The sequence below is a fragment of the Dasypus novemcinctus genome, chromosome 4 (assembly GCF_030445035.2).
Source record: "Dasypus novemcinctus isolate mDasNov1 chromosome 4, mDasNov1.1.hap2, whole genome shotgun sequence".
NCBI classification, from domain to species: domain Eukaryota; kingdom Metazoa; phylum Chordata; class Mammalia; order Cingulata; family Dasypodidae; genus Dasypus; species Dasypus novemcinctus.
This window is the reverse complement of record NC_080676.1, coordinates 133,509,544-133,653,722: the sequence shown is the minus strand read 5'-3', so window position 1 is coordinate 133,653,722 and position 144,179 is coordinate 133,509,544. Positions and strand designations below refer to the sequence as shown.

Sequence of the window (144,179 nt, the reverse complement as noted above, 5' to 3'; positions counted from 1 at the left end):
ACAATAAGATAAGGACCATGGTAGAGAAGGAATAGGACTTTATGTATTGAATGAGAATATTTGGGCATCTTGTCTTTGGGAATCATGTCTGGATAAAACCATTTTGATGACTGCACCAGTATTATATACCTCAGAAATCAGGATTATAAACACCTCCTTTACCAACTCACACTACTTCTTACTGCCTATAGGTTACAAATGGTAACTAAATCCCAGCATAGCATGAGAAGGCACCATGTCTGCTTCAGGCAGAGATAGTCTATACATTGAAAGCATTGTAAGATCTTGCCTGTTTAAGTTAGCAAGAATGTAGGAAACATGTAAAATTTGGAATGGGAATTCAAAGGAGATGCCTATTGTACATTTGCCCAAGATTCTGGATTTCATATTTTGGCTTAAGAGAGTGAGTGGCATTAACTAATTGTAACCTGGGATCAGTGATGACCTGTAATTTGTAAAACCAAATTCCAGAATGCCCTTGCCATAGTGCAAAGCTGTGGTTCTTATATTGTGGTCTTTGCAATCACCATCAGCATCACCTGGAAGCTCAGATCCTACTCTAGATGTTATTAATCAGAACGCCTGGGTTGGGGTCCAGAATTTTGTGTTTTAAAACCCTTCCAGATGATTCTGATGCATGCCAGAAAAGGAGCCCTTCTCAGGTATATGAGAAAGTTAGACTGGATTTATAACATGCAGTCTTTTCAGAAATTACATAATCATAATGCCTAGGAGGCCCTAGAGAACACTTCTTTCACTAAGGCATTAAGAAATACATTAGTGAGAAGAGCACCAATGTATTGTTGAAGATCACTGTGTTCATTATTCTCCCTGGTATGGACATAAAATAGACTTACATTTCTGATCTCAGTGGGAATAATGAAATTTCAGGACAGTAAGACCAACTCTTAAACATCAGAAACAAGGGGACACAATTGTCAGAAGACACAAATAATTAATGTCATTTACCTTGAAGCATTCTGTGGAATGGCTAATAGATCATGAGGTTTTTAACTATGGAATACTATTTCATTCCCAAAATATACTTTCTATACTAAATGTGGAAAATGGTAGTTCTGCTGGGCATAAAATAAAATTTGGTTTCCATTTTGGGGATCGTTAATCCTTTACATATTTACCAGACCTAAGTCAGTTTATAAATCCAGAAGCCTTGTTTGAAAGAGAGGCTATGAAGATGTTTCTTGTAATATAGTCATAGTTGTGTAGTGTGAATCGTCCTCCAAGTTTTTTCCCGTAGAAAGACTTGCGGTCTCTTACTAGAATGACTATGTAATGGGGAAAGGTAGAAGCCAAGAAATTGACTCTGAATGTGTGCTGAGCTCTAAAGAGTGATTCACTCATCAAAGTAAGAAGTTATGGCAGTCAAATGAGAGAATCTTGGCCTTGATCCATCCAAGGGGAAGTGCTATGGAACTACTGGCCTAGATTGTGATTATTTCTCTAGTCCCAGAACAAATATGCTTAGAAACTGGAAGTATCCTAACATTGGTGTCATCACCCACTAAAAAAGTGCTATTATATTAGAAAAGGCAAGAAGAAGCCTCTTGATCCCCATCTCCTAAGAAGATAGTAAACCAAATGCAATATAAAATTTATGAAGTAATGCCAGATTTTAGTGAAACCATCAAAATATTGAGAGATTTAAGATGATTATACATATTTCCACAATTAACTCACCAGTATGGCCAGTGCAAAAGCCAGAAGGGTCATGGAAAATGGTAGTAGATTATTGCAAATTTAATCAAGTATAATACCAATTAAAGATACAACTTGAGATCTAATGTTTTTACTGGGGCAAATTTACTGTTACTGAAATCTATTTGCTATTAATGACTTGGCAAATGCATTCTTTATCATGTCCATCAATAGGGAAAATATAAAACAATTTGCATTTATATAGTAGGGATTACAATGTACTTAGCCTGTTTTGCCACAAAGCTGTGTTAAATCTGCTCTCTTATATGAAATAGCCTTGCATACTGCTTCACAGATTTTGGTGCATATGAATCAACTGGGGATACTAATAAGTCTAGATTCTGGTTCATAAGTTGAGAAGTAGGCTGAGGGGTAGCCTCACTATTATCTTAATCCTTTACATTGAAGATATTATGCTAATTGAGCCTTGTGCTGGTGATCAGGAAGTAGCAAGAACCATACAGGCCTTAGTAAAATATATATGTACCAGAGAATGAGAGATAAATGTAGTAAAATTTTAGGTGTATGCCACAGCAGTGAAATTTTTGGGAGTTCACAGTAAAATAGTCTTGCAACAAATACAAGACAATTTATTTTCATCCAACATAATGAAAGCAATGCAAAGCTTGGTGGGTCTCTGGATTTTGGAGGCAATATATATTGCATATGATCATCCTTCTCCAACCTGGTTACTTTATCCAGACCAATAAAGCTGCTGGTATTGATTTGGGTCTAGAATAAGAGTTCTATAGCAAGGATGCTTTTTATTTGGTCCATCTTGTCATTTGGGCCTACTGACCTAGCAAAGCCAATATTTTATTAAGTATTTATGACCAACATGATAGTGTATAAAACTCTCCCAAACCCAAATTAGAGAAGTCACAACTTAGATATCTACAGTCAAGGAGAAATATAATCCCCTTCCTATTCTTCCAGAAGTTATTTCTATTTGAAATGCTTCTTCTAGATTGCTGTCAGAGTCAGTTTAAACGGTATATGCTTCATTGCTTTGTCACCATGGAGAATGAAAAAAAAATTAATCTGGTTTGCTGATGGTTCTTATTGTTACACCATCACCAACCAGATGTTGTGGTGCACAGTCTAGATCCTATCCTCTAGGAATAAACACTTAATTCCTCAGCCACTGTGAGTCTTGGCAACTAACATTTCTTAGCTGAGTTTCTGTCCAGAATGTGCTTTTAGCTGAAGAAGTCATGCTTCCTTCTCAGGGCCAACCCAAACTCAATCACTGTAGATCTACAAAAGCCTGCCTCCTTCATTACAATTCAAGACATCTCTGAAGAACCATGCCAGCTCCAAACTTGGCTACAGAATTAGCTAGGGTCTTTGTCATGATTGCATCTTTATTCAAATTCACTCTCCAATAGCTTTTGATCTTGAAAGCATGACCAAATAAACTCCCTACGCACAAATCACCATATCAGAGTCTGTTTCTGAGGGTACTCAATCGGTGACAGTAGGACCTAGGAGTGATCTGAACCGAGTTGCTGGCAGGCACAGTATAAGGGGATCATGGAATAGGTCACTGTATGGATTAAATTGCATACCCCCAACAGACATGTTTAAGCCACAAACCTTGGCCCTGTGAATGTGATCTCATTTGAAAATAAAATCTCTGAAGATCTTTTTAGTTAAAGTGAGGCCAAACTGGGTTAGGGTAGGTCCTAATACAATATGACTGTTGTTCATATAAGAGAGAAAATATAGTCAGTAGAATAGAGATACAGACAGAGAAAAGAGCCATGTGACAGAGGAAGGGATTGAGTTTTGCCACAAGCCAAACAATGCCATGTATTGCTGACAAGCCACCTCCAGAGCCCTACAGACTTAAGAGGAAGCATGGCTTGAATAACACCTTGATTTCAGACTTCTAGTTTATACAACAGTGAGAAAATAAATAAATGTTGCATGAGCAACACAGTTTGTGTTATTTATTATAGCACCCTGTTCTAGTGTGCTAGGCTGCTAAAAGAATATATCAGAAATGAGTTGGTTTTTATAATGGGGAATGATTACAGTTTTACAACCTTAGAATTTTGAGGCTGAGAAAAATGTCCAAAGCAAAACATCACCAGGCAATGCTTTCTTCCTGAAGACTGGCCCATGATCCTGGACTTCTCTTTCACATGGCAAGGCACATGGTGCTATCTGTTGGTCTCTTCCTTTTCTTCTGGGTTTCATTGCTTCAGCTTCTTACTTCCATGGCTTTCTCTCTGCTTCTCTGGCTTTCTCTGTTAGAATTTCATTCTCTTATAAAGGACTCCAGGAAGAGAATTAAGACCCACCCTGGGCCATGACTTACTGAAGTAACCTAATTACAATAGGTTTATGCCCACAGAAATGGATTAGTTTTAAGAACATGATTTTTCTGGAATTCATATAGCTTCAAACCAGCACAGTCCTCTAAGAATCTAAGACAACTATGAAATAAACAGCTATTTTAGTTTGTTAAATGCTATTTACAGCAATATACCAGGAATGGATTGGGTTTTATAATAGGAATTTATTAGGTTAAAAGGTTACAATTCTGAGGCTGTGAAAATGTCCAAATCAAGGCATCCTCAGAGATGCTGATTCACCAAAGAATGGCTACTGGTAATCTTGGACTCCTACCCTATGGCAAGGTACATGGAAGCATCTGTTTCTCTTCCGTGTCTTGATGCTTCAGTTTTTGCCTTCTCTTTTTATTCCTTTTTCTCATGCTCCCCTCTGAGGTTCTGGGTTCCTTCTCTCTATCTCTGTGTATTTTTTCTTGTGTCTCTGTTTTCAATCTTCTGTTTATAAAGGATTCCAGCAAGAAGACCAAGACCCACCTTAGGTCATGCCTCACTGAAGTAATCCTATCAAATGATTCCAACTGAATCTAATCCCATCAATGAGTCCCACACCCAAGGAATGGATTAACTTCAAGAACATCATCTTTTCTGAGACCACCAAAATCTTCAAATTGTCACAATAGCTATTACTGCAGTTTCAGTTTCTTATGTTACCTAATGCAAAACATAATGAAGTGGTTTGGTTTGAATAATAGAAATTTACTAGCTTAGATTTTTGAGGCTGAGAAAATGTCCAAATCAAGGTATGCTCAAGGCAATGCTTTCTTCCTGAAAACTGGTTGCTGGTGATCCTTGACTTTTCTGCCACATCTCTTCCTTACATTCCAAGTTTTGTTGATTGCAGCTTCTTGCTTCTGTGGCTTTCTCTCTCTCTCTCTCTGTATTCATTCCATTTATAAATGACTCCAGTAATAGGACTAAGACCCATCCTGAATAAAATGGATGCACTTTAACTGATGTAGTCTCATCAAAAGGTCCTACTTAAAATGAGTTTACACCCACAGTAAGAACATGTTTTTTTTCTGGGATACATTGTGACATTTGAAGTTGGGTAGATCCAAGAGGATCATATCCTTAGGGCTAATCCATTCCTGCACATGTAAAACTATTGTGGGTGACAACTTTTGATTTAATTATTTCAGTTTAGGGCCTTTGATTAGATTGTATGAGCCAGGATTGGTCTCTTAATAGAGTCCTTTATAAACTAGAATCAGAGGAGCCACACCAGAGAAAAACTCCTAGAAGGTGAGGGAGAAGTCTCTAGGCTCCAGACACTGAAGAAAAACAGGACATAGAAGCTGAAAGGAGCCCTCTGAATCCAGAAGCTGAAAGTAATGAGGCTTGGAGTAGAGAAAAGAGAAGAGCAGAGCCCACCATGTGCCTGATTGCCCACAGCTGGAGTCTGGGGAGAAAACAGCTCCTGATAATGCCTTGATATGCACACTTTATGGCCTCAGAACAGTAAGCTTATATGTTACTAAATTCCAATTTTAAAAACCAATCCATTTCAGATATATTGCCTTGGCAGCCTATAGCCAACTAAGACATACACACAGCTTCAAGCCACTACAACTACTAATTTGGGTCTTTTGATTATCTATGGAAGTGGACTGATGCAGCTATTTTAAGGTTAATTATATAGCTATATAATATTTAATTTTATCAGTGTAGATAATATTTCAGATTTCAGGTGGCCAAGTTAATATTACCACAAAGTTATATTTTTTATATACCATGTGACGGTATAAAACCTGTTATAATTTTCTAAGACTGCCAATGCAAAATACCAGAAATGGATTTGTTGGCTTTTCTAAAGGGAATTTATTTTGGGGTAAAAGTGTACAGTTCTGAGACTGAAAATGTCCAAAGCAAGACATTCTCAGAGTTGTTTCTCACCAAAGGTCAGCTGCTGGCAGATTCTGGAGTCCTCATGGTGAGGCAAGATGGTGGCATGGTGAGGCAAGATGATGGCCTTGCTGGTCTCTGTCTACTTTCTCCTGTGGGTAATCAGGCATCTCTCCTGCGCCTTGTCTCCTGGAGCCTCTCAGGGCTCCTTTGCCTTTCTCAATACTTTCTGAGATAGACAAAGCTGGAGTCCTATCTCTCACATGGCAGGGTCTCTCTGAGTTTCTCAATTTATATAAGACCCAGCAAGAGGGCAGAGAAACAACCTGTGTCATGTTTCACTGACTTTTTACAATCAAAAGCCTTAAAGCAATCTAATTGAAAGTGATCTAATAAAAGGTCCCTTGATTAAATCTAACCAAAAGATCTTATGTACACTATATTTACAGACACAGATTGGCAATATCTTAAGAACATAATTTTCTGGGGTTCACAAAAGACAAACCAGTACCAAACCTTTCCAAATAGATGAAGGGTTAGAGTGGGAGAAAGGATATATGTGTTAACTAACCTAACTAACTTCTATTTTCTCCACTAGATCTATTCTCTGTCCTCTCCATCCTAATCTATGTCTTGGGAGGTTGATATATCCATAGAGATTACATATCTTGCCTTTTAGTTTTTTTATTGATTTTCATACAGTGGGATCTCTATAGTAAATAGCAGGTAGGAAGGAGAGGAAGTTGGTTATTTATTCTGGTGGCCTCATTTCAATGGGGTGCCTTTGTGTTGACTGGTACTGTCTACAAAAAATACTGTTTCTCTCAGGGCAGCTCCTTTGAGCCTATGGGTGTTAAGAACTCTGCCATAAATAGAATTGACATACTTGTCATTTCCCTATACACACTTTTATAAAGAATTCTCTATTAAACCCTCCTTGTATTTTCCTAATTTGAATGTATTTTCATTGGGACCCTGTCTTAGTTTGCCAGGTTGCTATGTCAAATATCACACTCTGGTTGACTTCACAACAGATATTTATTATTTCATAGCTCTGATGTTAGAAGGCCAAATTCAAGGTGTTAATAGGGCTATGCTTTCTCCCCAAAGTCTGTAGCATTTTGGTGCTGACTTACCATAATACTAGGGGTTCCTTGGTTTGTAACTCGGCCTCCTATCAGGTGGAGTTCTCTCTTTCCTTGTATCTGCTATTCCAGTTTGCAGTGACTCCCCACCTCTTGTTCTTCTGACTGTGACTGGGGAGGAAAGTCCTCTCTTAATTAAGCCTCTGGTCATGGATTAAAGTTACCCTTTTTCAGTTCGACCACACCTAACCAGGATCTTAAAAGATTATGGTCATTAATGAGGCAACACCTTAATTTATGATATGTCTTCAAAGGGCTCTATTTACAAATGGGTTCACACCTGTAGGAACATGGATTAAGGTTAAGAGCATGTCTTTTTTGGAGGTACATAATTTAATCTACCACAGACCCACAGACCGTGACGTGACTGACATACTTGGATAACCAAAAAACATTCATTGTTTTTGTAATAGATTCAGTAGAAGAAGTCACCTGGTCTATTGTCTGTCATTACTCTAACTATAACACAATAGTCTCCTTAAATTTTGCAATTTCACTTTGTCCTCCACTCAGAACTAAAATAGATTTTTGAGTAATACCCATGATCAGACTTTTTCCTAACATTTTGAGAGACCAAAGGAATACTATAAATGGAGGCACAAATGTTATGTGACTATTTATTCAAAAGATATATATCAAGCCCACAAATTGTTAAATGAAATATACTTTATTCTCTTTACCTTGACAAATATACCTCCATAAAAAACTACAGATCTACAACATAGTCAATAAACATATGTACATCTGCAATTTTTTAATGATGGAAAATTGGCAAAATCACAAAAATGAGTGAATTTTATTATTGTGCATGACTAGTTGTTCTGTTGATGAGCAGTGCTTTTTGGATGAAAATGAATTAATATAGTCATAAATGATAAATTACATACTCACTGCATAAAATCTATATTCTCATGTTCTTTTCAGGAAAATCACAATTTTCATTATAAATATCTTAAGATTTTTTTGTATTCTATTAACAATAATGCTAAAATAATTTTTCTGAGTCATTATTAATTTTATTTACATGAATTTGGAGTAACTTTATTTTTCTAAGTTGGTATTTACTAGAATTGCCAACAAAATTACTAAAGGTGGTATTTTGAAATAAGGCATAAATTTTCCATTTCTTGATAAAACATTGTAATGAGTTTGCACATTATAGCCATATTATTTCATAAAATACTAAACATAGTTTAGTTTCATACTATACATCTCTGTGATTCTATGAATGATGCTTTTCACCATCCCTTAAAAGCAATATTTAGATTCATAGAGTAGTTATTAAATTTTTCTTCCTTCAAAAATTTCAGTGCTGGAATATAGACATTAGTCTTGGGATTTTCTATATGTATATTGTATTTTTTATAACTATCTTAGCTTGCCAGGCTGCTGGAACAGCTAACTACTACAAAATGGGTAGGTTGAAACAAAAAGCATTTATCATCTCATGGTTTCAGAAACTAGAACAAAATCAAGGCATCAGCCAAGTTGTGCTTTCTCCCCAAGATCTGTAGAATTCCGGTGCTAGCTTTCCACAATCCTTGGAGTTCCTTGGATTGCCTCTTTGCCACCTAAGTGGCAGCCTCTCTCCTCTTGTTTCTACTCTTTGAGTTTTCAGTAACTTCTTGATTCTTCCTATTTGGCCTTCTCTGACTGTGTCTTAATCTCTTCTGCTTATAAAGGACTCCATGGATAAGGATTAATTTCCACCCTGATCCAGTTGAGCCACATGCTCTAACTAAAATTACTTTTTAAAAAGATCCTATTTGCAAGTAAGTTCACAACCACAGGAGCATGGATGAAGATTAAAAACATGCCCTCGATCACCACAATAGCCATGCAAAAATTCTTATTTTCTTTTTCTAATTTCCTTGTATTGGATTACTACTTTCGTTACATATATCAAATGCAATTTACTTCAAAATGAAAGAATTTTGGCTTTATAAAACTTTACATTGTAAATCTTAATCCTTTTTAGAAGTGAAATATCCAAACATATACATATATTTTTGTTTAATATTAATAACATTTATCAATTTTTCAAATAATTTTGTTATGCAAATTCAAAGTTATTTGTATTTCCCACTGAATGTGACAGTTTGCTTTTTTTTGAGGCCATTCAATTATTTTGCTTATGTTTTCAAGTGTTTTTTTATTTTGGTTGCTTTAACAACATTAGCCAGAATTCTCATCATGTCTTCAAGAATGTTTTTTAAGGTCTAGATTGATATATTTCCTTAACATAGTCCACCATTGAGTAGATACAAAAAACATCAGATGTAATCTCTAGATTCTTTCAAACTATGCCGTCACTTCCTTTGTACCAATTGATGCTTTGTCTCCTGGTAATGAATCCAGATTATGTATTACACATAGCATGAAAAATCTGTCATGATTATTGGCCAAAATGCTTACTTGTAAACTTCCTTCTTGACCATCTAGTCTAAGGACATTATCATATGTTGCCCACCATAACCATTTATCCAAGGATGAAAAACTCTGGTCGTTTTTCAAGTTCATTTAAGTCAAAACATGTGTTTTTATAAAAGCTATAAAAAGAGTAAAATAATCATTAATTTCAACTACCTTATTCAGCAATATGCAGAATAAATATTATTTTCAGTTTGAATTTATTTGGACTAACTAATAGTATTTACTTTTGTGTTTTATGTAAACTTTCTTCTGTTATTTTATTATCCATTAAATTAATAATCTGATTTTATTTCTTCATTCTAAGTAGTGATCTATCCAATATTTCTTTATCCACTTTGAATGTTTGGTCCTTTCAGCATCAATTACAAAATTATCTCAATTTAACCGGAAATTTTCCATTATTTTCTTAAATTACCATGCTGTTCGTGCCTCCAAAAACATTATAATTGGCTAATTATTACATAAAATGATGCAGCCTCTATGGAAGATAGTTTGGCAGTTCCTCAGGAAGCAAAATATAGAACTGTAATATGATGCAGCAATTCCTCTACTAGGAATAATCCAGAAGAGCTAAAAACTGTGATGTGAACAGATGTCTGCACACTGATGTTCAAAGCAGTGTTATTCGCAATTGTCAAAAGATGGAAACAACCTAAAAGTCCATCAACAAATGAATGGATAAACAAAATGTGATATATACCTACAATCAAGTACTATGCTTCAGTAAGAAACAATGAAATTGGGGTACATATGTTAACATGGATGAATCTTGAAGATATTATGCTAAGTGAAGTAAGCAAGATGCAAAAGGACAAATATTGCATGGTCTCATTAATATGAGCTAAACAGGAAGAATAAACACATGGAGTTAAAACCTAGAGTGTAGGTTTTTTGGAGATAAGAGGAGAGTTGAGAACTACTGATGCTTAATGTATGTAGAAGTTTTAATTAACTTGACTGTAAAAGCGTGAAAATGGATAGAGTTGATGGTAACACATTATAGTGAGTAGCAGCTAGTTTATAAACGGGATTTGGCTGAAAAGGGTAGTCTAGGGATGTAAATATCAAATGAAAGGAAGTTAGAGAATAACCTAGGAACTGAATTACACAGTAAACCCAGAGTTGGGTGAGAATCGTGGTTGATGGTACATTTGCAAGAATATCTTTTTGTGAACTAGAAAAGATGTATGTCACTATTTCAGGGTGATGGGAACGTGGAGAAGCATAGGAAAAATACAATTGGTATGATCTATGGACTGTGGTTTACAGCAATACCGTAATATTCTTGCATCAAAGCCCAAAGATGTACTGTGCTGATAATGGAGGTTGTGGAAAAAGTGTTCTACATGTATGCTATGGACCATGGTTCTTGGTAATTGTCTGATGATATTTTCTCATAATCTGTAACAAATATTCCAAACCACGGTGTGGTGTGTTGGTGAAGAGGTGCTGTATGGGGATTCTAAACATGTGCATGATTATTCTGTAAGTTCACAACCTCTGTAATAAAAATATATTTAAAAAATAATAGGGTGGGTTGGGGAAAAAATACACCAAATGAAAATATGGACCACAGTAGTAGTAATATTTTGATGATGCTCTTGTATAGTTTGTAATAAATATTTCACAACAATGTAAGGTGTTGGTGGAGGCATGATATATGGGACCCCTGTATAATGTTTTGCATGTTTGTTTTGTAAGTTCACAGCTTTTACTATATACGTATAGTTTATGTATGTTCATGTATGAATGATATACATTAAAGATATATTAAAAAACATCTTCTCAGTTTTTATATTGGTATTTATTATATTTGCTTAATACTATCGATCATTTGCTATGTATTCAATCCCCCTTATTTCAGTTTCACTAATTAAGCATGGACTGGATTATTTTTTTCTGTAATTGATGTGCTTCATATTCTTTTCATTGAAAACCAAAGTGTATTCATTAACAACTCTGCCCAAAGGTGATCTTAAAGATTGATAGGGAAAGACGTAAGAACAATAACAAAACACTGAACTTTGAAACAGAAATATAAAACTCAACTTCTTTATTTCCTTTCTCTATTAGAATTATTTTAGGGTATAATGACATTTTTTACTGTGTCATCCAATGGAACATCTTAAATATTAATTTGAGTCAGATTGTATTTAGTTAGAACCATTCTCCAGTTGCTATTGCAATCTAATAAACATAGTAAAGCTAGAGGTTTTATTTTTTCTCAATTTCATGCTTCCATAAATGCAATTTCTTTATCTTTTAAATGATAGGCCAGAGTTGCATTTGAGCAAGAAAATTCCCTTTTTCATTGTTTTGATCAATAAATGAATATGTATTTATTAAAAGATCCAAAGTTATACAGATTTCACTTAAACTATTCTAGTTAAGGACCTGATGATAATAATTATATTCCTAATTCTTATTTTTTGATGAGTAATTACAACTTTTTAAAATAGAAACTTTGTAATGCTATATTTAAAATTTTACATGAATCATGCCCTAAAGAAATCTGCTTCTTTTCATCATTTCTTGTTTTTAAGAATTTAAGTAAACCACCTCTAAATATTTTCTATTTCTTTGGTCTTTTCAGATTATTTCCTTTTTTCTGAGCTCTGCTTTTGTTTTTTATATTTCTATCATGATATCAACTTTTACTTATTCTCAGTAACAAATAGATTAAAAATTAAATGCATTGAAATGTGAGAGGAGAACCAGTAAGATGGCGGCAGAGTAAGGAGCACCTAAAGTTAGCTCTTGCTACAGGGCAGTTAGTAAACACCCAGAGCTCTCTGCAGCTAGCTGAAACACCTGTTTGGGGGCTCCGGGAGACCAGAAGAGCATCCTGCAACATCCTTGAAGAAGTGGAAGGAGGGGACTGCCCATCTACAGAGAAGACTCATAAGTAGAGCTCTCCATGCCATGGAGACTGGTGCATACATAGCACAAGCTGCCTCAGGAGCTATTCTGCAGCTGGAATTAAAAGCTCCACTTCCCAAAAATGGGGAGGAAGAGATGGTTGGGCACCAATTTCAGATACTGATAAGTAAATTCAGTAGGTTAAAGTATAATCCTGAGAACAGTTAAAGATTTTTGAGACTGTCCAAACCAGAAAGAGGCTGGGAGCTGCCATCTTAGCTCCGCACCTGGCATGAGGGGAAGCAGGGCTGACTGACTATCACAGTGCTGGTGGGGACTGGCTTCTTTCCATCCAGATAAGATAGTAGCTTTAGCCTAGGCCCCATTGGTCCTCCAGCAGGGAGGAAGCTGTGGAGACCTGTGCCAGCACAAAATTACAGGACAAACAATGGAGGCAAGTGGTTATCCTACTCTGGCAACATGAGCCACCCTAGGAGCTATTCTGTGGCTAGAATTGGGAGCTCCATTTCCCAAAAACAGGGGAGGAGGAGAGAGTTGGCTGAAGATTTCGGCTACTGATTGGTAGACTCAACTGGCTAAGATATAACCTTGGGAATAGCTGGGGTGTGAATCAATCCAAGTTGGAAAGAGGCTGGTGGCTGCCATTTTGACTCCACCCCCAGACTGAGGGGAAGCCAGGACCAAAAATCACAATGACTGCAGGAACCAGTTTCTTTCACCCAGATTGGCCTACAGCCCTAGCCTAGGCTTCAGTCCTGCCTCTGGCAGGGAATAGGCTGGTGGGTCCTGAACCAGCTTATCCAGATAACTGCAGGTTACTTTGACTGTCGCAGATGAAAATTGGAAGTCTACTGGGGCAACTATGGTCATCTTGGACCTGCACTACAAAGACTGCTGCCCACACCTGCAGCTTCATCCCCATCCCAGGCAGGGGAGAAAAGGGTGTGAAGCTTCATTAGTCTCTTTGTGCAACTATAGTCTAGGCCTGCACGACTTGGATTATTCCACACAGCTGTGACTCTGCCCCTACCCCTGGCAAAGGAGAAAGTTGGAAGGAGCTTCACTGGTCCCTGGCACAATAAGGGCAGCTTGAGCCTCCAGAGCTTATAGCACCAATTTCATGCTTGGCTCCTACTGCACAACCAGCAAGGGAGAAAGGGCAGTAAACCCTTAACTAAAGAGAAAAACTGCACCCAGAATAAATACTCTAGTAAGCCAGATACCAAGACACCAACAAAAAATTACAATCCATAGCAAGAAACAGGAAGCTATGGCTCAAATAAGGGAATAAAATAAGCCTCCAGATGACATAAAGGAATTGAAACAACTAATCATAGATGTCCAAACCATTCTCCTTATAAATTTCAATGAGATGTCTAAAGAGATTAAGGATATTAAGAAGACACTGGATGAGCACAAAGAAGAATTTGAAAGCATACATAGAAAAATAAGAGATCTTATGGGAATGAAAGGTGCAATGAATGAAATTTTAAAATATTGGAATCATATAATAGCAGATTTGAAGAGGCAGAAGAAAGGATGGGTGAGTTTGAAGAAATGGCCTCTGAAAGTGAACATAAAAAAGAACAGATGAAGAAGAGAATGGAAAAAATTGAACAAGGTCTCAGGGAAATAAATGACAGCAAAAGGTGTGCAAACATACATGTAATGGGTGTCCCAGAAGGAGAAGAAAAGGAAAAAAGGGCAGAAGAAATATTTGGAGATATAATGGTAGAAAATTTCCCAACCCAATTGAAGGGCATAGATATCCCCGTCAAGAAGCACAACATATTCCCATTTGAAAAAATCCAAATAGACCAACTCCAAGATACATACTCATCAGAATATCAAAGGCCAAAGACAAAGAGAGAGTTCTGAGAACAGCAAGAGAAAAGCAATGCATAACATATAAGGAACATCCAATCAGATTAAGTGCTGATTTCTCACCAGAAACCATGGAGGCAAGAAGACAGTGGTATGATATATTTAAGATACTACAAAAGAAAAATTTCCAGGCAAGAATCTAATATCTAGCAAGACTGTCTTTGAAAAATGAAGGCGAGATTAGAATATTCACAGGTAAACAGAAACAGAGAGAATTTCTAACCAAGAGACAAGATTTTCAGGAAATACTAAAGGGTATGCAAGATCCTGAAAAGAAAAGACAGTAGAGAGAGGCCTGGAAGGAAGTCTAGAAATGAAGATTATATCAATAAAAGCAACTAAAAAGTGTCAAAAGACTGGTGAAACTGCAACTCAATGTTAAAATAAATTTTTAAAAGCCCCAAATAACTGGAAGAACATTCCATGCTCATGGATTGGAAGACTAAATATCATTAAGATATCAATTCTACTCAAATTGATATACAGATTCAATGCAATCTCAATAAAAATTCTACCAGCATTAAAAAAAAGATTGAAAACATGATCATGAAATTTATTTGGAAAAGTAAGGGGTCCTGAATAGCCAGAAATATAATAAAAAGGAAAAGTGAACCCTCATCTCCAGACTTTAAATCATCTTACCTAACTATAGTGGTAAAAACAGCATGGTTCTGGCCTAAAGACAGACACATAGACCAATGGAACCAAATTGATGGCTCAGAAACAGATCCTCACATTGTATGATCAGGTGATTTTTGACTAGCCTGTCAAACTTACACAGCTCGAGCAGAACAATCCATTCAACAAAAGGTGCTGAAAGAATTGGATATCCATAGCTGAAAGAAGGAAAGAGGACCCCTCTCTCACACCTTATCCAAAAATTAACTCAAAATGGATAAAAAATCTGAAAATAAAAGCAAGAAACATCACATTTCTAGAAGAAATTATAGAAAAATATCTTCAAGACCTGGTGATAGGTAGTGGATTCTTAAAGGAGATAAGAGGAGGACTGAGTGAACTACTGATGTTTAATGTATGTAGACGTTTTAATTAGCTTTGCTGTAAAAGTGTGGAAATATATAGAGTGGATGGTAACAGTAAGTAAAAGCTAGTTTATAAATGGGGATGTGACTAAAAATGGTAGTCTAGGGCTGTAGGTGTCAATTGACAGAATACTAGAGAATAATTTAGGAACTAAATAGCACAGTAAACCAAGAGGTGGATGAGAATTGTTGTTGATGGTACAGATGCAAGAGTGTCCTTTGTGAACTAGAGCAAATGTACATCATTATTGCAGTGTGGTGAGAATGTGGAGAAGTATGGGAAAAACAAAACAGGAGTGGCCTATGGACTGTTGTTAGTAGTAATAATATAATATTCTTGCATCTGTGCAAAAGATGTGCTGTGCAGATAATGAGGCAGTATGGAAAATGTGAGCCAAATGTACACTATGGACATGGTAACAATCAGATGATATCATCTTATCTGTAGCAAATATTCTACCACAGTGTAGCTTGTTGATGGAGAGGTGTTTCTGGGAATTCTGCACATGTGCATGACTATTTTATAAGTTTACAACTTCTGTCATAAAAAAATATTTTAAAAATAATAAAATGGTGGGTTGGGGGAAAAACACACCAAATATAAGATAAGGACTATGATTAGTAGTAAGATTTTGACAATGTTCTTTCATAATTTGTAACAAACGTCTCACAACAATGTAAGGTGTTGGTGGGTGGTTGATGTATGGGACCCCTGTATGATGTTTTGCATGTTTGCTTTGTAAGTTCACAACTTTTATTATACACTTAATTGTTTATGTATGTTCATATATAAATGATATAAAGATAATAATAATAAGGTTGGTTGGGGGAAAAATACTTTGGTTAGTAGTAGTATTTTGACCATGCTTTTAATCATTAGTTAAAAAGGCTTAACAACAAAGCAAGTTATTAGCGGTAGGGTGAGTTATGAGAGTACTGTATGATGTTATATATATACTTTTGTAAGTTCACAACTATTACTGTACATTTATTGTCTAGGTATATTTATGTATGAATGATATGCTTCAATAAATTAATAAAAAAAGAAAAAATTAAATGCACTTAGGTATATTAAAAATTTAAACATATTTTATTAAATGCATTAAGTACATGTCAAATAAAAAAATAAATAATTTCACATATATTCATTCTCAATAACCAAGAGATTAAAAAATAAATGCAATTATGCACATTAAAAATTTTAAACATATATTAATAATTGCATTAAGTACAAGTTAAAATAATAAAATCATGTTAAATGATTTCTTCTAAAATTATAACAAAATATCTTAAAATGTAAAGATGAAATTATAATTAATAAGTATTAATATTTTATGAACAAATGTTTAAAGTTTTTTTCATTTTTTGAATAATTAATTAAATCATATTAAACATTTCTATCAAAAGACTTATAAAATATCACTATTAGTTATTTGAGATTTCAGTATTCATTTGGCTGGAAATGTAACAACTTAGTATCATTCTTCAAGCATGTTGGTTCTATACACATTTACATAAAAGTTTAAGAGTAATATGCTCATATTTCATATAATATATTTGCCTTCACATAAACTATTTCAAAATAGGGCAATCACACAGTTTTTGTTCTTTTGTGTCTGGCTTCCTTTATTCAATATAATGTTCTCCAGGTTCATCCATGTTGTCATAAGCTTCATAACTTCATTTCTTCTTACCACTGCATAATATTCCATCTTGTGTATTCTCCATAATTTGCTTATCCTTTCATCAGTTGATGGACACCTGGGTTGTTTCCAACTTTTGGCTATCGTGAATAATGCTGCTATGAACATTGGTGTGCAGATAGATGTCTATTTGTGGTCTGTTCACCTGCCATTTGAGCCCTGAATCTCAGCAGTGTTGCAACACCTCTTCTCCAGTTCATCAGCCTAGCCCAGAACAATTAAAAGGATGATGATGGACAATGCCCATCCCAAAACACAGAACGTCTCTACATCTTCAAGCTAGACAGTTCCATCCTCCTCCTCTGTTAGTCCTCAGAAGTCCATATGTCCCTCCTCTCCAATGTGAAGTGGGACATGCAAAGCTATAGTTGGCCTCCCTAGAGGACCAGACATTATGGAACAACTTTCTCTGCTCCTTTGGACCCTTTGGATTGTGTAAGTAATAAAGCAGTCATTTGCTGAAAATCTTTGTTGTGCCAGAGCCTGTGTTCCCACAACAAACCTGTGTAGCAACTCAGTCCACAGATAGTACGGCATGTGGGAAGTGTTAGAATGACAGATGACCTTAGGGAAGGAAGAATCAGACAACTTAACTTTTCAGTTTCATTCTCTCAGCTTGAATGAAATGTATTCTTGGATTACAAAATGTGGTTTGCCAGTAACGTCAAATATCCATTTTCTTCTTTCTCATTGTGTAGCAACTGATGTTCAAGAGGTACTTACAAATTAATCTATTTTCAGCAGTTGTAATAGTAATTGAGGAACATTTTTCAGTGTTTTAAAAATTTATATTACTTTTTTAAACAAATCAATTTTATTGATACATATTAATAAAGAATACAATTTATCCAAAATGTATAATCAATGGTATTTGGTAGAATCACATAGTTGTGCATTCATCCTTCAATCATTGTTAAAGCATTTTTATTATTTCAATAATAATAATAAACACAAAGAAACAAGAAAATTCCTCACCTCTCAATCTCTTTGTTGCTATTTCTGGCTAGTCTTTCACAATTATTTAATTTTTTATTAAGCAGCTTTATTGAGATATATTCACATACCATATGATCTACCCAAAGTGTATAATCAATGACTTTTCGTATAATCACAATGTTGTACATTCATCATCTCAAAAATTTTAGAAAAATTTCATTACTCCAAAGAGAGAGACTCCACACCACACCTTCGTCAGCCTTACATAACCACAAATCTAATTTCCTCTTTATAAATGATTTATATTTACATTTTATATTAATTTAATCATTCAATATGTAATACTCTGTTTCATCTCCTTCACTTAGTATAATGTTTTTTGTCTGATATTAACATTTTGTAGCATTAACTTACACTTGTTCTGCTTCAAAGAAAAATAGTCTTATATAAACAATTTTACCCATATTCAAACTTCATCTTCAAGATCTTGTGGTAGGCAGTAGTTTCTTAAACCTTACACCCAAAGCACAAGCAACAAAAGAAAAAATAGACAAATGAGACCTCAAAATTAAACACTTTTGCACCTCAAAGGACTTTGTTAAAAGGGTGAAAGGGCAGTCGGCTCAATGGGAAAAATATTGGGAAATCACATATCTAATAAGGGCTTAATATCCATGATATATAAGGAGATCATAAAACAAAACAATAAAAAGACAAACCATCCAATTAAACAATGGGCCAAACTTGGAAAGACATCTGTCTAAAGAAGAAATACAAATGGCAAGGCAACACATAAAAAATGTTCAACATCACTAGTGATTAGGCAAATGCAAATCAAAACTACAATGGGATATCATTTCACACCTATTAGGCTGGCCGCTATTGAAAAATCAGAAAAGAGGGAAAAACAGGTGTAATACGGGGACATTCTTGGGACTTGGGTATTGTCCTGAATGACATTGCAATGACAGATACTGGCCATTATAAATCTTGGGGCGTATGGGAACCTCCTGTATTTTTTTATGTGACATTTGTACAATCTAAGTACCTTTAAAAAATAAAATAAAACAATAAATTTTTTTAAAAATCTACTGTAGGAAAAAAAGTTGAAAAATTGAAAATGTTGGAGAGGATGTGGAGACTTAGGATTCACTGTTGATAGGAATGTAGAATAGTACAACCACTGTGGAGGTACAACCACTGAGAATTTCTACCCTAATAAACTGCTGGAACTGCTTGTTCCCAATTTCGGGTTTCAGGGACTGTCCTGTCATTTCATTAGACATAATGTCCCCCCAGGTTGAGGAACAGAAACATATCAAACATCAGGACATAAAGAAAAAGAGGGGGGAATAGTAGAGGGCTGGGTGATGGCTGCTAGACAAGTCTGTGACTTCCCCAACACTAACAAACTACTTTCCTTGGAGCCTCTCTTTCTCTATATTCTCATGGACTTCACCTCTTATCTGTAAGGTGACAGCACTCAAAGATATATCCTGAGCTCAAGTATCATATTTCCAATTGTCTCTGTTATACATTACAGACTTACATGTTGTACTGTTTTAGTGTAGTTGTTTGACAAGGTCAATAAGAATAAATGGTAGTCTTTCATGATTTAAAAACATTCTTGTTTCACATTTAAAGTTTTATATGTGATTTTAAAATTCTACTGAATAAGAATTAAAACCAGAGCTTTAACATTTACTAGCTGCTTGTCTGTTAGATGTATTTTTGCAATTGTGCCCAAGGCGAGAGAATTAATGTAAACATTCTTCTCAGAAGTTCCTTGAGGAATATTATTAATATTCCTAAAAGCTAACAATGGATAAAGATAAGAAAAGAGTATTAATATTTATAGTTCATCCTTTTCATATTAATTCCAATAGCAGCATACATTTCATAATTCCAGCAATATTATGTGATATAATAGTGGTTCTTTGGCTACAAATAGGTTGTTTCTTCAAATTATCACCATTAGTTAACAAGAATCAATGCTTGTTGAAAAGAAGGAAAAGGTAAGAGAATTCGAGGTAGAAAAGGAAAGCTCTTTAAAAATGTAATATATGTTATTTTATTTAAAGTTTTTCTTACTGTTCATTTCATGCTCTGAAGAGTAAAGTATTACTCGAAAATATATTCTAACAATGGCTGGACACAGAATAGTTGTTTACAACATGACCCCAATCCTTCTGGAGCCCACAATTAGGAAAGTAGATACAAATTGTACATAAATAGCAACAGGACAAATCAGTCTCTGCAAATAACCATTTATTGATTATTTGATATTACCAAATAAAAGCCTATATTTAAGTTTTTGCCTCTTTTATTTACTTTCTTATTAAAGACCTGAGTAGATTGTGTAAATTACCTCCCTTTTTAGTTTCCTAAACCTGCCAATGCGAAAATGCCAGAAATGGTCTGGCTTTTATAAAGGGAATTTATTAAGGTAAAAGCTTACAATTCTGAGGCCGTGAAAATGTCCAAATCAAGGCATCATCAGAGATGCTTTGTCACTAAAGGTCAGCTGCTGCTCAGATCTTGGACTCCTGTAATGTGGCAAAGTAAAATGGCAACTTCTCCTCACTCCAGGCCAGCTCTGCTGAGTCCTCTCCCAGCCTCTCAGAGTTTCTCTGTCTTACTGCAGTCCTCTCTCTTACATGGAAGGATTAAAATGGCAGCTGTCTTCCTCTGTGTGTTTCTGCTTCCAGTACTCAGCTTATATAAGGCCCAGCACCCACTGTCAGCAAGAGGGTGGACACCCACCCTGGGTCATGCCTCACTGGCATAGTCCAATCAAAGGCCCCAAAGTGCGCTAATCAAGTGATCTAATAAAAATGCCCTTTAACAAAATCAAAGAGCCACCACACCACAGGAATGGGTTAGTTCAAGAGCATGGTCTTTTCTGAGATTCCAAAACTTTAACACCTCCTAACAAATAATCATAGCATTTCACACTGCTGCTCTTGGCACCAGACTTACATGATAAGTCAATAGTTTATAGTGATATCTTTATTGAAACATTCATAGTCTTACTTAGACAAAGGATGTAGCCATTCAATTACAGTTCTCAAGTCACCATTGTATTATTTATTGTTATTTTCAAAACTGAGTTCATTTTACACATTAAGAAATGTGTAGTAAAAAGAAATAAATAAAATGATGGGAAAGGGGGAATAGGAGATTACATTGAGGAGAATTCCCTCTGATATGTTATGAAAAAGTTTCTTAGTAAGGTATTTTAATATTCAGATTCAGTGGATTTTTTTTTTAAAGAAACAATCTCAACTTAAAGCACAAACCCACTCATTATTCCTGGATATTTCTAAGACCTTGCTTGCTATAACAGAGTTTATTACCATCAAATGTTCCTCTAAATCTAAGGTATTTGTTTTGATATTAGCTTACCTTTTATAATTTGTATATTTATCATATATGTCAAATTTATTATAAATTAGTGTTAGTTGTATAATTCTCTATATTTTTATAGTAATTCAGAGAGTATTCCAGAATCAACATAGATGGTGCATATTATGGGGCTTCAATCATAGTTTTAAAATGTTAAATGATTATAAAAGCTCTAGAGATTTAAACAATGTCTTTGTTTGCAGGATTGCTATGACAAGTATCACACAAGTGGTTGGTTTATCCACAGGTGTTTGGTGTCTTATGGTTTTGGAGGCTAGATATCAACAGGCCATGCTTTTCCCTGGAGTCAGTAGCATTCTGGCATTACCTTGAGGTTCCTTGGCTTGCAACTCTGCCTCCATTTCATGTGATCTCTGGCTCTGGCTCCTCCTATTTCTGGCTTCTATGCCATCTGCTCAGTCATCTGGGCCTCTGTCTACATTTCTTCTCTCTGTAAGGACTTCAGCCATGTGGATTAAGACTCATACTGATTCAATTTGGTTCCATCTAAAAAGGATCTTCAAAGATCCTATTCACAAATATGTCCGCGCTATAACTAATAATAACACATGTGAAGGTCCTTTTAACAAATGCACATGCATAGGGATGCAGATTAAGACTTCAACGTGGCTTTGTGGTAGTCCTGAGTCTATCCCCAGCACACATATGTTTTGCTTTATGAAATACTTTTGATTATTGATCAAGAATGCAACTTAGCCCTAAAAACCCTGATATTTAATTATAAAAGAAGGAAAATAGATCAAACATTCAACTCACAAATTTAGAAAATTAATTCTTTGGAGGAGGTGAGTAATAAAGATAACAGTAAAATTAGGAAACATCAAGGAATAGACTTTTACATCTAAGGAAATTGCTAATTGAATAAGTAAGTTCAGGAGTTGTTTTTTTTTTTTAAGTCAGATAAATGTACAGTTCTAATGAAGTAACTAAAAACAAAAGCAATTCACATGCCTTCCCACTACCCATTTTGGAAACTGAGAAGGCATATATGAAAACTGAGAGTCCAACGTATATACTTGACAATTTCTTTGAATTATGGGTAAATACACACTATTAAAATGAAGCAGAAAAACAGACCACAAAAACTAAATATAGAAATAACCATGAAAAAGTTTTTTAAAATTGCCAAATACATACTTCTATTAAAGGCTCTTGGCCCAGACAGTGTCAGAGAAAATCATATTTAAAATTTTAGATATTTAAAAAAGGTCCAATAATCTATAAATTTAGAACTGATAAAAATATAGAGGGCTCCAAGTTTCTTTTACAAAGCCAGCATAACCGTAATAACAAAATCTGACAAAAAAACTGTGATAAGCAAAAAAATTCCTCAACAGTCACAATTACAGAAAATAGAATAAACTTAAAGACTTTCTTAATAACCTGAATTAAATTTTTATTTTGCTGTGGTAAATTGTCATTTTAATACACAGGTTATCTTTTGGCCGTAACATAAATTTCTTTCCCTCTGACATAAGGCATTCCCTGAGGAAACTGGTTGTGTACATCTGTAAATGTTTAAAACAGCATTATCCCAAGTATGTAACAATATATACAGTAAATATATATATAATATACACATACACAAATATAAATTTATAATATACAATATTTACATGTAAATTCATATGATGTAAATATAATATATGTATATTACCCAATATGTACATACAAACTTTTAAAAGCACATTAGTTTTGCAAAATATGCCATACATCTATATATATATGTATAAAAGAACAAAATATTAACAATTGGTTTCTCTGTAAGGTGGGATTATAGTTGATTTCACTTATTCATACTTAAAATTCTTTGTGTGCTAGCTTATTTCAGTTATTATAAAATACATTATTGACAAAGAAATGATTTATATTCTAATGTATTTCTCATGGAAAATATAATCCAGAGTGTAACATGATGTCCAAGAATTTACAGCAATAAAAATTATTGCAACCAAGTTAGGTCTGGGTGTTTTGCTATTCCTGTAGTTGTTTGCTTCTTAGAAGGGACACCCCCTACTGTCTAGGCTTTCCAAATCTCTTTATGCTACTTATGTGTCTCAGGGTTCCTGCAAGGGAAAGGGAACATTTACCAGAGGGAAATGGATTTCCTGGTCACTTAAAGGCATGGATGCCAGCACAGTGTGGCATCACCCTCTGGCAGTTCATTGGCAGTTACAACTGTAGTTCTGTTTTCAGCCTCCACTAGCTGTTTGGAGATGATTCACTGACAGCTCTTTGATTTCACCCTCTTTTGCTCCTCACTATTTCCACTTAATATGTTATTTTATTTTTCAGTTTGCAGATATTATTTATTTATTTAAATTGGTAAACATACATGTATTAGTCAGGATTCTCTGGGGAAACAGAACCAACAGGAGATCTCTGTTAAGAGTATGAGATTTTATGAGTCTCACGTGACCATCGGGATGCACAAGTCCAGGTTCCACAGGGAGGCTGCAAACCAGAGGCTCTGATGAAAGTCCAACAAAGGTCCTTGATGATTTTCTGGGAAACGTTGGCTGTCCAAAGTTGAGCTGGGAAATTCTCTCTAATGCTGAAATCACTCCCCCAACCCCCCTTTTTAAATTTTTTTGTTATTGTTTTAAAGATACATAGATCACAAAAAATGTTACATTAAAAAATATGAGGTTTCCACATACCCCACACACCACCCCACCCCAATTCTGCCCACCCTTTTTAAGACATTCAACTGATTGGATAAATCGTCACTCATTTCCGACAGCAATCTCTCTGATTAATGTAGATGTAATCAGCTATCTACACAGTAAACTCGCTGGTGACTAAAGTCCATAAAATGTCCTTGTATTACATTTAGCCTAGTGCTTGCTTGACCAAACAACTGGGCACAATTACCTGGCTGAGTTGACACATTAACCTAACCATCACAACACGTATGGTAAAAATCAAAATAAATAAAAAGTTATCAAATGGGATATTGCAGAAAGAAAGTTTTCCTCCTACACCTACCTCAGTCTAGACTTTGTCTTCACAGAGTCAACCACAGTGTGTGTGTTGTTCCAGAGATATCTTTGCATACACAAGCAGTTGTGGATATACTTTTTGAGAATATTTATTTATTCATATTATGCAAGCTATTGGCATCTTTTTAAAAAATTATATTTTGGGTGATTTTCCGTATTAGACTTGAGTTTTAGTAATGGCTCTTATTATTTTATGGAATGGATCCCATTATTTTATGGAATGATTATGAAGTAATAAATTTAATCATGGGCATTTAGTAAAATGGGCGAAGGGTATGATAAAGAAACCAGCATGAGACATAGAAAAAGAGGAAAACTCACTCATGACAAGAGAAAATGAACTGCCTTAACAAGTGTATGTGAGAATGGAGTGGGTAACATACTTTCATGCATTGCTACAGAGAATATAAATAGGTGATATCTTTAGTCTTACCCATAATTAAAATTTAAAATGCTCTTAACTTTTGACCCAAAAATTCCATTTAAAAAATGTAGTTTAGAGATAAATTTATACCTATCCATTAAGAAGTTTGTAAAAAGATTGAAAATTATTTTCAATGATTTTTTAGACTAAATTTTTAGAACAAATGATAGAGCAAAGGAGACCTAAAGAAGACACCTTAACATTCTAGTTTGTCATTTTTCTCCTGTGAGAGCAGTTCTGATAAGAGCAAAGTAAAAAGCTGACATTGAGAAACAATTTGGATTAACTTCTGGTGGAATTTTTCTATGCTTTTCTACTTCATTAAACTGTATCAGCACCAAATGTACCTGGCTAGCTTGGGTATATACAATTGACTTTATTTCCAAACCAGAAATCTGAAAAGTACTCCTGTTGGATAACTTGTAGTCCTATTGATCACAATATTTAGTTAAAAAAAAAAGAACATCATTAAAATAAAATAAGAAAAACAAGCTACTCAGTTACTCTTGAAAGTAAACTTGTATTTTTCATTGGTCTGGCATTGGACAACTGTCCAAGAACTCACAATGAAATGATTACCACCTACAAGACCCATTTCAAAACTTTTGTCTTCTTATTCTAGGCACTTGAGACCCAGGACGATCACTTTCTAGTTGGGCTCTAGTTCTTCCTTGACCTCCTGTGATCTGTCTTAAATGGCACAACTATCTCAATTTCTTGGGGTCACAATGTGCTCATCTCTAAAATAAGGTCTATGCAGTCTCTAAATTTCTTTCACATCTGAGATTCCTTGATCCTGGTTTCTCAGGTGCTTTCAAAGGGATACAGATGCCAAGGATATGTTGGCAGTCGTCAGCAATGGAAGAAGATCTGATACTTATATCTACCGCATAAGCAGGGGTGTACTGTAATGCTATTTAAAGCGATTTGCTTCAATCAGCTTTTTTTTTCTGTTTTAGATTATGAGTTCTTCATGCCCGTGAAATATAGATAGCAAAGAAAACCTAAAGATCTATTATCCCACCCTACATTTTCACTTCAGTTTATAGGCATTAACTAAATGCTGTTGCCTATTTTCATTTGTAAATCAACCAACATCCAAAATAAATGACAAATCTGTCCATAATCAGAGTTTGATATCAAAAGCTGGGTTTGAGGGAGACCTGTAAAATTTTGGCAAGATTGCTCAGCAGATAGCCACCTACTTGAGGACACTGAACAAACTGAGGAGTTTTCTGACTCTGTTTTATGTACATCCCTCTATTTCATTGCCATGTTGGTTGTTTGCTAGCCGCACTTCAAATAGATAACTAGGTTCAAGCCAGCTCTTATTTAATTTTACCATGTTCTGAGGCAATCTAATTGCACTTTCACAGATTCAGTCTTTGTGTACTGAAATTTCAGGCAATTATTTATGTCATAATAGATCATTCTTATGAAACATTCTATGTTATAGGCAGGACACAGTGTACAGAACACTGTATTAGAAACAAGTTGTCCGTACTGCTTGTGATTATCACAAAAGAGTTCAAATGGGAATTAAATAGGCATACATATTAGAAAGAAGATATAAAGGATAGACATATTTTTTTTCTATTTTCTATTGTTTTATACTGAGTCCAACTTGAAGAATAAATGAAAAATAACAGATGCTATATAAGTTAAACAAAGATCTTAAAAATTTTGTAATAAACACATCTATTTTCCATCAACATTTTATGGATGAACAACACAACCTTCTATTTCAGTACCATCTTGAAAATTTACTTTTATTCTAAATGGCAGTCTTGTTGGATATTTTTGTATATTAGCTACAATCTGGAATCACTGCAAATTTGACTGTGAGACACAATATGCATCAACCCAACTTGTCCTGTATTTGGTCAACTTGAGAGCATATGACACTAGAATTCAGACATACAGCTGAGATGCAGCAGGCAGAACACACTGTGTGCAGCAGACAGGGCTGGAGTCACTTCTGCGTACCCCTCACTTACACAGCTGTGCACATTTTTTAATATGAAGGGATAAATCTAACCATGAATCATGATTCTTCTTCAGTGCAAAACCTGTTTCAACTAAGCCATTCTTCCAGAATTATAAAAATCCCCACTTATATTTATTTCATTCATATAATTATTTTTTCACCTCTTGGGACCTCTTCATCTCTTCTTCACCACAAACTCCTTTAAGCCCTGGTTCAAGTCATACCCTTTCTGAATCTTACTCTAAATTTTCAAACCTCAAGAATATCAGTCTCTGAATAGGATATTACATGCAAGTCATCTGAAATTTTGTTGTAAATGGTCAGGATGAAATTTTACATTGTAATTTTTTATCTATTATTATTCTTATATTATTATATAACTGCACATGTATGTTCCCTGTGCATTTATGTGCATGTATTTGTATGTGTAGATATGTGTCTAAAATGATTGCAAGCTAGCAAAAAATTAAAAAATTTTTCCTCTAAAATATTATTCTTTTCTCTATCTTTATTCCTTCTAATACTTCAAATATCACTGGCCAAGTGTATTGCATATAAACATTTAAAGATTAGTTAGCAATCACAGGATTCTGTGTGTGGTACTTGGCATATCACAAAAGTGTAATATACAGACTTTATAATCAAAAACTTCTAGTAAATCAAGAAATATGACAAATACAATACTTTTTATTACAAGAAAAGTGAAAAAAATACAATTTGAAAATAAATCTTGATGAAAATAATAAAATTTTGATTATGGCCATGATGTTAATAGTGGCAGTTTGCTTTTATTGTGTATTGCTAAATGCTAGACACATTCTAAATTATTTATATGCACACGATCATTGAATACATACAATTATGCTATGACTTTAAGTACTGTCTTTATTCTCATTTTTTTTTTCAAATTTAGAAACATAGGTAAAAATAAGGAAAAATAAGTTACCAAATAACCCTGGGAGTAATGAAGCCAAGGTGTTCATAAATTATACCAAAATAATTTTCCATTAGAATGAAAGATAATTATCTTCAGATTGAGGAACCAGGAAACTGAAGAGTCAAGAATTGAGATGAGATTAAGTGAATTACTCTTAAAATAGCACCCAAAATATACAATACTTAGGAATAAATAGAAAAGAAACCATAGGACATGTATGAGAAGGAGTATATCTTATTAAAGATACAAAACACACTTTGAACAAATAGAAAGGCATACCATGTTCTTGAATAGAGCAGCTATCATAAAATTTACATAGCCACTAAATAAGGATATAAATTAATACAATTCCCATTAGAATTTCCATAGGTTTATTTTAATAAAGTTAAACTTATTTTAAAGTTTATATGAAAGATAAACTCTTGAAATTAGTCAAGAAAAGTATCAAAAGGAAGATCAGCAAAGAGAAAGTTTGCCTTTCTATATATGAAATCATACACTTGAGTCACTGTAGTCAAATAATAGTTATTGGTGTGGGAATATATAAACAGAACATGGAAACATGAAATTGGCTCCTATATAAACAAAAAACTAATACAGTATTCTTAATTAATTATAGTAGTAATTCAATTTAGTATAAAAATGATAGTTTATTTAATAAATAATTCTGTCATATGGAACATTTGGAAGGCTATATAAAAATGGACCCATTTATTACACCATATATATATAGATAGATAGATAGATAGATTTATATGTAATAGTTCTAGATTGCTTAAAAAACCTTAAATTGAAATAAAATTAAACAGATACAATATTTCAAAAGGATATAGGATCTTATATGTACAGTCTCAAGGCAGAGTAATTCTTAACTGGAAAACCAGAAGCACTACAATAAAAAGTAGACAAATTTGTTTCCATTAAAATGCAAAATTTTGGTAAAAATTTCTTAGAAAAAATTAATTGGATAAAACATAAGGTGAGAACAAAATATATTTGTAAACATATGGCAAAGCATTACTATCTGTAATATCCAGAGTATTTAAAAATTGACCAGAAAAAAGGCATATTATCAATAAAATACTTGGCAAAGCCTTATCTATGAGTAGATATTCACAGAAAGCAAATTCAAGCAGACAGTAAATACATGAAATTTATGATGCTTAAACTAACCAGATTCAAAAAAATATAGTTAAATTACCTCAAACTGACAAAAATTGCTGGAATGGATGTAGGAGAAATGGTACTCATTTACAATTTGATAGGAATGTGAAATGTTATAGCTATTTTGGAATTTTGGCAATAAGTATTAAAACTTAAAGTAGTACATTAACATTATTTTACCCCAAAATTTCTCTCTTTAATATCTATCTTCTGGAAATAAAAATATCTTTTTTTTTTTTTGACAAATGTTCAAGGATATTTATCTGAGCAGTGCATATAGAGAAAAACAGAATATAAAATGAATAGCCATCAATACGGAAATGACTGAATAAGGTATGAATTACCCATAACATAAAATATAATATATCATTTATAAATAATAAACTGGAGCTATGTGAAGACATTAAGGGATTTCCACAAGATATATTGAGTGAAAAAAGCATTTTGCCTGGAGGTACAATTAAATTGCCAAGAGCAGTGGTGCATATTTCTCCTTTCTCTCATTCTATATCCATGGACAAATGGGGATTTCTCTATGATTACAAGACTGAGGAAGAAAAATTTCAGGTCTTGCTTTAGCCCCACTGTGGGGTGACCTTGAGGAACAGTGACAAAGAGAAACTTCTTAGAGACAGAACATCAAGTAGTACAACTGTTGCTCATTTTTTTCCTAGAAGGAGAGATGGTCAGAAACGTCAATGGATCATGATGGGAAAATTGGTGACAAGAATGTCTGAGCAAAAGGTCCACTAAGGAGACTCAGTGGATAAGCTGACTCATTCTGTGAATGTCTGTCAATCTCTTTCCCTTGTTATCCATATGTTTTCTCAATCAGTATGCATTTTGCTGTGATGGCAATGATGGAGTTTATGTGTGGGCTCATTGACATGAACTTTGACTTACCAAGGTCAATTTGATTACAGCTGTTCTGAGTACCTAATCGTCTAGCAGCAGGTATCAAAACAGCCCTGATTATGACACTGATCCTGCAGGATTAGCAGCATTCTGGTGTTAAGTTGATTATATGGGCTTTGTCCCATCAAAGAAGGGATAATGTTGTGTTCAGGCTGTAACATACATTCATTTTACAGTGTATAAAATGTGACAATGGGCTCATGCTCATAAAATTAACTGTCTTACAATGTTGCCCATTAATAAAATGTTGGAATGAACTTTTGAAGATTCATTGTGACACTAGCTGAGTGGAAAAAAAAAACAAACAAACAGGAAAAACCTTGAGAAGTTGGGGTAATATTGTCCAGGATGTGGTAAATGCTTTTTCTATGGTGTTTTTTTCTTCTCAAGGCAGGATTCATGATTCAAGGAAACAAAGGTGTAAAAATTGGAATAAATAATCTCACCATTATTCCTGGTGATCTACTAGTAAAAATGTTTCTGTCTCCACAACTGTGGGTTCTGTTCCATTAAGGGACATAGAAATGGTTCCTATAAATTGAAAGTTGACACTGCTATAGTGGGCACTTTGACCTCCTCAAGCAAGTGAACCAACAGGTCAGGAAGGGCTTCCTCTATAGGCAGGGTGATTGATTCTGGCTATCAAGGGAAAATTGAGTTACTATTACAAATGGAGGTTAAGGAAGACTATGTTGCAATTCAGGACATCCCTGGAAATCCTCTTACTATTTCCATACCCATGATTAACGTCAAAAGAAAACTACAATAACCCAATACAGGCAAAGCTGCTAATGACCTAGTCCTTTAAGGAATGATGGTTTGGTTTATCTCAACAGACTCAGTATCACAAATGGCTGAAGGACTTTCTGAGAACAAATGGAATATGTAATAGACAATGGAAGAAGAGAATCCTACATACCAGCTACTACCTTGTGACCTGTTTCAGAAAAGAAGATTTTAATAGTTAAGAATAATATTTCTTTCTCTTCATATGGCTATATTCCTTTATAAATTAACCATTTTTTTCTTTCTTCTCCTCTTGTATTTCCATATTATATAACATAAGATGCCTTAATTGTAACTTGAAATCTCAGAGTTAGCAGAAACATTTCAGGGTCTGAGATTTTACCCTACTTGCAAGTTAATAGGGAGGTCAATTTCATAGATGTTGGCAGAAGAAAAAAAGACAGTTTATTAGTCACAGCAAAAGCAAGAGCCAGAGTAATAGGATTGTGCCAATCACTTCTTCAGGCCCCAATTCCAACAGGATGATGTAATGAGGAATATGTGTTGCCTGTCCCTTGAATTGCAGGCATTGAAGGAAGGAAGCTCTGTTATTAGGAATCCCAGCTCTCATAAAAGGTACTGCTGGCAAATCTGACCATCCTCCCCTCTAGAGAGAAACATTGTCCTTTTTACTTTGGAATGGAAATCATCTCTATGTTTATTATTCCCTATTTTTCTAAAACGTAGATTTCTCTAACTTTCAAACATAGAGTACATAGAAAATTAGCTAAGGCCTTTGAAGACAAGCAGAAACATTTGAGATCCATGGAGAATTGTCTCCCCAAACTTAGTATTTAAGTTATAGGATGCCACAAGGCAAGATGGATTAACTAGAAGGATGAGCATCACTAAAGACGGATGAAAGGACTTTGTGTCTTCTTATGGAGAGGGGTTCAGCATGAAATTAGTTTCACAAGTAGGTTGTATCATATTAGCCAGGAGCATGATTTAAGTAGTGTCTTAGTTTGGATGTTGGGTATGGTTCAAAGGGGTTCATAGGTATGACGCATGGACAAGAGGTTGATTATAGTGTCTTTGTTGTATGTCAGTTTAAGTCAAGCTGGTACTATATTTCTCTGGATGTCCTAGATTACAGTAGACCAAAAGAGAAATCTGTGTGAGGTTTGAAAGGTGGAAGTAGAGCAACAAGCACTATGCTCTGAAAGTCAGTAAGGCATTGGGTACTGTTGCAGCTGTCCCATGTTGTTGCTGACCTGCTAACTTATCTTGTGGGTATGTGGCAAAAGTTGGGCCTACAATTCCTCCAGATCCTGTGGGAACTTCTACTTCAGCCTTTTTTAAGTCTTGGAACAAGTGCATTAGCAGCTTTGTGTCTAAAGTGACCAGGTTCTCCCTCAGTCACTTATGCCGGGTTAGAGGCATGACAACTAGACATGACTACCAGTTTATTCTCAGGGGTTCCAGTTCATCCTAAGGGCCTCCAGATTGTCCCGACTCTATCTCAAGTTTTTCTTCTCAATAGCTGGCCCAATAACCTACAGGGGCTTCAGACCAATACCTGATAGAAAGGCATTGGGCTTTCCATGGAATTTCTCACCACTCCCACAAATATGTAAGGCCTAACCCTTATAATAAATGCCTTAATCTGTATCTCTTTGTGTGGTTCTGTTTCTCTGAACCTTAATCATATTCTGAAATAATTTTATAAGGTTTCTATTCCCTCCAAACAGGCTTTTCATACATAAATTAGATCCTAATGGTTATAACTAATACAAGCATATATTTGCTTGTAGAAGAAATGGCTGCACTAAAACACTGGATAGGAGTTCAATATATTAGAGAGTAGATAAATGATATAAAGATAATAACAATCGGATTGGTTGAGGAAAACTACTTTGTTTAGCAGTAGTATTTTGACAATGCTTCTTAATCATTAGTTTAAAGTTTTAAAAACAATGCAAGTTATTGGTGGTAGGGTGAGATATTATATATGTTTGTTTGATGTTATATATGCTTGTTTTGTAAGTTCACAACTACTATACACTTATGTTTATGTATGTTTATGTATGAGTGATATCTTTCAATAAATTTTAAAAACTCAAAACTAAAACAAAACAAAACAAAAACAAAAAAAAAGAGTAGAAGAATCAAATGAGGGAGAAAAGAATAGGCAAAGTGAGGAAAGAAAAAAATGAAGGAACAAGGTAAGGAAGAAAAAAAAATTCCTCATATCTAGAGTTGGTTGCATTTTACTCTTTGGCCAAAATATGTGACTGAAAGTACATAGAGAGATTATTTTCTTAGTAATTACCTGAATTAAGTGGATCTGGATTTTTAGTAAAGTTTAGAGAACAACGTGGTTGATTTTTAAACCATTCATTACCACTTCATCAACTCCCTTGCTCTCTAGAATTCTCTATGATTCTATTACAAGCCATGTTCTTCCTCCTCATTTTTTTCTGACAGCAGTCCCCTTATGCCATTACAGCATTCCTTATCCTGAAAAACAAATGACTCTATTGTCCTCCACCAATTTCATCCTGTTTAAGTCAAATACACATGCACACACACACACATACATTCACAAAGACACAAAAACACAATCATATTTGAGGGCATTTTAAGTTTAGGGAAAATAAAAAGTTATTAATAATGAAATAGTAATATCCTTTAACTCTACTTTTAAATCATTTGTTCCTAGTTATATTTAAGTTTATGGATTATGTTAGATATAAGCTTTTCAAAATAAAATTACACACCTTATCAGGCTTTATATACTCCAATGACAACTCAAAAACGATACCAATTGATGCCACTTAAGATAAAGTACTTTACAAAAATCACTAAGTCACAATGACTTTGGTTACAGTTAGATTTAGGTAAAATGGATCAAGAAAGCAAAAATGCAGGGCAATTTTCTTTCTATCACATATATAGAAACAATATCTTACAGAAAGAAAAGCAATACCCACCATAGATTTCAAGAGAGCATTCCTTGCTCGAAGGGATTGGATGAAGAGAATTAGAGAAATAGGGATGACATACCCATGAGCATCAAGACTGCTAATTGTCTTCATTTATTCATATATGTAAAATGCTTCATTCATCCTAAGTACCATCATGGGTTGAGGCTACTAATCAAAATAAAATTCATGCAAATATATGTACATGATTTGCAGATGAGCCATGGCCTCCAGGTTTCTGGAAAGTTGCCAGTATTGTCCTTGATAACGCCAAGTTTAGGCTCTTCCAAAGCTTAGAGACAGTCTTTTCTTTGTTAGCTATACAGAGCTCATATACTGTGATGAGAGCTGAGAGTAAGGTGGGGTTGAGGCATGTTAACCCAGTCACAATCTAAAAGGTATGCACCCAAAGTTGCATTTTTTTACAACATGCAAGTTTTGAGTTTTGAAATATTTAATATATTCAGATATAAAAAGAGTCATATTCAGCATAGAAAGTAGTATTCTTTTATAAACAGCTTTTAAAATTAGATATGTTTAAATAATGTGATTTATAGAATTTCTAAGTTCAACAACAATTTTATAATTTAAAATTTATTTCACAAGCGTTCTGTGGGGATACTATTAGCTAAAAACGACTTATATTCCCTTGCTCAAATTAAGAACAGATACTACCCATTAATAAGCATATCATTGATTCCATATTTCATTTAATCATTTGGATATCTTTGAAGTTGGGCTAGAGAAATGGTGCAGTATATATGTCAGGGTGTTGCAGTGTGGGCTCGCCCGGAGGGCCGCTGCAGGGGTGGTATGGGCTCGGGTGGAGGGCTGCAACACACGGAGGGGCCTTCCGAGAAGGCGCTCCGGGGCTGGCAAGGTGCGGAGGACGCGCGGTAGGAAGAAGACTACCGAGGAGACCAGGATCTGTGCGCAAGTCTGATTTATTCAGGAAGTACAGCGGTTAATATAGGGCGAAGACGGGGGAGGGGCAGGGGGCGTGGCCGGGGGGCGGCAGACGGCTGATAGGTTCGTGCAGGGGTGCATCACTGGTTGCGGGCAGAAGACGGGGTAGCCAGGGTTCTCGGCGGCAGCGAGGCGGGGCTGTCATGGCGCGGCGGTGGCCCTCGGGGGAGAGGCGGGGTTAGGCCACCGAGGGGGAAGTGGGTGCAGCTGGGCAGAGGGGCGGGCAGTACGCCCGAACCCCAAGCGGAGGGCCTTAACGCCCGTTCCCGCCACCCAGGTCCGACTCGCACCGGCGCCTGGAGACAAGCCGACCCTTGCTGTCGCCGCGCTCCCACACGGTGCCACCCTACATTTCCCCCTTTTCTTTTATTAAGTGCCGAAGAAGGTGGAAGAGGAAGGGCCAGCGCTCATTTTGTTGGGGGGGGCCTCGCCAGGCAGCGCGTGCGAGAAGCCTGTCTTGGGGGGGGTGAAGGTGGGTGGCGGCGGCCGCCGGGCCCTTTCAGCTTGGGCTAGGTGGAGTAGCCGCAGAACTTGTTGGCGGAGAGGGTCGGATTCGGCATTCAGGGTCATCATGGTCATCCGAGGGGCGAGGTGTCGCTGGCGACGTTTCTCTCTCCGGGTCAGACAGTTCGGCGGTGGCGGGCCGGATGAGGAGTCCTGGGATCCAGATGGGCTGGGCGGCGTCATCTGGAAAGACACAAGCAAAACCCCTTCCCTGGGCAAGGAGGGGGGCAGGCCCTGACCAGATGTTAGTCTTGGGGTCTTTCCACTGAACAAGGGGGGCCTGTGTGGGCCGGTAGGACGGGCCCCAATGAGCATGTACTGGGGAAAGGCCATCCTCATCAAAGCAGAGGAGGTTGTGGTGGATTAAGGCAGAGGTGACAATTTCTCCAGGTGTGTGGCGGGGATGGTTGCTCCTTTCCTTTTGAATAAGATGCTTGAGGAAGAGATGAGTGCGTTCAACCATGCCTTGACCTTGGGGGTTGAACAGAATTCCAAAGTGATGAGTGATGTTGTATAGCCACAGGAACACGGCGAAGGAAGCGCTGCGATATGCTGGTCCATTGTCGGTTTTCAGGTCCCATGGGACTCCCATGAAGAGGATGGCTTGTCTGAGGGCCTGAATGCAGTGCTTGGCTGTTTCTCCTGGGAGGGGAACGGCATAGCACAGGTGGGAGAAGGTGTTGATGGCCACATGGAGATACTTGAGCCTGCCGAACTGGGGCACGTGGGTGACGTCCATTTGCCATCGGGCATTGGGGCGTAGCCCGCGCGGATTAACTCCTTGCGGTTGTAGTGGCCCAAGGGGCAGAAGGGGTGCACAAGTTTGGCAGCATCTGACCATGTGCTTGCAGGCCTGGATGGAAAGTTCCAGGAACAACTTGTGAAGGCTCCTGGCAGAGAAGTGAAATCGAGAGTGGAGTAGCTTGGCTTGATTGAGGAGGTCGCCAGGTGGAGGGGCAGGCGGTCGGCCTCCCGAGCGCTCTACTGAGGCTGGGAGGGCTTGGACGGCTTGATCGGCGAGGTTATTGCCGGCGGCGATAGGTCCAGGAAGGCCAGAATGGCTCCTCACATGGGCGATGTACCAGGGCACCGTGCAGTATTCCAAGAGACTCTGGAGAGTTAGGAGTGCTTGGTCGATAGGCCTTTTGGCAGGAAAAAACGTGGCAAAAGCCAAGACTTGGCAGACTTGCAAGGTGTACAGGCTGTCGGTGAAGATGTTGAGGGGTCTGTCGGGACAGGCGCGGAGAGCTAGGACGACGGCTTGGAGCTCTCCTACCTGGACAGAGTTCACGTTGATGTGGATGAGTATTTGAGGCTCTGACGTACCAGGCGAGTAGATGACAGCTGAGAACTTGTGCTTGGAGGCGTCAGTGAAGGCGGTGGTGGCACGTGGGTAGGGGCGGCGAGACGGGAAGGGGTGGTGTGGCGGAGGGATGAAAGATAACTGGGAGATGCCCTGAAGCAGCCGATGGCTGGGATAGTGGTTGTCAAATTCGCCATGGAAGAGTTCCGCAAGGACTTGCATGTCTGGACTGGACAGAAGCAGCGCGGTGGTTTTCTTGGCATCAAGCGGCCACACAATGGTGTCAGGGGGAGTACCATATGTGTGGGTGCATTGCCAGACGAGGTCAATGGCCAAGGAGATCCAGAGGGTGACTTGCGGGCCGATTTTTCTGAGCTTGCTTTTGACGGTATGGAGCCAGAGAAGGGGCCCCTTCTGCCAGAGGAGCCCGGTGGGCGTACCCATGGTAGGCAGGATCAGCGCCAAGATGGCTCGGTTGGGGTCGTGACGCTGCAGTTGGCATTCTCGCAGGGCATCATTGACAGCTCGGATGGCCTCCTGCGCAGCCGAGGTAATAGCAATTTTCTTTGTTACGGCCTGCGGAGGGTCTTGGTCGGTTTGCAGGAGGGTGAAGAGGGGTTGTAGTTGAGTGGTGGTGATCGGGAGAGCCGAACGGAGCCAATTGATGTGCCCACAGATTTGCTGTAGCTCTGTCAGAGATAGCTTCTGCGGAATGGCCAGTTGGGGGGCCGCAGGCATGATGGTGTTGTGGATGTTGAAGCCTAGAAAGGTGAAGGGGAGCTCCATGCGTACCTTATCTTGTTGGGCTTGTAGGCCAAGGTCGTTGAGGTGGCGCAGTAATGCCGTGACGATGGCTTGGAGGCCTCCGAGGGTTTCATGCGCCACGAGAAGGTCGTCCATGTAATGAACAATGTATGCAAAGTTCTTTAATGGCTGAATTGCCTTATTGACATAAAGCTGGCAGATGGCCGGGCTGTTTCGCATTCCTTGCGGGAGGACTCGCCATTGGTAACGCTCAGCTACTTCTTGGTGATTGGTGCACGGGAGCGTGAAGGCGAATTTTGGACAGTCTTTTGGGTGCAGTGGAATGGAGAAGAAACAGTCCTTGATGTCGATGGTGGCGGCGCACCAGTGTCTAGGTATAGCCGTGGGGTGGGGGCACCCCGTTTGGGGGGAGCCCATTGGGCGGATGTGCTTGTTGATTTCACGCAGGTTGTGGAGGAGCCGGTACTTGCCTGACTTCTTCTGAATGACGAAGACAGGTGAGTTGTACGGACTGGTGGATGGCTCAATGTGTCCTGCGTCGAGCTGGTCATAGACAAGAGCTCAGAGAACTAACAGTTTCTGGGATGAGATGGGCCACTGCTCCACCCAAATGGGCTCCTCGGTATCCCATTCAAGAGGAGTGGGTGCTGGAGGTGTAATGCGAGCAGTGGCGTATATCATTGGGGGGGAGCCGTGGATAGAATGACTCCGCAGTTTGAGAGGACATCCCGGCCCCAGAGGATATTGTCGATGCCGGGCAGGACAAGGGGGCGGAAGGTGCCTTGGCGGCCTTCCTTGTCCTTCCAAATAAGATCTCGGCTGGTTTGGAATGAGGGAGCTGTTCCGGTGGCTCCAATGATGCAGGGGCTGGGGAGCACACCCCAGTTGTGTGCGGCTGTTTCTGGGAAGCAGGATATTTCTGCCCCGGTGTCAAGGATTCCCTCGAACCATTGGCCTTCAACCTCTAACTCCATTATTGGTTTCTTGGGTCCCAGTGGAACGGTCCACATTACGGCAGGGGGTGGTGGCGTGGATGAGCGGCCTCTTGCTGGCGGGGCTGAAGCCTGCCCCCTCTCGCGTTTAAAGGCTTCTGTTGGCTGTTGGCGGTGCGGCAGTCACGGGCCCAATGGTATCTTTTGCCGCAGCGGGGACATGGGGTGGGAGGCGCGCGTGGTCTGGCTCCTCCGGTGTCTCGAGGCGTGTTCGTGGATGGTCGTGGTCGGGCGGCATGAGGGCATTCGTGGGCAAAATGTCCGGTTTCTCCACATTTGAAGCAGTCAGAGGAGAGGGACATGGCCGTGGCTATGGCCTGAGCCAGCGCGGTGGCCTGCGGGTTATGTGGGAGCAGGCCAGGATCCAGTCGTGTACTCCCCTTTCCTTCATTGGTAGGATGGCTTGTTGGCAGGCATTGGTGGCCCCTTCCAGAATGAGTTCCCGGGCAAGGGCTTGTTGCGCACGCTCGCCAGGGACCTTGTGCTTGCAGGCCTCCTGAACCCGGGATACGAAGTCGGTGAAGTCTTCGTCTTTTCGTTGGACTAGCTTGGCAAGTGGCTCAGGTCTGGTGGCGGAGCAGCTGCGGAAAGCACGTAAAGCCAGCTCGCGAAGTTGGAGCCAGAACTCTGGGGGGGCGTTGTGATATTGGGCTGGATTGGCGAATTGGCCCGTGCCTGTGTAAGCGTCCGGGGGATGGCGAGCCCCGACACGGGCGTTGTGTGCCACTTGCTTTTCTACCTCTGATGTAAAGTGAGCACACCAGTCGATGAATTGGCTGGGGGTTAGAATGGCCTGAGTGAGGGAAACCCAGTCATACGGAACCGCGAGCTGAGTGCTAAGCTCCTCAAGCAAATGTTGGGCGTACGGGCTACTGAGGCCGTCCTCTTTAACAGCCTTGCGGAGGTTTTTTATTTCGTTGGCTGTAAAGGGGTACCAATCCTGCAGACGGTGCCGCGAGGGGGCGGCATTCAGCGGGTATAAGAGCAGCGTCTGATGTGCGGGGGCCTCTGCCCGCGGGGGCCAAGTACCCATGGACCCTCTGGCGGATGAGGGATCCGTGGCGGGGGGTGCCCAGGGGGTGGGGCGAGAACGTGGCTCGTCCCAAGATGGTGGCGCCTCACAAGATGGCAGACTGCCCCAGGGGGTAGGCGGCTTGTAAGATGGCGGCCGCTCCTCTTCCGGCGGGGGCCAAGATGGCGCCGTGGCCGGAGTGGGCGGGTATAGGGGGAGGGACTTCCCTTTATCCTCCCAAGAAGAAGGCGGAAGTTCGCCATCTTGGGGCGAGGTAGGCGCGTCCGGTTTGGGCGGGCAAGAATCCAGGGCGTTGTTGAGGTGGCTGGACAAGGACTCAGTATCAGAATCACTGTCTGACTGAGACCCCTCTCCCTTGCTCTTACCGCAGGTGCAGTGGAAAGCGTCCCGATTGACGGGGGTGCCCTGGAGGCACGAACGAATGGTGATGAGCGTGGGGAGAAGGCTGGGGGGAAAACACTTGTTCTCATACTCCATAGCCGCCGTGACGCGGTCAATGAGGTTAGTGTACGTGTCCGGGTCCCACAGCTGGCAAGTGGAGAGCCAGGGGTTGAAAGGCAGCAAAAGGTCCCAGTACGTTTGGAGCTGCTTTACTGAGACATTCATATGATTGGTGTCTAAAAGGCCGGCAAGGGCCCTAACCTGAGGCGCCTGGCGGGAGGAAAGATGGCCGCCCATGGCGCCGACGGCGGGGCCTAACGAAGACGGGGGTCCTTACCTTGCGGGCGAGGCGGGTGGGGGTCCGGCCGGGAAGTTGTTGCCCCCACGTTGGGCACCAAATGTCGCAGTGTGGGCTCACCCGGAGGGCCGCTGCAGGGGCGGTGTGGGCTCGGGTGGAGGGCTGCAACACATGGAGGGGCCTTCTGAGAAGGCGCTCCGGAGCCGGCAAGGTGCGGAGGACGCATGGTAGGAAGAAGACTACCGAGGAGACTAGGATCTGTGCGCAAGTCTGATTTATTCAGGAAGTACAGCGGTTAATATAGGGCTAAGACGGGGGAGGGGCAGGGGGCGTGGCCGGGGGTGGCAGACAGCTGATAGGTTCGTGCAGGGGTGCATCACTGGTTGCGGGCAGAAGACGGGGTAGCCAGGGTTCTCGGCGGCAGCGAGGCGGGGCTGTCATGGCGCGGCGGTGGCCCTCGGGGGAGAGGCGGGGTTAGGCCACCGAGGGGGAAGCGGGTGCAGCTGGGCAGAGGGGCGGGCAGTACGCCCGAACCCCAAGCGGAGGGCCTTAACGCCCGTTCCCGCCACCCAGGTCCGACTCACACCGGCGCCTGGAGACGAGCCGACCCTTGCTGTCGCTGCGCTCCCACACGGTGCCACCCTACATCAGGGAGAGTACAAGGTAAATGAATAGTATTTAAAAGTGAATTATAAAATACACAAAAACTCAAAATTAAAAATTTATGACTAAAACATTTTTCATTCACTCATCCATTAAATATTATTAAATATTATATTGGAGTAAGGTCCTCGGCACAGAGTGATAAATAAGACACAATTCATATTCTTAAAAATACTAAAAGTTGAGTGGAAAATATAGAGAAAGAATCAAATTTCAGGGGCATATAATGTATGGCTTAACAGAGATGACACTTCAAAGAAAAGTGTAAACCATTCTATAAAGATGGGGTTTATTTTAGTTAATTGCCAAATACAGTTGATTTTGTTGGTGCCCCATCCTTTAAGACGTGGAGTGTGTTTCCCTCCCTTTGAATTTAGGCGATTTTGTTCCTTGTTCTGACCATTACAATGTGGCAGCAGCATTACTGTGCCAGTTCCATTCTGGGACTAGATTTTTAAGAGACTAGTATCTTTCACCTTCTGCTTTCAACCAGCTGCCTTATAAAAAGTGTACTGGACTGAAACTGCAATGCTGTGATGAAACCTAAGCTAGCCACACTGAATGGCCACATGAAAGAAAACCGAACCATGTCACCAGATATTTGCGTAAATACTTTGACCTTCTAGCCCTAGCCCAGCCCACCCCAACACAGCAGGCAGCTGGATGGCCCTGAGTAAATGACCACATATGGTGCAAAAGAACCACCCATATCAACCAAATGAAGCCAAGAAACTTGGGAAATAATAAACCACAGTTGTTTTTAGTCACTAAGTTTTGGGACTGTTTTTTACCCATAATATATATCTTTAACTGGATAGAAGTGAGCAAAAGCTTCACAGAAAAAATCATATTTAAATTAAGGGTAAAAGAACAAATTTGAATTGCCTAGACAAGAAAGAAGAACAGAGTGAACAGCATGTTCACAAAGCACAGAGGCAAGAACAAGCACACAATATTTTGAGAACTGCAAGACATTTGGTATCGTCGATCACTTTGTTTATTGCCTTCAATTATTACAGAGCTTTTCACATATTCAAGACCTCCGTTTAGGGTGATGGGCATTTAACAGAGAACAAGTTGGTTTTTCATTTTGTGGAACTAGCATTCAAGTGGGTATGAGAAATAAAGGTGAACTAACAAGATGACATCAAATAATAATGAATGTAATCAAGGGATAGTGAGGATACGAGGAGAGAACAATGGGTATGTGTGAGTAATATTTACTTTAATAGGATGGTCACAGAAGGTCTTATTGTGAGAGTGACATTTAACCCATGACTCAAAGAATGAGGAAGAGCTCGTCTGGCAGAGTAAGGGAAAAGAGAACTCAGGCAAAGCTGTAGCAAGTGAAAGGCTCTCAGGTAGAAGAACTGGACATGTTCAAATAAATAAGAGAAAGTCAGTGTGGCACAAGCCAAGAAGATAAAAGAAGAGTGGCAAAGTGAGGTGAGAGAGGGAAGAGAGGTTGTTCATGTAATGTTATTAGGACATGGTAAGGAGTTTGGTTTTTATTCTAATGGCTATTAGAAATATGGAGGTGTGTATGTTTTCTATTGCTGCTGTAACAAATTACCATAAACTTAGTGACTTAAAACAAATGTATTACCTTATAGTTCTGGAGCTCCAAAGTCCAATATAGGTCTGAGCAGGCTAAAATCAAGATAGAGGTAGAGCTGTGTTCAGTCTGAAGTCTCTTGGGTTGAATCCATTGCCTTGCCTTTTCCAGTATCCAGAAGTTACAATTCCTTGGTTTATGCCCACTTCCTCCATCTTTAAAGCCATGAGAGCAGCATCTTCTACTATCTCTTTGACTCTGACATTTCTGTCTTTCTCTTCCTTTTTTAAGAACACTTGTGAATTTATTGGGCTCACCCAGATAAAACAGTGAAATCTCTCTATATCAAGGTCAGCTGATTAGCAAACTCAATTTCATTGGTGATCTTAATTCCCCTTTGCCATGCAACCTAATATAATCATAGGTTCCAGGGATTAGAATATGAATATCCTATATGTGTGTGTGTGTGGGGGCAGTCTGTCTTTGACAGAGTAACAAACTAGTCTTCTCATGGAAGACATATAAGGCTGTTGGATGATATTGATTTTCATCTAGCCAGAAATCGTATTCAAAAAAACAAGCACATTTTAATAAACCAAATCATTTACACATATTTTAAAAAAGAAACCTTATAGATAACATTGCTGAGTGAAGATTTTTGTTATAAAATTATTCAAGGGAATCTAGCTCTCAACTGGGCTCATAGAATAATTAGAGAAGCTATATTTATGGTTCAAATTATTATTTGAACAATAAAAGTTCTGACTAGATAACTTTTGGGCCAATTTTATTACAAATAAAACTAGACCCTTCTAGTTTTTATAATAATAAAACACCATCTCTCTGTGTTTTTTGGAGCTTGTTTTAGGAAACAGGGATTTCAGAACATGCTGCCATTTATGGTGGCTGCTGCTTTTAGTTGTCTTCGAAATCTAGATTGATATTAAAAAGCTCCTGCTTTTCTGGGCCTATCTCTAAACCATAGACTGTGCTTTAGAGAGAATTAACATTTTTAAAAGATTTGAATTTAAAATAGATCATGAAAAGCAGGTAGGAAGGGAGACCAGGCTCTCCTTGTGATCAGATTCTATCCCCAAGGCACAAATTTGATCAAATAAGTTTGCTTTCCAATTTTATATTTTTGATTCAATAACATCAATTGTATGTACTTTTCTATTAGGACTGCTTTCTTTTCATAAGTGTGTTAAGATTTGAGGATTGATTATTATTTAAAGACATCCTTCTTATAATGTTCAGCACAGCTAGCGTCATACAATATTAAGGCTAGGAAAATTACGCCCATCTGTTGGCTGTGTAGAATAGAGGGTGGAACACTTTTTATTACTTTTATTGCACCAGAAATAGTTTTATTGCTCCCATCAAGTCCTCTATTCCAAGGAGTGAAAACCGAGAACCACAACTTACCTCAACAGGTTTCACCCAGAGTAACTTTAACTTCAATGATACTCTCTTTTGCCAACATACCCCAAAAGTCCCTGATTTGTCAGGAAGTGGTATTCCTTACTACCTGTAAAACAGGACTATGTAAGCCACAGAGTAGGTACAAACCAATTTATTAAAAGGATTATGTGGGCGTTATTTCCACACTGTCCACTTATTTAATGGTGGACTTGTTATAATTAAGATTTACTTTTAAATTTTATATTTCTTACATATTTGCTCAGCCAATTTAGGAATTAAGTTACATAATTATGCAAATAACAACATTGAACCTTGAAAAGTAAAGAATACTGAAAGTATTTTGAATAACTTTTGACTATTTTTCTGAACTGTTTTCTAGGTGAAATCAATTAGTATACATTATTATTGTAAACAATTACATTGTATTCTCTAAAGACTCATTGTATTATAATCTATATTAAAATTTCTCATAGAATATCTTTCTGGAACTCTGAGGGGTTAGGAAATTTACATTTGGAGTGTTTCCTTCCAGTCTGTACAAATTTATTTCACTAAACAAGAGCTAGATATAAATGAAGAAGAAAGAAAAGGGTTTCTTCCACATAACTATCAAAATTTGGAACACTGAAAACAATACCATTAATAATTCAATTTAAAAACATCAATTGAACTCCCCTCATCTGTTTCATTTAGGTTTGCATGATTAATTCTTGTTCCACCAGAACTTGAGTAAGCAGTCTGCTTGCAGGAAGTCATCAGCTCTTGAACCAAAGGTGTCCCAAAAATCCTGACTCAGTTCTCTGGTGATGTCTTGAAGATATCTGCTTAGGGGGCAATGTTAACTTATATGAGGAAACCTGTAACCATAAGTCTTTTCCTTTCAGTACCAAGGACCAATAGTAGCTGATGTGGTTCTTTACTGAGAATATTACCCATTTGATGCTCCTTCTAAAACATTTCTTTCCTATAGTTTATACCATGGGCCTTTAGCCCAACTTGTATGCATGTGTTTGGGGGTGGGAGTGCAGAGAATATCCTTATTGTTGATAAAACTGAATGTTTAATGTAACATTGTATGAGACCTATGTATCTTTCAAAAAAAAGACAATAACAATAAAAAAGAACCAAAAAATTGAATGAGCATGGCTAATTTTATAACAGCAACCAAAAGTATCAGAATGCAGGGGCCTGGAATTGGGGCTTAATTTAAAAAAATATTGAGAAATGATTTAGTTAATGATTAACCTGACTGTGAGAACATATCATGACAACTAAGGGCATTGAAAACCCCTTAGATCTTTTGAGCCATTCAGTGAAATATGTAAGTGGGTCACAAGTGGAGAAGGTAATTATCAAACTACAGACAAAATATTTTAAAGAATCAATTTGTTTTAAGGACACTGTGGCAGGCTTTGAATATGAACATGAGACTGTTTCAATAGATCCTAAAGGCATATGACTGTGGAAACATATGTTCATAATTATAGCATCTTACTTGTACACAACCGACCTAGAGAATATTGAGCTTCTCTTTTTAGTTTGACACTCTTCTTTTACTAGTGGCTTGAAAGAGTGACTCTCACAAGAGGTTGATATAACCAAAATAAGGAAAATACCAAACCTGATTTCTAGCCACTCCCCTGTTAGAGGGAAAGTAAGCAAATATCATTCCACAATAGAATGCTGATCAAAGATATTTAAATGGTTTTATAATTGTTAATTTGGCACAAGAATTTGGGAAAAGCATGTTGAAGACTGACAAGAAGACATTGGTCATTGGATCATGATATGAGAATAAGTCTTAGGTTACCTCAGACAAGAAATGATTACAATTTTGGTTACCTATTATATTAGTCCACCGATGCAAAGTACTAGAAATCTGTTGCTTTTATAAAGAGTATTTATGGAGTAAAAGCTTACAGTCTCAAGGCCATGGAAAGCCTCACTTAAAGTACCATAAGAGGTACTTTCTCACCAGAGTCATTGCCATATGTTGCAACAAGGTGGTGAGAGATCTCTGTCAGATTTCAGCCTTCGCCTCTGAGGTTCCTCTTCCTCTTGAAAGCTCCATGGGCCCAGTTCTTCCCAATCTCAGCTGCAGGCTGGCATAGGGCTGTCTCTCAGGACTTCCTGTATCAATCTTGGCTGTCTTTCCAAGGTCAGCTATAACCTCTCAGGCAAATGGTCCATCTCTCCCCAGGGCTTTAAGTGTTTGAGACTTCTCCTTTCTGTCACATGGCAGGATCAAAAATGACAAAGTTCTCTTCTCTGGGTGTCTTTTTCAATATTTATATCAGCCCTAGCAAAGGGGCAGGGATTCCACCTGAGTCACACCCTCTGATGTTGTCAAATAAAAAAAGCCCCAACTCAATCTTAATGGGTAATCCAATCACAGAAACCTCAGCTGAATTTAACACAATCAGGGGGTATCATACCCAGACAAATAGTTTACGGACATAGTTTTCTCTTTTTGAAATTCATAAATAATCTCAAACTGCTACACCTTTTAATCAGAGTGACAATATTTTAAAATACAACAGAATAAAGTTACTTTAGTATTTTCAAAAATGAGAAACTTTCATTGTTTAACATCAAATAATTCATAAGTATGATTAAAAGTTAGCAGTGTTTCAGGTGAGAGAATTCTGGTGGACTACAGAAACTACTCCCTGAGCAGATTACAGAGAAAAATTTATTACCGCTTTCTAAGAAAAATCGAATACTACAAGACCAGTTTTGAATAACTAGTCCTCTCTTTTTCATCATACCAAATTTTAGTTTATCTAATGAACTTGAGATAAGTTTACATACCTGTATTTACATATGGTTAGATGACAAAGTCTTCAAGTTTGGCTTTAAAATATTAACCTTAGCATATAAGATGGTGCATATAACTCATTGCATTTCCACTTTAATTAGAAGGCTTACTCTTTCATTAACTGAATTTAATATTAGCCCAAGGTCTTAAAGTCAATTAAGGATCTTGGAAATTACATTTAAATTGGCCTTCCAGAGCAACACAATAAAAATTAATATCATTTTTTTTGTCAGAGAGATAACCTTTTACAATTTATCAAGATTGAGTAGGTGGAGTAACTAAATTTACATGATTTAAAAAACACATCAGTAATTATAGTTCATTTAGTTAAATACATGTATTTATAGTCTCATAGCCTTAAATAATTTATGGAAATAATAAACTATCTTTTCCATAAATATAGCATAGGAAATTTAAGAACTTTTCAATGATATCTTTCCATTAAAAAAAAAATATCCAAGTCTTAAATAAACCATACTTGCTATATTAGATTGCAAAAATGGTCAGAAATTCTTCCATCCATGTATGCGCCTCCCTCCCCCTCTGCATGTGACATTGTGGCTCCATCCATCAAGAGGCAGAATCTCTTTCTTCACTCTTTGAATCTGGCCTTGGTCATGTGATTTGCTTTGGTCAAAGAAATATTATCAAAGATAATATAAGCAGAGACTTGACAAACTTTGCATATTGAAGCTCTTGGAAACCCTGCCCCCACTGAATATGTGTGAATGCTGAATGCTGCGAGACACCTGGCAAAATCATTCCCATCACTCCAAGTCTACTGCCAGATAGCTGGATGAGATTATCTGAAAACATTTATCACAGGTCAAGCTCGTGCAGAAAAAAACCAGCCAGAAAAATTACAGATGTAAGTAAAATAATAAATATTTACTCTATTTATTGTTTGAAACATGTTTTATTTTGTTTTGGTTTTGATACAGTAAAAGTTAATATACAAAAGCCAGTACCTGAAAATAGGATGTTGCCATTATAAAAGCTAAAATATGTGTTATTGACTTTGGCCTCAGGCAGTGGATGGCAACTGAAAATGGAGCAAGTATCAGGCACTGCTGGAAAAATGGTGAGCAAACTGGAGTGGAAGCTGAAAATGGTGAGGAGTCTACTATAGCAGGTGGGAAAAATGGCAAACGATGTTATGACCTAAAGGAACAGTTGACAAAACTTCCACTTGCAGGAACATGGAATATAGAAAATGTACCTAATGAACTTGTGGATATCGCTAATTAGATTTCTAAGAAGAATGCCGAAAGTGTCAGTTAGTGTTATTTAGCCACATATGATGAGGTATAGAAAGAAAGGGATGACTAAAGTATGAAGTGTTTGTTTGCGAGTAGCGTTTAGGAGAGATAAAGAGAAGCCAGAACTTGCTGGGTTGAAAAATGAAACTGTTTTTTAAGTTCACTCTCCCTAACTGTTAAAATTTCATAGCATAGGAAATAGCCTTAGTGTAAAACCAAGTGTGTGACTACAAGACTCTTTGTAAAAACTTGTGAAAGTTCTAAGTTAGACCTTAGAGCTCTCAGGAAGACAAAAAGTCCATAATTATCTTAAGGGAATTTTTTCTCCACACAGTAGCTAGCTGTGTAGTAAGTGGAAAGAGGTTTGTCATGAAAAGAATTGCTGTGAATTTGGGGCATGTAGTAGACGTGAGTCAGATTTATAGGTAACCCCTATAAAGAAAAAAAAAGTGGTGCCAGCTTTGACAGTAAGAGTTTGAGATAATCCTCAGCAGTCAGAACAGCAAGCAGAGACAAGTATGGCTCCTCCCTAAGGGATACCTCAGCAGCTGTAGCAGGTAGAGATTAGCCATTTGTTTTCAGTAATAGAACAAACTACCTACAATGGAGTCCAATATCCAACCATACAAAAACTATTACTATTATTTAACAGATCATATCTAATGTAACTTCTTTTTGTACTTTAAGCATAATAATACCTATATGCAAACATACATTTGTGGGTATGATTAGTACAATGAAAACGGTTTTTAAGGACAATGAGAACATGGAAAGGATCTCAAAGATAATCTGATCTAATGCCTTCACTTTTTCAAATAAGAAGGTTCAGCCCCAAATTAAAATTTTTTAATATTCTTTGCAGCTCCACTCATCAAGAGGTGGAATCTATTTCTTCATCCCTTGACTTTAGACCCAGAGCATCCCAATTAGGTTCTTTTCTTCAACTGTTCTCAAAGGGCAATCTTGATGTTTATAAGGTCAAAACACATGTCATAGTAAAACTAACATACTATTAGCCATTTTCTCTCTCATTCTCTCACGAGTGTACAATAGAGTTTTCCAGGGACTCCAAAATAGATAGAAGGAAAATGTATACATGAGAATACAGCTGTCTTCTATGAAGCCAGATGATAAAAAAAGATTTACAAAATTATAAAACAATACTGCTTTTCTCACTAATATTTTTTGTTTTAGAAAATATCACACTTTTTCCATAAAAAATATATTATTTATGTTAACATGTGATAAGTTTATTTTTTAGTACATTAGTAAACATTTCAAAATTTTCTGTTTTAATTTCTAATATGATACATATCAATAAATAAATCCACATGAATAAATGTACTTTGGGGTCCACAAAAATTTTTAAGAGTGTGAAAGTTTCATAAGGTTGAAAAGTTTGACAACTGCTATATTAAAGTACATTTACTTAAAATAGTTTAAAGCTGTGTGCCTATTAAGAAATTAAAATGGGAAGCGGAAGTGGCTTAAGCAATTGGGCTCCTGTGTACCATATAAGAGGTCCAGGGTTCGATACCCAGGGCCTCCTGGTGAAGGCAAGCTGGCCTGTGTGGTGAGCTGGCCCACACAGAGTGCTGGTCCACATGGAGTGCTGCCCTGTGCAGGAGTGCTGCCCCATTCAGGAATGCTGTTCCACGCAGAGAGCTCATGCAACAACATGACACAACAAAAAGAGATGAAGAGGAGAGACAGTAAGAGATGCAACAGACCAAGGGGCTGAGTGTCCAAAGAGAATGATTACTTCTCTCCCACTCCAGAAGGTCCCAGGATTGGTTCCCAGAGGGGCCCAATGAGAATACAAGAAGCACAGAAGAATACATAGCTAATGGATAGAGAGAGTAGACAATGGAGGGAGGGGGGAGAAATAAATAAATAAATCTTAAAAAAAAACAAAACAGAAAATAATATAATATATATTACATTTCAGTATTTAAAATCATTGCATATATTAAGATTTTTTTCCTTAAAATTTTTTATATCTGTGAACAAGAAAATACTCCCCTATTGTGCTGAAATCTCTTATCGTAGCTACAAATACCATATTTGAATGTTTAATTGTGTTTTCAACTGATTAAATCTTACATGTGTTTTCACTTTGCTACAGAATATTTCAGCATAGAAGACAATTTTATAATCTAAGCTCGATTACTTCTCATCTTTATTACTAAAGTAAATCATGCTTCTCAAAGTTAAAGAAGCATATTGTTTCACGAAAATTAGATGCTTTCCCCTGGTATTGTGACATGCTTAAAATATCTGCTAATATTGCTGTAAGAATCATTATTAGGTTTCTCTATGCAGCACTGAAAGGAAAAACAATTAAAACTGTTTTAGAGTATCAATTATTCATGAGGGAAAAGTCTATCCCTACTAGACTACATCTTAAAAAATTCTAGTGAGACAAGAGGGAGCCTACAGAATCCTTCCTAGGAGACTATACCATCCCTCCTCTTTATGAGAGGGTTCATTTCAAGCTACCCTTGGGCTTCTAAAATAGCTATGTATATATCTTCCTATTCTTAATCTGCCTTCTCCAGGAACTTAAAAGTAGAAATGAGGCTCTCATAAAAAGCCACTTATAAAAGAAAATAAACTCCTAGGGAATGCCTTCTGCATCTTTCTCATTAACCAGCATTGTACCTAACATTATGCTCTCTACACTGAAATCCAGTAGACAAAAGTTTAGACATTCCATCCTCACCTACATTTTAGATGTTCCATACTTTCAGGTCTCCTTCTTAAATCTTCCTCCCCCATGAAACCTGAGGTTTCCTAAATGATTTCCAGGCCTGCTGCCATATCCAATTTTTAATAGGAATCTTTAAAGTTAACTTTAATTTGAAAATACGTAATCAAGGACACTGTTGGATTCTCAGCTTTGGGCAATATGTTCTATTGGGTAGAAGAAAGCTCTGGCAAACAGCAGACCCAAACCCTTCCACCAGCTGTGCCTCTGACTTGCTCTATTATTTCAATCAAGTCACTCTAGCAGCATTGTCTGTTGGTTTCACTGGTGGAATCTATAGAAGTCCTAGCCTGCCTGACTGCCTAACATTAATCATGTGAGAATTAATGAGATAAAGACTGTAGAGATATTTTGTCCCCTTGGGGAAAGACACTCTGAAAATAAAGGTTTTTAAAGAAAATCTCTGGCTATGGTGCTCAAGAACTCAAACTCTCTAGTCTCAAGTTGGTTGTATATTTTCTGGCAATTAGCTCATTATTACTTTTTCCCCAGTAAGTAATGAAAACAGTACAAAAAAAAATTCTTCTTGAAATAGAACGAAGGAGCAAACTTTTCTTTTTTAGCATATGATTTCCTAAGTATATGCATATTTTGTTATAGCAGGAGCTGGCAGTTTTCCTCGGAAATACACTTACATATGCTGACTGGACGTTCGTTTTATATGCCCAGTTGCACATTGTTTAATTGCCTGTCTCTGCAAGTCACACAGATATATTATATATTTTTATTAGTAAGTTCTGGTAAATGTTCTTACACACATTTGCCATGTACCCACTCTAGCTTTATTGAGTTCTAGTGCTGAGAATTTTTAAAAATCAAGGTCTTATGTATGCCTTTTAACAGAAATAAGCTCCCTTAAGTCTTCTGTTTAAAATCATGCCCACAGGCATAGACTGAGGGTCGTGCCTACGATGATTTCACCTTCACACATCAAAAGAATGTGTGCATGTTTGTATTTGGGGAATGGACAATGTAGGGAAAGGGGGGTTAGCAAGAAAATCCTTTGTGAATGTTAAATACTCCTTGTGTGTGTTTCAGCATATAAATATCTGAATTCAGCGTTTTTATATGGTTGTTCAATTTAAAATTCTAGGCTTTATCTTTATTTTTTTATAGTCTACTATGATATCTGATCATCAAAAACCTTAGAAACACTTTCTCTCAGGCATTAATCTCTCAAAAAAAGGATAAATTACTCTTCACTTCACATTATGGCTAAAGAAAGCTTTTCAAGAAGTCACAGAGTCTTGAAAAGTGGGATTTATCATGAAAATGCCTTCCAAATAAGCTACAAAAAATGCCTTCTGTGATGGCTTGTGATGAGGGAACCTGCTGTCTGTGGAGTACAGACGTGAGAGATTTCCAGCAGCTCCTTCTGAGTTGGGGAGATAATTGCTTCAATATAGTTCATAAATTCGCAAGATCAATCCATCCAGTAAAAAAATCTTAAATAAACTTCCCTGGAAAATAAACTCTTTACACATGATGTCTGCTGCTTTGCAAAACGGAGAACTAGTGGTTAGAAGACTGTCAGTTTTGAAGCCTAAAGTAACATATTACCCTGTAGGGGCTCGTTTATGCCAGCTTAAACAGATGTAGCATATTTGTTTCTGGAGTTTGCTCTGCTGGGAGAAAAATACTTATTTTTTTCCCCTTTTTCATTTAAAGATTGAAGGTTAAGCAAAATAAAACCTGTTTTTGGATGGAAGTTTATTGTACATTTCAATATCAAATAAAAGTGAATATGACTGACTGCTTATAAGGTCTTAATACAACAACATTGCTATAGTCCATACTGCAATATTTCAGCTTTTATAAAGTGGACTTATTTTAATATGAGTGTTATAATGAAAATACGTAGTAGTTAGGAAATAATTGACTATATATGGCAGGCATTCCACTTACCACAAATGTCCTAGCCAGAAAGTAAACCCAAAACTTCAAAGAAACTAAAATTCACATTTGTTTATAGTCTATGAGACCAAAGAGAAATGAAACCATTGCTTAATATTCCAAAGCTTTTAAAGCTTTTAATACACTTCAAAATTGAATGAATTGTGACATCCTTTATATAAATTTATGTTTCTTTGAAAAATATGCAAGACAAGGAACACATAAATTGTCAAGTCCATCCTTCAAACCTGATCTGGATCAATTAATTATATATCATTTATGCAGAACTAAAATCTTCAAAAATTTGTTATAATTCCATTCATCTAAAAGATTACATACCTCTGAACCTAATTTCTCCTTTAGGAATTCATTTTACATGTGAAAGCTCTTTAACTTTCGGGATACACGCCTTAATTCTTGCCACGATGATGGAAATAAATCTGTGTTGGGAAGGAGGCATTCTGGTGGAAACAATGCAAGAGTGTCAAAAAATAATGTGATTTATCTCAAAGGAAATGAAAACCAGGAAAATTTTATTCTAGTTGCCTTAAAGGAAAATGAGCCAGACTCTTTTAGTGTTTACACTGGACTATGGCGGTTGGACAGGCAACCTTGAAAGTTATGGGCCACCAAAACGCCATTTAATCTCTTATTAGATAATGCATTCCAATAAAATGATTGGTAATCTTAGACACAAAGGTGCTTTTTTGGTTTGCTTGCTTTAAGAGTTAAAGATGGGTAACATGAACAGATATATACACATCAATGTTCATAGCAGCATTAATTACTATTGCCAAAAGTTGCAAACAACCCAAATTTCCATCAACAGAGGAATAGATGAGCAAACTCGGGCATATAAATACAATGGGATATTACTCAGCTATAAGAGGGAATGCAGTATTAACACACGGGATAGAATAGATGAACCTTGAAGGCTGTATTTAAGTGAAGCAAGCCGGGCACCGAAGGTAAAATACTGCATTACCTCACTGATACGAATTAAGCAAAGTGAGCAGACTCACAGAGCTAGAGTCTCAAAGCGAGGTGTACAGGAGACAGAAAAGGAGTAGAGAGTTGTGATCCAATGCACATCTGGGCAAGGTCTATGATAAGGTAGAAGGGTGTAGCTGTGCAGTGGATGAACATGACTGGTTCAGTGATGTTATTGGGTTGAGCAGGGCTGGCCTGTGAAGGCAGGTAGGGTAGGGTGGGTTGCACTGTCCATGGAAGTGGCGGAGGGTCAGGGGTTGGAGCAGATGAACTCTGGGGATTTGCAGTTATGTGATTGAAACTACAACGTTGGGAATGTTTTTTGAACAAATACAGCAGGGAAGTGTTGCTGGTTTAGGGTGTTAGACGTGGGGACCATGTGGGACAGGGCACACCAGGGAGTATGTGAATGTTCATTCTGTCATAGGGCATTGTATCAGGGGGTGGAGACCCACACAATGAACAGGAAGGTGTTGGACTCCCATCCTGGGGAGTCTTGCTAAGTTCTCTAACAGAAGGGTGGAAGTGACTTGAGAGCATAATCAGTGCCTAACAGAGCACAGGCCAGTATGTCAAGCCCTCGATGTTGCTGCAAGTAACTATGAAGCTTGCTCTGCAGGGAGTGAAGCTTAGTGGTTGCTGTGAATACTGAGGGAGGGGGAAGGAGGAATCGAATAGATGGAACATGGAGCATTTTGGGGGCATCAGAATTGTTCTACATCATCTTGCAATGATAGATACAGACCATGTTAAATCTCATCAAAATTTATAAAAGTGTACGGTCCAAAATGTAATCCATAATGTAAATATTGACCATGGTTAGTAGCAATGCTTCAATAATTGTACATCAATTGTAACAAGGGACCACTCACAGGTAAAATGTTATTAATAGAGGAAATGGGAAAAGGGTGGTGATTTTGGGTATATGAGAATCCCCTATAATCTGTATATGACTTTTCTGTACCTTCTTTGAAAAAATAATTTTAAAAAAATAAGACACTGGGGGAACAAATGGAAGAAAATGTCACTGTACATACAAGACAACAGATCTTACAGTGATGAAAGACATACTGCCAAAATTTATTTTTTAATTTTTTATTGCTTTTTATTATTGCAAATTCTTTTACATTTTTGTATTTAAATGTTATTTTTAAAACTATCATTATTTCACTTTCTTATTAATTTTATTCAGTTATTTTACTGGATTGACTTTTTAAAAAATTTTGGAACATAGAAGGATTACAACTGGGGCAGGGGAAGACCATTGGTGTAGGGTGTCAGTGATGGGGGATGCAGGGGAGGAGGTTCACCTGGGACATACCTATAAGGCATATGAATGTATTCAAGTGTTCATGCGGCATTGTCACTATAGATGGAGGTCCATACAATAACCAAAAGAATATCCAATTCCCATCCTGGGGAGTTCAGACACATTCTCAAATGGGACAGAAGAATTCCCTGAGCACAGGGGCAGTGACTGGTGAAGGAGGATGGAGAAGTGATGGGCTGTTGATACCGATGACTGTAGTTATGAACCTTTTCTTTTGAAATTGAAACTTAGCCTACTATTATAGGTTGCCTAAGAGTTACCTCATGAGAGTTTCCTTGTTGCTCAAATGTGGCCTCTCTCTAAGTCGGCCCTGAGCCTCAACAGAGCTGCAACCTACTCTCCAGTTCATTGGACTCACCCAGGACAACTAACAAGGGAAAGATGATGGACAATGACTATCCCAAGGAACAGAGAGAGTCTACAACTGCAAGCAAGATAATCCCATCCATCCCCCCTGGGATCTAAGCCCCCTCTCAATTAGAGGTGGAGTGGGCATCACCATCCCAGAATCCTCAGAATAGGGGAATAAATGATCAACTAGAGTAGACTTACTGGTAGCCTAGCACTGGAATAACTTTTATCATTGAATGGAGGCAGTGTCCACCAGAGATTCTGAGGGAAGAGAGGGGGGAAAAATAGGTGTAATATGGTGGCATTTTTGGGACTTTGGAACTGTCCTGAATGATGTTGCAATGACAGATACAAGCCATCATACATCTTTTCATAACTTACAAAATAGTGCCAGAGAGAGTTTAAACGATAATGTAAGCTATAATCCACATTTAGTGGCAAGGCTCCAATATGTGTTCAGCAATTGTAATAAATGTAACATACTAATGATTCCTATATACCACCCACCACCAACACCTTGAAATCTGTTACAATTGGTGATACATAATTTTATATTTGAACTTTTAATTAAAGTCCATGGTTTAACTTAGTGTATACTATGCAGTGTAGTTCCATGTATTTTTAAAAATTTATTCTGCCACATATGTACAGTCTAACATGTCCTCCTTTTAATCATATTCATTTATATATCTCAGTGCTTCTAATTGCATTCATAATGTTGTACTACCATCACCAGCTACATTACCAAAACATGCTCATTCCACATAGGAACCCTCTATATTTTAAGCCTTAACTTCTTATTCCCTATTCCTACCCCTTTGCCCAGTAATCTATATTCTAGAATCTGACTCTACAAGTTTACTTAATCTAATTGTTTCAGATCAGTGAGATCATACAATATTTGTGCTTTTGTATCTGGTTTATTTCACACAATATTTTCAAGGTTCATCCTTGTCGCATGTATCAGGACTTCATTCCTTTCTACAACTACATAATATTCAATTGTATGTACATACCCATACCACATTTATTTATTCATTCATTATTTATCCATTCATTGGTTGAGAGACAGTTGGGTTGCTTCTATCTTTTGTAAATAATGCTGTTATGATCTTCGAAGTACAAATGTCTGTTTGAGCCCCTGTTTTTAATTCTTTTGGGTATATATCCAGCAGTGGAATTTTCCAGGTCATTATGATAGTTCTATTCTTAGGTTTCTGAGGAACCACCAAATTTTCTTCCACAGTGGCTGCACCATTTTACATTGCCACCAGCAATTAATGAGTGTTCCTTTTTCTCCACATCCTCTCCAACATATGTTATTTTCTTTTCTTTTTTTTTTAAATAACAGCCATTCTAATGGGTGTGAAATGGTATCTGATTATGGTTTTAGTTTGCATTTTCATGATAGCTAATGATGTTGAGCATCTTTTTATGTGCTTTCTGGCCATTTTTATATTTTCTTTGGAGAGATACCTGTTTAAGACTTTTGCCCTTTTTAAAATTGGATTGTTAGTCTTTTTATTAAGTTGAAGGATTTCTTTATATATACTGAATATTAATCCTTTATTGGATGCATGGTTTCCAGATATTTTCTCCCATTATGTAGATTACCATTTTATTTTCCTGATAAAGTTCTTTGAAGAATAAAACATTTTAATTTTGATGAGGTCCCATTTACCTATTTTGTTGTTGTTGCTGCTTATGTTTTGTGTGTAAAGTCTAAGCAACCAATGACTAATACAGGCCCTGAAAATACTTCCTACACTTTTTTCTAGGAATTTGATAGTACTAGCACTTATATTTAGGTCTTTGATCTATTTTGAGTTAGTGTTTTTGTATATGGTATGAGATAAGGCTGGTAATTTTTTTTTTCAAATGGATATCCGATTTTTCCAGCACTATCTGTTGAAGAGACTATTCTTTCCCAATTGAGGGGTCTTTACCCACTTGTCAAAAATCAGTTGGCCAAAAATGTGAAGTTTGATTCCTGAGTTCTCATTTCGATTTCATTGGTATATATGCCTGTCCTTAAGCCAATAGCGTTCTGTTTTGATTACTGTGGCTTCATAATAAATTTTAAAACCAGGAAGTATGAGTGCTCCAACTTCATTCTTTTCCAAGATGGCTGTAGCTATTTGGGCCCCTTATCCTTCCATATAAATTTGATGATTGGCTTTCTTTCCCATTTCTGCAAAGAAGGTTGGTGAGATTTATAATGGAATTGCATTGAGTCTATAAACTTCTTTGGGTAATACTGACATCTTAATGACATTTAGTCTTCCAATCCAGGAACCTGGAATATACTTCCATTTATTTAGGGCTTCTTTGATTTCCTTTAGCAATTTTTTTTTTTTTTTTGTGATTTTATGTGTACAAATCTGTGCCTTGGTTAGATTTTTTTTCTATATATTTGATATTTAGTTGCTAGAGTTAATGATTTTTTTTTCTGGATTTTATCTTCCATTTGTTCATTACTAGTGCATAAAAACTACTGATTTTTGGGTGCTGATCTTGTACCCTGAAATTTGCTCAATTCATTTATTTATTGACCTCTACAAGATTTCTTGTGGATTTTTTCAGGATTTTCTGTATATAAGATCATACCATTTGCAAATAGAGAAAGTTTTACTTCTTTCTTTCCTTGGTTGCCTTTTATTTCATTTTCTGACAAGAACGTCTAGTAAAATGTTGAAAAACATTGGTGATAGTGGGCATCCTTGTCTTTTTCCTATCTTAGAAGGAAAGTTTTTATACTTTCATCATTCAGTAGGATGTTAAAAGTGGGTTTTTCACATATGCCCTTTATAATGTTGAGAAAGTTTGTTTCTATTCATAGTTTGCTAATTTTTTAAATCAAGAAGGTATACTGCATTTTGTCAAATGCCTTTTCTGTGTCAATTGAGCTAATCATTATTTTTTTCCTTCCTTCTGTTAATGTGGATTAATTAATTTTCTTCCATTGAACCAACCTTGCATACTAGGGAGAAAATCCACTTGATTATGGTGTTTCATTCTTTTCATATGCTGTTAGGGTTGGCTTGCTAGTATTTTGTTGAGGATTTTTTCATCTATATTTACAGGAGATATTGGTGTAGTTTTCTTTGGTATCTTTGTCTGGCTTTGGTATGATAGAATGACCTTGACCTTATAGAATGAATTATGGAGTATTCCCTTTGCTTCAATTTTTTTGGAGGATATGTGCAGGACTGGAGATGAGGCTTCTTGGAATGTTTAATAGAATTCTCCTGTGAAGCCATCTGGTTCTGGGCCTTTCTTTTCTGGGAGGTTTTTTATTATGGATTCAATCTCTTTTCTAATGGTTTGTTAAAATCTTCTATAAGTCTATGTGGGTGGTTTGTGTGTTTCAAGAATTTGTCCATTTCAACTAGGGTATCTAATATTGGCATACAGTTGTTCATAGTTTCCTCTTGTAGTCTCTTTTTTTTTCAGCAGGGTTAGCATTAATGTCCTCTTTTCATTTGTGATTTTCATTATTTTTGTCCTTGCTCTTTTTTGTCAGTGTAGCTAAAATTTTGTCAATTTTATTGATCTTTTCAAAGAACCAACTTTTGGTTTTGTTGATTCTCTTTATTGCTGTTATTGTTTTTTTTTTTCCTATTTAATTTATCTCTGTTCTAATCTTTGTTATTTCTTTCCTTCTTCTTGCTTTGGTGTTAGTTTGCTCTTCTTTTTTTAGTTCTTCCAGTAAGCATTTAGAGCTAGAAATTTGCCTCTCAGCACTGCTTTTTTTGTATTCCATAAATTTTGGTATATTGTATTTTCATCTCCATTCTCCTCAAGTTATTTCAAAATTTCATTTCTCATTTCTTCTTTAACCCTTGGGTTGTTTAAGACTATGCTATTTAATTTCCACATATTTGTGAATTTTCCATTTCTCCCTCTATTAATGATTTTCAGCTTTATTCCATAATAGTTGGAGAATATACACTGTTATGATTTCATTATTTTTAATTTTTTGAAACTTTTTTTTGTGACCCATCATATGTTCTTTCCTGGAGAATGAGTCATGTGCACTCATGAAGAGTGTGTATTCTGTTTTCATTGGGTGCAGTGTCTACAGATGTCTGTTTGTTCTAATTGGTTTAGTGTATCTCTCAAGTACTGTATTTCCTTATTGCTCTTCTGACTAAATGTTCTATCCATCATTGAGAGGGGTGTGTTAAAGTCTCCTATTATTAATGCACAGCTGTCAACTTCTTTCAAATCTTTCAGTCTTTGCTTTATATATGTTGGGGCTAAGCTTTTAGGGCCATATATATTTATAATTGCTACATCTTCCTGTTGAAGTGTGTAATGACCATCTGGTCCCTTTAACTGTTTTTGACTTAGAGTCCATTTTATGCAATATTAGTATAATCACCTGTTTTAGTTTGCTAAAGCTGCTGTAAGCAAAATACCAGAAATGGACTGGTTTTTCAATAGAGATTACAGCAAAAGCTTACAATTCTGAGGCTGTGAAAATGTCCAGATCAAGACATCAGCAGAGATGATTTTTCATCAAAGTCAGCTGCTGGTAATCCTGAAGTACTGATACTTGGGGTATCACACCCCAAGGAATAGATCGGTTTACCAACATAATCTTTCTCTTTGTGGATTCATAACATAATTTCAAAATGCCACAGCAGGATAAAAAATGGCAGCTTTTTTCTCTGTGTTCTGTTTATATATTACTCCAATAAAAGAATTAGAACCCAACCTGGGTCTCATAAACCAAGCAAAGTCCCTTAACTGAAGTGATCTAATCAAAGATCTCTTAACTGAATCTAATCAAAAGGTCCCATATAAATAGATTTACATGCACAGGACTGGTTTAGCTTAAGAATATAATTTTCTGGGGCCATAAAAGATTCAACCCAGCTCTCTTTTGGTTACTACTTGCATGGCATATATTTTTTTTCCCATTCTTTCACCATCAACCTACTTGTATAGAGAATTGGCAATGATTTTTTATCCATTCTGTGAATTTGTCTTTTGACTGGAAAGCACAATTCATTTACATTTAAAGCCATTATTCATAATATAGGTCTTTCTTCTGCCATTTTGTTATGTAGCTTTTGTAAGTCTTACACCTTTTTTTTGTTCTTCACTTCCATTTATGCCTACTTTCATATTTATTTGCTTTATTGTGTCGTATCATATTGAATGACTTTTCATTTCTATCTGGATATATTTTTCATCTATTTTCCTTGTTGTTATAATAGGGTTAAAATTTAACACCCTAAATAAATAATGTTTGTATTTGGTTTGATACCAACTTAATTTCAATAGCATACACATATACTTTTCCTATACCCTTCTTTCTTGCCCCCAACATTTATTTGACTTATTTGTACTTGTTGCCACATATATCTTTGTACAATGTCTATCCAAAAACCTAGATTTATTATTACTTTTTATGCATTTGCTTCTTAGCACCTGTATGAAGAAAGAAGTAGACTTACATACCAAAAAGTACAATACAATAATAGTAGCATTTATAATTACCCAAACTACCTTACTGCCAATCTTTATTTTTTTATGAAGCTTTGAGCCACTGTCTACTTTCCTTTTCATTTAGTTTGAAGAACTCTCTTTATCTTTGCATGCAGGACAGTTCTAGTGGTGATGAACTCCTTAGCTGTTATTTATCTGAGAATGGCTTAATCTCTCCCTCATTTTGAAAGGATGTCTTGATGGATATCAATTTCTTTGCAGTTTTATTCTTTCAGTACTTTAAGTATTTCAACCCATTGCCTTCTTGCCTCCATGGTTTCAGATGAGAAATTGGCACTCAGTTGAATTGGGAATCCCTGGTACTTAACACATCACTTTCCTCTTACAGTTTTCAAAACTCTCTCCTTGTCCTTTGCATTCAATATTGATCAATATATAAAAGGGTGTATCAAGGTTTATGTTTTTCTTCATATTTATGCTGTTTGGGGTTCTATGGGCTTCTTGGATGGGGGTATTCATGTCTTTTGCTAAGTTTGGAAAGTTCTCTGACATTATTTCTTCATATATGTCTTCAATCCCTTTCTATATATCTTGTCCTTCTGGGACTCCCATAATGCATATATTAGAGCACTTAATGGTTTGCCAGAGGTGCCATAGGCTATTGTCACTTTGTGGGTGAATGTATATATGTATAACTTTCTGCTCTTCAGCCTGAGTCATTTGTGTCATGTCTTCAAGTTGACTGATTATTTGTTCTGTCAACTCTAATCTGCTCTTTTAACTTTCCTGGAATTGATCATTTCAGTTATTGTATTCTTCAGCTCCAGTAGTTCTGTTTGGTTTCTTTTAAAATTTTCTTTCTCTTTATGAGGGCTCTTATATTGTTCATTCAAAGTTTCCTGATATCCTTTAGTTTTTTTCTCTATATTTTCCTTCACATCTTTGAGCATTTTTAAGATCATTTTTAATGGTTTTGTTCAGTATGTCCACATTGTTGTCTTCTTTGTTGGTGTTTTCTGAATTTTTCCCTTCTTCATTTGGATGGCTATCATTTCCTGTTTCACTGTTTATCTTTCATTCCTTTGTTGCCCACATCTTTATTTTAATATTTTAAAATATTAACTCCTGGATTTACTCCTTGGAGATATCTTTTACTTGGCTTTGTAATGAGCTGGTGATAACTTCTTTAACTTCATCCTTCTATCAGGTTTTCCCTGTCTTATTGAGCCTCTGTCTTGCCCTGAGATTGTTAGATGTTTAAGAGTTACCCTGTTTCACGAGACTGGTTTCCTCTACTATTTCCCTGGGGACAAACCTTCCTCTTTTGGGTATCTGAAGCTAGCAGGCCCTTTTCCAAGACTATCTCTCTTGATAATTTTTAACAGTCCTTTTATTGTTTCATGATGCTTTTGCTTAGAGGGCAATTATGAGAGGAGGGCAACACAGAAAGGACTTTCCCAATTTGGTCTTTCCCAGGAAAACAGCACCAGGAACACACAAAGGTAGCATAGACCAGTTCCAAAGTGCCTGTGGATGGGATCAAGAATGGCCCCCAAAACTTCTCTGACAGGTCCCAAAAGCAGAGCTTTTCTTGCCTGCCCTTTCACTTTTTTTCTACAGCCCTGGGGAAGCCCTGAATTTTTAAATCTCCACCGGTTTTGTACCTGTAAGATGATGATGGAACAATGGCTGCCACTGCCTTTCTGTGGTGGGTTGAAACAATAACTGCCTTCAGAGCTGACACCCAGCAATCTGAATTCACTAATCAATGCTGTGATCATTGATCAGTGGTACACACCCCTGTTCTTGGGGAAGAGGATTTTTACATCATTTTCAAGCAGCAGTTACTATATAGATTAGACACCACAGCCTGCCGCAAAAGTGAGTGATGGGAACTGATACCATCATGCAGAGTACGTAATTTGCAGTCCTTTACCCTAATATATCAGCCTTTTTTTTCCTGCTCTTCCCTGGATGCTGTACAATATTCTTCTGGCCTCCAGAATTTCAAAATAGTTGTTTCACACAGTTCCTGCCTGCTTAATAGTTGTTTTGATGGAAGGACTGGGTCCTGGAACACCCTACTCCACCATCTTCCCCAGAAGTTTGGTTGGCTTTTAACAGCAGGAACTAATTAGCTTACAAGCTTACAGTTTTGAGGCTGAGAAAAATGTCCACATCAAGGCATCATCAAGGTGATGTTTTCTTTCCAAAAATTGGATGCCAGCAATCATTGACTTCTCTGCCACAGGCAAGGAACGTGGCACTGTATCCATCTACTGGTTTTTCCCTTCTCTTCTGAGTTTCCTTGTTTTTAGCTCCTTGCTTCCATGGATTTCTCTCTGTGTGTCTGAATTCCATTCTCTTATAAATGACATTCACTAAGATCTTGAAGGTCCACCTTGGACCATGCCTAATATAAGGTCCTACTTATATTAGGTTTATACTCACAGGAATAGATAAGCTTTAAGGATGATTTTCTGGAGTACATACTGTTTCAAACTACCACACTCCACCTTTTGGACACCAAAAAAGACATTTTCTTTTCATATTCATATCCATTCATTCCATCACAATATTCCAAAAAACCTTAAGTTATTTCAGTATATTAATAAGTAAAAAGTCTCATCAAAATCACTTATAGGTGTGGTCTGTCCTGGGCCAAAATTTCCCTCTAGCTGTAGACCTTAGAGAACAAATTATTTCCTTCCAATATACAAAGGATCATATGATAATCATTCCCATTCTCGAAGGGAGAAATTGGAAGGAAAGCAGGGGTCATGGTTCTGAAACAATTCTGAAAGTTTGCAGGGCATATGCAATTAGATTTCAAGATCTGAGAGTGATCCTTGGAATGAGAGTTTGTCCTTTGGGCCTGAAGGAGCAGCAGCCCCACCATTTACAAGTGCTTGTGCAGTGGCCATGTTCTCCCCAAATACTGGGGTGAAGACTTCCACATCTTCAAGCACTAGGGTGATGACCAGGCTCTTGGCTCCACCACTGTCAAGCATTAGCATGGTAGCCATGTTCTCTGCAGTCCTCCAAGCCTCTGAGAAAACTGATGTGTTAACACTCTGCAGTAGTTTGGAATTATTTTATGAATCCCAAGAAGGAACTAATCCATTCCTGTGGGTTTGTGACCCTTTTGAATGGATTACATCAGTGAGGCTTGACTCAGGTTGAGTTTCTTCCCTCTTGCTGGGTCTAATATAAATGGAGAATCACAGGGAAATAGAATGCCACCTTATTTTGTCTTGCCATGTGAGAAGAAAGAGAGGCTCAAAGAGCGGAGGCCCAGGGAGAGATGAGCCACATACCTGATAGCTTGCAACTGTACTCAGGTAGAAAGTAGAGCAGCCAAGCATGAGAAAGGAGGCCCAGTAAGAGAAAAACCATATACCCACAGCGAAGCTCTGGGAGACAGTACAGCTCAAAAGAGAAGGCAGAAACTTAGGCAGAATCACCTACCCTCTTGCTTCAACAAATGACAGTTGACTTTGATGAGAATGCCCTTTTTATGGTGTTTGAATTGGACTTTTCATGGCCTTGGAACTGTAAGCTTTTAACCCAAATAAATTCCCTTTATAAAAGCCAACTCATTTCCGGTACTTTGCATCAGCACCCCTTTGGCAAACTAAAATACACTCTTCCAGAACAACACAGCAGAAGGCCCACCCAGTCAAAGCATACTCAGCCTTTCCACACACATGGATGAGTCCACTCTCTTGGCCCAAGAAATATCTTTAGTTCAGGCCTCAAGTTTCCACAGTCCTGCTCACAAAGTGATTTTTTCTTCAATCAGTCCCTTTTCTGTTGCTTTTAGTCCAGACTGGCAGTGGTTTCTTTCATATGCTTCTCACAGAAAACTTGATGGTTTAGTATGTAACATACAGGGATCCAGACCATCTGACAAAACAACATTCCACAAATCCTTTCTGGATAACTGCATTTCCTATCTTGACTTACACTGAAATGGCTGACTGGCTCCATTTCAATTAAATACTTACATGGAACACTATTCTCTGGGTACTCACATTCTTGAAACTCAGAATTTTCAAAGCCATTAATTTCTGGTCTCTTTACCCAGAAGTTCAATTCTCAGTTATCCCTTCCCTTTTGTATTTTACTATAGGCTGCAAGGAGAAAACATGCAGCACATTCTACATTTAGTATGGAAATCTCAGCTAAATATCCAAGTTTGTCACTCTGTAGTTCTGTTTTCCATCCAGCATCAACTCAATTTTGCCAAATTCTTTTTCACTTTAAAACAATGGTCACCTTTCTTCCCGATTGCATTTCTTCATTTCTGTCTTATCAGAAAGGCATGGCCTTATTAGAAGTGCCATTAGTGACCATATTTTTAGCAACATTCTCTTCAAAGCTATCTGGGCCTTTTCTATCAAGCACCTCACAATTCTTCCAGGCTTTATCCATTACATATTTTATAGACTTTTTAAGAATTCTTAGTATTTGCAATAGCAGCACCCCACTTCTGGTACCAAAACAGTTTTTAGTTTGCTAAGCTGCTCAAAGCAGGTACCATAAAATGGGTTGGCTTTTAACATTGGGAATTTATTACCTTACAAACTTACAGCTTTGAGGCTGAGAAAAATCTACTCTGCTACCTGACAAGGCACATGGCACTGTTGTTCTTTCCCTTCTCTTCCAGGTCTCATTGCTTTTAGCTTCTTGCTTCCATGGCTTTCTCTCTGTGTGTCTTAATTTCATTATCTGATAAAGGCTCCAGTAAAAGGAATGACTCACCCTCATCACCTTAACTGATAGCCTAATCAGAAGGTCCTACTTACAGTAGGATTTCACCCCCAGAAATGGATTTGCTTTGAGAACATGATTTTCTGGGGTATATACAGTTTGAAACCCAAACTATGATTTCACCAAGAAGAAGTCTTCTCAGGGTGAACACCGCCCTCGACTAGGAGATATTTTGATCACTGGGCTGGATTTGTTCTTAATTTGAATATTAACTCATGCTTGTGATATTTTGGTAAAAGGAATTAATATCATGACCAAAATGGCAATTTGTAAATTATTCTTTTTGTTTTAACTTGATTTAAAAGTTATGAAATCAGCATTTATAAATTATATAAAAGTAATATAATCCATGGATTTGTTTACTCAGTCTGATAGAAAATTTAAGACTAAAGTTTTATATTCTAATGATCTGCTTTTTTTGGTTCCTGTATTGACTCAGCAGACTTTGATCAACTGCATTCTATTAATATTTGCTTTCTTTTTCCTCAAGTGAGTCTTAATATTTTATATCTTATAACTGATGAATGAGTCTCATGATTTTTTCACTTAGAGAAGAACAAAAGAGATTTTTACTATTTTTTTTAAAATTAGCAATAGAAACTCTCATCCTGTTATTAGTTATAACAATTGGCTGACATTTTGGCCTACTTTTATGGAGTGCCCTCCATGTAACCTCTGTCACTGGTCACCATGCCAATCCTGTTACCTCAATATAATTCCATTCACTTCCATATGGATACCTTGTACTGGGGAACAGGGAAGACACAGAAGTGCAATGGAGACTCTCTGGTATGACAGACTAACAGAAAAAAGAATATCAAATAGTTTTATTAGTCTCATAAGTATTAGAAAAATAGACAAGATAATTAAGTAATATTATCATTCTCAAATGTCACCAATCGTTAAACCTTGTCAAGTTGTGTATAAAGGGAAATTGAGAGAGTGAATTTTGATTTAATATAAATCCTACTCACATGACATCTGCAGTGACCACTGTTGGAGAATCATTTGGTTGTCTACAGAAAGACCGTTGCAAAATGCCTTAAAATCACTTTTATAGGAAGTGTATTCCACAATAAATTCACTTATTCTAAATGCTCAGTCAGCTATGCAGGATAAATATTTGATGTTAGAATATATACTTTCCCTATTCCTGCCAACCACCATATCCACTATTCAACCTCAACTCACCAGGTCTCCAATTAATCTATATCTCTTGCTTTAAAATTGATACAAAATTTTCCAAGTTCTCCATTCTAATCTATCTAATTCTAGATCTTTTAAGAAACATGCAGTTAGGTAGATTAAACTATATGCACTAGAAAAGACACTTTTACCTGATAATTAGAAGTCCTGGGTGTTTAAGTCCCTGTTTAACAAAGTGAGCTATTACTTAGGAGCAAATCACTTTATCTTTTCAAACTTCAATTTCTTCATCTGTAAAATTGTTGGTTTGAAATGATTACTCTTTAAAGTCTATCATCCTATGATGATGGCTATCTGAGCTTTCACTTTTATAGCAATTAGATTGTGGGAATGCTGGCTTTTTACAAAATAGGAATAGTGAGTTGAAATGTAAGGAACCTTCCCTAAGCAAAGTTCCGTAGTTTTCTTGGTGCCCTAGAAAATTCTTATTGATTTCCTCAATGGCTTATGAACATGTACCAGACTTTTTGATACTTTAACTCTTTAGACTTCTTTAAACATTAAGTCCTTACCCCTTGAATGTTACCAACATTATAATGAAGATATCCTTGAAAGAAGATTCAAGAAAAGCTAATTCATGAGGTAGTTTTCGGTCACTATTCCTAATTTAAAGCTACATAAAATATTTTCATGAGAAAATAATTATTTTTTGAAATTTTATGCCCTTTTGACTTAGGTTTTACAACTCTTTTTACTTAGATTTTCATAAAGTTTTATCTTGTGAAACATTTCGCTTAGGTTTGTGTCAGTGATGCCCTCATTACGCACAATCACTTCTCAACTGCATTTGGCTGAGGGTTACTCTATGGTAACACGGTTCTAAAGTTATTTGTTTGTATATGGATTATTCAGTAGGGATTCAAAGGATAAATTTATTTTGTTTGTATAAATGACAACTCTCTGCTTCTCCTAAGCCTAAATACATTTTTTCTAAACACACCCTCAGAAACAGTGCCTAAAACTACACAAACTATGTCTTTCTCAATCTAATATTAAATTGAAGGAAGAGTTATCGTTAGACACACAATCATGCTATTGCTGACTGTTGCTATAAAAATTAAGTTTAATCTCTGTAAAATTTCCATTGCTTTTCCTTTGAAATCTGGTGTTTATTGCCACAGAATTTCAAATTTTGCAACATAAGACTCTGAGAGACAGACCAACATAGGCAGATCTTTGGAAACAAGAGACTGGGTACTTCCAACAGCCACAAAGTTGGCCAAACACCAGAGAGAGGGGACAAACACATCAGTCAGGTTATGTTGATTCTCTAGGGCTTTGCTGGCTTCTTTGATAATGGGTTTCTTTTGATGAACCATGGACACTATTTTTAAAATTTGGTTGTTCTGTGTTTCTGCTAACCATACTCTCCTGGAAGAGACTTTGGCCATCTGGACATGGTTTTTGTTTCTGTGAGAAAGAAATTTTGTGTCCTTGACATGCCTTTAGAGTAAATAAATGTACTCCAAGGACAACATGCAACAAGATGCTATGCATATAATGTTTCCAGATCAGATTAGGACAACTGCTACAAGTATACAATTAAGCAGGAGAGCACAAAAACTTTATTTATTACAAATATACTTATGGAACATTCTAGAAAAATTTGATAGCTTGTTTGGAACAATTACAGTAGAAGAAAGATGATCCTTTTTACACAACATGGCTATCTGTAGGTTATAAGGCAACAAAACCTGAGTCTATAAACTATATAAGCTGGTGAGAAATTTTTGTTTCAAGATATCTTAATACGCTTGTTTTATTATAAAAACAATTGCAGATATAAGATGTAGATTTGATATTTTTACCAAACTGCAACAGAAGACAATCTAAAAGGACAAGTCAAATCTAAGTGTAATGTTTGAGGAGCATATAATTTTTCTATTCTTTGGTCTTGACGCAATTGGAATTCCTTTGACATAAGGAATATTTTCCCCAGGAACAAAACAAGTCAAGGTGATTCCATCAAGTCTTACCCAGGTTCTTGATTTCTCCTATTGCCAAAATATAGTTTTGTTTTTTTGGCACATGAAATTAAGGGAAAAATTTTGCTTCTACAATGAATAATAATATTTGATTATGTATTTATATCTATACCCTATTCTAAGGAGATTTATCTCCAGTGGGATATGATGAAGTTCTATCTCTTCTAGGTCTGTACCTGGTGGTATGATTGAACTTTCTTAAGGGGAGCTTTGATGACAATGGCTACTTTTCTTCTCTGCCATCAAAGTTGCCTGGGATGTTGAGATATGATGAGATATTGTCTGCCTTAATTCTGGTCTTGAATATAGCACCTCCTCTTTCTTCACTACTAAGTCTTAGGAGGAATGCAGATGGCATTAAACTAGCATGTGTCTTTGTTATGTATTGTGAATTTGAACCTCTATTTAAAGGATCACCATCTAAGGGATAAGAAACTTCTTTAAATTCCACCTTATAATTGGAAAATTATTTAATTATCCTAATTCATCTAGAATATTATTTAAATGACTTTTTATTACAATATAGAAACATTCTGGGTCAAATTATATTATGTAATATCTAACAGGTATATACTGAAAATTCCAATAAAAGAGCTATTATATTTTCAGAATTCTTCATCCTTATAGAGATTGTTTATAATTCTGTGGCTCTAAATCACAAAGACCATAACTTGTTCTATTCTCAAATTCTTGGTCTTTGTAAACATAGAGACAGATCTCTGAAATCCGTATGAAAACAGGGTGTCCTGCACTTGAAGGGAATTCTGGTCCAGTCTGTGTGTTTGAACATCTGGTTCAGATAAATGGTTACACTGTAGCTCATGCTAGGCAAAGCTTTGGAAATGAGAACAAAAGCTATATTTGAGTTTTACTTGAATGCTGTACCACTGTGAAAATATTAAAATATGAGCTAGATAAATGAGATTATATTACAGTTTTTATATTCTAAATATCAATATTAGGCATTTATTATCAAACCTTTAAAAGCCTCTGCTTTGAAAGTAGACATGGTGATGGATGGCTTAAACCAGACAATAGCAGGCCCTAAAAGCAAGATAAACCACAAGGAATTATTTCCTTTTAGTTTAAGAAAATTGTACCCCTTAACAAATCAGTGGATGATGTATTGTAATGCTTTTATATTAATATCCTATTTCTACCATCTGAACTGGTATGCATTATCCACTAGCTAAACAAATAATAGATTTTGCTAAAGACAGGTTTTTCAATAGTCTCTTGTTAATGGAGAGTGAGCCAACTCTGATTATTTGCAATGTCTATTAGGGACTGCTCAAGAATATGTATAACCTTGACCAGCTATGTTGCACATAAATAGTATCATTCATGCCAAGACAGTAAAATTAGGCTCTTCTAAATTTAGATATTTTATTATTTATAACCTATTCCTATAAAATTTTGTACTCTTCTTCAGTAAGCTCTATTCCAAATCTTTAGAATGAATAATAGATAACCAAAGTTTCTCTGTTTTCTCATTCTTACCCTTCCACAAAAGAAGTATGAGGAAATTTTACAGGGTAAAAGTGAAACAGCAAAAAAAAAAAAAAAAACAGCCAAATAAAGAAAATATATCCCTGAATAAAGAGCCTCTAAATCTTTAGGGACAGAAAAACAGTTTATTATATTCCATATGTATGTATTATGTTATTATATATTATATGGGTATATCAACATCTATATATTAAAAGATGCTGTACAATGTTACTTATTTTATTCTTTAAAAGCTCACCTTCTCACCCTGTTCCCCAAGTACTTTGTACTTGGAAACTTCTGTGTCAAGAGTTTCTCAGCCAAATGGTAGATAACATCCCACAGATATATGGAAGTGGGATGAGAGGTGGCAAGTAGTCTAAGTCTAGAAAAGAAAAGAAACACTTTGGTGAGGTGAGCTAAGGAAAAGTTTTCCAATTTCATGGGCTTGAACAAGTGGGAAATCAGCTCTGTAAACTTTGGAAGTCAATAGAAAATGCATTGTACTGATTTTTATGTTAACATATTGTTTCTATCATTATATTAATCAAGACCTAGTTCAAAGAACGTATAAACAAAAGTGATGAAATTAAAGGCAAAGTGACTGAGAAATCAAAATGAACAATTTAATTTAGAGGTTCTGTGCAACAGGAACATAATGCCAGCTGTGAAAAAAATAAAAGACGGATTATGTATTGTCTCCAATTGTTTTATTGCCTTCCTAGTTTAACAATGCAAGTAAGTATTCATTGTTGAACTTTTATTCAGAACAGTGCTTTAGTGCTACCCTGTAGATTTGGACATATGATAGCTTCATTAGAAGTAATTAACAGTAGTTCATTTGCAAATTTGATGACAAGGCATTTTAGATGGAAACTCAATAAAGATGTAAATAAATTAATACTTTAAGGTGGTAAAATATATCTAAATCAATCTAGAATCTGGAATTGTTCCCTGGTAAGTCAGGGACCAGAAAAATCCAATGTTATTATTATTTAATCTTCTCAGGCAGTGTAAGAAAGTGCTTCTTTTCTTATATCTTTATTAAAACCTTATCTTTGCCAAACTGCTAGGTTAAGAATCATAGGGTAGGTTTGATTTGTAATTATTATGTGAAAAATCATATTGAACATCTTTTCATATCTAAGACTCATTTATATTTTTTCTGTGAACTACTAACCCCTCACAACTATTGTCCATGTTTAATAATTGCTTGTTGGGCTTCTTGATTTGCAGGAGCACTTGAGTTCAAAATACTTCTCAATTTTAAGTTGTCTTGTGACTTTCTTTATGATGGATTATGCTATGCTGATCTCTTTTAGAGATTTGAGTTTATCAATCATATTTTTAAATGGCTTTTGGGTGATTTTTTTCTTTGAAAAGGATATCCACATATTAGAAATGCTAGAAAATTCACTTAAGCATAACAAATTTATTAGAAATATAACATTTAGAAGAGAATTTAAAGTTTTATTGTATCTACTGATGCTAATATTTTATACTTGTAGAATATTGAAGAAACAACTGAAAAATCACAAGGAGTGAGAGAACTCAGAAATGTGCCTGAATATAAACTTAATACCCAGAAATCAATAGATATCACATATACAATCAATAAACAAGGTAGAAGCTATAATAGAAGAAAATACCCTACTAAAATTAATCATGAATAATAAAATACCTGGGAATAATAAGAAATGTGCAAAATGTATATGAAGAAAACTTTAAGATGCTACTCTGGTTTGCAAAATATGTCTTGAGCAAATGAAACAAACAAATGAAACACAGAAGAAACTTAAATATCATAAAAATGATCACATCTCTAAATTAATCCATAAATCTGAATTAATTGCAATAATAATGACATTAATTTAAAAATTTGATTCTAAAGCTCTTATAGCAAAAACAGAACAGAAAGAATAAATTAGAAATTGGGAGAAGAGAAAACCAAAGAGGGGAGGAAATTCCTGTCAGATATTTTTAACTTAATACAAAGCTATGATTATTGAAATGGGAATAACGGAGTGTTGGAATAGATGTATGCTAGTAGAAAGAAATACAAAGTTAAAAAAAGTGGGACTGCAATGGCTTTCTATTAAGTTTTAAGATTGGGAAATGTGAGTGCTCCAACTTCATTCTTCCTTCACAAATGGCTTTGGCTTTTTGAAAACCCTTACCCTTCTATATAAATTTAATGTTGGCTTTTTTATTTCTGAAAAGAAACTTATTGGGATTTTGATTGGGTTTGTACTGAATATGTAGATTGCTTTGAGAAGAATTGAGATAATATTTAGTCTAGCAATTCATCAACATAGAATATTCTTCCATTTATTCAGTTCTTTGATTTCTTTTAGCAATGTTTTGTAGCTTATTCTGTATAAGTTCTCTGCATCCTTGGTTAAATTTATTTGTAGACATTTCATTCTTTTAGTTACTATTGTAAATGGAACTTTAAAATTTGATTTATTTTTATGTTTATTCATTACTAGTGTACAGAAAAACTACTGTTTGGGGGTATTGTTCTTGTACCACACCACTTTGCTAAATTCATTTATTAGCTCAAGATGCTTTGTTGTGGATTTTTCAGGATTTTCTGTATAAAGGATTGTGCCTTCTGCATATAAAGATTTACTTTTTCTTTTCCAATTTGAATTCCTTTTACTTCTTTTTATTGCCTGATTGCTCTGGCTAGAACTTCAAGTACAATGTTGAATAACTGTGGTGATAAGGAAATCTTTGTTTTACTCCTAATCTTAGAGGAAAGGCTTTCCATCGTTCATCATTAAATAGGATGTTTCCTGTGGTTTTTTTCATTTATGCCTTTTATCATATTGAGGAGGATTCCTTCTTTTCTTAGATTGCTAAATGATTTTATCAATAAATGGTGCTGGATTTTGACATTTGCCTTTTCTGTGTCAATTGAAATGATTATGTATTTTTTTCTTTCATTCTGTTACATGGTGTACTACATTATTTGATATTTTTATGTTAAACAAATTTTGCATACCTGGGAAAATACCACTCAATTTTGGTATATAATTTTTTCATTGTGCTATCAGATTTGGTTTGCCTATATTATGTTGAGGATTTTTACATCTATATGCATAGGACATAGTGGTATAATTTATTTTTCTTGTAATATCTTTATCTTGATTTGGTATGAAGCTGATGTTGACGTCATAAAATAAATTATGGAGTTTTCCCTCCTGTTCAATTTTTGGAAGAGTTTGAGCAGAATTGGAGTTAAGTCTTCTTGGGATGTTTAGCATAATTCCCCTGTGAAACAATCCAGTCCTGGGCTTTTCTTTGTTGGGAGGTTTTTGATTATTGATTATTGATCAATCTCTTTACTAGTTACTGGTTTATTGGGATCTTCTATGTCTTCTTGAGTCAGTATATGTAGTTTGTGTGTTTCTAGATATTTGTCCATTTCAACTAGGTTATCCAATTTATTGGCATACAGTTGTTCATAGCATCCTCTTTTAGTTTTTTTATTTCTGTGGGGTTGGTAGTAATGTCCCCCTTTTCATTACTGATTTTTCATTACTTGCATTTCTTTCATTTTTTCTTTGTCAGTCTAACTAAAGTTTTGTCAATTTTATTGATCTTTTTCAAAGATCCAACTTTTGTTGTGTTGATTCTCTCTATTGTTTTTTTTTTTTTAATTTCCTACTTCATTTATCTCCACTCTGATCATTGCTATTTCCTTCCTTTTGCTTGCCTTGGGTTTGCTCTTCTTTTTATAGTTCCTCCAGTTTTGAAGTTAGGTCCCTGATTTGACATCTTTCTTCTTTTTCAATGTAATCATTTACATTTTAAAAAATTTCCTTCTCAGCACTGTCTTTGCTGCATCCCATAAGTTTTGGTATGTAGTGTTTTCATTTTCATTAGCCTCAAGATACTTACTAATTTCTCTTGTGATATCTACTTTAACTCACTGGTTGTTTAAGAGTATATTGTAATTTCCATATATTTGGGAATATTGCTTTTCTTTCTTTCTTTTTATTGACTTCTAGCATCATTCCATTGTAGTCATGGAGATGTGTTGCATAATTTCAAAATAATGACATGGTACTGAGACAAAGGCAAACAAACATATAGACCAGTGGAATCATAATTGAGAGCTCAGAAATCAACCTTCACATTTATGGCCAACAGATTTTTGACAAGTGGGCAAAGACCATTCAATTGAGAAACAATTCCTTCTTCAACAAATGGTGCTGATAGACCTAGATGTCCATTTGTGAAAGAATGAAATTGGATTCCTTCCTCAGTCATACACAAAAATCAATTCAAAATGGATCAAAAACTGACATATAAGAGCCAGAACTATAAAACTCCTTGAAAAAAACATAAGGATCTTGTGTTAGGTAATGACTTACACTCAAAGCAAAAGGTACAAAATAAAAAGTATATCAATGGGACTTCATCAAAATTAAAAACTTTTGAGCATCAAAGGTCTTTATCATGAAAGTAAAATGACAGTTAAAAATAAGCAAAATATGGTTGAGCCCTGTATCTCAGCAGAGTTGCAAAACCTACTCTCCAGTTCATTGGACTCACCCAAGGCAACTAACAAGGAGATGATCATGGAAAACGTCCATCCCAAGGAACGAGCAAGACAGTTCCATCCATCTGCCCCATAGGATCTAAACCCCTCTCAACTAGAAACAGAGTTGGGCATTACCATGGCAAAATCCTCAAGATTGAGGAATGAACAATGGACTAAAATTATTATTCTACTATAGAGTTATTATTCTAGCAATGAAAGAACTCTTATCATTGATATAAAGGCAGTGGCCATCAGAGGTTCTAAGGCATAGGAGAGGAAAGAATAGATGTAACATGAGGGCATTTTTGGTACCCTGGAGTTGTTCTGTATGGCATTGCAGTGATAGGTACAGGCCATTATACATTTTGTCAAAACCTATAAAATTGTGTGGAACAGAGTGTAACCTATAATGTAAACTATATTTCATGGTTAGTAGCCATGCTTCAATAAGTATTCATCAATTGTAACAAATGTGCCACACTAATGAAAAGATGTTGTTGATGTGGGAAAGTGTGAGAGGGAGAGGGGATAGGGCATATGGGAATCCCCTATATTTTGATGTAACATTTATGTACTCTAAGTACATAGTATGTACTCTAATATATTTTTAAAAAGCAATGAGAGAAAAATGGGCAAAATACTTGCTTAGACATTTCTCTAAAGAAGAGACACAAATTGTCAAAAAGCATATGAAAAGATACTCAACATCATTAGTCATTAGGGAAATGCAATTCAAAGCTACAATGCAATACCATTTTATACCCACTACAATGGCTACTATTAAAAAATGGAAAATTACAAGTGTTGAAGAGGATGTGTAGACACAGGAACATTCATTCATTATTGCTGGGAATGTAAAATAGTACAGCTGCTGTGGAAGACAGTATGATGGTTCATCAGAATGTTAAGTATAGAATTACCATATAACACAGCAATCTCACTTCTAGGTATATACCCCAAAGAACTGAAGGCAGGGACTAAACCAATATTTGCATACCAATGTTCATAGCGACATTATTCACAATTGTCAAAAGATGGAAGCAACTTATAACAGTTTGGTATTATTTATGAATTTCAAAAATAGATATTGGATTATGTTTGTAAACTGGTCTGTTCCTCTGGGTGTATTAGATTGTATTAAATTCAGAGGTTTCACTTTTACTTGATTAAATAATGGTTAAGGCTTTGGTTGGGCCACATCACTAAGACACTGAGTCTCTGCCTCCTTGGTGGGTGGGGACTCATAGAGAAAATGACACAGCAGAGGAGTTAGTAGGAGTTTTGGATGCTGGAGCCCAAGTAAACACACAGGAGAAGAACACAGAGGAATAGAAATAGCTCCATAGACCTGCAGGATCCCAGGAAGAGAGAGAGCCTGATAGTCTACAGAGCAGATAGTCTACAGAACAGAGCAGCTGAGCCCAGAGAGGAATGAGCCTTGGGAGAGAAACGAGACTTATCCCAGCATACAGCTGATATTGGAAAAAGCTGGGACCATTGAGCCTTAAGGGGAAGAGAGAAGCTGAACCCTTGCAGATGTTGGCAGCTATCTTGCTCCAAAACGTGGCAACAGAACTGGTAAGTGAAGTAACTTATGCTTTATGGCCTGATAACTGTAAGCTTCTACTCCAAATAAATATCCTTTACAAAACCCAACAGATTTCTGGTATTTTGCATCAGTACCCCTTGGATTGATGAATATACAACCCAAGTGTCCATCAATTGATGGGCAGATAAACAATGGTATGTTATATTGATGTAAAATGGAATAAAGTTCTGATACATGTGACAACATGAATAAACTGTAAAGACATCATGTTGAGTGAAATTAGTCAGTTACAAAAGGACAAGCATTGTATGATCTTACTGATACTAAATAATTAGTAAAAGGAAACTTACAGAATCAGAATCTACAATATAGGTTACCAGGGAATAGGGCAGCTTATGCTTAAATTATACATACTCTCTATTTGGGTTCATGGAAAAGTTTTGGTAATGGATGGTGATAATGGTAGCATAACATTGCAAACATAATTAACAGTACAGAATTATATAATTGAATGTGACTAAAGGGGAAATTTTAGGTAGTTTATTTGTTACCAGAAAAGACATTTTTATAAATCCATGGGCTGTACAGCAAAGACAGTGAAACCTAAGGTAGACCATGGACTATACTTAATAGTAGATTATAGAAACATGTTTTTATGAATTGTGACAAAAGCACCACAATAATGAAAGTTGTGAATAATAGGATGTTGCAGTGGTGCCTTGTATTTTATGCAAATCCACACTTTTTCTAATTTAAAAAAAAATAGGCCTACCTATATTTGAGTTAATTTAACATATGGTAAAGCTGTGATTTCTAATGTTAGGAAAAGATCAAATTATTGAAAAATGGTCTTGGTATAAGATGGAAGGAAAGATTAAAAAAATTAAGTTGGTACTAGACCTTGTATTTTGCACCAGATAAACTAAAAGGATCAAATATTTAAATTTATTATAAGAAACCATAAAAGTACTAGAAAAAAATAGAAAATAAAAGTGTTTTAAAATGCTAGAGTGTGGATGGCTTGTCAAAGAAAAAAAATTTTTTAAAAAATGAGGTAAATTGCAATTCCTATAAAAAGTTCTGCTTAGCAACAACTACCCAAAGGAAAGTCAAAAAGCAATTAAAAATTGAGAAAGAATATTTTGAATTCATTAAAATTCTCCTACAAATTAAAAAACAAGAAACAAAAAACGCCATTGACCAAGTAAAAATGAGGGCAAAATCTGTGAGCATGAAAAAAGGCTCATAAGATAATTACATACTACAAACAAAATAATTGCAAATTAGAACTTTCATGTATTAGTAAGGGTTCTTTAAAAACAGAACCAACAGGAGATATCTGTCAATAGTATGTGATTTTACAAGAGTCTCTCACTTGACCGTGGGGATGCACAAGACCAGGTTCCACAAGCAAGCTGAAAACCAGGGGCTCCGATGAAAGTCAAATGAAGGTTCTTGATGAGATTCTGGGAGGCGTTGGCTGTCCAGAGACGAGCTGGGAAATTCTCCCCAAATGCTGAAATCACTTCCCCTTTTAAGGCATTCAACTGATTGGATAAATCATCACTCATTGCTGATGGCAATCTCCCCGATTGATCGTAGATGTAACCAGCTATCTATGCAGTAAACTCACTGGGACTAAATTCCATTAATATCTGTATTAGTCAGCCAAAGGGGTCCTGATGCAAAATACCAGAAATTGGTTGGTTTTTATAAAGGGTATTTATTTGGGGTAGGAGCTTACAGATACAAGGTCATAAAGCGTACGTTACTTCCCTCACCAAAGTCAATTTTCACATGTTGGAGCAAGTTGGCTGCCAACATCTGCGAGGGTTCAGGCTTCCTGGGTTCCTCCCTTCCAAGGTCTTGCTTCTCTTTCCTTTGCTAGCTTACTTCCAGGGGCTGCAGTTTAAGGCTTCAGCATCAAACTCCAACATCAAAAACCCCTCCTTTGCCATGCCTTTTATCTGTGAGTTCCCACCCACCAAGGAGTGGGGACTCAATGCCCTAATGACATGGCCCAATCAAAACCCTAATCATAACTCAATCATGCCCAGGTACAGACCAGAGTACAAACATAATCCAATATCTATTTTTGGAATTCATAGCCATATCAAACTACATCAATGTCCTTGTATTACATTTAGCCCAGTGCTTGCTTGACAATCAACTGGGAGCAATTACACATTAGCCTAACCATCACGTACCCTATGATACTATTTTTCAAAAGAAGTTTGGTAAAGATCTAAAGTCTTAATTTTCTACTTTGGTGGCAAGGATGTAAAAAACGCAAGAACTTTAATATATCACTGATTTGAAACAATTAGAATAAGAAAACTCATAGAGTCAGGAGTTAGAATATAGACTACCAGGGGACAGGGAGGTGATAGGGCATAGAAATTTAAGGCTTAAAATGTTCCTATTTGAAATGATGCACATGTTTTGGTAATTGTGGCCAGTGATGACAGCATACTGTTTTGAATGCAATTAACAGCCCTGAAATATATATATATATCTATATCTGAATATGATTAGAAGGGGAAAATATTAAATTGTATATGTGATAAAAGAAAAAAAATATTAAATCATGTAACTGCACTACACAGTGAATCCCAAGTCAAATCATGGACTTTAATTAATAGTATCATAATAAAAATGTGCTGTCATCCGTTATAAAAATTGTTATGCACTGATCTAAGGATTTGATGGTGGGCTGGTTTGTGGGAATCCTGTATTTTATCCATGATTGTTGTGTAAACCCACTACTTAGCAAGTAAAGAAAAATATGTATTTAGAAAAGGAAAAGAGTAATTTTCATATACTGATATATAATTAACTCCCAGATTTTCAATTTCATAATAATAACTATATACAGTATTCTATAATTTGTGTAAAAAATGGAAAATAATAGAATATATTTTGAATTTTTAAGCATGCAAATATATTGAACAAATAAAGAATAAAATTAATTTTTAGGAAAATGTAAATATTAGACATTACTATTCTTTAAAATACTTCAGCCTTTCCTCAATCTCCTATTTCGTTTTTCCTTTATAGTCTAAACCCATAGTCATTACGTCCTGTTGTTTTATGGGCTTAAGAGGCAGTGAAAAACTTTCGTGTTTCATGATAAAGTGTTAACTCAAAACGCCTATCACAGATTAGGCTCTGGATCTGATTTTGTATATCAACAAAATACTTAAAGAGGTATTTGTTAAGCTATAGAGCCCTTGTCTTTTTATTTTTTCTCCCTTAATTTTTTAAAGGTTTTTTTTTTTTAAATATGAGGGGGTAATGCAACTATGAGCTAAAGTAAATATTATTATTCTAGCAATGGAAGAACTTGTAACATTGCTATAAAGGCAGTGATCACCAGAGGTTCTGAGGGGAGGGAGAGGGACTAGGTATAAAATGGGATATTTGGGGGACATTAGAATTGTTCTGAATGACATTTTGTCAAAACCTATAAAATTGTGTGGTGCAAAGTGTAAACCATAATGTAAACTATTGACAATGCTTCAATATGTGTTCATCAATTGTAACAAATGTACCACACTAATGAAATATGTTAATGGAGAAAAGTGTGTGAGGGGGAGGGAATGGGGTATACGGGAACCCCCCTATATTTTCAATGTATCATTTATGTAATCTAAACCTTCTTTAAAAATAAAATACAATTTTAAAAAGTTATCATTGTTTTTAATTAGACCAAGGAAAGTGCTTTTTCAGAATTTCTACCCCATTTAACAGAGTGGTCCTTTAAATATCTTTTCCTGTTATATTATTTTTTAGTCCAAGACTTTAAGAGTTTTATTTAGGAATTATCGAATACCTTCACCAGAAATGATTAGGAAATTATGATTACTGATCTAGGGATCCCACATTTTAGTATCTGTTTATCCCACTTAAATTAACACTATGTTATTAAAATCACAGTATTATAGATAGCCCAGAAAGAGTAAAGGCAAGATATTCAAGAGGTTTGGGGATCTTTTGATAAAGTGACTTGACTTGGATTGACGCAATTTGTGACATAATAGTTTGTGATTGAACCCATTGAAACAAGCATTTTGAAGTTATCTTGAAGAGTGAACACTTTTGATGAACCTAGTCGAGTTATTATTCTGAGAAGGAGATAAATTGCTTCGTAGGTTGAGTCAGTCTTTTTTTTCATACTTGGGTGACTAAAATTAAAAATTTAAGTTTTTAAAAGCCAAACAGGAGTTATGCTATAAATCCTCACGCTCCCTTATCTTTTACTCTTACCAGACTTTGGGTGAGAAGCAGAAGTTATGGAGAGGGTATGAGAACGTTAAGAGCAAAGCAACCTCTGGCCCAGGTCTCAGCAGTGGTCATCTAAATGAAGTGATTGCTTTCTTTATCAAATAGGAATATTTGATAAAGCAAGACTAAGCAGCATGGGGTAGATGGTATACAGAGAGGCATATTTTAAGCAGAGAAGCATAATGGGAGAGCTGAGCACCTTTCCAAATGATACACTATTAGCTTGATGTTTTATGAATTTCCAGGATATCTTTACCCATAAACGTAAAAAATCAAAACAAAACAAAACAAAAAACCCCACACGTCAAACTTAAGCACAAATCATTGTTATTATCACTTTGTCAATGGATAAACTTGAGTACACTATACATAATAATAAGCACATGAGCTAGTTCATCTGAAAGCTTTTGTTAAGATTTAATGTGATCTACAAATGTTAATTATGTTATTATCCTGATAATTAAAGCCGTTGTTCCTACAGTCAGTGGTTCAGCAACATTTCCTGAGTTTTTCCTTGTATTAGCCATTTTCTAGAAGGTGTGGGTGATTTGGTAGAAATACTTCTTGCTTTTGATAAATGACACTCAGCTCCAGATAACATTGAGGTAAAAACATTCATTCACATATACACACCCACACAGGAACACACACATACACAAACACTCATGAACTTACTGACAATCATGTATGAAAAGAAACTAAACTGTAAAGTGAGATAAAAAAACAAAAGAGATAATTTCTTTAAAAAAATTTAAAAAGTATATATATACATTTTTTAAAAAGAGATAATAGGAAGAAAGTTATTCTGTGAAATGCTAAATTTGAGCCAGATTGTGAGGGAAAAAAAAGGCAAATGAAGGCAGATAATCCAGGATAGGATATGACAATGTCATTAAATGAAAGGAGATGAAAGATGTGGAGAATTTTGATCATAACCAGACATCTCATTTAAAAGTGCACTGGCTTAGTAACAGTATCACAAGTCTTTCAAAAGATAACTTTCAGTTATATTTTTTAATATTTTAATACAATTTTTGCAAAATTTACTTAGGTTTTCCCACTTCTTGTCTTACAATACATTTCTACCCTTTATTGGCCCAATTTAATATTTACTTATCTTCTCAGTTTTCATTAATTGTAATAGAGGAGTATATCATCTTTCACATTTTCTTAGCTTCTCTTTTTATTGAAAACTTTACATAAAGAGAATACACTTAAATTTGAAAATTTTGTTTTTTATGTTATTGCAATATCAGAACTGGTTGTAATTTTTACAAGTATATTAGGTTAAAAAATAAGAATACTTATGAAGGGTCAGTTGGTGACAGAACCCTTATTTTCAAACAGCTCCCTATTGTGAGATCTTATTCAAAATTTCATTAAGAATAGAACACATGGACAATGGAAGTCAAGGATGTCAGAGGAACAAAGAACCCATTAAAAAGGATGGAAAAAAAGACAAATAAAAAGATTTTATATGCATTCTTTCATTTGCCTTTTTTTTCTCATTATTTCTCATTTTTCTGTATATTTGTGTGTGTGTGTGTGTGTGTGTGTATATGTATATACACACACACAGTCACACAGTTTTCTTTTATAGTCATTCTACCACTTAGGAATTTCCTAGGGTTTCATGACTCAGAGTATATTTATCTTTTCCACACTAAGCCTAAGAAAAGCCATCTTTTGTTTGGGGCATCTCATGCCTCTGAATCAACATGCAAAGACGGGACTGACTGATCCTGACTATGGAGGGGAAATAAGACTGCACATATATAATAGAGGTAAAGAAGAGTTTGCCTGGAATATAGGAGATCTGTAGGGCATCTCTTAGTACTACCCATGCCCTGTGATTAAATTCAATGGAAAATTGCAACAATCTTATCCAGGCAGGACTACAATGGCCCAGAATCATCAGGAGTGAAAGTTTGGGTCACCCCAACAGGGAAAGAACCATGACCCACTGAGGTGCTTGCTGAAGGTAAAGGGAACATGGAATGGATAATGGAAGAAGCTTGTGATAAATAAGAACAACTTCAACCATGTGACCAGTTGCAGAAAACAAGGACTGCAATGGTCATGAATATTTCTTTCTTGTTTTGTTATAAATATGTTTGTATATGTACATTAAATGAATATCTTTGTTTTCTTCCTCATTTCCCCTTATCATATAACATGAGTTGTATTAGCTTCATGTTACAGTATTTAAGGATGTCAAGCTTAAGTGTGAATATTACCCAAGGATTGTATCCTTTGTACTCTATTCTGGAGGGATTTAGAGTGTTTCCAGTCATACACAGGACAGTTGAATATTGTTAGGTAGAAATATCTATATATCTATATCTATATCTGTTATTGTTTTTATTTAGAGACTAAGTATGGTTTAAGGTGATGTGTATGGCTGCCAAGTTGACAAGGGGTAGACAGTGATGGTTAAGCTAATATATTAACTCAGCCAGGTAATGGTACCCAGTTGTTTGGCCAAGCAAACATGGGCTAATTGTAATACTTTGCATGGACTTTAATTATCAGTGTGTTGATTGCATAGATAGCTTGTTACTTCTACAATCAACTAATGAGATTGCCATCAGCAATTAGTGAAGGCCGTCATCCAATCAGTTGAAGGCCTTAAAAGGAGAAGTGATTTCAGCATTCACAGAGAGAATTTCCATTTCTATTTCAGATAAGCCAGTGTCTGAGGAGACACTGCAGAATTTGGACTTGTGCTTGCCCACTGTCACGTGAGACAATTTTATAAAATCTCACACTATATACAGATGATCTCCTGTGAGTTCTGTTTCCCTAGAGAATCCTGAATAAGACATGGCCATTACAATTATTTTCAGTTTGTTAGTCTTGCAGATTTACATGTTTTGAAGTGAATCTTAAGTTTAATTTGTGTCCTTTTCTCCTGCTTAAGGAATAACTCTGCTGCTTGAAGATCTGCTTCAGTGTCTCCTCAAAATACACCCCTAGACTTAAATATTCCCTTATTTAGCAGTCATTCTGTACAGATTTAGATTTAGTCCTTATATTTAATCATAACTGAATTTCCAGATAAGGCACATAGTTGAATCTATCTAGTAGAATTTACACATTGTTAAATAGTGAGGTTCTGGTGTTAAACTTTCTACCTAGACCTAATCCTAAATGGGCAACATACTTATATGTTTCATTATAAAGCATAACCATTATATTTCCTCAATGACTTCACCACTTACCTTAAAATATTTAGAAAAGGAAACGATAAAAGGGATTGCTAAGTGTTTTTTATGCACAGGCTTTTTTTTCATTTTGCAAAAAATAATTATTGCCTTTATTTGGATGATGGACCTTTTGAGAATCTGGTTAAACCTATGGACCTTCTTTCCTAAATCAAAGGTATGCAAAAATAAAATTTCGTGTAAAATTGTAGGGTCTTCGCAAGCATACTAAAGTCCACAGGCTCCAGGTAAAATGTCTTGATTTAAAATTTCTTCCCTCCTGGACTGTACCGGGCAGCCACCAATACTTCAGGTATTAACAATAAATATTTTCTTCATAACGTGATTCAATGATTGTTGTTAAGTGGTTAGTAGAACAATTTAATATGTGATTTTCAGTGTTCTTATTTTTTCTAAGTGTAACTTTCATGGTATCTTTAAAATATTCTTTTCTTAGTCTATCTCTAAATTTCTAACCTTGTTATTGGGAAAATATTCTATGTGTAAAATTCAGTTATATAAATCTGCATTTAATCTGGATTCAAATCCTGACTTTCCTGTTACGTATCTTTATGAACTTTTGGGAAATTATTGCACTTCTCCTAGTCTGGGTTCCATTTTTAGTAACATGAGGATTAGAATGCCCACATCATAAGGCTGTTGTTAAGTATTAAGTAGCTAGTTTAGGGAGAGTCGCAAAGAATGGCTCAGCAATCATGAGCTTTCTGCTCTACTGCATATACATTTGGTCACTCCAGGCTATGCCATTTGATATGAGTACTTCATGCCCTCACACGCCTCTCAGTGGCACTGTGTAGTAGCGGACAGAGTTGTAGTCTTGTAGGCTGTAATTGCAGTTGATCCCATAATGCCAGATTATGTCAGGTTGTGCTCATAACTGACCTGAGTAAAATGCCCTCCAAACTGAAGTAGACTTTTGTGAATAGTACCGGGCCTAGAGATATAAAAAAGGTTGAGCTCCATGACCTCCCCCCAAATCTTTAGAATATCTGAAACTAAATGCCTGACGTAAGTAGCACAAAAACTCTTTCCTCAGAATAGATGGATAAGGAGCATTAGCTTCTTTATTGATTTAGGATTTTTCCAAATCATGTAGAAGGAAAGTAGGACAGGGGAAAGATCAGAGAATTTTGGGGCCCTCCTTTCTAATTAACAGAGGGAAAAAGAGAAGGCACAGAAATAATGTGTTTGAAAACAATGTCATTATTTATCAAGTACTTTCACACATTATCTCCTCTGAAGCTCACAGAAATGTCACAGAGTAAAACAGAAGATGCCTGTATCTTCTTCTACAGACGAGGAGAGAGTCTCAGAACTTACTTACTCACTGAATATGCATGACTCACAGATAGTTTTTCAATATTCCATTTTTCCTTGTACAGTACAATTTAGAAATTCCTATAATAATAACATGATTTCTTCTTCCTATTTCTGCTTTCTACCTGTATTCAGTCACTTATCATCTCCAATAGTTTCATTCTGGAGCTTTCTTAAAGGATTTTTTAAAAAACTAATGCTTTATTAATTAATGCCTTATGTAACCTCTTCTCTGATTCACTTTTTGAAGAAGTGTTCTCACAAGTCTACTGGAGTGATCACAATTTTACTCAATATAAGATACTGCAAATAGCTGAAGAGTCTAATGTCAACATTAGGTAGTATACATTCATTACAGATTTACGGGGGTTCCATTTCTTTACTGCATCATATCCTACAACTTGATACTTGTGATGTCATGCTCTATGGAAGGAAAATCTTCTTAGATCATATCTATTGAGATGATATGTTGACCAAGTAAATATTTAGTATAAACAAACTTGACTTCCTTGTTCTCTGAATGCAAACTTTTAAATATCATTTTCATCATAAAGAAGTTCAGTTTTTTATAAAAGATCAATTCAGGTTATAAATTCTTTATTTCAGAGATTAAAAATGTAATTGGGGATAACTAAAAGAGTACATCCCTTTCATTTGATTATGTATCTTTGTATTATTACATCTAATTACAAGATAATTGTCAGAGGTATGATATGCATGTATACAGGTGCTGACAATCTTCTTTGTGCTTTGGAATATCTGAATAATTGATAAAAATATCTTCTTATTTTCCATTTATATAAGCCATAGCTTAATATCAAGAATAAGCGACAATGTATGGGAGCTCAACATGTTAAAACTTAGTTTTACATATCTGAACATTGAACAGATATTTTTAAAAATATGATGAAAAGAAAATAAAACAAACTTGAAGATGTGTGTGCCTAAGAAAGAAATGGACATTTCTATTCCTTTATCTTGACAGTTTCCATGGTATAAGTACAGACACAAGCCTATCTGAATGTGTGCAAACTTCTTCATTCTTTTTGCTTTAGTTGGTATATCCATGTACTCTCTCCCTTGCCATCTTCATTGTTTGAGTAGCTGCCAAGCACAGGCAAAAGATTCCTGAAATTTGGGCCCTGCAGTAATCTCTCTGCTTTTAAATGTTCTGGGGATGGCCCTGATCATTTTTTTCTTGGACTGGCAAATTTCATGAAAATAGTAATGTTTTCCTCTTGTCATTGAAAACGGTCACTTTTATGTTACACAGGAAATAAATGTCAGTATCTAAAAGAAAATTCCCAATTTCTGAGAATGAGGAGCTATAATGACAGATGCAAACATTATTTTTAGAAATTAAGAAAGAAGTTTCCATTTTAATGGCGTAATTTAGAATATGTGCATTAGTAGTCTATTTTAAGATATAAGATCTAAATCTATTTATGATTATTTAAAATTTATTTGGCTTTCCAGGTAAGCATTGTAAATTTACTTTCATTATGTTAAGGCCTAAAGAAGTAGATGCAAATACTATGCAGCCAACTAGTATCTTCTAACTAGTTCTAGAACTAGTGCTCATCCAGTGCTTACTTTGTGAAAGATTTATCCAAATTTTACTTACTTAAATTGCACAAAACCTCCATGAGGCTTATCATCTCCCCCACAAAAAAAAAAAAAAAAGAAAGAAAATTAAAGAGGTTACACAATTATTAGTGGCCAGACAAAACCCCTGGAGTCCAAGTTTCTCTGACCCCTGAATTTCAAGCAAATCCCTATCTTACCTAGAAATCCCAGTGTGGAATTTTTATATCCCAAAGTTAGTGTCTGAAAAGTCATTTTTGGGAGGGTGGGATTGGGACTGGCTTCAGGAAAGCCAGCAAAACATTTATCATTCCCTAATTTGTAGTAGTACTTCAAATTCCATACAGTTGCCACTACAACTTTATTCTTCACTGACCTCAGGAGGCTATGCTGCTTTTCATATCATCTCTATGCCTTCAATAGAGTTGGCCTTGCCCTTCACTTGGCCCTATGGCAGAGCAAGGATAGGATTAGTGTAAGGATACCAATTGGAAAGAAACTTAATCCACTTTTGTCCCCAAGCTTAGACCTTTTAGTAACATAACACAAAAGACACAATGGGACAATTCAGACTTGGAGTAGGAATCTGAGACATACTGTTGGATCACACTAGCAACTTAAGTAGCTGTATGCAAGGAGAAAGAAAACATGTAGACCAGGGGAATAGAGGCTCTCTCTTTGCATGATGGAACTTCAAAAGTCTATATTTTATCAGATGTTTGGTTTGCTATTTTGCATGGGTTGGAGGGAAGTATAGTTAGATCTCCACAAAGCACCTTTCATAATTTTCAAGGTTCAATAATACTTCCTCATATTTTTGAGAAGTGATTGTATTTCCTCCTATGCACCCTGGCTTGATATTACATCCCAGGATAAATGTGTTCAAATTATATTTCTATCAGGGCACTTTCCACCTGGTTGCTCCAGAATAATCTGCAGCAATTTAAGTCAGGGCATTGTGTTGATAGACCAAGTGGTCCCTTAATTTATGCCAGGTAGTACTCCTAGTACTGTCTTTGCAAGGGTCAATGAAACTGGATTCCTCCCAAGGCTGAGCCCTGACCATTATTCTAGAGATATGAGTGTTTACTAAGAGTCCAGAGAAATTCAATCTACCCTGAGATTCATATATTTTACCTGTATTTTTCTTCTGATGTTATTTCCACTTAGAAAATGATCTTATGTTTAATTATCCTTTTAAAAAAGAGTAATTATTTTAAAGACAATATATGCTCAATGTAAAACATATTCAGGTACATTGCTTCTATGTGCACATGTGTGCATACCCGCACAATGCACACACACATAAATGCAAAGCTTCCAGCTCATATCCCAGTCTAAATTTGAGTGTCATTCCACACATTTTAATTCCATCCAACACAGAGCTCTGTCTCCCTTACCTTGTCTTTAGTGCTGCAGGCTTGTCTACAAATCTTGTAATAATAAACCTTTTCTCTATAGTCTGTTCCAGTCACATACTTTAAAACTAAGTTCCTGTCTGACTAATATACCCATAACATACTATGTATTGCTCTTTGTATTTCCTTGTTGAGACTGTTAGAGTTCATTTTCAAACTCTGAAATTCTTTCCAGTTTCTTATATTTTAAGATATTATCTCTTGGGAAAATTATTTCTCCCAATTTGGATCTGCTTCTCTGTATTTTTTAAAATTAATTTATTGAAATGTATTATCCACACACAAACATACATAAACAATAAGTGTATAGTAATAATTGTGAACTTACAAAACAAACATATATAACATCATATAGGACTCTCATAACTCACCCTACCATCAACACCTTACATTGTTGATAAATTTTTTTAACTAATGATTAAAGAGCATTGTCAGAATATTACTACTAAACAAAGTATTTGTCCCCAACCCTCCCTATTATTATCTTTATATCATTTATATATGAATATACATAAACAATTAAGTGTATAGTAAAAGTTGTGAACTTATAAAGCAAATATGCATAATATCATACAGGGGTCCCATACATCAACCCTCCACCAACACCTTGCATTGTCGTGAGACATTTGTTACAAATTATGAAAGAATACTGTCAAAATCTTACTACTAATCATAGTCCTTATTTTACGCTAGGTGTGTTTTTCCCCCAACCCACCCTATTAATATTTTTAAAATATATTTCTTTATGACAGAAGTTGTAAACTTATAAAACTATCATGCACATGTGCAGAATTCCCCAAAACACCCCTCCATCAACACACCACACTGTGGTGGAACATTTGTTACTGATAAGATAATATCATCTCATTGTTACCATGTCCATAGTGTATATCTGGGTCACATTTTCCACAGTGCCTTTACCAACACAGTACATCTTTTGCATAGATGCAAGAATATTCTATTATTACTACTAACCACAGTCCATAGGTCACCCAGCTGTATTTTTCCATGTTTCTCCACATTCCCAACACCCAGCAATAGTGATGTGTATTTGCTCTAGCTCACAAAGGACACTCTTGCATCTGTACCATCAACCACAATTCTGATCCACCCCTTGGTTTACTGTGCCATTTGGTTCCTAAATTATTCTCTAGTATTTTGTCAATTGGCATTTACATCCCTAGACTACCATTTTCAGTCACATCCCCATTTATAAACTAGCTTTTATTCACTGTGTTACCATCCACTCTATACATTTCCACATTTTTACAGTAAAGCTAATTAAACTTCTGTATACATTAAACATCAGTAGACCATCTCAGTCCTTCTCTTATCTCCATTAAGAATCCACCACCGGGAAGCGGACTTGGCCCAGTGGTTAGGGCGTCCGTCTACCACATGGGAGGTCCGCGGTTCAAGCCCCAGGCCTCCTTGACCCGTGTGGAGCTGGCCCATGCGCAGTGCTGATGCGCGCCAGGAGTGCCCTGCCACGCAGGGGTGTCCCCCGCGTGGGGGAGCCCCACGCGCAAGGAGTGCGCCCGTAAGGAGAGCCGCCCAGCGCGAAAGAAAGTGCAGCCTGCCCAGGAATGGTGCCGCACACACGGAGAGCTGACACAGCAAGATGACGCAACCAAAAGAAACACAGATTCCCGGTGCCGCTGACGACAACAGAAGCAGACAAAGAAGACGCAGCAAACAGACACAGAGAACAGACAACCGGGGTGAGGGAGGAAGGGGAGAGAAATAAAAAATAAATAAATAAATAAATAATAAATCTTTAAAAAAAAAAAAAAAAAAAAGAATCCACCACCTACCACCACGTCTTGAAGATATTTTCCTACAATTTCTTCTAGAAGTTTTATGGTTCTTGCTTTTATTTTTAGGTTTTTGATCCATTTTGACTTAATTTTTGGATAAGATGTGGGATAGAGGTTTTCTTTCCTGCTTTCGGCTATGGATATCCAGTTCTTTCAGCACCATTTTGCTGAATGGACTGTTTTGCCCGAGCTGTGTGAGTTTGACAGGCTAGTCAAAAATCACAGGTATGAATTCCATACATGCGAGGGTATGTTTCTGAGCCATCAATTTGGTTCCATTGGTCTATGTGTCTGTCTTTATGCTGGTACCATGCTATTTTTACCACTATAGCTTGGTAGTATGATGTAAAGTCTGGAGATGAGGGTTCGCTTTTCCTTCTTGCTTCTCTGTATTTTGTGGCCATTCATAAGTTCACTGTGTCTCCTACCTCCTAAACAAATCAATAGAACATATGAAATTGAATTCTTCCCAAGACAGTTTCTTTGAGCTTAACCCACTCTTTTAACCTCAACTGATATGGTCCTTAACAGTTGCTTCCTTTCTAAGACCAGGCAGTGTTAGAATAAGAGTAGTGCAAAATGGCCTTAATTCTTCCTTTTAAAACTTGGTGTGGCTGGATTAGAAGAGGGAAGAAAATGAGAGGCATTGCCTTGGGCCTGCCATTCCTTGATTCTCACCCTCAGATACTTTCGCTGTACGGGAGTACACATGCTACACTGGAAAATGCCAACCTGATTATTCAGTGGACCAGAAAATTCCCTTTAGGGCATGCATATTTTATAAACACTTAAATACATATTTATAAATATAAATATATGTTATGTTAATAGATAATATAGTAATAAATACATTATAAATAATTGCAAATATTTTATAAAAGGATCTTAATAATGGATATAGGAAAACAGGAAGGATGCCAGAGGATTCTTTGGGCTACAAGTTCCTCAGATTTTTATTCTTCTTACCATTGTTTGCCTTGGTTTGCACTGCCAGGTATGTGTACAGGTGGAGCAAACTTACTGAAGACCTTTGTTCTAACACTCTAAATGGGGAGTTGCAGTGCCTGTTAGACAAAATTGGGCTAAAGCTACATTCCTTGTGGAAACCATGTAAAATGATGATGTTTGGAGGCTGATCTAAGTCCTACATATATTTTCCTTTGTTTATTATGTACCAAGCACTGTTCTAACCAATATGATATTTAAAATAACACACTGAGTCAGGTACTACTCTCATCTCTATTTTATAGATGATGAAGCTGATGCCCATAAATGTCAGGTTATTAGAGCAAAGTTAAAAGTATATTAAGTAGTGGGGACAGAATTGAAACACAGGTAGCACGATTAATAGAGACTGGTATCTTAAATATTATATTTTACCTCCTCTAATAATAGATACTTTATATAATGTTTTCAGGGTATAAAACCTTAAATTTTGGAGGACATATTTAGACATGTGAATTTATGTAAAAAAAAATTGTGCTACTGTGTTTTAGAGGTTAAAAATTCAATGAAGTTGTAGATGTACAGAAAGTGAAACAAATTGAAATTAATAATGTAAGTATTAATAAGTGGGGTAATATTAAAGAGAAGAATTTGGGGACCTGTGACACATTATATCAGCAAGGAACAAGAAAGAGGAGGATATTGCATGCTGATAATATGAATATGGGGAATGATTTTTTTTTTCTAGAAAAAAATGTTAGGGATCTGCCTTTCTCTTTTTTTTCTTTCATTGTGCCATTGGCTGAGCAATATCTTGATTTACCAATTTGCTGATCCTAAGTACCTTTTCTTCGGTTCTTGTCTTTGATAGCCATCTAGGAATACTGAGGCAAGCTATACATGAAGAGTATTTATTCTCCAGGGCAGGTGTGCATGTGGCAAGGCTGTAATGGACTCACAACTGTAACTTCAAGGTTTGCTTGACTTCACTGGGTTTAGTGCAAGAGGTAAAAGAGAAGCGCTGAAAGATTTGCATGATTCATTTCTCTACTTTCCATCAGACACATTTCTACCAAAAGAATGAAATATAATTGAAATAATGAACAAATGGTACAGACTAACCCAGACTGAAATCTGTGTCCCTGCCATACTCCAATCCTCCCTTCCCCTGAAATATGGGTTATTAGTCAGGATTCTCTAGGGAAACAGAACCAATAGGAGATACCTGTAAATATTATGAGATTTTATGAGATTGTCTTACATGACTGTGGGGACGCACAATACAAATTCCTTTGGGCAGGCTGCAAGCCAGGAACTTCGATGAAGATCCTCAATGAATTCCCTAGGAGGAGCTGACTGGCTGTTGAAGTAGAGATGAAAATTCTCTTTCTTATGACTGCTGAAATAATCACTCCTCCTTTTTTAGGTCTTCAACTGATTCGATGTGATATCTCTCATGGCTGAAGACAATCTCCTCAGTTGATTATAGATGTAACAGCCATAGATGCAATCCACTTACTAATGATTTAAGTCCATAAAATGTTCCCACAGTAACAAGTAGACCAGTGCTTGCTTGACCAAACTACTGGGCACCACTACCTGGTCAAGGTGATATGTGAGCCTAATCATTACACATGGCTTTGCCATATTTTATCATCAAGCATGCAGATTGTTTACCTTCTTACATCTCACATACTGGCTACTTGGAAGTTGGGGAGGCAATGAAAAAGGAACAGAAAAGGAGGTAGGAGACAAATTCTATCTACTTTGAAATTATATTCAGCATACTTTCTTTCCAGACACTACAACTTTTATGGTTTTATTGAAAAGTTGCTCTATTCATTTTGGCAGCTGCTAGATATTGTGCTGGTTACATAAAAGAATTCTATCATTTCAAATCCTTAACCACAGCCATAAATCAAGGCAATATGAGCTAGGGTAATCTGATGGGCATGGGATTGGTTGTATCATGCAGGGGGGCATTTAAGAATACCAGGAGATCCATTTGACATAAAATAATCTACTCTATGATGCTGCCTGAGTATTTGAATATTCACCATATTTCCAGCTTCACCTGGAAATAGTCCTAGGAAAAATGCACACTAAGTCTACTACAACATCTTGTGAATTGAGGCTAGGAACTATGAACATTTGGTACAAGACATTGAAAGGGAATGTACCAGTCAGCATAGTGTATTGGAATGGAGTTCACACAGATGAAATTCTGGAAACTATTTACAGAGCACGATTAAAGGAACCAACAAGAGATACTGAGGCACTGAGGGACTATAGTGCAACAGAGGGAAGTTATCTCTTCCTGTGGGCCTGAAGAGGCAAGCAAATGAAAAAGTGTTCATTTGAGTGCATACTGTGAGAGGTGAAGATGTGGAGAAGAGCTGTCTGGCAAGGTTGTAGTCATAAAAAGACATAAACAATTTTCAAATCATAGAACTGAAGCATGAAGGGATGGGTAGGGGAGAAATACCCTGGACACTTTGTTCTCCTGCTGGTACCCAGTCAACCTCCACTCTCTGGACTATCCAAAATCTGAGCTATACTGCCCAGGTTGTACAATTTATGGGTTAGCCTCTGGGGAACAATACAGGGCAAAAATTAGTGTGGAGGGGACAGATGAAGACAAACCAGCAGAGGAGAAAGGGTAAAGAAAGAAGAGGTGGTATTTCAAAGAACATTTCTCACACTGATATGCCATAGTGGGCAGACTCCCACATGTCATATGGAACTAAGGCTCCCAAACCTCAGAGGCCTAAGAAAGAATTTCCTTCATTTCTCTTTTTTGCTTTATCTTTGTCCCCTGCGGAAACAACAGGGTACTCTTAGTTAATACAATTGTTTTAAAGAAATCTATGTTGTCATGGGGCATTTTCAGTTCTTCATTATTCTGGATGAAAAGAAAATGTAGATGAATCTGTCAAAAACTTAAACTGTGATTCCATCAGTATATAGTCTCTGAAAATGTTTTCAAGAGCTGAAAGATCTTGAAAGTATTTTCAGGAAGGTATATCTGGCAGATGTCCTCAACAAAATAGCAAGATGTTTAGTTCCAAGAATTTTACCTGTTTTACAGCTGAAGGATGCATAGATTTGTTATTCGTTTTAGACATTCTCTGTTTAAAGTTTAAGAGAAATTGTATAATTATTAATATGCTATTAATGATGGATAGAGATGAGCCACATCTCTCTTGAGGAGAAATATTAATATTTTGTGGCTTATTTTTAAGGACAAACAGGCAGGAATATAGATGAGATATTTTTGAGAAAACTAAGTTTCAGATATAAAATGTTATGCTACACTTAGTTTTAAAGCCACTAATGTAAGAAATGCTTCAGCAATTTTATATCAATTATGAAATGCTATATTCTTTCTCAATTTACTTAACACTGTGTGTGGGAAATTCTTGACAGAAATTATTGTGGAGAAAACTAACATTTGATTGTTTAAATAAATACAAAAATATAGCTATCTAAATTTCAGCTTACACTTTCAAGCATCAAAGACTATTCTCATACTTACTTTAGTTTTTTAATCTGCTTGCTAGTTAAATTTTCAACATTCATTTAGGACTGTGAGGTAGAAAATTAAGCATGCTAAAGAAAAGAAACAAGTGTCAGTTAGTGTTCCAGAAAGAAACAGATGAGACACTCAAAAGAGAATAATAGAAAAGAGTTTAATGAGCAGACTATTTATAATTCTATGGGCAGCATCAAAAGTAAGCAATGAGGTATGATGAAGTACTTAACAGCCAGCAATATTGGGAATTCTTTATCACTACTGAGACTAAAGGGGTGAGGTGAGGGAGTGATTATTGAAAGCCTATGAGAGCTATAGCTCTAGGACAGGGACATCTGCCAAGAAATGAATTTTGATAGCATAAGACAGCTTCTGCTAACCCTCAGCCAGACAAGGAAAGTGCCAGAAGGATAAATACTCTTACCTTTCCCTCCTCTGACCTGCATTTCCTCCTATTGGCTGAACCAGCTGGAAGCCCAGAGTAAGGGAGCAAGGATACTGTGTCTATAGAAAGGTCTCCTGCGCATAGAATAGTTTGAAAAAGCTGGAAAGAGGGCAAATGAAAAATACACAGCACAAGATACATGCTTGGAAGCAAAGGAACACTGTGATTCTTAAAAGATTTGCTCAAGTGTGTGCATGAGGATTTTTATCAGCTTGGAGCTCACTACCAATATTTGTGGCTGATCTTAGATTAGGCAAGGCAGTAAGAACTAAATTAATTTTTGAACTCAGTTCAGCATTAGTTGCAGTTTTATCTTGGCCTCTACATTGAAGAGAGCTACAGTTTTCCATAGGCAATTATTATTTTATAAAAAACAGAAACAGAAAGAATAGTTTTTACCATGGGTTGATGCTATGTTAAGTAAGAGCCAAGCAGCAGAGCCACAGACCCATCCCAAACATGACATTTTCACTGTAATTGCCTGAAGAGCTCCAGGAATTCAGACCAAGAAGAGTTTGGAGATGGCTTCATTAGAAATGAATGCTGGAAAAAGGAAAGCCACTGAGAAAAGTTGTCAGGAAAATAAATTAGGAAAATATTTTAAGAAGTAACACCAAGGAGAAAGAGACTGACAGTAGACGGAGCAATACTGGAATAAAATTAAGAGCAAATAAATAATCAATAGAAAGAATTAACTCATTTCTACCTAGTTTCATTGTCTATCTCTGTTCAAGAAATCCCTGATATTTTGAGTTGCATATCTTTGTGTTCATGCATGTCTGTGTGCAAGTGGTTGTAGGCACACATACATGTGTGTAACCATTTTCTGGAATGTGGGATACTTCCTATAACAAGGCAGAATTTAGTCATTAGTTTACATCATTTGTATGTTAAAACTTTTGATTTCAAACAAATGATAACAATGTGAAAATACTAAGTGCATTCTAAGCAACTATGAAAGTTCTACATCCTCAGTTTATAGTTCAAACATTCTATATCTTACTGTCAAGAAATAATTGTGATAAACCAACTATTTTTTCAGTTTCAGGTACTGAGAAAGAAAATAGTCCTTCTCTGTCTTCAAATAGTGGAGGCAATTATGAACTGGAGAGCCCACGTAGATGAAACAGAAAATGTAATATTTTTGGGATTCAGAAGAAGCAGGGAGGATTACGATGATCAAGAGAGCCTGGGAAAAGTGTTAAAGAAGCAGCAGATAGGGAAGTGGATTTGGCCCAACTGATAGAGCATCCGCCTACACATAGGAGGCCCAGGGTTCAAACCCAGGAACTCCAGGCCCATGGGTTGAGCTAGCCCACACGCAGTGCCGATGTGTGCAAGGAGTGCCGTGCCATGCAGGGGTGTCCCCTGCATAGGGGAGCCCTGTGCGCAAGTAGTGTGCCCCTCAAGGAGAGCCATCCCACGTGAAAAAAGTACAGCCTGCCCAGGAGTGGTGTTGCACACAAAGAGAGCTGATGCAGTGAGATGGAGCAACAAAAAGAGACAGATTCCCAGTGCCACTGACAAAAATGCAAGTGGACAAAGAAGAACATGTAGGAAACAGACACAGAGAGCAGACAATGGGGGGGGGGAGGGGAAGCAGGGGAGAGAAATAAATAAAAATAAATCTTAAAAAAAAAAAAAGCAGCAGTATATCATGACCTAGACGTTAAAGTGGGTGAGGATTTGGGGTGGGGCAGGATGGCTGGGAATTCAAGGCATCTAAGGTTAATGCTGCAAATATAACAACTTAAGGAAGCCGTGGAGCTACTAAAGATTTTCAAATAGGGTGAGATTATGCTAAAAGTACTGGGGTAGGAAGAGTAGTCTAGAGTAGGAAAGTAGAGAGTTATAGGATGGTAACCAGGCAACAATTGGAACTCAAGTTTTTGAAGATTACAATTCTCTACTAATTGGGTACAAGGAGGACTATTCTAGGACATTGTTGGCATATGCAAGCAATTAGCATAGTGTTTGGCATCTAGGTGGCACTCAACCAGCAATTGTTAGCTTTGGAACTTTGTTTCTTTGAGACTGAGATCAGGAGGACACAGTGAAAGTTAAGGAAGAAGGCAGGTAAAAAGAGTAATGCCCAGACTGGGGTAAAAGATGCTGGCAGTAAACTTTTTGTGAAGATACTGATGAGTTCATTTCTGATCCTGCTAGGAATCCCTGTAAACTTCACAAAATGGAAAAAGATTATTGCCTTGATTTTCAATGGGGAAAGGTTCTGAATTTATTGGAGACTTGGGGCTTACTTAATTCCTACTAGCTTTGACATATCTCCCTCAACAGTCCATCTCTCCTTGTCCCCCTTCCACCCACGTCCATGGGAAGATGTCAGAGAAGAATCCAGAAGCCGAGAAATTGGAATTTTATCTAGCAATCAGCACACAAGGATCACAGCACACAATATTGTACCCCTATTATATCAATGACTGGTGGTGGTTTGATTTTGATGTAAACCATAAGAAACAGTTCACCATGACCATTTTATTCCAATTTTTGGTTGTATGAGCCAAGAGTAAGAGGGATGGGAACACAGAGACATGGGTGATAGAAGCACGCAGAACTATACAGAGTGAGGAATGTGTCGAGGATGGGAAAAGACCCAGATTATGGCAAGAAACTTCTACTACTCACCATAGAGGAAAAGACACAATGAAGTTACTAAAATTAGCAAGGGAAATAATTTAACTATTTGTCTCAGAAATAATAGTTATCTGCAATTGTATAAGAGCACAGTATATTCTTGAGAATTGCAATGCTTCTCAAATCTAGTCCTTGCTGATAAATTCTATCAGTTTATCAACTTGTTTTGCTGCTCTTACCAGGTGCTCTCCTTGGTTTCCTTTCCTCTGTTTAAGGTTTCTTCTAATCCTAGACTAAGGTAGAAGATCTGTTTATCACTTTGTCTAACCATCTTAAAATCCTCTCTTCCTTACTTTCCTTTACTCTCCTGCCCTTTTCTCCTTATTCTGTGACCAGTATTTGATTTCTGCTGATCGTTGATGGCTCATCTGCTAATTCTGGAATGTGTCTATATTCAACTGGTCATCAAATATTCCAGAAGTAGCCCTTGGAAATATGACTAAGCGAACTCTTTGTTTTACTTTCCTTTTCCAAAAATCATTCTTTTCAGGGTTTTCATCTGCGTGCCTGCCAGTCGCCAAAAGTGTCAAAGTGATTTCTGAATATTATTTTCTAGACATTTTCTAAAGGATAAGATTGTTTTTTAAAAAAAATCTGGAAAAATACTCATTGTTCTTTTCTTAATATATTCATATTAAACAGACAATATTAAATATCCATGCTATATTTGTTGGTTTATCTTGATGTCAATATTAAACCCTTTTGGCACACCCCCATCTATAAAATGTGAAATATATGCACTTGTTAAAGCATAAAACTTCCCTAACATGAAGTGCTAATTTGTTCAATGCATCATCCTTTTTACCATTGTTGCTTAAAAAATTGTTATTCATTTAATATAAGTACCAATGAGAGTTTAGTCTAAGATATGTCCTCTTGGAAGAAATAAAGAATCCAAGACAGATGAACATGGATACTTATTCTGGGTCAGCCATTGTCCAAATACTTTAGCATGCATTCATTTCTGTAAAATGGGTATGATAATGTTGTCTCCCTAAGTGTTATAATATTTAATTAATGTATGATCATACATAAATAGGTTAGTAATGAATATTCTCAATGCACTTTAATAAAGTACCTTGGGAGCTAATTAAAACAAATGTAATTTGTGCTTTTGGAAGGAAAATTGTTATCAAAGTGTAAATTAGTAAGGGAAAAGGCAGTAAAATCTATGCAACGCATCTATTGCCACATATTTGAGGCTTAACTCTTAACTACAGATTAGGCATATGAACAAACAGCATCTGGGAGACTTCTACCCCATTTCAGAAGGCCCTTCTTCACATCTATAAAAGAAGATTATTCATTTAATAACTGAGATTATTAATAAGACACTTTCTGCTCAGAACAGAAGGATAGAGGAAAGAGACCTTTCTAGCTCAGCACATTGGCAGTATTTATTGCCCTAATTGTAGATAATATCTGACCAACAAGTGTCAAGAGAAAAGGAGTTTATTACTTAGTCCTCTAGACAGAGGAAAGCATTATTATGGATTGATAACTCCATCCAGAAAGGACATTTGCACCTGATGGAAAAGTAAAAATCTGTGGACAGATTTGTGCCTGTCTTCAAACCTTTTGCCATCTGAATAACCCCTGAGGTTAAATAGCTGGTAGACATCTGTAGGCAAAAGTAAGAGAAATGAGATCATCAAGGAGCAGTATCGTGCTTACAACATGTGGCGAAATGAGTGGCTCTTCACCATCTGTTATTTGTGTGTGTATTTTATTATGTAAATGTTCGTACACACTGCATTCTAAACAAAGGAACATTACTTCCACTTTGTTGGTGCTGCCAAGCTTGTGTATGTGTCCTGGAAAAAGAAAGTGGCAGACAGAAAATCCAGGGTTCATCTAGCCACTTGTGTCCCCATGCCTTTCACCAAGAGGGTGAGAGACTCTGAGTAGGTTTGATTCCTTTTCTACATCCTGTTCACAAACACAAAGCTTGACTGTGAATGGAAAACAATGTCTTAAATACTGTAGTTATGGTCTAAAGCTTCTTTTGCTGGGGTCCACAGGAAAGATACTAGTAAGCTAGAACGCCTTGGGATGAGTCCAATGCACGCTGGTGATAAATCCAAGTTAGAAAATAAATTTGGACAGAGAAAACAGGCTCTGTTCAATTTTCTTTCATCTGTTTAATTCCTGGCACATATCTCTGGGTCATGGGAAGGTTCTGGTGGGCTGCTGTCATTGTCTCCCCAAAAACAAGAGGGGGGTGTGTGCGTGCATGCTTGGGAGGAATGAGAGTGAGAAGATTTGGGTGAGACATATTCTGGTTTAAATTTTCATAAAATTACCAATTTAAATTGAAATGTAATTATCCTAACTGGCATCTTTTTGGCAACAGCTTAAAAAAAAGTCCCTGGGCTTTACTGTACCAAGCAAAAGCCCAGAGGAGTCCTGACACTGGCCTTTAATCAAAAGCTGAAAAGACACAAAAGCTTTCAGATAATCTATGCCAAGCTATCTTGGACAGCACGGAATTGCCTGGAGCACCCTTCTGGTGGCATTTAAAACACCTGGTGCCCTTAGAAAAAAAGCTACATCTGTGTCTGCAATTTATCCTTCTGTAATTCCCTCAAATCTCTCTATCTCAACCCATTCCCCTGTCTTTAAAAATAAGGATGCTGCAGTGACAATAAAATAAAGCAATTTTATTTACTAAGAGAATGATACTTGTCATTAGCTATGCCTGGAGGTGACAGACTCAGGTGCCCATCTGCACAAACACTTCCTCACTGTTTATTTCATGTGGTTTAATATAATTAAACTATCATTGCGCTCATTGATTCAGCTCAAATTTTAATTTGATAATTGGGGAAAAGGTGCACATTTGAAATGGAGGCAATTAATTGACACTTTAAATGCACTTGAACAAAAATAATTTAAGTTACACCATACTTAGTGGTGACTTATGCTGTTGTGTTTATAAAAATCCTTTTATTTAGCTTCTAGCAGTAGTGGATAGAGGTAATTAATATTTACCAGTCTAAGTCCTTTCAATACCGGCAGCCTAATTCTGCAAATTTGGAAATGTTTTCACTGCCACAAATAATCCCATACATTTCACAATCATTGGTCCTTTTTTAAATTAAAATACATTCTAACTTTGAACAACTAATCTAATCATTCATAACTAACCTCATATATAAGCATTGTAATTATGCAGATTGTCACAAAATTTTATCAAAAGACAGTTTGATTGTCATTCTAACAAACAACTTGCCCAAAGAAATCATGAGAATAAAAAGAAACACTTTCTCAACCTTCTTGTGATTTTAATAAAAGGAAGAAAAATAACTAGTTCTTATTTAACTTTTCTCCAATACTAGTTTAATTTATTCCAAGGGAATTTATATAATTTGGTGAACTTACAGAACCATATTTATGGATAAAACAGATTTTTTTCTGTTAATTATCTTCCATCTGGAAACAAATATGCTTTCATATTTTTTAAGAATTCAAGAACAAAAGCTAGTTTGTTTTAGCAAATTACAAAACCCTGTCATTCTTACTGGGATTCTTTTATTTATAGGACCAGAAATAAAAATTTTTAAAATCAAAACTCTGAAGAAAACTCAATTTTACAAAATGCTAGCTATCACAAATTATACCTTAGTAAATAATGTTACTTAATTAGAAATATTAGTTGTTTCTACATATGTCCCAAGAGGACTTGTTCTTTATATCAAGAGTTGGAAGAACCATCTTTCTTCAGTATAGAAGCTAATGTTCTTGCTTCTATTATTCAACATTTTTAATATTCAGTGTAACCAGGAATGAACCTAAGAAAGTTTTGAAGGTCATTTCAGTTAAGCAACCACACTCTTTTTATTAAAGCTGGAAACCTCATTAAAATAGGCTCTGTGAAGATTTCATAAACTCCAGCTTCAAATCAAGGTTGGCAATAATGCTCCAAAAAGCTTTTCATATAAATGTGGTTTCTTTTGGCACTTGAATGTTTCTGAAAGTAAGAAATGCCTGAGAGGAAAAAGGAGGCAAGAAAAAAGCAAACAAAACAACAAATAAAACACACACATAATATACATGGCATGCACATAAACTGGGGTGACACAAAAACAAATCCATTATTAATGTCTTTTCATTACATTATATCTGTTTAAACAAAATTCTCCAGTAACATATTTGCTAAATTTTCTAATATAATAGTTATAAAGACAGAAAATTATAGTTCTAAATATGACCTTTATTTATGCTTAGAAAGAGCCATTGATTACTGAACAGAATTGAGGTCCTATAAAAGATAAGAGAATTATATGGCTAAAAGGGAGCTGATAGACCAGCTGCTCCAATAATCTAGGAACAAAGAGACTATGGGCCAGTGATTTTAAAAACTAAGCAAACTCAACAACTAGTTAGTGACAGAACTAGGATTATGAAACAGATCTCCAGACTCTAGGTCAAGTGTTTATTTTATATGGCATTGCTTGTAATTTCAATATTCCTAGTTGTAATGGTATGAATTTAACACAATCTAATATCTAGATTAGTAAATCTATTCAGAATTAAGATAGTTTTGATTTTGTTTTTATATTTTGCAGAAAAATCAAATTTCATAAATACAGGTGCTTTTTTCCAAAAATATCTTTCTCATTCCTATCAAATCTCTAAACATAATGAATATTGATACATTGATGCTAACATTCTATAAAGTTTAAATTCATTAATAATCCCATTTCTTAATCTATGTTTTTTGTTAATTAGTCTACAGAGAGATTCTTCTCTTTTTTCTCTAGTATTTTTTCCCCAGCACTGAGGATATTTTTTGAAGGCTACTTACTGCATTAAAGAAGTATTTAGTTACATGGAGATATTAAATCTTGAACTAACAAATAAAGGCCAGTTAATAGGTAATTTCCCTTAGGTACAGGCCTTTTATCTCATTAAAATAATCAAATCAAGTGATTGACATATTCTGTTGATACTTATTTCAATGGCAAAAGTCATCTCTCCTAAAGAAACCCAAAATTCCTCAATTTGATTTCAGTTCATTTCAACAGAATTAGTAACTTGCACTGGTCTTGGTTTTTAGGGAAAATATATAAATATATATGATGGATTTACTCATCTCAAACAAGTTGAACAATTAATATACATATGCAAAAAAACACAACACTTAAGAAATGTACAAGAAAGAAATGAAAATTGTTAAGTGTGTTGTCCTGTTAACAACAGGTATACTTGAATCATATTTTCTTATGCATGGAATACTTGAACATGTTTTATATTTTAAATGATTTTTTAGACTAACTATAAAAATGAATTATGTGAAGAATGTAGGTTCCTGTTCTGTTAAATTAATGCTTTCAATGTGACCACTATGCCTCATGAACAGTATTATGTTTGAAGATTTTAGTGCTGAATAAAATGTAGTGCGTGAATTTATGCAAGGAATCTACAGCCAACAGTTGTAGCTGTGATAGGGGTCAGAAGCTAAGAGCTGCATCACTGGTATTGTGTGGGAACAATTGAGTACAATATTTTTGACCTACAAGAGTATTTGGAAGATGAGCTTGGAACAGATAGAAATGATTTAATATAAATTCAGTGCCCGGTAAAAGACAAAAATATGAATGATCCATAAATTTTTGAAATCAATAATAAATAGCTTTCATGTTATCTACTACCTTATATGCACCTACAATATTTCTCAATTTAGGGAATTATTTGGAGTGGAATTTTTTTGAAATTGAAACATGACAGTTTCTCAGGAAAACTAACCTTATTTACACTTTCTTCAAATTAGAAAAAAAAAGATATATTCAGTAAATTGTGATCTCAAATTTCCGTATTAAAAATAACCTGAAGGTAAGTTGAAATAACTCACTGTGGACACAGAAAGATAACTGGCACTCACATTACCATTTCCCCAATTTTCAAAACCTTGACATTTAAACAGCAGTTTCTATTTAGTTATACTATCTTCTCCTCTTTCTGAGTATTAACGTTGGCCTGTTGTTTTTCAGGCTTTCCAAGTGTGTAGGAAATTTGGCTGAGTTAACAGTTTTAATATATTCTTGGAAAGTTTATTTTCAGCATTTCTGTGGGCTTTCAGCAAGTGGCTAAAATGGATGCAGGTTTTCTACGTTTGACGAAATCATGTCTAATAACACCAGCCGTTGCAAGAAAAATTATTTAGCAGTAGGTTTTGCTGGCAAGGGAGAAATGACCTGAGATTTACCTTGTCATCTTCCCACCGTTTTTTGCACTAGTTTGATTGTAATAAAATTAGGATGCAGATCTCTGGGTGCCACTCATGCCACTTTGTAAAACTGTAATACTAGCACAGGCAGGTTTCAGGCCTCCTTAATGAACCAAGAGACGCAGTGTGTGTGTGATTCCTTTTCTGTAAGGAAGACCGATGCTCTGGAAAGCATCACACAGGGAGCTTTGAGGCAACTCTAATCAAATGTTTGTCCACTTACCAACCTTTCTCTTGTTATAAGAACATGTTTACATGCAGTCTCAAGGATGGCTTTTCAGAATGAATGCAAGAGGAGCACTCACCCTGCAGGCTGCAAACTGCATTGCTCTCGTGTTTGCATCCCTAATTTCTGTATTCGGTATCCATTTCAGGGCTTGTGTGGCTTTCCACAACACTGTGTGCAGTGAGAGCCATCTATGCCTTATATTCTACACAAGAAACTACCAGGTCAGCTTCAAGAACTTTCAAGGTCAGGCCTCATGGAGACATCAGCCTTCTGTAACCGGGTTTTCCAGCCCAAGTCTGCTGAAAGAAGAACATCGGCTGCTAGAATATTGGCTTTTGTTTTCCACCTGTGATAAATGTTGCCTTGACTGTGTAATTAGAGGCGAGGCACCCAAAGTTCCCACTTGAGCTAAAACTCTCAAAAGCTGAAATCAACCTGCAATTTAAATTTTATTTCCAAAGCGTTTAGACTTAGTATGTTTTAGACTGGGAGGCAGAGCTCAGGGAGAGATGAAAGCTATTGTTTTATGTGTTAATAAGGATAAGAATGGGTTTTCTGTAGCTAATAGCACTACTCTAAATCACTGACTTATTTACAGCAGAGGAATGTCGTAGATATCATATTTCATCAGCAATGATGTCTCGAATATGTTCTGTGAATAATTATAGTATCTTTTCATCTCCCTTTTGTTATAGGAAACTTTCATAGTAATGGCTTTTAAATATGCAGTGGGAGTGTGTAATTCAAGTATCAAATCTAATGAGAAATTGTTTTGGCAAGTTCAGAACCCTCTCAAAATTCATAGGTTTGGAGTTTCATATCTAATTGGAACCTTTTAATGTTGAAATAGCTTTGTTCCTTGGAAAACAATATAAAGCTATTAAGCAAGGGGGTAGGGGAGCCTTTAAGAAATACTCAGCAGGATTCTGTGAGATCCAAATAATGTTTATTTAAAAATAGAAACTCCCTGCTTCGGTGTCTTAACATAAAGGGAGTAAAGATGGGCATTTGATACACTTCCACAAGAATTACAAAGCTTTGAAAAATTGCTGTGCAAAAGCTTTGTGAGTCGTTGTTGAGCCAAATAATTGAAAAATAATTTGAGTGTCTGTGATGTAATGGGAGATTCTGTTCAATATGTCACCATTTACTAGAAATTTTCTCTCAAGAATATGTGCCAGCTGTGTACAGACCTATTTCCAATTTTAACTCTTCTAATATTAACTTAGAGCGTTTGGAGATCATTTATTGCCTCATTCATAGGTTTTCCAATGAAGAAAACAACCTTCATTCACTCTTCAAAAATGTTTTCTATACCTCACTTTTGAGCTTTCATCTGTACTACAAGGCAGGTGCATTGGTCATATTAAGTAGTCAGATAAAAGGATCTAGAAAATTCACCCGATCTTGTCTCTTTCCAGTCTCATAATGTTCAAGGCAAATGACTCCCATATGATTTAACTTCAGTGAGAATGAAATGTGGGTTGAGTAAAAAAAAATCATTTCTAAGCCTTAAGCTTAGAACAAAGTTGATATTGTAAAGCGCATCTTAGTTTGCCAGGACTGCTATAACCAGTACCACAGACTGTGTGGGTGAAAATTGGAATTTATTGCCTCACAGTTTAAGAGGCTAGGGATCCAAAATCAAAGTATCTAAGTCTGTAGCAATCTGGTGGTGGCTCAATCTCTTCTTCAGTCATGAGCAATCTGTTTCTTTCTGTCCCTTCCTCTGCCTTCTACTTTCATGTCAAAAATTTCCTTTGCTTATAAGGACTCCAGCCATATTGTATTACGGCCCATAGTCATTCAATTTAGCCTAATCTTAATAGCCTCTTCGAAGACCCTATTTACAGATGAGTCCACACCCACAGGGCCAGGGGTTAGGACTTGGAGCTCTCATTTACAAATGAGTTCATATCCATAGGATGGTGGTGGAGCAGGGGAATGGTGATAAAGTGAACATGTCTTGTGGGGGACATGACTCAACACACAACAGCAGCACAAGAAACATTACTTCTTGTGAATAACAAGCAAGGATTATGGAAAACCAGGCCTCAGAGAAGAAAAGAAGTATGCAGAGCCTGGGGTAGGGTAGGCTCTCTGCTTTATAAACATATATTTGATCCCTATTTTGGAGTTCATGTTTTAATTTTAATAAAGTTTACTTTATCTTCTTTTTTTAATTGAAGATGTTTTCATATCTCAGGTCTCCATATTTTTTTCCTATTTTTTTAAAAGAGTTTTCTGGTTTAAACTTTGATACTCAGATATAGAAATCCTTTTGAGTTAAGTGATGCATATAGTGATACGTAAAGATCGATGTGCACTCTCTTTCCACACAAATATCCCTTTGTACCAAAACTATTTTTGAAAATTCTTCTCTTTCTGCATTGAAAGCCCTTTATACCTTTTAAAAAATCAATTTGCAATTATGTTTTGGTCTATTTCTGGGCTTTCTATTCTCTTCCACTTATCTCTCTCATACATATACTCTCTACATATATATATGTAATATGTATATAATGCATAATGTATATATATTTATTTTTCACCAATTCTACACTGTCTTGATTACTGTAACATAGTAAATCTTTAAATGAGATTATTTATGTCCTTTAATTTTGTTCCTATTTTTAAAAATTGCTACTCTATTCTAGATTAGTTGCATTTCCATATAAATTCTAGAATCATCTTGTCAATTTCTGCAAAATAATCATAAAATTCTAGGATTTTTATTGAGATTACATTGAATCTATAAATTTGTTGAAAATGGATTTCTTGACAATACATGCATAACCAGAGTATAATTATTAAAACCATATTAACATTGGTACAACGCTATTAACTAATATACAGACCTTATTCAAATGTCAACAGTAGTCCTACTAATGTTCTTTGTCTGGAATCATGATTTAATTTAGAGTCACATATTACTGTTAGTTGTCATGTTTCTTTGTTTCTTTTATTCTGGAAGAGCTCCTCAGTCTTTCTTTGCCATTCATATTCCAACACATTTGCAAAGAATGGCCAATTATTTTGTAGAATAACTCTCAATCTTCATTTCTCTGGTATTTCCCCATCATTAAATTGAGTGTTTGATTTTCAGAAAAAATACCATAAAAACAATGCTTTGCCCTTCTCAGTTTAGTCTATTAAGAGGTGGATGATGTTACCATCTCATTATTGGTGATATTAACTTGATCACTTAGTTAAGGTTGTGTGTGCCACTTTTCTCCATCATGAAGTTACACTTCTTGCCTTTGAAATTAATATGTTGTGGGGCATTATCTTCTTCACCAGATGCTTACTATTTAATATATTTCCAAATTTGCTGGTCCTTTTATCTCCATTTCCTATCTTTAACCTATCCAGTGAAATTTTGTTTCAAATACTGTATTTTTATTTCTGATGTTTGCATTTTTAATATTTGAAGAGATATCCTATATTTTTCTTTAGGACAATCCTAATTTTGTGTCACTGAACATAATTATAATTTCTTTCTAAAGACCTTGTCTAGTAGTTCCAACATCTGATAATTTCAGTGTTGGAATCTGTTGATAACATTTTCCCCTTGAGACTGGATCATATTTTCCTGACTATTTGTATGTGGATAATATTGTACTGTGCCCTGGACTTGAGAATATTAGATTGTGGGGAAATGGAATTCTGTTATATTGCTCCAGAAAGTATTGATTTTTTTCTTTTTTAGAAAACAATTAATTTGGTTAGACTCAGGCTGCAATCAAAACAGCAATTTAGATCTCAATTTAGTTCCTTAAGCCAGAGCTGTAACCTGCTTTCCCTTTGACCCATTCATTCTGGTTTGGTGGTCAACCAGAAACCTGGGCTGCAGTAAGTATAGAAATCAGCGTTGTCATTCTCCAGCTCTCTCCAGAGAGAGACATTGGTATTGATATTGAGCTTGTGATAGTCTCCTCTTATTCTCTGTTGATCCTGGTTGTCCTGAGCTTCTTCCCTTATTTGCTTTAGCCAGAAAGATTAGGGGCTTTCTATTACTGTGTTTGCCATCCCTGCACCACTTTAACTGTTTCTGTCCTGAGGGAGAGCTATAAAAAGTAGGGAACTCATTCTGTTCTGTTTGACTCTACCCAATATGTACCTACCATCCTTCATTTTCCGGAATGCTCAGGTAATTGTGCTGGCAATTTTTCTGGTTTGCCTCTATTACTTCTAGGAGGGTCACTTTAGTGTGTATTCACTCTTCCTCAGTTCAAGGACTCACAGTTAACCATTTATTTACTTCCACGCACTTCATCACTTGCCATTTCCATAGCGTTAGCACCTAGCAGCCATATTTATAAAATAACACGTTGATTCCCTGGCCAGGGTTAATTGGTAAATGATCAGGCATCTCACATAGTCTGGTCTAAGTCAGTTCCCCAAGAATTAGTTATTAGGTTTAAGGAATCTGTCTCTCCACATGATTTGAATTCTACTACATACATATATTTGAGAACTGTATTTTGGTCCTGGTCTTCTAACATCATGTGGATTAGGGAGAAGAAAAGAAAGCCACCATCCAAAGATAAGGTAAATGCACAGAATGAAGCAGAATCAAAAAATGGTGGGAGAATAGTTCCAGGTTTCTCCAGTCCTTCTATTGTTCCTTCTGGTTCTACCTGAAATATGGCTGCATTATTTTCTTTAACCAGTATTACAGGTCCCTGCATCGCAACAAGAGATCCCCTTGTTTTCCTTAAGTTAGATGAAGCTGGCTTTTGTAATTTCCAACTGGAAGAATCCTGATTAACCCATATACTTTCATAGTACAGATATTGTAAGAATGTTATCTTAACTATCATGACCAGTATACACTGAATAAATGTGGCAGGGGATATTTAAGTAGCAGGGTACAGGATAAAACTTCTTGATATTTAAAGTGAAATACTCTGGCTTTTTCTGGGGTCCTGCCAAGGTGTGTATAAGTGTGATGCCTCCGATGACCTCCCCACTCTTTTTGAAAGACTCTTAGCCATATCAACTCATTTGTCTTTGACATTTCAAGGTCAAAGAGCAGTTTTTAACACTTGATCCAACATGTAGGCTGAGATATTCTGCTGGACTGAGTTGACCCTTTTATTCAAGGTCTCTTTCTAGTTGCTTCTCCAGTTAGTGATTGGTAGTAATCCCTCGGTACAAGGGAGGCTCATCCCCAGGAGTCATGTCCCACGTTGGGGCGAAGGTAATGCATTTACATACTGAGTTTGGCTTAGAGAGTGACCACATTTGAGCAATATGGAGGCTCTTAGGAGGTAACTCTTAACCCTAGGTACTGGATTTCCTGAATGCTACAGAGATCCACAGGGTATATAGTCATGGCAGATGGATTGGAGCTTTGTGCCATGTCAGAGGACCCTACTTTGGAATTTATGCTCCTGAGTGTGATGGAGCTGGACTCAGATGTGACCTTTCTACACATGCCTCTTCTGTCACTTTTACTCAACCTGTGGTTGGCACTAGGGATGGTCCATACTCAGGAGACTTGAATCTCTGAACTACCCATGTGCCAGCTGGGTCCTGAGCCTCAGCAGAGTGGCGGCTCCTACTCTCTGGTTCATTGGTCTTTCCCAGGTCAGCTAACAGGGAGGTGAGGATGGTCAACCAGCACACCAGGGAATCAAGAGTGCCTACAACTGTAAGCAGAGGAATTGCATCTATCATCCGTGTGGAATCTAAGCTCCCTCTTGATCTAGAGGTGGAGAGGACATCGCCATCCCAGGGTCCACAGAATGGAGGAATAAAATATGGACTAGAGTGGACTTACTGATAGTCTACTATAAAACTATTGTGGTGAGTAATAGAAGGAACTTTAGCATCGAGGTAGAGAAAGTGGCCACAGTAGTTGCTGAGGGCAAAGAGAAGGTAGAAGAGATGTGATGTGTGGGCATTTTTGGGATTTTGAGTTGTCCTTAATGATATTGCATGGTCAGATGCTGGACCTTATATATCCTGCCATTACTCACTGAATGTACTGAGGGAGAGTGTGAACTACAGGTAAACTACTATCTGTATGCCCCAAAATGTGTTCACTGTGATGAGTGTGCCGCAATAATGAGGGAGATTGTTGGTGTGGGAGGAGTGGGGTGGGGGGTGGGTGGTATACAGGGACCTCGTATATGTTTTTAGTGTAAAATTTTTTTGTGATGTATGTATCTTCAAAAAAATACAATTTACAAAAATGATGTGGTGGGGGGGTGGGTAGTGGGTTGTATGGGAACCTCTTATATTTCTTGTTTTTCTATGTTTTTTAATGTAACATTCCTTGTGATCTATTAACTTTAATTTTAAAAAATTAAAATAAATAAATAAACTCCACCTCCTGGAGGGGGACTATCTATTAAATATATACATATATACATACATACATACATACATACATAAATAAATAAAGTGAGGTACTTTTTAAAATCATTGTGTTAAAAATCATTTTGTATGTTTCAGTCAGAGATCCCAACTCTTAATCTGAATGTAATCAGAAGAATATAGAGACAAACAATTTTATAAACTATGAATTTTTTTCCCTTGTTTGAGTAAGTGCTAAATAAGATGAAGTCATTGGATATAAACTCTCTAAATTCAATATCTGTGTCCTGTCCTAGAGCTTCTTTACCACCTCTTGGTCAATCTCATTGCTATAATTAAGTTTCTGCTTAATCGGTTTTATTCCTCTTCTTAATAAAAGGGCAATTTTTCTAGACATTCTGTTTTTCCAATTATATAACCACTAAGAAATCCATTGCTTAACAAAAGTTAGAGTAATATGATTTGAACATGAATTACTCCCTAACAGAAGGACATAATGAGCCAGATGAAAAATAAGAACCTGTCTCCCCAACCCCCCAAATAAATAAATAAATATCAGCAAAAGCAAAGCTTGAATCCTTTGGATTTGTCAAACATTTCATGGATCTTCCAAAACATTTTGGCAGGAAAATTCCCTGAAGTGATTCATTATCCATCAATTCATATTTCAATGTCACTTAATATTTGTTGAATATTCACAACGTGCTAGCATTGCACAGCTGCTAGAACATGCTAGTCTGTCTCTCAACCTCACACTGCATGATTTTTTAAAATGAAGCAATAATATATTTTTAAATTTGTTCAGAGGGTAGAAGAATATTAGTCTAAAAACAAATCAGCCCACACACCCTACAAAGACTCATCTTTCTACCTCTTTTGGAAGATAATCATTCATTCCAAAAGGGTGAAAAGGTAACCTTTATTTTTATATGTATCTAGAAATTTCATTTATAGTTAATTTTGATAATGCATTTATGTATCTATGTAGACTTTACTTCTGCCATTATTTATACAAAGATTTGTTTTGCTGTTCTTAGATATATTATCCACAATATAATTTTAAATCTCTTTAGATATATGAATATTTCCATTTCTGAACAATATTGAAATTCTATCTTAGGTATATATCTGATTCCTAACCTTAGAATCATTACTGTGTACATCTCTGTTTCCCTTAAGAGGAAGCCCTTAATCTCCATTTACTCCATGTGTCAGCAAGGCTCACTCCTTTACTTAAGTCAAGTCCCAGAAAGGTTTTCTCAGAGCACACTATCAAAACTAACATTTCTATTTCACCTACAATCTCTCTTCCTGAACTTTGTTTTATTTTTCTTTCTTGATGTAAGATTGAAGTTTTACTTCTCTCTTTCCGCCATTTATAATAAATGGATTCTATTTTTATTCTTCCCTATACCTACATAGACTAGAACAGTATGTAGTACAGGTAGCTGCTTTACAAATATTGTTGAATTAAAAATTATTTTCCTCTTTATTCAAATTTTAATCAACTTCAAAATGAAACTCGATTTGCAAATCAGCCTATGTGCTGTCTTCCACCTCCTTATTTCTTTCTCTTATTTGAATTTAAGATTTTATTTCTTTTTGTCCCACCTACCCCTATCCTAATTATGCAAGGACTAGCTTTGCCCATGGGCATGAAAATATCTCCTACCTATTTTCTGGTGGAAATCCACCTTAATGATGTTTTCCTTTTTAATTAATTCCTCAAACAAGCCGTTGGGGGAAAAAAAGAATGTACATAATAATTGTTGAGAATTTAACATGAATTAAATGAATTTTCTTGTGAACATATTTAGACTCAAGAGCTGATTTTAATGTAGTTTTTTTAAACACTTTGATGGATTCTAAAAAACTTCAATTAAAAGAAAACATTAAAAAATTTCAAAATGTTCATGTGAAAATCTCTTTTAATTTGAATAAATGTCAATATTTTGCTACCATTCATTGACCTAAAAGATAATAAGGGGCTATAACAACATTATTAGCTATTATTTTTTCATGATGGAAGAAGACCTTAATCAAGAGCATTAAATCATGTGTGAAGGTAAAATGTAGACATTGGGAAAAATAGTTAATTTTTTTTAATATAGTGATAGCACGAGAGATAACCAGATAAGCATGGCTCTAGAAAATCTCACTCATTCCAGAATAATGGACTGCCACTTTCTGGTAGAATGACAGGAAACTATGCTGTGACATCTGGCTGCTTTTCCTTTATTTCTTTCAAATAAAACATTATTTATTTCAGTCCAAAATTTCCCTAAAATGCTGCATTCACCAATGCTCTTCAAAGTGCCTAAGTATTTTAAAATAACATTAAAAGGAAACAGTAATGATGAGCATAATTATTTAGTAGGAGCCAAAACAGCTGCCTGACTTTCTTTTTTCTTCCTGCCTGGGATTTACTCATCTTTTGAAAGAGAAGCAGTGTGGAAAATGACCATTTTCCTTGAACTTGGGTGTGTTGTCTGAAGCTGAAAATATGAATCTTAATAGCTGGAAGTTTAGAAAAGAGATTCTCACTCTGTTTTCTCAAAGGAGTAGAGAGGAATAGAGAAAAGTTATGATAATGATATCAATTCAGTTTTATTTTTATGAGAATAGGGTACTACCTCCCTTTAACTAATAGAAACTTAAGTCAAGATTATGGTGGCTTTATTGTTATCTGCATTTTTTCTATTAATTTCTTGACCTGAAATTCTATCTAATCTGTGATGATTTAACCAGAGAAAAATATTACTGCTATTTACTATCATAATGCTTTATGTGTCCTCACATTTCAGCCTTTCTTTGTTAAATTGCATTATTCTTGTTATGGTTTTCCTTCTCATTAGGCCATGCACTCTTAAGAGGACAAGCATCCCATGGACAAAAATACGGTGCAGTCACTGTATTCACTGAAATAGCATGATGGACTAGGCTTATATGTTTACTCTCAGGTACCTAATGAGTACATATGTTTAAATGAGAAATTTCATGCCCAAAATTGAACCAACATTTAAGTTTCTCCAAGAATATTTACAGATGTGTAGAATGATGTTTGTAAGCATACCCAACCATTTATATCTCTGTGATGATAGTCTAGACATTTTATATACAAAGCAGTCTGAATGTAAGATAAGCAAATTACTTGGAAATTAATTTTCTGTTTATTGGCATCATGCAGTAGTTGAAAAGAATTGGACTGGGCACTTTTAAAAAAATGTATTTTCTACTGTTTTTTTGCTAATCTGCAGAGTGGTTGTGTAAAATCAGTTAACTTCTCTAGGTCCAGTCTTTCTATTCTGCAAAACAAGGATGGTTTGTTACCTCTATAGTCTTGTTCAATTTCAACTTTCTCAGATTAGAATTTCATTTATCAATTATCTGCAATAACTGTCGCATTTGAACTTTCAGTACTTCATTGCAATATATTAGAAATCCATGTCCCAAACTGGCTCTCTCTGATAAAATGACCTTGCTGTGACCTTAGAAAGCACCATATTCTATAGATTAAAAACTATAAAAATACATAAGCCTATGTCTCATTCTCTTTCTCTAAAGTAGATTTAGTTGACTTTTCAAAATTAAACAATGTGCTTTACCTTTGAGCAAAGGCTCAAAAACAAAAGCTCAATACTAATGCTATTATAAACTACTACTTATTGAGTGCCTAAGAGCTAAGCACTACGAGATGGCTTTTATATTTTTTTTCCTCACAGTAACCAGTATAAAGTAGATATTATCATTTCTATTATTCCAACTATATAGGTAAAGGAACTGAGGCTCAAATAAGTGCAATATAGTTTCTACATTATCTGAATTTATTAGGCAAAGAACATTGAAGCAGGGTCTAAATGCAGGTCTTGCTTCTCTTTTCTCAAATAAATAAAAAATGCCATGCAATCTTAATGCTAAAAACGTGTGTCACATTGAAAATAATACATGTCAAAAATCATTGTTTAAGTCAACAATTGTAAAGGAGACTTTTGAAATTTAAAATATGAAAATGGAAGTCCTCTGTAACATGAATTTGGACAAAGTCAAAGATTTGGGTATTTTTCCTGTGTTTATTTTCATTACAATTGCATGCACCAAATCTGTTCCCACATAAGTTACTCATGAATTCATTTTTTGTTTTGAGATTCTTTGGCAATAATCTTGTCTGTGACTTCATGTCCTTCTTTAAGTGTTTATTTTATAGCTTATCATTTCCTGAAAAACTGTTGAAGTAGCTTTCTCAAATTAATACAAATATATATATATATATAAATATATTTTAGGTAAAAAGATCAAAGGTCAATCTTCATTGTTTTTGTTTTTGTTTTTGTTTTTTTTCTCTCTCCAGTGATACTTTTAAGGAAGAAATCAAATAGACAATTTCAACTAGAAACCAAATATTATATTTCAAGTGGTTGTTTGGTTTCTATAACAGGGCTTATTTCTATTTTAAAAAAATGAATAGTTGCTCGAAATGATTTCAGAAGATAGTTTCAAAGGACATTGAAATGTGCTCATTCTTAATTTTATAGCATGACAAATCATTAATACTGCACTTATTACCAGCACACTAATATTTTGATGACTTCATATAAATTGCAATGGAGGGAGAGGTGACAGAAAAAGAGTATGTATAATTAACAAAATTGTGATGAATTGGATATGAAATGTGAGCAAAGGAAAATTTCAAGAATAAAGTACCACATAGGTGGCTGCATGGTGAAGTCCTTCACAGATATCGGAAACACAGAAGGGAACCAGAGTAAGGACAGGAAGAGGAAAAAATTATGAACATAAAATCTTGTTATATTGAGATATATAAATGGAGATATCGAATAAACAATTGTATGTGTATTTCCTGAGCAGGAGATAAAATTTGGGGGACCTAGTGTATAGATGATAATGGAAACTCTGAATATGGATAAAAGGGCATAGGATGGGAATGGACAAAGAGAAATTCTGAAAAAATAAAACTGACCAGAAATTGCTTCACTATCTAAGAGTCAAATTTCTATTTGTTTATGAATTTATAAAAAAAAAAAAAACTTTCCCTTTCTCCAGTCTCATTTGGCAGCTTTAATGGAAACACTAAATTAGAAGATAGTAAGGTTGATCCAGAATGAGAGTTTTGACAAGTGATTCAATAGAAGGATAGAAATAAAAGGGAATTATGAGGATTGGCAAGGGTGTGTAAGGGAGGAAATGAAAAAGAGTAAAGAGAAAGTAGAGGAGACGATTAAAAGACTTAATGAAAAAGATCAATGTAGCCATAAAAATGTATGAGAATATAACTACAGTGGAGATTGTTGGAAAAGTAAGGGCCTGGAATATAAAACATTCATGAGAGAGCAGATGCCTGAATCCATGATTTTAGATAAGGAGCATTTTGGACGATGGAAAGTTCTAGAGTGTGACCATGCGAGTGAGTGATGAAGATTGCATAGAAAGGTCAATAATTGAGATTAAGAGATCAAGGAAGTGAGAGGCCTGGTTATTCGTTAGACAGATCAGCCACATGGATTTTGAAATTACCCAGCAAAATGGGACCACTTGAGGGGCAGAGGAAAAGTGTAAGACGAGTGTGAATGTCTTCAGCAAATGAGTGGACATGCCCTTTTGTTAGTATAGGACCTGAGCCTAAAAGGGGGTTTTACAAGAGGGTGGGGAACTGATAGTCTGGGCATGGAAGCATGGGATAATTGGATAGGAACCCAACTCTGTTCCCTGATGTAACTATCTTGTGAAAAAATATATCGTCTCTATTTGAGAAGGATGCAGAGGAAGTGCCTGGTTAAGGGAAAGATAGATTGAAATCAAATGTGAGGGAAAAAATGGAGAGCAGAGTGGAAGGGCATCATGTGCATTCCTTTGTCTTTTGTCTTTGCTTAGGAATAGCCTTCACAGTTATAAAGGGCAATAATGGAATGGACTCCATCATTTTACATTGTGCTTACTGTGGTAGACTGAATTACGTATCCCAATAAAGACATATTCTTCATCTTAAACTGCAATTCTGTGGGTGTGAACCCATTGTAAAAAGGCTCTCTCAAGATGTCAGTGTTAGTTTAGGTGGGGCCCATCTGAATTGGGGTGGGCCTGATCCAGATTACTGGAATGCTTTATAAGCCGAAGAAATTCAGATATAGTGGAAGAAAGCCACAGAAGAGCTGCAAGTTGAAAGTCAATAGGAAACTGGAAGAGAAAAGGGAAGCCATAGCCAGCCTGGAAGAGAATAGAGAGGATATCACTACATGTTGGGAAAGTTGAGGAACCCAAGGATTGCTGGCCAGCCAGAATGCCACCAACCCTGGAAGGAAGGAAGCCTTTTAGCCAAAGACCTGATGTGGACTTCTGGACTCTGAAACCATGAGCCAATAAAGTCTCATTTTTTAAACCAAAACCAGTTTATGGCATTTTCAATAGCAGCCTAACAAAATTAAGACACCTACCATCTTTTATGAAATGGATCTGATAAGCCCACATTAGTATTATCTTCTAAAGTCATAACATCTAATATGGCACAGTTGCAACAATGCCTTTGCATTGTGACCAAATGAGAAATATAATTTTCAACAACTACAAGTAAAGATGGATTGTGTATTTCTAATGCTTTTACTTAAAACACAGACATCACTGATCTTGTCAGGAAAACAAAAACAAAACTACAGTAGAGATTTTAAATAAAAGCTATAAATAAAAATTCTCGATGTTTAAAACTTGCATTTCTTGCTACCTTAACTTAGTCCTTCATGTTTTACCACTTTACATTTCTTCTCCAGACCACAAGTTCTGCCATATTCTTAATCATTCACTCACATCCACTTACCATCTGCTGTCAATCAATCAAATATAGTAGCATCAAAGAAATACATTACTGCATAGGAACAGTGATTTTCTCATGCAATCCTGTTAGAAAAAAATAACTTCTTTTAGTTATGCTAAATAAACCATTAAAGTTGTGAGCCACAATAAGTCATCTTAAATGATTCAGAGGGGCTAAATCTTTGGTGCACTGGTTGCTAATATAATCTACACTTCCTAGCATTATGAGGTCTAGTCTAAAATTTATCTAGCTCATTGGTTAAGTTAATCATGTTATATTAAATTATAAATACAATGAGAAACTATGCAGGCATTTTAATGAGACATTTATCTAATGTTATAGAAAGATACTCATGATATGATGCCTTCGATTTGGTTCGCCAGTAACATAGTTTGAAAAGAAGAGGTAAGTGCAAAATGTGTACTAAGGAGTGAGGAAGTGAGAAAAGAAGGACTGGGTAGTGTAATTATAACTGATACCTTAGCTGATACTATAGGAAACTCTGACCTTAGACAGACTTTCAGAGTTAGACCAAATTGAGACAAGATAAGGAAGGGATCTTTGTATCCCTACATTGTGCAGTCATTGGCCATGACTTTTCTTGGGAGGGAATTCCAAGTAGTTGAGGACATTCAAGGTTTGAGGTATAGCTAAACCTGTCAGATGCTGGCATTCATGGTTTAAATCAATAAGTGCTTTGTCCCCAGTCAGAGGATCTGGGAAATATACCATGGTATGCACTGAAATCCACCCCTTGGACTGTTCAGATATGTATTCTGACTATGGTAAGTTTGTCCCATTTGGGAAGTGCTTCTTCAGTATCGTGGTCAAGTTTCCTGAGAAGAGTTAATGGGATGAATTATAATCCTCAGTGCAGCAGTTGATCTAGATAGACCCCAAAAGATTCTCATTATACCTGCTTCCACCATCCTATATTGTACCCTTACCTAACATTTTTGCTGATCGTGTGTCTTATCTGATGAAGTGATCCAGACATTTAATCATGAGATATATGAGCCACTGGTTTCCATGCCCTTCTTAGACTGTGATTCTCTACCCATGCATTTAACATTAGAACTGAGCCTGTGGGATTCCAAGATACCTACTTCTTCTTGATTATCAGGATCAATTATACCTGCTAAGATGGGAACTCTTCTCCTTGCTTGATATTCTCTTAGAACAAGGTGTACAAAGTAACTGGGCAGAAGCTCTAGCAAAAGGTTCTAGGGATTTTTATTGGGTCCCAAAAATCAGAACCTCTGGACTTGTAACATTGCAATTTGCAGAGTCAAGAAGCAAATTTTTCCTAAATGGGTCGTTAAGAATGATTCTAAGCAGGGTCACTTCTACATATCCTTGACTTCCAGACTAATGTATTCTACCTACTGGGACACAGTAGGTTCCTATAGTAGCCCATGTAGTGTTTATTGATTTAAGTTGTATACCACAATCGAGAGGATGACATTCTATCTTCCCCAGGGCATCATTTCAAAGATTGAACATTAGCTATGTTTTTAACAGGTCCATTTACCAACCTAACAGCCTAGCAAATTGTGGTTGGTACGATGTCTGATAGAATAAATGGATGGCTGTTTACTCATTCACATACTACCTTTACTATACAGAGGTTTCTTAATTCTAAAATGACATTATGCAGGATTCCGTGTCAGTGGATCAAACACTCTGTAATCTTCAAAATTAATGCTACCTTTGGCCCTCTGTATAGAAAAAGCAAACTCATACAGGAAATATTTCTCAGTACAAGGCAAAATGATTTGCTGCTACTTCCAGGGTTGAAGTCTTCCAATGTAGTGAACTTGCTACAAAACTAATGGTTGAATTGTCTTAGGGACTCATCTTTGTTCCCTGTTACTGGCAAGTTGGACATTCATTAATGACAGTAGCTAGATAAGCAGTGAAGGGGAGCCCATACTGTTGAGACTATGCATACTGTTGGGACTATCCATCATGGCCACCATGGCTACTTGTTCATGCAGTAGTTGAGGACAGGGGTTGACCAATGCGAACTAGTCACAGTACTTCATCAACTTGGTTTTGTGCATCTTTTATGATAAAAGCTCTCTTTTAAAGAATGATGTAAGATACAAAAATGTTCATGCCTCATTCACACTTTTATCTTCTCCAGTCACATGCCTCTTTCTCAGACTTCCTTATCCCTAGTGTTATACGTTTTCTTCTATAAATCCCTTGACAAATCAGTTAGACCACTGTCCATGAGTTCATATATGTTCTCAATCTGTTTCAACAGCTTACACATGCCCTCTGGCCCTGCTTGTGCCCAAACCCTGTTTTACCTCTGAACTTACAAAGGCTTATATATGTTATGAATTGATGGGTTTCACAGAACCCTGCACATGGTAGCAATTCTACATGTAGGTTTTGCTATAGGATTCATAAGACATCATTTCTACCACAGATAGTACTAGTAACACAGTGTCTTCCAGGTCATATGTTTCTAGGGAGTAGGGTTGTATGAACTGCAGTACACCTTCTTCAGATTCTTTCTTGCTCTAGGTACCACTCAAAACCAGCCAGCTTTCATTTCACCTAGTAAATGAGAAACAGTATACTCAGCTATAGAATTTGCAGTCTTCAGAATCAAAAGAGACGTATGAATCATTGAGCTTCTTTTGAGTGGTAAGAGTAGCGAGATAGAGTCATTTTTCTTTTATTTTGAAGAGAATATTATGACATGGCCCAATCTTCTGGAATCTTAAGGACCTCACTGATTTGGAGGATCCTTAAATCTTAGCAGAGTTTATATCCTGCCCTCTGGGATATATATGTCTTACCATAGCCTCAAATGCACTTGTCGTATTTGTTCACCTGGTTTGATCAATATGATGTCATCTATTTGGTGTACCTGTGATGTTCTGCCAGATGTTCAGGTGGTCTAGATTCCTTCAGATCACATTATGTCAAAGGGAGGAAAAGTAGCCATGGGTCAAGATGGAAAATACTCATCCTACATGAAATGATCTGCTTCTGAAAACAATGGAGTTGCATATTCAATGACCATGTACCATAGCTAGAATATATGTTAATCTGTTCTAGCAAAAATATGACACATGGCATGGTGGCTGCCATAAGGACAAATAATTGGTTAAGATTGCAATTATCCATGGTCATCTTTTATGATTCGTCTGTTTTATTTTAAAGGTTAAACCGGTGAATTAAATGGTGATATGAAGGGAGCAATATCAGCTGTATTCTTTACATTTTTTAGTACAATACTAAGCTATGCCCCTTCTCTTGGAATGAAGTGTCGATATTTATTTTATACCTGGTGTGATGGTTAGGCTATTGTGTCAACTCGGCCCAGTAATTGTGCCCAGTTGTTTGGTCAAGCAAGCACTGGGTCAACTGAAATACAAGGGCATTTATGGACTTTAGTCACCATTGACTTTACTGCAGTGGTAAATCATAGATAGCTGGTTATAAATACATCAATCAGGGAAATTGCCACCAGCAATGAGTGATGCTTAACCCAATCAGTTGAATCCCTTAAAAGGGGAAATGATTCCAGCATTGAAAGAGAATTTTCTCAGCTGGTCTTTGGACAGCCAACATCTCCAAGAACTCATCAAGACTCTTCATTGGACTTTCATTGGAGCCCCTGGTTGCAGCCTGCCTGCAGAACCTGGACTTGCACATCCCCACAAGTACATGAGAGACTTTGATAAATCTCTTACTATCAACAGATATCCCTTGTTGATTCTGTTTCCCTAGAGAACCCTGACTAATATACCTGTGAATGAGGGTTCTAAAACACATCCTACGATGGTTCTTACACAAATGAATAACAAATGTGCAGGTGGTACTAATAATCAATTATGTGTATTCCAATTATATATTTGGGAACTGGGTAAATTACAACCCAACTGATCCACTGTGATCCTGATTGGGCCAAAGTTCTACTTATCATCAGACCCTCATGTATCTTTACTTATACAGGGACCATGATGATTTTTGATCCCTATCAATGTCAATTAAGACTTAATTTATATATTACCTGAATGAATGGCCACAGGTCCCTTTGGGGAAGGACTAAAGAAATTACTACTGAATATGCTTGTTTAGATATTCTATATGTATAGATCTGATGAGAGATCGTGATTTTCATTGAAGCTTCAACCCTTAGGCTCCTAATCATACATATGGCCTTGGATTCCTTAAACAATATGCATAATGCCTTGCTATGTTACTTTCCTGTATTTCTAGGGACACTTTGTCTATCTCCATAGATCTCTGCTTATAGCTCACCTGGTTTCTTTTTCCGTCTTGCCATTTAGGGCCAAAATTGCATGCATCTTGCTTCTGTGGATTCAATGCTCCTACTTGGCCACTGTTATTTCAAGACCCTATTATCTTCATCACTACCAGAGAGTTTAGTTCTGTAACAGCATCTCCTCCTCTACCCTGACCTACAGAAGATTACCACCTCTGAGCTTCTCAACAATGCTAATAATCCTTTCATCAGCACAATTCTTAATACTTTAACAAATGGAGTGACCGAGGGTCATTCCAAAGAACATAGTTGTCCGGTGAGTTTTCTGATCTTAAATAGTAATCCACTCTAGCATTCTCACTTTTCTGAGTCTTTTGATCCCTTCCTTTACTATATGCCTCAGTAGTCCTGCAGTTTCTATTTCATTTGTGTGAATCACTATATTCTTCCAAACTTTCTGGAGCCTACCCAGATTCTATTAGCATTATCACCAGTGATCCTATCCTTGATATTAAATCCTGTATTTCAACAGAATAATTCCATATTAATAAGTTGTTTCTTTTCCAAAATTCTTTTCTGCTCTCTTGATCTAGAATCCTCCAATTTCAGTCCAATGAATACTCTCCCAGCTCCTAGAAGAAAATATTAATTAGAAACTGCAGCCACTTCAGCACAGAGATCCTCTCCTCACTGAGCACACACAGGACCTCCTTAAGTGCTCTGTGTTAAAATTTGATCTCTATTATTGGTTTGGATACCAAGAGTTCCAGAGTGAGCATGCATTATCATATATCTGGCTCATGTTAGGGCTCTGCATGATCTTAAGTGGGAAGAAGTGGTTCTATCTTTTGACAAGGGGGCATGGGCCACTTCTACAAGCCTAATATAGTTGGGAACCTTGAGAGTTTAAGGTTCTCAAATCCATCTACCCAGACATCCCCATCCAAGTTTCAGAGTTCCATTCCTTCCTGATATGGAGATAAAATCCTTGGTGTAGGACAGAGGCTCTTAACAAGGAGTCCATGAGCTTGAATTGAAATTTTAAAAAAGCATTATTCTTGTGGGGATGTGTTGGTGCAGGTGTGTTATATTTACCAAATAATACACAGTATAGTGTTGACTTAATAAAGGGTCCATGGTTTTCACCTGAATGACAAAGGAGTCTGTGGAACAAAAAAGTTAAAAACCCTTGGTGTAGGAGAAATTCTAATACTAAATTAACTTTCTCTGATGCTCCATTCTGTTTGATCAAGTCCTGCAAATGACCTTTCATTATGTTTTCTTTCCAGCTGTAGCAGATTAGGATTTCCTTAAATGATGCCAAAGCTACACTCCAGCTTTCACATTTTGCCTTGAAGTTTTGATTAAGCATCCTGAGCTATCACTCTCTCTAATTAATCAGTAGAATTCAGAAATAACCATTCATTCCATTGTTCTTGTAGGTACCATTTTCCTCATACCTTACCAACCCCAAAGAAAATGTCACCAGTTAGCGCATCTCCTTCCCTGGTCTCCCATCCTGTGTAGCCTCAGTGCATTTTTTTAAAAGATTTATTTATTTATTTTTTAATTCTCCCCTTCTCCCCCCCCCCCCCCCAGTTGTCTGTTCTCTGTGTTTATTTGCTGTGTGTTCTTCTTTTGTCCTCTTCTATTGTTGTCAGTGGCACAGGAATCTGTTTCTTTTTGTTTCGTCATCTTGTTGTGTCAGCTCTCCGTGTGTGCGGCACCATTCCTGGGCAGGCTGCACTTTCTTTCATGCTGGGTGGCTCTCCTTACGGGGCACATTCCTTGTGAGTGGGGTTCCCCTATGCAGTGACATCCCTGCGTGGCAGGGCACTCCTTGTGCGCATCAGCGCTGCATGTGGGCCAGCTCCACACCGGTCAAGGAGGTCCGGGGTTTGAACCGTGGACCTCCCATGTGGTAGATGGACACCTTAACCACTGGGCCAAGTTCACTTTCCCTAGTCCCAGTGCATTTTAATGTCAAACCACTACAACATGGTAGGGGCTATCCACACTCTATCTACTAATAATAATAGTGCACTCATTATATTGACAACTGAGCCATTTGAACAAAAATTTCCATTTTAGGACATGTTCCTTTGGGCTACTACTGGAACAAATTATCTTAGATTGGATTCCCTGTATACAGACTCTGAGTTAGGAAACTGTAAGCAACACATTTACTGATGTGTAGATTCAGGATTTACACTGGTCAGTATAATGTAACTGATGAAAATGGGATTGGTCAAATGAGAAGGTGAGAAATATAATCCTGTGGAGAGCTCTTTCTAGGTCTGGGATGGCTCTTCATAGTTGCACAGATTAAGGCAAGAGGGCCTGGACATTTGTATCCTCATATCAGCCAGTCATTAGTTGTGGACTATGAGCTGCAATGTGAGCACAACTTTGTGCATGGCAGTTTTCTGTGACCAAGGACATTTCCCAGTAAGGGGCATATGTGTGCCATGAAGTGCCATGAAGAGGGATCTGGGCAGAAAACCACACCATCCACTCTGTGTGATAATAAAGATGATGATGATGATGATGTTGGTTATGATTATCCAACACATCAAAACACATTAATAACTTGTAATATGGTAATACATTTAATCCCCATAGAGACTTGACGAGGAAGATAGCATTATTTCTCTATTTCTTAGAAGGAGAAACAGAGGCACAGAAAATTTGAATAGCATACTTTATGGTCACACAGGTGTTAAATGTGGAGCCAGGATATAAACCCAGGAAATATGGCTATAATTGAGTATAAAAGAGAGAATGTGCATAACAGCATAAGATATTAACATATTTATCTCAAAAGTCGATGTGAATGTATATAAGCAAATTAGTAACTATAAAATATATAGGAATTATATATATATGCAAAATATACCCATGCATACATACATTCACATAGTAGTTTGTATTAGTGGTTACTACTAGAATATAACACCATTTAGGGACAAAAATAGAAGAGTTTTGGACATACATTATATTCACTTTTGACCTTTTTTGAAATTTTTATTATTTTTATTTATTTCTCTTTCCACAGCCCTCCCCCCCCATTGTCTGCTCTCTGTGTCCATTCACTGTTTGGTCTGTGTTCACTTGAAGTCTTTTCAGCAGCTCCCCATGTGTGCAGCACCACTCCTGGGCAGGCTGTGCTTTTTTCATGCAGGGTGGCTCTCCTTGTGGGGCATACTCCTTGCACATGGGGCTCCCCTCCAAGGGCGACACCTCTGCATGGCAGGGCACTACTTGCATGCATCAGCACTGCACATGGGCCAGCTCTCCACATGGGTCAGGAGGCCCTGGGTTTAAACCCTGGACCTCCCATATGGTAGGTGGATGCTTTATCCATTGAGCCAAATCTGCTTCCCAACTTTTGACCTTTTTTACAACTAGCCTATTTTATCTTTGTAAAGGGTCAGTTCAAAACAAAATTTTTCAACTCCCTAAATTTGGGCAATATCTGTTGTTTGGCTCCTGTAACAACCCACGTGATATTGTTCATCCAGGGCAAAAATAGACTTACAGATAGTGAACCTATTTTAGATCATTTCCCCCAAGTTTATAACCCTAACTTTTCTTCTTTTCATTTTGTCAGACATTCTTATTTCAACTCTGAGTTCCCTAGCTGCAGGGATTGTATTTATTTATGAGCCTTCCATATTTGTTGCATGATTCACTGTCACTATTGTTCATTTTTCCATCTGAACTAATCTGTACATGACTATAGGTCATGTGGATTTGACTTCTTTAGCAGCGGAGAGATCGATTGCAGTGCCGTCATAATGTTGTTTACTCTGTGGAATTTGTGTATGTTTTGAACGATTGCACCTGTTCATAGAGGGGGTCAGGAACATCTTTGCAGGGTCTTTGGGGTTATTACTCATAACTCTCTGAGGGAGGAGAAGGCTGAGAGGAGTTGTCAAGGGAAAAGGAGAATATGTGGCTGCTTTCTGTGTTCAGGAGCTGGTGGACGGTAGTGTGCAATCCATTTACAAACTCAAATACCCACGTAACCAGAATCCCATCAGCTTAGTACTTATCTACTTGACCTTGTTGACACCTCACTAAAACTGGTTTAGAGCTTAAAAACTTATGTGCATTTGGTATCTATGATCTCACTTCCTCTTTTATCTATTACTTGAATAGTTTCTATTCCTTACCTCTTAAACTTTACTTTTAGCCCTCTATCTATCGCCCTAACTATCTCAGAAGAGGAAATGCCAAGGACAGAGCTGTAAGAAGAGGAGAGGGGATATGAGAAAGACCATGATTGACTTTGAAGGCAGAGAAAGATCCCAAGCCATTTAATTTTACTTAATAGTTGTCACTGGGGTTTTAAAGCTCCCAGCAAAATTTATCACTTTGCCAAGTATGTTTGAGAAATCCTTTTAAATTATCTATTTAGTTCATTCTACAAATGAGAAAAGAGATACAGAAATATCCAAATTTCTTACAGTTCCATGTGCTTATCAGGAAGAACTTTTGTAATCTGGAGCATGTGTAAATTAAGGTAGAGAACTGGCATAGCAGCTGGTAAGACCAGGTTCACAGAAGTTTGCTGTCCAGATTCCATAGGTCACTGAGGCAGAAACAGTTCAAGGTCCTAGATGGATCCATGAGCCACATGAACCTAAAGCCATGCTCAGAGACACAGGTTTGTCTTTTAGCTCCATATTCTTTCTGGCAATTTCTGATTGATAGTGATACCAGACCTCATTTACCCAGATTTAATCCCAACATTAAGAAAGATATCGTTTTCTAGAGCAGCAAAACTTTGCTCCTCTGCATTGGAAGGTTCCATCTCAGAGTGCTTGAGGGGAATGAAAGGAGTGAGAGAGAAAGAGAAGGATCTTGTTGGTTTATGGACAGTTCATTCTCAGGATGTGTTTCTTAACAGTTAGGAAGATGATATCCCCTTTAAAGAAGGTACAAAAAAATTATCCAGGGCTTTTGCAACCTACATATAAGAATCCAGGGATATTCTGTTCCAACAATGTCTCTCAACCCTAACTGTGCATTAGAATTAGCAGAACTCTAAAGTAGTACCTATGTCCAAACTCCACTCCAGACAAATTCAATCAAATTCTCTAGGAGTGGGGTCTTGACATCAATATTGAATATTGAGGAGATTCTCATGTGCATTCATAGTTGAGTACTCTTTCCTGGAAGAATATGTTTCTAACTGCCTCCATCTCACTGAAATTCTCTGCCCTTATGAGTCATCATTACTAAAGATAGTTGAGGCAGAAAACAATTTGAGAATCATTATCCTTACTGTTTCTTTAAGAATGGGACATAGCTGACCTAGAGCAAACACCAGGATAACCAGGAGAGAGAATTAAAAATACAACTTAGATCATTATTTGTATTGCAAAAATTATATTAATGAATAATTATTTCTCCCAGATTTGTCAGAACTGGGATAAGTATTTCAGCACTTTATTATAATTTTTGGTTCAGTTTTGTGAGAAAGTGGTGTTTTCACAAGTAAGTGATAATTTTAGTTCCTGGAGATTATCACAACATCATTGCTGAAATGTAACTGATAACATTATGAATGTAATTAACAGCACTGAATTATATATTTGAATGTGGTTAAAAGAGGAAATTTTAGTTTGTATATATGTGACTAGAATAAGAATTTTTTTTAAAAAAACATAGGACTGTGCAACACAAACAGGGAACCCTAATATAAACCATGGGCTATGTTAATGGTACAATTATAATAATATTCTTTCACCAATTGTAATAAATGTACCACACTAATGCAAATTGTCAATTATATGGAGGTCTATGGAAACTCTGTATTATCTGCATGATTTTTCTGTAAACTTATAACTTCTGCAAAAAATAAAAAAGGGGCAATTTTGTCCCCCAGTGGACAATTGGTAGTCTGGAGACATGTTTGATTTTTGAACTGGGGGTACTATTGGCACCAAATAAATAAGAGACCAAATGTCTTGCTAAACATCCTAGAATGCACAGGACATCTCCCTTCAAAAAAAATTACCTGGCTTAAAATATCAATGGTACTGAGGCTTGATTGTTTCAAACTAACATAGACATTTGATATTTTCCTTTAAAAATCCAATAAATTATTAATATTTTAATAAATAATGTACTCCAATAATTTTTATAGATAGCAAAAATATTGGCTAAAATTTATAAAATAATAGCTACTTTTTCATTAAATAAAGCAGAAATATATCCTAGAAACTCCACACCTTCATCATTATTGTTATAATTAATGTATGCATTCTGTCTTAACTGTTAGAAAAGAGCAAGTATGTATACTGTATGCTATGACAGTTATTATGGATGGGCTTACTCAACAGGCGTTCCAACTTCCTATATTTCTTAGACTCTTTTGAGGCTAGAGTTTTAAATGGAACTTATGGTCCTTTAATAAAATGAACTAGCATAATATTTCATTTCAAACTGAACATGTAGACTAGGGAGTTAGAGTATCAGGAATCCAGTTACTGGTACAGATATTGGCAGATGCACTGTGATTCTGGAGCTGGTAGATGTAGCAACAACTTCCTGATTTCAAAGGAAGTTTCTTGCTTTTAAAGCTTCTAGACTACAGCAGGAACTGCATCTCCCTGGATCATGGAAATCTGCAATGTAGCTTTAACAGTAACTCCTAGAAACTCAACAAAGAATCTTTAGCCTTCCTAAGGATCCTTCATAGCATGTCCTTTTCTGTCTAAACTGACTAGAGTACATTCTTTTCTCTGCAACTAAACATTGTCTGATACAGACATAAAAATAAGACAGGGTGAGGAAGAAAATCTCACTTTATGTGCCCACAAAGCCCATTTTTAATTTTCTACTTTATAACTCCATTCTCAACCTATATGATACTTTTGGAGGCAGCATGGTTTATCACCATGATTTACATTATCTCAAAAAACAATTAAAACTCTGCTGAAATTCAGGACTCAAATGGCACATGGATGGATCAAAGATTTAAGTCTCTGGGACATGTATTTATTAAGTATAGTGATGATTATAGATTCAATAAAAGGGGCAGAAAATTCCTGTGTAGAGATCCTATAAATCAGTCTAACTCTGTTACACTGGGGAGCATAAATTCCAAAGTAAGGCCCACTGACAGGGTGCCAAATTCCTGATGTGTCTTCCCTGCTTTATAGTTTCTAATGTCTCTAGAGCCCTCAGGAGCTCTGCTATTTGAGGCATTGTTTACTGTGGCAGTCAATAAGATCCTATTGAGATGTGCATGAGTGTAACCTAGCAGGACCTCCAAACTCACTTTGAAATCTGATAGCCATAAAAACTCATTTGTATTTACCATTTCCACCTTTTGGTCAAGGTCTTTTTCCTGCTGCATTGCTAGTTGGCACTTGGTAATAATCCCTCTGTGCCAGGGAGGCTCATCCCTGGGAGTCATGTCCCTTGCTGGGGTAAAGATAGTACTTATGTGCTGTATTAGTCAGCCAAGGGATGTTGATGCAAAACACCAGATATTGGTTGGTTTTTATAAAGGGTATTTATTTGGGGTAGAAGCTTACAGTCACAAGATTCTAAAGAGTCTAACTCAAGATATCATAAGATGTACTTTCTTACCCAGAGTCTGCTGCCACGTGTTGATACAAGATGGCAAGTAATGTCTGTGAGGGTTCAGTCTTCCTCCTCCCATGTTTCTGCGGTCCCAGCTTCTTCCAATCACAGCCACAGGCTCATTTCTCTCTGGGCTCACCTGTTCTGCTCTCTCTACAAGGTCAGCTGTAAATTGTCAGGCACATGGCCTGTCTCTCTTTCTGGGGCCTCTGCCATGTCTAATGGAGCCTTCTCTCTTTCCTCACACATCTGCTCCTCTGTGTGCTTACTTCCCAGGCTCCAGGATCAAAACACTGTTTCTCCGCCTTGTCATTTTCTCTGTGACTTGACATCTTACTGATGTGGCCCAATCGAACCTTAGTCAGAATTTAATCAAGTAAAAGTGAAACCTCTGAATTCAATACAATCTAAGGGTATCACTAGCCCAGAGGAACAGAATGGTTTACAAACATAATATTTCTTTTTGGAATTCATCAGTATTATCAAACTGTCACATATACTGAGTTTGGCTTAGAGAGGGGCCACATTTGAGCCACAAGGCAGTATGTAATACTAGACTAAGTTTCAATTTCACAAGAAAAAGTTCATAAGTATAATAATCAATATCAAGGGCCTAGTGTAATGGTCTGTCTTCCTTCGCTAGGCACTGCCCTTGTACTCAGGGGATTCTTGCTATCCTATTTGAGAATGCAGCAGAACTCCTGAATGGGAATTCAATATTCTTTTGGTTATTGTGGGGATCTCAACTCATAAAGACAATGCCCCATGAACACAACATATTCATATGCCTTAGAGACATGCCCCAGGTTAACCCCTTCCCATGCATCTTCCATCACTGACACCCTGCACCATTGATCCTCCCCTGCCACTATTGTGATCCTTCTGTGATCCAAAACCTCTCCAAAAATAAAGTAAAAAAAATAACCAAATAAAATTAATAAGAAACTGAAATAATAAATTTTAAAATAACCAATAAAATGCAAATTTTAAAATTTTGGAATAATAAAGTTTTAAAAATTATACATTGTATCTTTCATCAGTGTAAGATCTGTTGTCTTGTATGTACAGTGATATTTTCTTCCATATATTCCCCTTGTGTCTTATTTTTGTCATTTACTTTCTAGCTTACTGGACTCACCCAGGTCAACTAACAAGGAGATGATTATGAACAATGCCCAACCCAAGGAACAGAGAATGTCTGCAACTGCATGCAAGATAGTTCCATCCATCTGCCCCATGGAATCTAAGTTCCTCTCAATTAGAAGGAGAGTGGTCATCACCATCCCTAAATCCTAAAAATTGGGGAATGAACAATGGACTAAACTAGACTTATTATTATTCTAGCAATGGAAGAATTCTTATCATTGATACAAAGGCAATGGCCACAAGAGATTCTGAAAGAAGGGAAAGAGAAGAATAGGTGTAATATGTGAGCATTTTGGAGACATTGGAGTTGTCCTGCATGACATTACAGTGATGGATACAGGCCATTTTATACTTTGTCATAATCTACAAAATTGTGCAGGACAGAGTGTAAACAATAAACTTTAATCCATGGTTAGCAGCATTGCTTCAATATATGTTCATTAACTGTAACAAATTTGCCACACTATTGAGGGATGTTGTTGATGTGGGAAAGTATGGGATGGGGAGAGAGAGGGACATATGGAAATCCATTATATTTTTTATGTACGATTTATGTAATCTAAAGCTTCCTTAAAATTAAAAAAAAATAATTAGAAAAACTCAATTACTAACAAAAGTTACTGCTCCTTTCGTTTTATTCCCTTCCAGTTTTAAAAAAAATATATACTCTGAACCAAGCTGGACTCATTTTACATTCAAGAGAAATGACATTCTTTTACCATCTAGAGAAAAGTTTCCAGAGAATGTATATTTCCATTTATTATATTGTGAGAAAATATAATGTAAACAAATAAATCCATCTTCATTGCATTTTTTAAAAAGATTTGTTTATTTATTTATTTCCCCCTTCCCCTCCTCCCACCCTGCTGTTTTTGCTGTCTGTGTTGTCTTCTCTTTTCATTTTCTCTCCTCCAGGATTCACTGGGATTTGATTCTGGAGACCTCTGAAGGGTGAAAGGTTCCCAGTCAATTGTGCCCCCTCATTTCCTGGTTTCTGCTGTGCTTCACCTTGACTCTCCCCTTGTCTCTCTTTTGATGTGTCATCATCTTGCTGCATGACTCCCTGTGTGGGGCACTGGCTGTACTGATATGTGATACAGAGTTAACAAAGATAAAGGTTTTAAAATAATTCTGGGATGCTATTCTGTCTTCCTAATTCTGAAGAAAGAGTAGTTCCTGAATGATGACAGCATGTTTATCACAAAATCTTGTCCTTTATTTTAATATATATATTGATCAGAGTTCTCTAGGGAATTAGAATCATCGGGAGATATCTGTCAATAGTATGTGAATTTACACGAGTTTCTCTTGTGACTGCAGGGATGCACTAGTCTAGGTTCCATGTGCAGCCTTAAATCCCAATAAAAGTCTAATGAAGGTCCCTGATGAGTTTCTGGGACATGTTGGGTGTCCAAAGATGAGCTGGGAAATTCTCTCTAATGCTGAAATCACATCCCCTTTTAAGGCATTCAACTGATTGGATAAAGCATCATTCATTGGTGACAGCAAGCTCTCTGACTGATGTAGGAGTAATCAGCTATCTATGCTGTAAAGTCACTGGTGACTAAAGTCCATAAATATCCTTGTTTTACAATTAGCCCAGTGCTTGCTTAACCAAACACCTGGGCACAATTACCTGGCTGAGTTGACACATTAGCCTAAACATCACAGCCTGCTGCTTATAAACTTGGAAACCATACATATTACCTTAAATCATGCTTAGTCTCTAAATAAAAGCAATAGCAAACATGCATATATACAAATACATAATCATTTCCACCTAGCAATGTTCAACTCTCCTTCATACAACTGAAAACACATTATTCCCTACAGAATAGGGTGTAAGTCTTTGGGTAATATTCACTTTTAAACTTGGGATCTTTAAATATTATGACATGAAAATAATACAACTTGTCGTATGATAGGGGAAAATGTTGGGGAAGAAAACAAAGAAATTTTTTTTCTGTACATATACAATAGTATCATAATGAAACAAGGAAGATTCATGACTATTACAGTCCTCATTTCTGTAACTGGTCACATGGTCAAAAGTTCATATTTATCACTACATTTTTCCACTATGCATTCCATGTTTCCATTACCCTCAGCAAGCACTTCAGCTTGCCCTGTTTCTTTGCCTGGTGGGGTGATCCAAACTTTCATGCCTGAAGATTCTAGGCCATTGTTAGCCTTGTTTGGATTGAATTGTTGCAATTTTCCATTGCCTTTAATCACAGGGCATGGCAGTACTAGGAGACACTCTAGAGGATCTCCTGTATTCCAGGCAAGCTCTTCTTTACCCTCATTATGTAGATGCAGTTAAATTTCCCCTTGATAGTCAGGATCAATCTCCCTAGCCAGGACAGTAATTTCATTTTTTGCCTTTGATTCAGAGGTTAGAGGAGCCCAAAGTGGCTAGGTAGTAGTTTTAACTTCCAGTTCAATGGAATCATTCTTGTGTTCCTTGGTGGCAGCACTCCTCCTTTTGGAACTAAGACCTGTCGACTAGTGGAGATTGAGGTTGCAGGGACAGGAAGCAAAAATATCCCTAGTAGGTCTCTAGGAGTAATAGTGAGTGGTGCCTACACCCATTTCCATTCCTTGGTTCCTGGACCCATGAATCCTGGTTATGGGAGAAACAACACAATAGAGTGGATACTGATTTAGAGCATGCAAAGTCTCCAGAAGAACATTGCCCCAGCCCTGCAAGGTATTGCCACATAGTTTGGCACCATAATTAAGTATTCAAAAGGCCATTCCATCATTCTATTAATCCGTCTGCTTCCGTATGATGGAGAACATGGTAAGGCCAGTGAATTCCATGAGCAGGTGCCCATTCCTGCACATCATTTGCTGTGAAATGGATTCCTTGATCAGAAGCAATGCTGTGTAGAATTTTATGGCAGTAGATAAGGCATTCAGTAAGTCCACAGATGGTAGTTCTGGAATAAGAATTGCATGCAGAAAATGCAAACCTATATCTGGACTATGTGTCTATTCCAGTTAAAACAAATTGCTAACACTTCAATGGTGGAAGTGATCCAATGTAGTCAACCTGCCACCAGGTAGTAGACTGGTCACCTCAAGGAATTGTGCCATATTGGGGTGTGGGTCTCTGCTACTGGCAGATTGGGCACTCAGCAGTGGCTGTAGCCACATGAGCCTTGGTGAGGGGAAGTCTTTTGCTGAGTGCCTGCATAACCTCCATTAGCCACTTTGTTCATGAGCTCATTGGGCAGACAGGAGTGGTTGGGGAAAGAGGCTGAGCATTAATCATAGAATGGATCATCTTATACAGTTGACTTTAAAATCTTCCTCTGCTAAAATCACCCTCTGGTGAGCATTCATGTGAGACACAAATATTTTCATGTTTTTTTGCCTACTCAGGAAGGTCTATCCACATACTCCTTCCCCAGACACCTTTGTCACCAATTTTTCAATTATTTTCCTTCCAAGGCACTGACCATCCAGTCAAACCATTGATAACAGCCCACGAATTAGTGTACAAATGCACCTCTGGCCTTTTCTTCACCTAAGCAAAATGAACAACTGGGTGCACTATTTGAAGTTCTGTCCCCTGGGAGAATTGGCCCTCACCACTATCCCTTCAGGGATATCCCAGAAAAGGGCTGCAGTAGTATAGCTATCCACTTTCAGGTGGTACATCCATGTTGTATAGAACAATCTCTAAACTAGGCTTGAGTTTTCTCATCCTCAGTCATCTGATTATAAGGGACTCCCCAAGAGGCCAAAGCCATGGGCTGGAAAAGAGAAGGTAATGTTGCAGGGGTTTTGACCATGGGCATTTGGGCTACTACCTCATGTACCTTACCTGTGCCTCAGGACCCACTTGAGCCCTGTCTCATATATATCATTTTCAATTTACTTTGGAGTGCTGCTGTGCATGCCCAACTTTATGGTTTGGTGGGTCAGACAAGACCCAGCTCATGATAGGCAACTCAGATCTCATGGTAACTTGATGGCAAATGGTTAAATGTTCAGTCTCTACTAGGGCTCAGTATCAGGCCAAAAGCTGTTTCTCAAAAGGAGAGGAGTTATCTGCAGAGGATGGCAGGGCTTTGGCCCAAAATCCTAAGGGTCTGCATTGTAGTTCTCCTACAGGGGCCTGCTAAGGGCTCCACATAGCATCTCTATTTGCCACATGAAATTTCCAGCACCATTGGATCTGATGGATCATGTGGCCCAAGTGTTACTGCAGTTTGCACAGCAACCTGGGCCTGTCACAGAGCCTCCTCTTATTCTGGTCCCTAATCAGAACTAGCAGCTTTTCTGGTCACTTGGTAAATGGGCCAGAGTAGCATACCCAAATGAGGAATATGTTGTCTCCAAAATCTGAGTAGACCAACTAAGTGTTGTGCCTTTCTTTTGGTCATAGGAGGGGCCAGATGCAGTGGCTTATTCTTCATTTTAGAAGAGATATCTTGACATGCCCCACACCACTGGACACCTAGAAATTTCACTGAGGTGGAAGGATCCTGTATTTTTCTTGAATTTATCTCCCATTCTCTCTCATGCAAATGCCTTACCAATAAGTCTAGAGTCTTTGCTACTTCTTGCTTACTAGGTCGTATCAACATGATATCATCCATATAATGGACCAGTGTGATGTCTTGTGGGAGGGGGAGATGATCAAGGTCTCTGTGGACAGTATTATGACATATGGCTGAAGAGTTATACCCCTGAGGCAGGACAGTGAAGGTATACTGCTGGCCTTGCCAGCTAAAAGCAAATTGCTTCTGGTGGTCCTTACTAATGGCAATTGAGAAAAAAGCATTTGCCAGATCAAGAGCTGCAAAGCAGGTAACAGGAAATGTGTTGATTTACTCAAGCAATGATACCACATCTGGGACAGCAGCTGCAATTAGAGTCACCATGGGGTTAAGTTTACATAATCTACTGTCGTCTTCCAAGATCCATCTGTTTTCTGCACAGGCCAACCAGGAGAGTTGAATGGGGATGTGGTGGGAATCACCATCCCTGCATCCTTCAAATCCTTGAGAGTGGCACTAATCTCTGTAATCCCTACATGAATCCAGTATTGCTTTTGATTTACTATTTTTCTAGGTAAGGTCAGGTCTAGTGGCTTCCACTTGACCTTTTCAACCATAATAGCCCTCAGTCTATAAGTTAGAGTGCCAAAGTGGGGATTCTGCTAGTTACTGAGTATGATCTCAGAACACACTGGACTGACTGTGGGATGGACCTGAACTAAATCTCCATTAATTGCCTGACCTCCATAAGCCCCTACTCTGACTGGTGGACCACAGAGATGTTTCAGGTCTCCTGGAAATAATGTTACTTCTGAGCCAGTGTCTTATAATTCCTGACAAGTCTGATCATTTGTTTGCCCCAATGCACAGTTGTTCTGATAAAAGACCGTTGGTCACCTTGGGGAAAGGTGGTAGGAAGATTAATGGTATACATTTTTGGCAGTTTAACAAGATCCTTCCCCAAGAGAACCTGGCCTTCTTTTCATTCAAGGGGCTCTGAGTCTGCAATCTGCTCAAGTCTGGGAATTGATTAATGACCATGATTCTCTGGGTCTGTAATTTGAATTAGGTTTTGTTCACTTGACCTAGAACTCCTCTATTTATACAGATCCAGAAGAAATTTTGTAGACTGCCCATCTGTTTCACTTCTAGGTACCCCTTGACATATTAGCCAATGCCATAACTCTTTGCAACTCAGACTATTTTGAATGGTGCTTTGAATTTGCCTTTCATTGTGGTTGCCACACCCACATTATCTTTGGCAATTAACCACCAATACTTGACTTTTACCATACTGAGATCTGATCATCCCCACAATGTTTAAGGATTCTAATTCCATTATAGCTCTCCCTACAATAATACCTGAACTACAGAACAGAGCAACCACAGAGCTCTTCAGGGAAGATGGCGTTAGTCTTTCAAATTTATTTCTCACAGTCCTGGTTAAATGTGTGATACAGACATTCCTGGGGTGGATGGACAAGTATCAAATGGTAAATCCATTCTAGCTTTCCAATCTCTAAGCCTTTAAAGTCACTCTTCTCCTGTATACTATGGAAAACCAGGCATCTCAATCTCAGACATGCTAGGCCATCTTTTGTTCCATGTTTCAGTCAATCACCTAAAAAAATCTTAGAGCCCTTTTTAACCCTTTGAGCTACAGTGTTTAATCAAGAATTTCTGCTTAGTGGGCCCATATCAATAAATTCAGCCAGATCCAACTTTATATTCCTTCCACCATTATCCCATACCCTTAGTACCCGTTCCCACACATATTCGCCTGATTTCTGTCTATATAAGTTGGAAAACTCATGCAGTTCTTTCAGAGTATACCATACTTCCACATGGGTCACATTTGTATTTTACCTTTGGGGGCTTGTTGTGATTTTAGTCTAGTAATAGGTCTGAAAGACAAGAAGGATGGGGGAGCAGTAAAGAGATGGATTAGAAATGTCTTGCAGGCTACAGTCTAAGTGCATTCCTTTGTATTTTCTTTTGGTGAGACAGGATTAATCTTTTCAGGCAGGGGTTGGAAGGCAGATTCCTTAAGGCAGGGTGGAGGCTGGGCAGTGCATACTGGAGTTGTGCTGATACTGGCCTCAGGAATGGGAAGAGGTCCAGACTCCCTGCGGCAGGCCAGAGGCTGGGCAGTGCAGCCTTCAGCTTGGCTGGTACACACCTCAGGGCTGGAAGGTGGTCCTGACTCCCTGGGACATGCTGGAGATTGGGTGATATAAGGCTGACAAGGTGTGGTCTCCACAGGGCAGGTCATTGGAGGTTTATATGGTAAAGTTTCAGCAGAATTTAGGGTTCTAATGTCCCCACCAACATTATCATCATCCCATAGGTCTCCATCCCAATCCTCTGGGTTCCACTCTTTTCCAACCAGTGCCTTCACTTTAATAGCAGACATCCTATGAGGTTGAGATTTTGGTGTCATTTTAACTCTGCTGGTTGTACAATGAGAGTCTGATTTTGGTTCTCAGATATTTCAAGTCTTTGGTTACAGGTAACAAGATTTTCTTTCAGAGCACACACAGAAAGTTTCCAACCATTCATGTGGTGTCTAAGTTTCAAATTTGAAGCCTTTAACTCATCTCTTTCTTTTGTATCCAGAGTATCTAGGAGGAGCTAGCCACAAAACTCCACAAAACTCTGTTAAGGTGTTGAAAACACTTTCACCCAGATCCTTGCTTCTTATAAGCATGAAAGTAGGGGAATCCAATGATGATATTTTGTGTATCTCTATTATCAACTCATATCATGAAATGTTAACAACCTCTTCATTATTGGAAAAGGAGCATTAGTACCCTTGAGTCCAATTAGAGAAGAGAACTAATTGCAAAACTCCCAGAACTACCTCAGACATCCCATGTTTAAGATTCTCTTCCTCAAGAACCATTCACAGTACCAAGCTGTATTAGTTGGGGTTCTCTAGGGAAGCAGAATCAATAGGAGATGTCTGTCAACAGTGTTTTTTAAGAGTCTCTCACAAGACTGCGAGGATGCATAAGTTCAGGTTCCCACAGGCAGGCTGCAAACTAGGGCTCCAATGAATGTCCAGTGAAGGTCCTTAATGAGTTTCCAGGAGATGTTGGCTGTCCAGAGATGAGCTGGGGAATTTTCTCTAATGTTGAAATCACTTCCCCTTTTAAGGCATTTGACTGATTGGATAAAACATCACTCATTAGTAACAGCAATCTCCTTGATTAATGTAGATGTAATCAACTATTTATGCAGTAATGTCACTGGTGACTAAAGTCCAAAATATCCTTGTATCCAATTAGCTCAGTGCTTGCTTGACCAAACAACTGAGAACAGTTACCTGGCTGAGTTGACACATTAGCCTAACCATCACAATATATCATAATTTTCCCCAAATTTATCCATGCTTTTTATTTTTACTTTTCAAATTCAACCTAATTATCCTTTCTTCTCTCTGTCCCTCCCTCCTTTTTCTCCCTTCCTTTCTTCCTTCCTTCCATCTTTATTCTCTTTCCTTCAGAATCACTTTCTTCTCTTTTTAGCTTTGGGGCCTTATCTTTCATTTCTCTTTTACTCAATTATTTGATTAATCAACACATATTTGATGAGCACCTGTTACCTGCTGAGCACCATGCTAAATTTTTGGAATAAAGCAGACACTCTACTTTTCAGTGGCTTTCAGTGTAATGAGTATAAGAACAGCAAGCACACAAAAAAAGTTAAAATATCTATCGTGCTTAAAGATAATGATAAAAATAGAACTGGGTTTCATTAAAATGAATAAAACAAATAGCAAGCTGCAGGGATCTATCTAATTTAGCTTGGTTGGGTAAGTGGAAAACAAAATGAGGAAGTGACACTTAAACTTAGGAATAAAGCATAAGAAGGAATCAGCCAAGTTAAGAATCAGCTGGGTTTCTGATCAAGTACTGAAAGAAGTGCACTGAGACTGGAGCACAGTACTGAAGGCAAGAATGGCTTTAAGATCATGTTCAAGAGGTAGGCAGAGGGTAAAGACACAGGAGTTGTAGATTCAGTAAAGAATTTGGATTTTAGTTTAAGTGTTTAGGGAAACCATCATAGGGTTTTCAGAGGCAGTGAGACATCATATTTACATGTCAAAAGATGCTTCTAATGTTTTGAGAGTGGACAGGAAGGTGGAAGATATGAAGCAGGCAGACCAATTAGAGGTTATTACAGTAGTTCAGGTAGATCAGGAGAGTGGCAGTGGCGTTGAAAGGGAAAAGGTGGATGGAAGAATTCTTCAGAGCCAGAATCACTAAGATTAGGAAGTAGATCAGATATGGAGGGGGAGACAGAAAGAAGAAACATTGATAAGGATTTTTAACTTATAACTGACTTTTGGTCAGTATGCAGTTTCTATGTTTTCCTTTTACCTGAAGAATTCTCCAGACATTTCCAGTTATACTCATTTTCACCTTTCAGAAAGAATTTAGACATTAGAATTTTTCCTGCTCTGCTTGGCATGCTTTTGAATTGTTGAAAAATTATTGTGTTCCCATCTTTGTGATAGATAGTAACTGGGAAGTGGCAAAGACCACTAAAATGGAGTTTTGTGTTCAAAGTCTCTTAATTATAGACTTTTAAATATCAATGTGTGTATCATGAAAGGTAGAGATATTAATTCTCAGAACCTTTAACTGCTCTCAGAAAAGGTTGGGTACACAATGCTTAACAAATTATTTTACAATGAGATAATAGCTGTATAGTATTATATAAACATTGGGCATCGATAATAGTGGGCTATGTCAAATGGCAATTAAAACATAAGCTTTCTATTGTTGTTCCATAGAATTGATATAATATCTTCTTTGCTATTCAGACAACACTCTTTTAAAAAGGTGACTCTCCCTACCTACTCCATTACATTTATTTCCAGTTCTCTGATTTTGTTTTGGTTGCCTTCTTTCCCCACTCCCACCCCCAACTCAAACCTTCCTTTTTCTTTTTGAATCTTTATTTATTATTAATGACCCCCTCTTCTTTGTATCTCTGAGGTTTTTGATGACCGTTTTGATTTCTTGTGATTTTTTTTAAGGTCTTCTATTTTTTTATAGGTTCAATGTAGGTTGTTCAGGTGTTTCTAGGAATTTGTCCATTTCATCTATACTTTCTAATTGTTGGCATAGTTGTTCATAGTATCCTCTCATGAGTTCTCTTATTTCTGTGAGATTAGTGGTAATGCCCTTCCCCCATTCATGATTTTATTTTAATCTTCTCTCTTTTTTCTTTGTCAGTCTAGGTAAGGGTTTGTTAATTTTGTTGATCCTCTCAAAGAACCAACTTTTGGTTTTGTTGATTCTATTTTTTTTAATGTATTGAAGCATATCACTCATATATAAACATACATAAATAAGTGTACAGTAATAGTAGTGAACATACAAAACAAATATATATAACATCATACAGGACTCTCACACCTCACCCTACCACTAATACCTTAAGCTGTTGTTAAACCTTTTTAACTAGTGATTAAAGAGCACCGTCAAAATATTACTACTAACCAAAGTATTTTCCAAGTCCCCATTATTATTATTATCTTTATATCATTTATATATGAACATACATAAACAATAAGTGTATAGTGAAAGTTGCAAACTTACAAAGCAAACATGTGTAACATCATACAGGGATCCCATCCTTCAGCCCTCCACCAACACCTTGCATTGTTGTGAGATGTTTGTTACAAATTAAGAAAGAATATAGTCAAAATCTTACTACTAGATGTTTGTTACAAATTAAGAAAGAATATTGTCAAAATCTTACTACTAATTATAGTCCTTATCTTATATTTGTTGTATTTTCCCCAAAACCCACCCTATTATTATTTTTAAAATATATTTTTTATGACAGAATTTGTAAATTTATAAAAGAATCTTACACAAGTGCAGAATTCCCAAACAAAACCCCTCTATCAACAAACCACACTGTGGTAGAACATTTATTACAAATAATATAATATTATATGATTGTCACCACATCCATAGTGTACATTTGGCACATATTTTCCATACTGCCACATTATAAACATAGTACATCTTTGGCATAGATGCAAGAATATTATATTCTTACTGCTAATCACAGTCCATAGGTCACTCTAGTTGTATCTTTCCCATGCTTCTCCACATTCCCAACACCCATCAATAGTGATGTACATTTGCTCTTGCTAACAAAGGACACTCTTGCATCTGCACCATCAATCACAATTCTCATCCACCTCTGGGTTTACAGTGCTATTCCATTCCTAGAAAATTCTCTAGCATTCTGTTAATTGGCATTTACATACTTAGACTACCATTTTCAGCCATGCCACGTACCATTTATAAACTAAGTTACTATGTGTTACCATCTACTTTATACATTTCCACACTTTTACAGTAAAGCTAATTAAAACTGCTACATACAATAAACATCAGTAGTCCATCTCAGTCCTCCTCTTATCTGCTTTAAGAATTCACCACCTACCAACAGGTCTTGAAACTATTTGCCTGCAATTTCTTCTAGAAGCTTTCTGGTTATTGTTTTTATTTTTAGGTTTTTGATCCATTTTGAGTTAATTTTTGGATAAGGTGTGAGATTATCTTCTTTCCTTCTTTCAGCTATGGATATCCAGTTCTTTCAGCACCATTTTTTGAATGGACTGTTCAGCCTGAGCTGTGTGGGTTTGTCAGGCTAGTCAAAAATTATTTGACAATACATATAAGGATCTGTTTCCAAACCATCAATTTGGTTCCATTAGTCTATGTGTCTGTCTTTATGCCAGTACCAAGCTATTTTTACCACTATAGCTAGGTATAGTATAGTGAGGAGAGTTTGCTTTTCCTTTTTAAGATGTTTCTGGCTATTCAGGACCACTTACCCTTCAAATAAATTTGATAATCATGTTTTCAATTTTTAAAAAGCTGGGATTGCATTGAATCTATGTATCAGTTTGAGTAGATTTGACATCTTAATACATTTGGTCTTCCATTCTGTGAGCATGGAATGTTCTTCCAGTTATTTAGGCCTTTTTTTCTTTTTAACACTGAGTTGCAGTTTTCTGAATGCATGTGTTGTACATCATTTGTTAAGTTTATTCCTATTTGAGTTTTATCTGTCATATTTTATTTTCACGAGTCTTTTGACACTTTCAGTTACTTTTATTGGTATAATCTCCATTTCTAGACTCTCTTCCAGGCCTCTCTCCCCTTTCTTTCCTTTTTAGGCTCTAGCATACCCTTCAGAATTTCCTGAAAATCTGGTCTCTTGATTAGAAATTCCCTCAATTTCTGTTTATCTGTGAGTATTCTAAACTCACCCTCATTTTTGAGAGACAATCTTGCTGGATATAAGATTGTTGGCTGGAAGTTTTTCTCTCGTAGTATCTTCAATATATCATACCACTGTCTTCTTGCCTTTATGGTTTCTGGTAAGAAATCAGCACTTAATCTTATTGGGTATCCCTTATGTGTTATGCATTGCTTTTCTCTTGCTCTTCTCAGAATTTTCTTTATCTTTGGCATTTGACATTCTGATTAGTGTGTGTCTCAGAGTTGGTCTATTCGAATTTTTTCAGTGGGAGTACAGTGTGTTTCTTGGACATGGATATCTATGTCCTTCAATAGGGTTGGGAAATTTTCTACCATTATATCTCTAAATATTTCTTCTGCCCCTTTTCACGTCTCTTCTCTTTCTGGGACACCCATGACATGTATGTTTGCATGCCTTTTGCTGTCATTTAGTTTCCTGAGAACTTGTTCAATTTTTTTCCATTCTTTTCTTCATCTGTTCTTGTGTATGTTCACTTTCAGAGGCCATTTCTTCAAGCTCACCAATCCTTTCTTCTGTCTCCTCAAATCTGCTATTATTTGATTCCAATATTTTTAAAAATTTCATTTATTGCAACTTTCATTCCCGTAAGATCTGCTATTTTTCTGTGTATGCTTTCAAATTCATCTTTGTGCTCATCCAGTATCTTCTTAATATTCTTAATTTCTTTAGGCATCTCATTGAATTTATTAGGAGATTTGTTTGAAAATCTATGATTTGTTATCTCAATTCCTTTATGTCACCTGGAGGAATATTTTGTTCCTTAAACTGGTCCATATCATCCTGTTTCTTGGTGTGGATTGTAATTTTTTTTTGGTGTCTTGGCACCCGGCTTATTATAGTACTTATTCTGGGTGTGGTTTTTCTCTTTAGTTTATGGTTTCCTGCCGTTTCTCCCTTGCTGGTTGTGCAGTAGGAACCAAGGATATAGTTGGTACTATAAGCTGTGGAGGTTCTAGTTGCCCTTATTACCCCAGGGGCTGATGAAGCTTCTTCCAACTTTCTCCTTTGCCAGGGGTGGGGACAGAGTCACAGCTGTGTGGAATAATCCAAGTCCTACAGGCCTAGACTCTAGTTGCCCAGAGAGACAGATGAAGCTTCATGTCCCTTTCTCCCCTGCCTGGGGTGGGGATGGAGCTCCTGGTGAGGGCAGCAATCTATGCAGTGCAGGTCCAAGATGACCGCAGTGGCCCAGTAGGTTTCCGATTATTCAGTCTGTACCAACTGAATGTACCTGTAGTTACCTGGATAGGCTGGCACAGGGTCCACCAGCCTCCTCCCTGCCAGAAGTGGGGCTGATGCCTAGGCTGGGACTGCAGGCCGATCTGGGTGAAAGAAACCAGTTCCTATCTTCACCATGATTTTTGGTCAGCGCAGCTTCCCCTCATATTGAGGCAAAGTAAAAATGGCAACTACCAGCCTCTTTCTGACCTGGACAAGTTCAACTTTAGCTGTTCTTAGGGTTATACTCTAGCCAGCCAAATCTACCAATCATTAGCTGAAATCAGTTGCCAGCCCTCTCCTCCTCCCCTGTTTTTGGGAAATGGAGGTTCCAATTCCAGCCACAGAATAGCTCCTGGGGCCACTTGAGCTGCCAAAGTAGGATGATCACCAGCCTCCATGCTCGGCTGGTAATTTCCTGGAGAGGCAGGCTTAGGTCCCCACAGCTTCTTCTCTGCTGTAGGTGGGGCTGGGACTTAGGCTAGAGCTGCAATCAGATCTGGATGGAAAGAAGTTGGTCCCTATCAGCACTGGAATTTTCAGTCCACCCCTTTTCCCCTCATGCCAGGTGTATAGTTAAGATGGTGGCTACTGGCCTCTTTTTGGCTTGAATAGGTTCAAACTTTAGTTATCCTCAGGATTATATTTTAGCCTGCTGACTTTACTCATCAATAGCTGAAGTTGGTGCCCAACTGTCTCTTCCTCCCCCATTTTTGGGAAGTGAAGCTTTCAATTTCTGCCATGGAATAGCTCCTGAGGTGAGTTGTGCCTCCACTGGAGGATGAGTAACAGGCTCCATGGCATGGAGTGCTCTACTTATGAGTCTTCTCTGCAGATGGGCAGTCTCCTCCTTCCATTATTTCAAGGATATTTCAGGATGCTCTTCGGGTCTCCCACATGTTTCAGCTAGCTCCAGATAGCTCTAGGTGTTTACTAACTGCCCTGTAGCAGGAGCTGACTCTAGGAGCTCCTTAGTCTGCTGCCATCTTGCTGATTGTCTCAGAGTCTCTCTGTGTTTTTGTTCTCATTTTCATTCTTTTCTGCTCTGTTTTTATTTCTTTCCTTCAGCTTGTTTTGGGATTTGTTTGTTCTTTTTTCTCTAGTTCTTCCAGATGTGCAGTCAGATCTCCAATTTTAGCTCTTTCTTCCTTTTTTAATGTAAGCATTGAGGCTATAAACTTTTCTCTCACCACTGTCTTCTCAGTACCCCATAAATTTCAATATGTTGTGTTCCCCTTTTCATTCATCTCAAGATATTTGCTAATTTCTCTTGCAACTTCTTCTTTGACCCACTGATTATTTAAGTGTGTGTTGTTTCATCATCATATATTTGTGAATGTTCCCTTTTTCCATCCATTATTGATTTCCAGCTTCATTCTATTATGGTAAGAAAAAGTATTTTGTATAATTTCAATCTTTTTACATTTATTGAGATCTGTTTTGTGATCCAATATAGGGTATAACTTTGATAAGGTACTTGAAAATTGTGTATATAGTGCTGTTTTGAGG

The 144,179-nt window shown here is 36.7% G+C and overlaps 1 long non-coding RNA gene across 2 annotated transcripts; it reads left to right on the top strand.

Moving 5' to 3' along the window:
- The first annotated feature begins 31,106 nt into the window (after positions 1–31,106).
- On the top strand, positions 31,107–129,876 carry LOC139438825 (uncharacterized). Of its 2 annotated transcripts, none has more exons than XR_011648550.1 (3): positions 31,107–31,159; positions 47,236–47,339; positions 129,603–129,876. It is a non-coding gene; the product is annotated as an uncharacterized lncRNA (long non-coding RNA). The 2 variants fall into 2 exon arrangements; XR_011648551.1 differs by lacking the exon at positions 31,107–31,159 and adding an exon at positions 41,817–41,904.
- The last annotated feature ends 14,303 nt before the right edge of the window (positions 129,877–144,179 follow it).